This window comes from Tursiops truncatus, chromosome 3 (genome assembly GCF_011762595.2).
Source record: "Tursiops truncatus isolate mTurTru1 chromosome 3, mTurTru1.mat.Y, whole genome shotgun sequence".
Classification (NCBI taxonomy): domain Eukaryota; kingdom Metazoa; phylum Chordata; class Mammalia; order Artiodactyla; family Delphinidae; genus Tursiops; species Tursiops truncatus.
Window position 1 is genome coordinate 168,937,699 of NC_047036.1, and position 131,393 is coordinate 169,069,091.

The following is a 131,393-nucleotide window of genomic DNA, read 5'->3' on the forward strand; positions in this document are numbered from 1 at the left end:
AACCCCCTGACAACATTTTAAAATGCCTTATATATCACTCAACGTTATCCTAGTCACCTTTGTACTAACTCATTTAATCCTTGGAAAATCTCCAGGAGGCAGGTACCATCATAACTCCATTTTATAGATGGAGAAACTAAGATCCAGAGAGGTTAGGTAGCTTACACAAGGTCACACAACTGGGAAGAGGCAGAGCTGGGATTCAAACCCAGACAGGTGACTTTTTTTGTTTGTTTTCTGGGATCTTAGTTCCCTGACCAGGGATCAAACCCACGCCCCCTGCAGTGGAAGCGTGGAGTATTAACCCCTGGACCGCCAGGGAAGTCCCCACAGGTGACTTCTGGATCCCTGTCTGTTACTGCCTCTTTGATGAATGAATGAATAAATGAATGAATGAAGGAATGAATACCAGTTCCTTCTCTCCTTTGGAAAACTCAGAATGAATGTTCCATTTCATTCCTCGGGCTGCCCCAAGGTTTCATCTCCACAAAGCAGGATTAGTTGAACCTCCCCATTTTACAGACAGAAAAAAAAGGCTCAGGAGAGGAGGCGGAATGGGCAGCCCTAAAGTCCAAGCCTCGTTATCTGAGCCAAGTTTAGGCCCCTTTCTTGCTTTATCTCTAGGTGAGTGTGCATGTCTTGCCTGTTCATAGCCTGGCCTGGAAGAGTGGGGGTAGATGGAGAAGCAGGTAATAAACATTTGCTGATGAAGACCATGTGGGCCAGAATTTCTCAGTCTTTTCCCTGCCCTGCCAAGCCACTCCTGACTCCTCATGCCTAGGACCTGCCTGGGGATGGCTGGAAGCAAGGGACACAGCTGGAAGGGAGGGGCTGGTGTGTTGGTGTTTTCATGACTCATTCATTCATTCACTCAACAACTGTGTGTCAGGCTCTATTCTGGGCAATGGGGTTGCAGCTATAAACAACCTGGTACCTGCCCGCGGAAAGGTCACAATTTGCTGGGGGTGGCAAACGTCAAACTGAGAAATGTCCAACATCATTTCAGTAAGGAACTAGCCATGCAGAAAGTGGGAGGGGGCCCGCGAGTGTTTTGCAGGAACAGTGGATGCGGCAGCTCTGAGGCTGCACGAGCTTGGTGCGTTCTCATAATACCAACACTTATTGAGCGCTTCACGTATGCCTCATCCTTTCTAAGTGCATTCACGTGGATTATCTTATTGAATCCTCACACACCCCTGGGGAGCCGGGAAAGAGTGTTTGATTATTTATCATCATATTTGGCAGCTGAGGAAATGGAGGCTCAGAGAGGTGAAGCGACTTGCCCAAGGTCACACAGCTGGGAAGTGGAGGAGCTGGGACTTGAACTCATGCTGTTAATCAACACAACTGCCACCTTTCACTTGGGACCGAAGGGAGTCCCACTTCCCTAGGCAACGGTATCAGAACCTGTGGGCTAGGGCCATGTGCTCTGCACCTTCTGGCCTCAGTCTTCCCATCTGTACAAGGGAGTGTGAGTTACTGATGCCCCTTAAGGCCACTGGCCCAGAGAGAATTGGGTTCTCAGGGGGGCCAGATTAGAAAATACAAATTTAAGGCACCCAGTAAAATTTGAATTTCTGATGAACGAATATTATTTTTTTTACTGAGTATGTCCCAAATATAAATACGCCTAAGTATAAATATATCACCAACCCAACACCAAGCTGCAGACTACAAGTCCCATAATCCATTGCGACATCCCTTTAGGAGCCTTCTGTCATGATTTCTTGATACTTCTTTCATTCTTTTATCCAAAAATTATATAAACCACCCACTGTGTGCCAGGCCTTGTGTTAAGCTCTGAGGAATACATCAGTGCACAAAGCAGACACAAGTCTTTGCCCTCATGGTGTTAACATCTATATTTCTTGGGAGTTTTAAGTGATTTTTTTTCCGAACTTCTGCCAGGAAGACTTCAGCTCCCATGACCCCTTGTGCTTGTTCAATGAGACTACAATTCCCAGGAGACCTAGCGCATCAGGCCGGCCCCGCTCTTCCTTATTCCCAACTTTCCTCCGGGTCGCAAGGTCACGTCCTGCACAACCCCCTTCCCCCCTCCACCTTCTATCACAGCACAGACAGGGCCTCAGTAAGTTCCGCCGATTATATATATATTTTTAAGTCTCCGTATTTTCTGACTTGGGGTTTATGTGAAACCTTAGTCAAACGGTCCACCACAGCTTCTTTTCTCGGGGAGTAACGGAATAGGCCTACAACTCCCAGGTGGCTCAGCGCGCGCCGGCCGGACTACAACTCCCAGCAGGCAGCGCGGCGGGCGGGCGGCCCTCGGCGGTGCCCGCAGGACCCCGGAGCGGGCGCGGGCTGCCCGGCGCGGCGCCCGCAGGACCCCGGCACCTACTCATGCCTAGGTGAGTTCGCGTGAGCCGCCGCTGCCGCCGTCCCGTCCCCGCCGCCGCCCCGCGCGGCCCCGCCGCCGGCCAGGATGCTGGAGGAAGCAGGAGAGGTGCTGGAGAACATGCTGAAGGCGTCCTGCCTGCCGCTCGGCTTCATCGTCTTCCTGCCCGCCGTGCTGCTGCTCGTGGCGCCGCCGCTGCCCGCCGCTGACGCGGCGCACGAGTTCACCGTGTACCGCATGCAGCAGTACGACCTGCAGGGACAGCCCTACGGTGCGTGGACCCGGGCCCCTGGCCTCCCCCCGGGGCCGGGCTTTCCCCATGGGCTCCTGACCTCCCCCACTTTTGCCTCCCCGCAACAGACCTTCCGCTCAGCCTCTCCCGTCTCCGGGGCTCCGGCCTATGCCGGCCAGGATGCCCCCTCCCTCGGTTCGGTCTCTGCTCCCCGGGCCCCAGGACCTGCCTGTCCCACCTGTCCAGCAGGAGTCCAGCCCGCAGACCTCACTTGGGCCGCCAGACACTTACCCAGATCCCAGGCAAGTCCGAGCCTGGATACCTGGACCGACGCTAGGCCCCCAGCTCTCTCTGCCCCAGGGACCCGCTGCGCTGGCTGCCACAGCACCCCGGCCCCGTCCCCGACAAGGGCTACATGCTCCAGAACGCAGAGCTTCCTCCCGCCTTCAGGCCAAGCTGTCCCTGCTCCTTTTCTCCTGGGTCCTCTCTCTCTGATTCCCAGCTGGAACAGAGCCCCAACCTTGGGTCTTCTTCACTTGGAGTGGAGCCTCTCAGCGCGGTTCTGCCAGGCCGAGCTGGCCACCCTTGCACAGCTCCTGGCACCCCGGTGTGTTTTGTCCAGTGTCTGCATTCTGACCCCCTTTAGGGCTCAAGAAGCTCTGATCACTGACCCCAACCTGGCTCCGTGTCAAGGCCCATCTCTCCCCAGGCTCTGCTCCCTGGTCCCAACTCATGAGCCAGGTTCCTCAGAATTCCTTAGCTAATCTTTCAGTCCCCTGCTTTTGGGCTCCTGGAATGCCTTGCACCCTATTTCTTGCTCCCCCCTTAGGTGCATACCCACCCTTCAGCTTCCTGGAACAACACCGGCCCACCCTGGCTCCTTCTTTCCAGGATTTCAGGTCCCCGCGGCTGGATCCTGCCCAGCTCCTGTTCCCCGGCCCTGCTCCCTCATCTGTCAAAGTTCTGACCCCAGTGCCCAAGTCATTCTGAATTTCCCTCTCTTTCCCCAGCCTTGCTGTATCTGGTGTTCCAGAACCTTCTGGCCTCTGGTTTCTCTTCCAGCCTCTGGTTTCTCTTCCAGCCCGGTGCCTTAGGCCCCCACAAGTCAAGGCCCGCCCTCCCCAGTCCCCCTGGTCCCCTCATGTCTGAGCTCTGGTTCTCTTGGATTAGCGTCTCTTGTTGGGACATCAGGCCTAGCCTGAGCCCCCTGGATCCCCTGCCACTGCCAGGCCCCTGGGGAGCCCCAGTGTCGGGAGATTCCCCTCAGATTCCTCATCACCCCAGAGTTATGTCGTTTCTGTTCAGTGCAGTGGTTGTCAACCCAGGGGTCGCTGAGTGATGCCATCGGGTTGTCATGACTGGGGAGCTCCTGGCATCGAGGGGGTAGGGCCAGGGGTGCTGCCCCACACCCCACAGCGCCTGGGACGGCCTCTCCCAGAGAATGACCTGGGCCAGATTGTCAGCAGTGCTGAGGGGGAGAACTTGGGGTTACAGTGATGTCTCTAGACCCCAGGCTCTCGACCGGTGGGGAGGAAGGCCAGGAGCCCCTAACGAGTGGGCAGTTTGTATGCGTTGTTGACATCCCCCTGGGGAGAGGGTTTCAGCCGGTGCTGTCGCAGGTGGTCTTTTGAGATGTGGCTCATGCAGTGGAAGAAGGGGATCTTCAGCACCTTTTGGTGGTTCATTGTAATAAGCTTGAATAGCCACGTGTGACTAGCGGCTGCCGTTCTGGTCTAGCGGATCCTGCAGTCCAGGATCCTAGAACTCTCCAGGTCAACCCGGCAGTCCTTCCCGCACCCAGTCACTCCGCTGTCCCCTCTCGCACTGCACTCGGAGCCTTGCCGGGAGCTCTCCCAGCACACCCAGCTCCACTCCGGGACCCTTGGGCAGCTGTAATCCAGCAGCCTGGATGCCCGGGATTCCCCCACCGCCTGCCCAGCGCTGGCCTGCTTGCAGTTGTGGCCCCCTCTCCCCGTCCCAGACAGGTGCGCAGACCCGCTCCCTGACTGCATCATTCTCCTCACAGATCCTCGGGAACCTTCTCTCCTTTCTCCCTGCCCTCCTTCCCTCTTCCCTTCCTTTACCTGAGTTCTTTCCCCTGTTCCTGGATTCCTTCCCGTTCTTTTTTCTGACCCGGTGTCTCCCCCCACCCCACATGTCCTCCTTTCCGGCCCCCATCTTTGTTGCTCATGGTGAGAAACCCGGATGCTGAGTGGGCTCGGGGGTGAGCGGAGGGGCCTGGCAGGGCGCCCACCTGTCTCAGCTCGCACGTCTACACCTCCACCCAGATCACACCAGGCAGCGTCCCCCATTGGCAGGGATGTGAGGTCCCCACTGCTGCCTGGGGAGATACTGGCGGGATAGTTCGGGAAGGCCCGGTGGTGCAGAGGGAGTTCCGGCTCCTCCCCGGTTGCGGAGCCTCTGAGGGCTGGTCTGCTGGGTCACTGCTGATTGCAGCGTCCCCAGCATCACGCACGCCCTTGGCTCCTGCCTCTTGGTGTAACCCTTGCTCTGGGCCTCCTTTCCCAACTTCCTGTTCGCTCCTGTTGAGAAACAGGCGGGCAGGGTGCCGGGAAGGGGAGGCGTGTGCTCTTTGAGCTGGGGTGTGACCCCCACCCTGCCCCGCGAATGGACTCTGGCCTTTCTGGGCTGGGCCGCTCGCGCCCATCCCACTTGGTCCCCTCAGAAACAGCCCTGGGAGGTGGGGATGTGGGCACCCACACCGGGCACGGGGACGGGCTCTCCGCCCCTTGCTGGTCGGTGGCTTCGCGCTACAAAGGACCAGTGCAACCCGCAAGGAGAGAGGACTGGCCCTGGGCCCTCGGTAGAGAAGTCTGTGATCTCTGTCCAGGTGTAGTCCCATTGTGGGAACCAGCGACTTCCGTCCAGGTGTCCAGCGGCTGCCCAGACGCAGGGGTGACCGAGGCTGCGCTGGCTTCAGCCTCATGCCAGCAAAGACGGTCTCTGCTCTTGGGGCGCTCAGCCTCTGGGGGCACTTAGGGGGCTGGTGTCCACTTGATTCCGCTCTCACCCCCTCCTTCCCATCCCCTGGGAAGCCGGTCTCTGTAGGCTCCACAGGCGGTCCTCTGTGTCCCCACCCCGAGGTGACAGGTGACATCCGAGCCGACTCTGGGAGGCTGCGGGCTCCTGGGAGGCTGCGGCTGGACACGTGGGACACGTGGGACAGGAGGGGCCTGTCCGGCATTCCCAGAGCTTCAGGGGCCCCTGAAGGTTTTTGCCGCTCTCCCCCGCCAGGCCCTCCCAGGCTTCCACGTTGCCCTAAAGCAGAGGAAAGGCCCCGGGGAGGGTGGGGTGGGGAGAGGCACACAGCCCCCAGCCTGGGGCGTACAGCCCAGCTTGGCTCCTTGGTCACAGACCCCGCCCCTGAGACAGCCCTGCCCTTTCCCACCTGGGGCGCTGTCCTTTCTGTGTTCTGCTGGGCCCCTCCCGCGGACCAGCCCTCAGGATGAGCTGTAGGAAGCCACCCTTCTCCCGACGGCACATTCTTGGGAAGCAGAGGTGGGGACCTCGCTCCCGGCCCTGAGCCTGAGTCCGTCTGGGCACAGGTGTCGCCTTGCCCGGCAGGCTTGACCTCCAGGCAGCACGCTCTGGCTCCCTGGGGGAAGCAGACCTGTTTCTCTGCGTAGTGATCTTGACGCTCACTGTGTGGGTCTCCAGCTGGAGGCCCTAAGGGCCGTGTCTGGCCCCCGTGTGCAGTAGGGTTTGTTTGCTTGTTTTGTGCACGCTGGGTCAGCCTGGGCTCGCTGTGTGCCGTTGTCACCTGGGTGCTGGTGGCCCTGGCAGCTGGGGGCCTGCCTGAGCCCCCTTTCCCATCAGTCCAGGGATGGCCCCGAGGGCCCGCCGCTGCATGCCGTGCACCTGTGGGTGCTGGCGCCCCCTCCTCGTTCCGCTGAAATGTCCACGCAGCTTCCCGCCGCCTTTCTCCAGTAGAGCTCTCAGGACAGCAGTGCTCTGTGTCTGAGGGGACCTGCTGCCCTTAGGAAAGCGCCCTGCAGTCCTGGCTGTAGCCTACTTCTGCTCAGGCGGGGAGGGGGCAGCTGCCTGGAAAAGCTTGTGAGCGGGGAGGGGTCCAAGCCGGAAGCAGCCTCTCCCTCCCTCCCTGATTCTCTGGCCCTTTCTTGAGCTCCCAGATGAGAGAAACACGGGTGGTCCTGCCTGCAGGGCACACCAGGCCACGTCTGGCATCATCTGTGGTTACCCTGACTAGGGGGCTCCTGGCATCGAGGGGGCGGGGCCAGGGAGGCTGCCCTACACCCCACAGCACCCAGGACGGCCCAGGGGGAACAGTGCAGCCCTGACTGGAAGAAGATGGACAAACCCTGGTGTTTCCCTTCCTGAGGGGCTTCGGGGAGACCGGGCGTTGGTTCGTTCCATGTCCTGAGCCTGCTGGGCTGGGAGTCGCCAGGCGATGCTGGGTTTGCGCCGTGGTGAACGAGGTCCCTACCCCTGGAACCCCCAAGCTAGTTAGGGGAGTAGATAGCAAGGGCCCCGGGGACATGGACAAGGCCGTGTTAGAGCTGTGAGGGGAGGGGACCCTGGTCTGGGGAGGGTGGGACGGGGGCCACTGATCAGGTCAGCCAGGGCAGGGTTTGGGTTTTCCTCAGGTCATTGGCAACTGTGGGGGGCAGTCCTGTAGCCTGGGGGCTCCCTTTGCTGGGGACTAGACCCTGGAGTGGGTGCTGGGCTCTGTGCTGGGGGTCTCCTGACACCCTGGGCAGGGCGTGAGGCACCTGTGGGGCCCTGCGTCCCGGGAGCCACGGGGAACCTAGGGGAGGAGGGCTGGGGGAGCAGGACCGACTGGGTTCCAATCCCGGGGCTCCTGCTGACGGTCCTGCCTTCCGGGTGGGTGGCTTGGGGGGGTTACTGGCTGCCTCTGTGGGCTGGGGTGGGGGCACCCGCCCCTGAGCTGCCGCAGGGACATGGGGCGGGGGTGGGGCACAGCAGCCAGCCTGGCAGGCAGCCCGCACATCTTTGCGGGGCGGCTGGGTGGGCAGGGACCACGTCACTTTATGAGGGATGACTGTGGCCGAGGTGCAGTGGCGGGGGGAGGGTGCCAGAGCAGTGGGTCCAGCCCTGGTTTAGGAATGTAGGGGTGGGGGGGTTGGTCCAAGGAGAAGGGTCTTCGTTTTCGTTGAGTTCTCCGAAGGCCCCGCGAGCCGGGGGTTGGGGTGGGTGCGGCTCCGGTGGGTGGGCGGCCAGCTGAGGGACCACTCCCTGCAGGCACGCGGAACGCGGTGCTTAACACGGAGGCGCGCACCATCGACGCGGACGTGCTGAGCCGGCGCTGTGTGCTCATGCGGCTGCTGGACTTCTCCTACGAGCGCTACCAGCGCGCCCTACGCCAGTCGGCCGGTGCCGTGGTCATCATCCTGCCACGGGCCATGGCTGCGGTGCCGCAGGACGTCATCCGGGTGAGGCCCGCCCCGCCCCACCGGCTCCGGCTCCATCCAGTCCAGTCCCCGGTGCCCGCCCTCCAGGGGCAGCCCCGGGCCCCCCTGCCAGAAGCCGCCTGAACATTTGTCTCTCCCGCAGCAATTCATGGAGATCGAGCCCGAGATGCTGGCCATGGAGACCATCGTGCCCGTGTACTTCGCCGTGGAGGACGACGCCCTGCTGTCCATCTACGAGCAGACGCAGGCTGCGTCCACCTCCCAGGGCTCCGCCTCAGCCGCCGAAGGTGAGCTCGGGGTGGGGATGTGCAGAGAGGGGCCCCGCTGTGCAGTTTCCAGGACCCCCTCTCCCGGGCTGGGGGGTGCTGCGGTGAGCTTGGCAGTCGGGAGCTCTGCTGTTTGACCGGTCCGGGGGCCATGGGGGAGAGTGAGCTAGCAAAAGTGGTCAAAGAGTTGAGCCGAAAGGATCCAATCGCTGGTGTAGGAAAAGGAAGCTGGTGAGAGTGGGCAAGGCAGGCAGGTTGTCCACACAGTGGACTCACCCAGCTCCTTGGGGAAACAGTTTGTGGGTATGTGTTTAAGCTGTAAAGGAAGGGTCATTCCTCCTGGCCAGATTATTAGCTGCGTGGATGCTAGACTGGGGGGTGGCAGACTGTGGCCCTCGGCCGCCTGTTTGTGCAAATAAAGTTTTATCGGCACACAGCCAGTGTTTCACGCGGCTTATGGGCTTTCACACTACAGTAGCAGAGTTCAGTGGCTGTGACAGACTGGCCCACAGAGCTGAAAATTTCGACTCTAGCAGTTTACAGCGAAGGTTTGCCAAACCCCCGTCTGGATTAAAGTCCGGACAGTGGCCTTCTCCATTGTGGCAGCACAAGAGTGAGTTTTTGGAAAGATCTTAATTTCTAGTTAGAGCGGAGGGGAGGAGGAGGAGTCAGCTGCCTGGTGGAATATTACGCAGCCGTTAAGAAACGGCATCGGGTGTGAGAAAGTGCTTATTTTACACTGGTTGTGGAAAAAACAGAATATAAGATCATAGATCAGGATCACAACACTTTCTTAGGCGTAGCTTGTTTGTTTTGGAATAACGCTAGGGTTTATAAGAAGTTGCGGACATACTCCGGTTCCTGAGAGGCACCCTCCCAGCTCCCCCAGTGATGACACCTCCCATGGCCATCACGATTGTGGTTTGTGTCATTGTCGTCGTTGTTTTTCGGCCGCACCGCACGGCTTGCAGGATCTTACTTCCCCGACCAGGGATTGAACCCCGGGCCCTTGGCAGTGAAAGCGCGGAGTCCTACCCACTGGACTGCCAGGGAATTCCCACTGTTGTATTTTTAAATGTGTAAAGAACGGAAGGGCTTGAGACAGGGTGAGCTCATGGGCGTTTTAGGGCAGTCGCTGCCCCAGGTGAAAAAGTGGCAGGCGCAGTGGACCACTGGCTTACGTGGAGCGAGGTGGGCACCACCTCACCTAGGCTCAGGACAGAACGGAACTTTCCTTCTTATGAAACTTTGAGTTCTCACGCCATTTTCGCTTTCGGAGCTGGGCTGGAGGGTCCTGAGCCATGTGATGGGAAACTCCTGTTTTGGGGTCACTGCTGAAGTGATCCTTGGGAAGCTGGGTCAGAGGTCGTGCACGCGCCATCGTGATTTAGGAACGGTCCTGCAGGGCGAGGGCGCGTACGCACTCCTCACCGGCCTCAGTGGTGTCCGGGTGACTGTTTCACCGGCTCTTATACTGGACACCCAGCTTCTTTCCCGTGTCCAGTTACCACGTTGTGTTCTAGTCTGTGTGGTCAATTCTGCTTTTGCTCAGACTGAACCCCTGGAGTCTGGGGTGCTGGGGTGGTGAGCATGCCGGCTCTGGTCCGGGAAGCCCCCCCGGCTCAGGCCAACCCTCCCCGCCCCTGTCCTCAGTGCTGCTGCACACCGCCACCGCCAACGGCTTCCAGATGGTCACTAGCGGGGTCCAGAGCAAGGCCGTGAGCGACTGGCTCATCACCAGCGTGGAGGTGGGTGCCCGGCGTGCCTCACTGCCCGTCCCCACTAGAGGGAGCCTCTGACCGGGAAATCGGGTCAGGTGGCCGCCCGCCCGCCCTATGGAGAGATGGGCCTCCAGCCACACACCCTGCCTTGCCTCCTCCCCCAACCCCTGCCCCACCGAGAGCCCCCTCCCCGAGTGGCCGGCCCTTCCCCTAACAGTAACATCGCGGGAGCTCGGCCGAGCAGGCGGAGAGCAGAGCTTTGGGCAGCAATTAAAGCCTAATCTCCCACCGGGAGGATGGGTGTATGCAGGCATCCAGGCCAGAGCAAGGTCCAAGTCCTCCCCCTCGCCTCTCCCCACCAGGGTCAGCTCCACGGGCCGCCCATGGGGTTGTCTCGCTGCACCCGCCCCCCCCCAAAAAAAAGCCTCTGGCGGTTTTGTTCCCTTCCCCCCACAAGGAGGCCGCAGCTGAGGCCTTGCAGAGCTGCCCTCTGTCCAGAGAGTAAGGGGCGTGGGGCCTCAGCACATGCTGCCCCCGGCTCGGCCCCGTGGGTCCTGCTCCTGACAGGATGACTTTCCCGACTGTTCCCTGCTGGACTTGACCGGGGGCTGGTTTACGCAGGAGGACCGGCCAGGGTGCCGGACCCCGACCCCCCGAGCTCTTCCTGCGCTGTCAGGACCTTGCCATGCCTGCCGTCAGCAGGGCTCGACCTTTGAAGGGTGGGCCTGGTTTCCCGCGGCCACCCGCCCGCCCCCGTGTCCACAGTGTAGCCGGCAAAGCCGAGAACACTGCCGCCGGGTGGGGGGCGGCCACGGCCTCGGGCCGGCTGCCCCTTCATGCCTGTGCCTCTGCAGGGGCGGCTGACCGGGCTGGGCGGAGAGGACCTGCCCACCATCGTCATCGTGGCCCACTACGACGCCTTCGGGGTGGCCCCGGTACGTCTGTGCCCTCAGGGCCCCGTGAACACCCTGTGGGGCCGGTGTCATCGTGAAGCTTCACTCCCCCAAACGAGACGTGACAGCAGAGGGAGGGGCGCTCCCCGGGGAGGCCCACGAGACCCAGACCGGGCTTCTCACTGGGGGCCGGTCATGCAGGCACCTCGGCCCGGCATGGCTGAGACCCCAGACCCAAGAGGAGAGCAGGTGCCCGTGCGGACCCCATGTCTGCACAGGCAGTGTTGGGACAGGGGGCCCCCGAAGTCCGGTTCCCGGCACCCCTGAGGGCTGGCCTGGCCAGCGTCCCTCCAGGCTGCAGGCCACCCGGGGCTGTGCCCTCAGAGCCCCAGGCACTTTGGGGTGGGAGGTTCCTGCTGGAGAACCAACAGCCGGCTGAACCGGACAGTGGGTGCTGGGAGGGCCTGCAGCCGGGCGTGCACCCCTGACCGCGCCTTGCGGGCCGCCTCCCCTGGGAGGCCAAGGCTGTCCTTGAGGACGCTGGGGCCCAGAGGCCGGCCCTGGACAGTCGGCTCACAGCCACTGTCTCACCCTTTTCATCATCCACCCCCACGGAGCCTTTTTAGACACCTGTGTCCTCGTTTTCCCTTTCTTGTGAAATTTTCTTAAATTTTTGAGATGTGATTCCCATAACATAAAATCCATCCTTTTGAAGCACGCAATTCAGAGATTTTTAGTGAATTCACAAAATTTGTGTAGACATCACCGCTTTCTGCTTCCAGAGTGTTCCATCCCCCCAAAAGAAGCCCCGTCCCTATGAAGTCACCCCACCCCTCCCCCAGCCCCTGACAGCCAGGAACCCACTCTCGGTGTCTGTGGATCGGCCTGTCCTGGACGTTTTCCCTCAGTGGGGTCACAGCCTGTGTGTCCTTCTGTGTCTGGCTTCCCTCACTGAGCACCCTGTGGGCCCCTCCCTGTGAACTTGAACGGCGTCGTGTGTCAGTTGGTGCACTGTGACTGTGGGAGGGTCCCAAGCCATGCAAACAACCCAGTTTTTTTCTCTCCAAGAACCAGTCGTTCCCCGTGGGGAATGTCGCCTTAGAGCGCAGGACTCAGACGCCGGGCCGGGGCGGGGCGGTGGTGGTGGTGGTGTTCACAGCGCGGGGGGGCAGAAGGCCGGAGGTCCAGCTGGAGGGAGCTCCCAGGGCAGATGCCCAGGCTGGACGGAGGCTGCGCACGGGGCTTCCCACGTGCGTGGGGGCCGGGCGGCACCCAGGGGCCGTCGGTCTCAGGTTTGGGCCGCGCAGGGCGGGTGAGCCCAGCTGCGCTGGAGATGTGGACCGGGGGCGAGATGCGGAGGGGGGTTGGGGGGGTGCGAGGCGCCACATGTGGACGTGGGGTGACCTCGGCCTCCTCTCTGCACACCCGCAGTGGCTGTCGCACGGCGCGGACTCCAATGGAAGTGGCATCTCTGTGCTGCTGGAGCTCACCCGTCTCTTCTCCAGACTCTATACCTACAAGCGCACCCACGCCGCGTAAGTGATGGGGGCAGGGCGGTTCTGACCCTGGAATCACAGCGTCAGGTCGTGGGGCCCAGCTCCTCCCGGGTGCACCCCTGGGAATCCTCCCCAGGAGGTTGGGCTGCCCTCGCTCCTGGAAGAGCCGGGGACACTCCAACGGCAAGAAGCAGAAATACCTGCGAGCCGGTCGCTCAGGCTGGCGTCTCCCCGTTGCGGCCCCGGGCACAGCTGGTCACCGGTGTGGGCGCTCGTCCTTATGCCACGCTGCCCTGGGACGGCAGGGGCCCAGTGATGAGCGAGTCTCCCTGAGCTGCCAGGCCTGGCCCCACGCATGCAGGTGCCCTGAGCAGCAGGAGTGCTTACGTCCTGGGCAGGGAGGGGAGGTTGAGATCAGGGTGTCAGCAGGACCGCGCCTCCTCCTGAAACTCCAGGGGAGGGTCCTTCCTGCTGCTGCCGGGTTCCAGCAGTGATGGATTCCTCGGTCCCAGCTTTACGTGGCCTTCTCTTCCTCCAGGTGTCTCCTCTCTTCTATAAGGATCGCTGTGGCCACGGCGGGATGGATGGGGCTGGGGGGGGTGGCGCGGGGACATGGTCCTTCACGACACCCCTGGCTTCAGTCCTTCTCGAGGGACGGGGTGCTGAATCACCTGTCACTTTTTATTTCCTGGTTGGTCCACCCAGTCTCTCCTGGTTTCGAGAGTTCAGAGAGGCCCCTGAAGCAATGCTTCTCGCCAGAGGGGCAACAGAGCTGTGCTTCTCACCTGGAGCCCCCTGGGGACACTGGGCCATGCCTGAGGACATTGTGATCATCATGACTCGGGGACTCCTGGCATCCATTGGGTGGGGGCCAGGGATGCTGCTGCATACCCCACAGCACCCAGGACGCCCCGATGTCAGCAGTGCCAGGATAGGGAGGCCCAGCCCTGAAGGCTGGTTGGATTTCATACTTGGGGGGGGGGGAACCACTTCCTCCTTGTCGGGGACCTGGACTCCCACGTGTCAACGCTGGCGCCCCACTGCTTCCCGCTAGGTACAACCTCCTGTTCTTTGCGTCTGGAGGAGGAAAGTTCAACTACCAGGGCACCAAGCGCTGGTTAGAAGACAATCTGGACCACACAGGTGAGCGGCCCCAGCGGCCAGGGTGGGGTCTGGGCCGCCGGTACTCCCCCCACCTCCACCCACCAGCCCTCACTGCACTCAGATTCCAGCCTGCTCCAGGACAACGTGGCCTTTGTCCTCTGCCTGGACACCCTGGGCCGGGGGGACAGCCTGCACCTGCATGTGTCCAAGCCGCCCAGGGAGGGGACGCTACAGCACTCCTTCCTGCGGGAGCTCGAGACGGTAGGTGCCCCGCCGGAGGCAAGGCTGGGACATGGGAGCTTTGTGCACCCTGGGGCCTCGGGTGAGCCTCAGGTGGGTTTTCCGGGGAGGGGGGCAGGTGGGCTTCTCCCTGGGTTCCAGAAGCAGGAGGTTCGGGGAGGGACTTGGGACCCGCCAGACGCGAGGGACCACCGCCACAGAGACAGGCGGGGTTGGGGCACAGCCCGCGGGCACCGGGCAGAGCCTGACAGTGCCCCTCGCAGGTGGCCGCCCACCAGTTCCCTGAGGTGCGGTTCTCCATGGTGCACAAGAAGATCAACCTGGCGGAGGACATCCTGGCCTGGGAGCATGAGCGCTTCGCCATCCGCCGGCTGCCTGCCTTCACCCTGTCCCATCTGGAGAGCCACCGTGACGGCCAGCGCAGCAGCATCATGGACGTGCGGTGAGCACCGCCATCGGAGCAGGCATGGGCCGGGGCATCCACTGGTCCTGGGGCATCCGGCAGGCTTCCTGGAGGAGGTGGCGCTAGAACTGGGGCACGAGCCAGGAGAAGGGTGTGGCTCGGTGGAGGGAAGACTTGGGGCGGGGGAGGCAGGGTACCTCCCGGGGCAGCCCCACACCCCACGCCCACGCTCACTCAGGTCGGGATGTGTTGCCTCTGAGGCTCCTCTTCTACAGTCCTGTGTTGCTGGCAGCCCTTGGTGTCCCTGGGCTTGTGGCCGTGCCACCGTCCCCGCCTCCGTGGTCACGTGGCCTCTCCCTTGTGCCTGTGACCAAATTCCCCTCCTTACAGGGACACCAGCCGTGGGACTTCAGGCCCCCCTACTCCAGTGCAATCACATCTTAGCTAATAACGTCTGCGGAGATCCTACTTCCAAATCGGGTCCCATTCCCAGGTTCCGGGTGGGCGTGAATTTGGGGGACACTGTTGCCCCCACTACAGGGCGTTACAGCAACTCCACCCTCAGCAGCCCGTGGAGGTGTGGGTGTCCTGACCTCCCCCAAGGTCCAGAGGAGGAGATAGGCCCGGGGCCGCCAGTCACTGAGGCAGACGCGCGTCCACGGGGCGCAGGCTCGGCCCGCGCGCCCTGGGTGCAGGGCAGCCCCGTCGGGGGCGGGCCCGTCCCAGAGAGGAGCCTGCAGTGTGGGGGGCGCCTGTCTGCTGGGAGGGCCGTCACCCTGCTTGTCTTTATCGTTATCAGGTATATGCTCGCTCTTGGTTTTTGGCGATTATGAACGATGCCAATTCCTGATACATGTGTTTTTAAAACTTGCCCTCGAAGGTCCCGGGTTGACTCCAAAACTCTGACCCGAAACACGAGGCTGATCGCCGAGGCCCTGACCCGTGTCATCTACAACCTGACAGAGAAGGTGAGCCCCCGCCTGCAGGCCCCCCACCCGCCCGGCCGCTCTGGACTCAGCCCCATGCTCTCCTCTCTCTGCAGGGGACGCCCCCGGACATGCCAGTCTTCACGGAGCAGATGGTAACGTGCGGGTGGGCAGGCGGGCAGGCGGGGGGGCCGGTGGGGTGGGGCAGGGTCCCGTGACCACGGTCGCTTCCCCGCAGCAGATCCAGCGGGAACAGCTGGACTCGGTGATGGACTGGCTGACCGCCCAGCCGCGGGCCGCCCAGCTGGTGGGCAAGGACGGCACGTTCCTCAGCACGTTGCAGCACCACCTCGGCCACTACCTGAAGGAGGTCAGGCCGCACCACGTCAAGGCCGACAAGCGGTGAGGCCGGGCGCCGCCCCGCCAGCCAGCGGGTGGGCTCTTCTGGGGCCTTCCCCCAGGGCCAGATGGAGCAGACAGAAACACTGGACGAAAAATAAAACGATAAGTGAGAAGTGCAGGTGCCCCGTTAAACGAGTTCCAGGTGAACCACAATTGTCTCAGTGTGAGTATAGCCCACGCAGTGTCTGGGACATACTTACACTGAAAGCCCATTTCTTCTGTATCTGCAGTCCTCGTAGAACTGAAGCCCTGTGTTTTATGTGGCAGCCCTATACTCCCAGCTACTCTTCGTGGACCTTTTGTGTTCTGGGCCTCGGGTGACTCATACCCCAGGTCCCCTCCTGCCCTTGGGATGCTCCTCCCCACTGCAGGCCTCCTGAGTTTTGTCTTCTTTCTGTTCAGGGCTCCCATGCTCCCTGGTTGGACTGAACAAGGACTGGGGAGGGGTGTCTGGGGGATCCATAGGCAGGAGACACCCCCCCGGAAAGCCTGGTGCCCCTCGCTGGCTCTCCACCTTCCTCCCAACTCCTGGTGCTCCAGGGAGAGCAAGCTCTTGAATAGAAGAAGAAACTGAGGCTCAGAGTGGACCCACGGCTGTGGAGCTGGGGGCCTCCAATTCCTAGGCTGTGGTCGTTCTCCCTCTATAGAAAGACTTCCCAGACCAGATAATTTCCACAGTAACCACACTTTGTTTTAGAGAGTATACCCCAGAAAGCAACAGGAAAGACATTAGTTGAGAATAAAGCACGGTCCTTCCCCAGGAGGGACAGTGGCAGCCTTGTGCAGGCACACACCTGGGGTGCCCCCTTCCCCCGCCACGTTCCTAGGCTGGTGGGACCTCCGGTGGCCCTGCTATCAGGGTGAGCCTGCTGAGAAAGCGCTCTCTCACCAGGGACCCTGAGTTTGTCTTCTATGACCAGCTGAAGCAGGTGATGAACGCCTACAGGTGAGCGCCCTGGGTCACTGTCCAGGGGACTGGGTCCTCGGGACAGCTGGGGAGCAGCCCGCTGACCCACCCCGCCGCCCCCTCCCCTCCCCAGGGTCAAGCCGGCCATTTTCGACCTGCTTCTGGCCGTCTGCATCGGCGCCTACCTCGGGATGGCCTACACGGCGGTCCAGGTGAGCAGGGGACTGGGGAATACGAGGCCTTTCAGGAGACCCCTTGGGCGGCCCGAGGGCCTTCCTGTTGGCGGGGTCGCCTGACCTCACTGGAGCCCTCCCGCTGCCCCCAGCACTTCGACCTCCTGTACAAAACAGTTCAGAGACTGCTGAAGGCCAAGACGCAGTGACGCGGCTGCTGGGCGCCGGCAGGAGGGCAGGTCCTTGCCCCGCGGCCTCGGCGGCTGTAACCCTGAATTACAGAGCTGTTCTGTGTTGCTCTTGAGGATTTGGGGGCTTCTTTCTCTTGTTTATCCTTTGAGCTCCCTCGGAGGAGCGCTGGTGGAGGTCTGTCTGGTCTGGGGCCTGGCCGCGGACTCGGGGACAGACGTGTGGATGAGCCCCTGCCCTGGAGTCGGCCCCGTGGCCCTCGGGGCGCGTAAGCCACGCCAGGAAAGAGGAACTGTGCCCAGCTCAGCCTCGGCCTCACCCCCGCCCATGATGCTGACCGTGGACCTGGTGGTCACAGGCCAACAGGGACAGGGCCAGGCCACCCCCGTGCTGGCTCTGCGTCTGACCTCGAGGCTGTCCCCACCCCCTCCGTCGACCCGGGTACTCCCTTCGCTCCCGTCTGGAGAGGGTGGCACTGCCTCTGGGTTCCCAGGTTCTGGCTGCCCCCTCGCAGCCTTGTGCCCTCACCCAGCTGGCCCTGGGACACGACTCCCCTGAGCCCCCTTGGGCGGCTGGCGCCTTGAACACCTGGCAGCCTCCCCAGGGGCCCTTGCGCTGCTCACCCTGCTTCGCGCTGCCTCTGCCCCTCCTGCCCCTGCCCCGGACTCTTGGGGCTCCGCGCTCAGCCTGTCGCCCTGCGGAGCTCCCGGCGTGGGGGGAGGCCCCTCTGCCCCTTTCCCTGGGCCTTGGTTTCCTCATATGCAAGGAGGAGGATGCTTTCGGGGGGAGTGGGCACCCCCCCATCCCAGGAGGAGACGTGACCATGGGAGCAGCTCTTCCTGCGACCATGAGGGGGTGGGTCTGGGCCTGAGCCCCACAAACCAGGTGCCTGGTGGGGCCTGAGCTGCTCGGAAGGGGTGGAGGGGGCAGGGCTGGGACTGACCTCAGGGAGACCCAGATTCATTAGCAATACAGTCAGTTAAGTGTTGAGTGCTGGGGGGCCAGGGTCCAGGAGAGGGGACTCCAGGGGCCTCCTGGCCACCATGGAGGGCTCGCCTGCCTTCCAGTTCTGTGGGGCCTGGAGGGGCTGGGGACTGGCTCGCTCCCAAAGCCTCCCGACGCTCACTGGAGGGAACGGGCTCCTGGGGGCTCCTGGCTCGGCTGGACCGTCCTGTCAGGCCTGGGAGGGGCAGGCGTGGAGGCTGCAGGTCCTCTGTCTCATCCCACCCTCTCCCTGCCCGGTGGCCCATCTCCCCCAAAGACTGTTTACCGAGTGCCCCACCACCTCTGGGGCGGGTATGGGCCCGGCCCTGCCTGGCCCATCCTATCCTTCCCCACATGTGAGTGTGTGAGCCGTGGACGAGCTGTGGTTGCCGCGTGAACGTCCTTCCTCCCCAGGGCGCATGGTCAGGATCGCTGACCAGTTGGAGTCAGGATGCTTGTGGGACGCGGCCGGACGATCAGAAATAAAGCCATAATGAATGACAGCCTTGCGTGTCCTGTCTTGTCGGGGGCTGGGGCCTCAGGGTTCAGTCCTGCCCACCTGAAAGTGGTTTGCGTTTCCCCGGGGGGTGGGGGGGGGCCTGGTGCCCGTATGGAGAGCAGGGTCAGCATCCCTCCTGCCCCCAGCTGAGACTGCTACCACTCCCCACTGCAGAATGGGGTAAAAACCAGTTCAGAGCTGATGGGACAGCGGGCCATGTTCCTTTCCTGCGGTGGCTGTCCACGAACTCAGTGTCTCAAAACAGGGATTTGTCGTGTCCCAGCTCTGGATGCTGTGAGGGCGAGGATCCCAGGTCTGTCCCGGCTTCTGGTCTCTGTGTCGTGTGGCCGTCTTTTCTGTCTTCTCTCATAAGGATGCGTCTTTGGGTTTAGGGCCCATCCTACTCCGGCAGGACTGCATGCCAGCTAATCACATCTGCAAAGGCCCTATTTCTCCATAAGACCATAAGTCTGAAGTTCTGCGTGGACGTGACATTTGGAGGGACACCATTCAACCTGATGCAGGGTGCAATGGCTGTGTGAAGGCCACGCCCACTGGTCAGGCGCCGCCACCACCCCCCGCCCCGCCCCCGCCCCGCCACCCAGCCGCAGACCAGGCTACGGGGAGGCCCTGGCTTGGCTGTGGTGCCCCGTGCAGCTCAACGCAGGGGTTCCGGCGTCAGGTTCTCTGCTCTGGCCTGGGAGCTCCCGAGGGTCTGCCTTGAACAAAGCCTTGCCCTCAGGAGCTTGGGTTCTGGGGGTGGGGTAGGATACACAGTACAGAGACGTATGCTGCGGGGACATGAAGCCACAGGCGACGGAGTTAGTGAGGGGGGTGCAATTTGGACGAGGCATCGGGGGAGCCAAGGGAGGGGGTTGTGGGATCCTTTATCCCAGGGAGGTGGGACCCTGGGGGGCTGTGGGCAGAGGAGGGGGCGGGGCCTGACTCAGGTGCTCACAGGCGCCCTCTGCTGGCGGCTGCGGGGGGACAGACAGGGGAGGGCGCCAGGCGCCGAGGACTGTGCTTGTCCAGGTGGGGGCACAGGAGGGGAGGAGTGGGCTGGGTTCCCCGAACCCAGAGGAGGGGCTAGGAGGGTGCTCCTGGGACCGTGTGGACCAGACCGCAGGGGGTTGCTCAAGTTGCCTTAGTGACGCCCATAGGGTCAGGGTCACAGCTGCCTCTCCTCAGACCCCACTCTCCTCCCCCACCCCGCCCCCCACTGTCCTGAGGCTGGAAGGTGGCTCTGGCCCCAGCACGGACTCATGTAAAACTCCCCACGTCTCAGGGGCAAAGCCAGTCCCTCATCTCCTCATTTCAACACAGGTTGATATTTCTTCCTCGTCTTCCACAAAACTGTTCCATTGACTGTAGCCAAGAAAAGGAAAATTGCAACAACACCGGCCCGGCAGACAGAGATGGCCACCATCTACATGCTGGAGCCTTATCCTGTCCTCACACCCCCAGGTACGTGGATGTGTGTACACGTATGTACCCGAAACCTCGTTCTGGAATTGAGGTTCGTGTATAAAAATGGTTTAAGTGTTTCTGTCCATAGGCACAGTGGACAGGCACCCATGAAGCCATCCCACATGGAGGGCGTGGTGTGTGCATCGTCCCAAACGCCCCCGGCTCCCCTTACACCCCCTCCCTCCGCCCTCCTCCTCCCCAGGCACCCGCTAGTCTGGTCACTACAGATCAGTCTTGTTCGACTGGTGTCAACCAGTATTTCCCCACCTCCCCGCCACATGCCAGGTACCGTGCGGGGGCCCGCAGACGCAGCCACCAAACGGAGCCCGTGGGGCTCGCGGTCGGCTGGGAAAGACGGATAAATAAAAATAATGTCCTTGGGCTTCCCTGGTGGCGCAGTGGTTGAGAGTCCGCCTGCCGATGCAGGGGACGTGGGTTCGTGCCCCGGTCCGGGAGGATCGCACATGCCGCGAAGCGGCTGAGCCCGTGAGCCGTGGCCGCTGGGCCTGCGCGTCCGGAGCCTGTGCTCCGCAGCGGAAGAGGCCACAATAGTGAGAGGCCTGCGTACCACAAAAAAATAATAATAATAATAATAATGCCCGGTGGACATGAGGGGGCTCTTGAGTGAAATCGGGATGACAGGACGGTGGTCCAGGCAGAGGGCGCAGCCCATGCAAAGGCCCTGGGGCAGTACCATGCCCGGCGTGTTGCAGGAACAGCAAAGAGGAAGCCCGTGTGTATGCAGCAGAGTGAGGGAGGGGGGGAGAGGGAGGAGGGGAGGGCAGGGAGGCCCCCAGGACGTTGGTGGGCGTTTGCATTCTGCTCTCAGTGTGATGGGGAGCTGTAGGGAGGGGTGGGCTGAGGAGAGGAGAGATGTGGAGAGGTCACTGGCTCCCAGGGGACAGTTATGAAGATGACCACATTCCTTGGGCTCCCTCAGTGCCCATGAGCATCACCCGAGGTCCCCATCAACCCTGGGCGGCAGCAAACGATTTGGGCAAAGGTGTCCTCCAGTGAGGGCATTGCACCCCCCACGGGGACCCCCAGAGGGTCACATCCAGTGGCTTTGATCTCTTCCCAGGGGTCTTTGTTTTAAGGCTGTAAAACAGGAAGAGCGTCCCATGAAACCACCTCGGTCCCTCCCGCTTCTGCACAGAGGCATCGTCCACTGTCTGTAACTTTGTCATTCTTTTAAAAACGTTTACGTGCACATTTACGGATCCAGGGACAATATTCAGCATTGCTTGGTGTGTGGCCTACACATCTTATATGGGTGGCATTGTGCCGTCCCTCTCTTGCATTAACTCTTGTTTTGGCATCTCCCACTTACACCCCACACCCCTTTTCCCTGCTGTGTAGTATTCTACCCTCAGAAGACACCACAACTTACCAACCTGGCACCCTGCTGGTGGACATACCATCGCAAGCCTTCATAGGTGCCTCTTGGGAGGGAGCGTGTTTAACCAGAGGTCAGAGAACTGTAGCTCGTGGCTGCGTCCGGCCCGCTCCCTGTCTTTGTAAATAAAGCTTTATTGGCACACGGCCACACCCACCAGACTGTGTATGGTCCATGGTTACTTTCTCACCAGGGACCCACCAACCCCCAAGTGCTTACCTTTACGGCTCTTTCCAGGAAAATCTGCGGCCCCCAATCTGCCCTCTGGTTTTTCTCCTTTCTCATCGTGGGAAAACTTTGGCCGCTACCAGAGCAGGGTGGCTCTGTGGTCCTTTTGCAGGGGACATACATCCTTGGCTTCTTTCAACATTTCAGTCTCAGTTCTGAGAGTTACTGCTGATTTTAATCGCCGTTTGACCTGCAGCAGGTCCAGAGGAAATCAAGCCGGGGTGGGGGGAAAGGGGGCGGGTGGGCCATTGCAGGAACCGTGAATGAAGTGAGGGTCATTCCTGAGCACAGTGTGATGTAGTGTCTGCGGGGCATCTCACCGGAGAGTCACTGTTTCCCCCTTTGTGATGAATAAGCAATTTGCAGGGAGATCCTTCAGTCTCTGCAAATACCACTCCTCCTCCAGGTCACCCCACGGTGTCAGCAGCGCCCACTGACGATTCCTGCCCGAAACCAGGACCCTGGTGCCCAACGGGGACCCTCCTTCCATCCCTCCTAAAGGTACAGGTCAGGCTCACATACCTGCTTTTATGTCCAGTTTACAGAGAACAAAAGGGAAATCCAGGCAAGGTGAAGCATCTTGCCTTGAGGTCGCGTGGCAAAAGGGCACAGCTGGCGTTCAGACAGGTTTTTTTAATTAAAAAAAAAAAGCCTTATTGAGATATATTGACATACCATAAAATCTACCCTTTTAAAGTGTATAGTTCAGTGGGTTTTAGTACATGCACAGAGACGTGGATCCGTCACCTCTATCTAATTCCAGAACATTCCATCACCCCAAAAGGCAACCCCGTCCCCATGAGCAGTCACTCCCATCCCCGCCCCCAGCCGCTGGCAACCACGAAGCCACCCTCTGCCTCTGTGGATTTGCTTGCTCTGGACGCCTCACAGAAACGGAATCCTACAATATAGAAACCCACGCGGTTTTGATGGCAAGGGCCTGGATCACACTGAGGCTGGCTCATTCAGAAACAGGAATTTATTCTTGTCTTTCTCACTCTAACTTGGGGGGAAATAAAACCCCTGACGACTCTGGCGTTCAGCATGGTGTGCACCCAGCCCCTCTTGTTCCCAAGCTCAAATTCCCAGGGCAAGAAGCCCTGTGGGGCAGGTGTCCACTCCCGTGGCGAGAGGGTGGGGGGAAGGGGCCACGGCCCCTGGGCGGCCACGGCCGGATCTCTATTCCTGTTTTCAGCCCCTCCTTCCTTCCTTCCCCTTCTCCAGGCTTTCTCAGGGTTGGCCAAGCTGTGCTTCAGACCTCCCCCTCCCCGACCCCATCCTGTCCAGGGAGTGGGGTTTGCTGAAAGAGGGAACAGGGAGGGGTTGGTCCAATGAGGAATCATTTCCCATCCCTGAAGCCAAATAGTGGGGACCGGGGAGGATCCAGGGTCCCTGCAAGAAAGTGGATGGGCAGCTCCTTCCCAAGCGAGGGAAGGCAGTGGAGTTGGAGGCACCGAGAACTGGAGAGCTCTGGCTGCTTTATGTCCTTAGATGTGTGAAGGCGGCAGGCATCTGGGGCAGGTGGGGACTGCGGTGTAGTGTTTCTGGGGGACGCATCCTGAGCCCCTAGGCCCTTGTAGGATGGGCCTAGGGCTTCAACCCCCTGGAATGTGCCAGAAGAGCTGTACACAGCCTGGGCAGTGAGGGTTTTCGAGGCATGGAGGGGGCAGAGCCAAAGGGCACCAGGGTCAAAGGGGACGGGGTGCGGCTGACCATCACCCAGGAAGACACTCAGGCTGGCTGTGCAGAGACCACTGAAGGGAAGGGGCCACCGGCACAGGGCAGCTCCAGGCTGGGCCCCTCGCCCCACTTGCTAACTCTGTCCCGCTGGCTGACCTTTCCGCCGCCACCAATAACCCTCAAGCAGAGAGGGACAAGGCAGGGACTCAGAAAGGACATTTCCCTTCGTGGGCTCAGCCTTCTTCACACCCACACCCTATGAAATGAGAGTCTTGCTAGTAAAAGTCAAGACGGGAACGCAGTGGATGTCTCCTCATAACTTTGCTGCCCTTACCTGGAGGCAGAGTCCCAGGCCGCACTTCAGACCCGCAGGATGGGGATCTGCATTCCTGGCAGGATGCCCAGGTGGTCTCGTGCACACTCTGCCCCCTGACTCCAACCTGGCCCCTCTGCTGAGGTAAGCACCTTACCTGTCCACATCAGCAGTTCTCACCTGGGGCAGTTCTGCCCCCAGGGGACCCTGGGCCGTGTCTGGGGACGTCTGTGGTGGCCACGACTGGGGGTGCTCCTGGCACCGAGTGGGTGGGGCAAGTATGCTGCTCAGCCACCCACAGAGAATGACCTGATCCCAAATGTAGACAGTTTTCCTTTAAGATAAATTTATTTAAGTTTGGGTAATTATTTTGAGAAACCCTATTCTGGGAGATGAACACTAAGCAAGTGCAAAGGTCCTGGGGCAGGTTTTTGACGACAGATCCAGAGAGCCAGGCAACTTGCCAGAAACCTCCCAGCCCCGGATCCCCCAACAGGCTCTGTTCCCACCCTCATTGCCTTTTAAGTAACAGCCCAAACCGTGGGCCTCCTGCCATGATGCCAATGTGACAAGGTTTCCTCTGGCTGATAATAAATCAGAGAGTCGGCCTCGAGGGCTTCAGATGCTTTCAAGCGCACAGCCTCAGTTTTCTCTGCCATGACCTTTTCCCTGATACGGCTGAGGTGTGTCAGGGAATAAACTCCAGGGATGAGTATTGTTCAGGATGTGGGATGCTGAATTTAAGTTCCCGGAGGTCAGACTCAAGCTAGACTGGGCTGTTCCCCTCAGTGGAAGAAAGAGGCTGAGAAAAATGCCTCTTTGACTCACAGGAGAGCTGGTGGGGTTTTATTTTTATTCTTTTAAATGACTCTCCCGGCACATCAGAGGGCCACAGGGCTTCAAGCATCCTGTCTCCATGGAGACAGAGCCTGTCTCCAGCCTGGCTCCACAAGCCCAGCCTGGGGCTGAGCCGAGAACCAGGGGCTGGGCAGGGCCAAGGGGTGGAATGTTCTAAGAGGACTCTGGACCCCTCACCCGGGCTCTGCTCCTCCCCCAGTCCTGATGTCCTGCTCCTGTCTGGGGGTGGGCAGGTGGCTTCTGGTAACAGTCAAGATAATAGCCATTTATTGAATGATAAAGATGTCCCAGGCGCTATGCTGAGGCTCACCTGTTAGCTCACTGAATCCATGCCAGGGGCTTCACCCACTTAATCTCACTTGGCAAATAAGGAAATGGAAGCTTGGCTGTGTAAAGCATGGGAAAGATGGTGTGGGATCACGGGAAGCGTGTGGGTTCTGGAGTCCAGCTGGCTGGGTTCAAATCCCAGTACTCTCACTGTGTGACTTTGCCCAAGTGACTTGACCTCTCTGGGCCTGTTTCCCCCTCTGTAAAGTGGGTATGGGAACAATACTTACCTCTTATGTTTGCTATGAGGGTGAGTTTGCCTGGGGAGCAAAGTTTAAGGGGGGGGGTGCCAAAAAACATCATCAAGATAAAGATTATTTTAATGCACTTTTTCTTTTCTTTTTATTTGAAGATCTGGGTTGTGTTATTTATTTATTTTTATAAATTTATTTATTTTATTTATTTATTTTTGGCTGCGTTGGGTCTTCATTGCTGCGCGCGGACTTTCTCTAGTTGCAGCGAGCGGGGGCTACTCTTTGTTGCAGTGCGCAGGCTTTTCATTGCTGTGGCTTCTCTTGTTGCAGAGCATGGTCTCTAGGCGCGCGGGCTTCAGTAGTTGTGGTGCACGGGCTTAGTTGCTCCGCGGCATGTGGGATCTTCCCAGACCAGGGCTCAAACCCGTGTCCCCTGCATTGGCAGGTGGATTCCTAACCACTGCACCACCAGGGCAGTCCAATGCAATAATTGAAAAAAACCTAAAAATAATGCTGAAAAAATCCGTGGTGAACAAAATGTCAACATTTTAAATAGAATCAGAATTACTGAGGTTTCCTTTGGCTCAGTATGGCACTGTTACTGATCCTGTTTTTATTTTAAAATAAAAACAAAGAAAATAAATTTAAAATGAAGTCCTTGTTGGTAGACTGCCCCCAGTGGCTGTGTGGTGCTCTTTCTCTTACAGCCACTGATCCCTGTTTCTCCAACCCTGCCTCAGGGCCTTTGCACTTGCTGCTTCATTCTCATCTTTGCTTGAAGGCCATCCTCTCTAAGTCTTCCCTGAATTTGCCTCCTAAAGCCGTCCCTCCACTTCTGTTTCCTCCATTGCATTGATGACAGTGTAAAATATCTGGTTTATTTGTCTGTACCCACCCCAGGCATTTGCTGTGTGGATCAAATGAGTTCATACATGTCAAGCACTTAGCACAGAGCCTGGCGCCTGGAAAGAGCTATGTGCCTTATCAATAAACAAGTAAGTATATAGCAAATTAGAATTAAATTAATTAAATTAAAATGAGTATAAATGCTATGGAGGAAAAAGGAAGCCTGAGAAAGGAAGTAATGGTAGCTGAACGATTTTCGATCAGGTGGACAGAGAAAGTGATGGGAGATTGAAAGAGTGGGCCATGCACCATTTGGGGAAAGGGAATTTCAGGCACAGCCCGTGAAAAGGCCCTGGGGCAGGACCATGCCTGGTGTGTTGGAGGAACAGCCAGGAGGCCCGTGTGTCTGGAGCAGAGGGAGCGAGGGGGAGAGAGGGAGGAGGGGAGGGCAGGGAAGGGACAGGGCAGGCTGTGCATGGCCTTGTGGGCTGCAGGAAGGACTGGGGTTTTAATTTTGGGACATCTTTGGAGAGTTTTTTTTTTTTTAAGTATAGTTGATTTACAGTGTTGTGTTAGTTTCAGGTGTACAGCGAAGTGGTTTGGTTTCATATATATATATGTATTCTTTTTCACATTCTTTTTAAAAATATTTCTTAAAATTTATTAATTATATTATTTATTTATTTATGGCTGCATTGGGTATTTGTTGCTGCGAGCAGGTTTTTCTCTAGTTGCGGCGAGCAGGGGCTAATCTTCCTTGTGGTTCGCGTGCTTCTCATTGCGGAGCACGGGCCCTAGGCACGTGGGCTTCAGTAGTTGTGGCACGCGGACTTCAGTAGTTGTGGCTTGTGGCTCTGTTGCTCCGCGGCATGTGGGATCTTCCCGTACCAGGGCTCGAACCCGTGTCCCCTGCATTGGCAGGCGGCTTCTTTACCACTGTGCCACGAGGGAAGTCCCTTTTTTCAGATGCTTTTCCATTACAGATTATTACAAGGTATTGAATATAGTTTCCTATGCTCTACAGTGGGTCCTTGTTGTTTATCTCTTTTATATGTGGTAGTGTGTATCTGTTAATCCCAAAGTCCTAATTTATACCACCCTCTTCCCCTTTGGTGACCATAAGTATGTTTCCTATGTCTGTGAGTCTATTTCTGTTTTGTAAATAAGTTCGTTTGTATTATTTATTTTACATTCCACATCTAAGTGATATCATATGATATTTATTTTTCTCTGTCTGACTCACTTCACTTAGTATGATAATCTCTAGGTCCATCCATGTTGCTGCAAATGGCATTATTTCATTCTGTTTTTTATGGCTGAATAGTATTCTGGTGTGTGTGTGTGTGTATATATGTGTATATATATATATATATACACACACACACACACCAGAATATATATATATATATATATACAACATATCTTTATCCATTCATCTGTTGATGGACATTTAAGTTGCTTCCATGTCCTGGCTATTGTAACTGGTGCTTCTGTGAACATTGGGATGTATGTATCTTTTCGAATTAGAGTTTTCTCCAGATATATGCCCAGTAGTGGGATTGCTGGATCATAGGGTAGCTCTATTTTTAGTTTTTTGCGGAGCCTGCATACTGTTCTCCATAGTGGCTGCACCAATTTACATTCCCACCAACAGTGTAGGAGGGTTCCCTTCTCTTCACACCCTCTCCAGCATTTATTGTTTGTAAGTGCTTTTTTTTTTTTTTTTTTTTTTTTTTGCGGTACGCAGGCCTCTCACTGCCGCGGCCTCTCCTGTTGCGGAGCACAGGCTCCGGATGCACAGGCTCAGCGGCCATGGCTCACGGGCCCAGCCGCTCCGCGGCACGTGGGATTTTCCCGGACGGGGGCACGAACCCGTGTCCCCTGCATCGGCAGGCGGACTCTCAACCACTGCGCCACCAGGGAAGCCCTGTTTGTAGGCTTTTTGATGATGGCCATTCCGACCTGTGTGAGGTGATACCTCCTTGTGGTTTTGATGGAGAGTTTTAAGCAGGGTTGACATGATGCCCATAGAGCACTTGGCCCAAATGCATCCATATCCTTCGAAATATTTTGGACAGTATGTGCACATGGCAAGTATGACAGAAAGTGTTGCTGTTGATATAACACAATGATTGCTACTTCTATTTCATAAGTTACAAACTTAAAGCTGTGCTGAGCGCAGTGCCTAGCAGGTAGTATTATCAAAGTGTTCTTTCTTGTTGCTCTTATTATTCATGATTGTATACTTAAACATTCCAAGGACAGCCCTGTAAATGCCAAGTAAGCACCGTATAGAACTGTGCGCTACTTTTAGTGTTTTTCCTGCTGTTATCAGTGGGAGGAGCCCGTGACACCTGGGGGCCTGGTCTGTCCTGCCTAAAGCTTCGCCGTCACCTACCCAGAAAGCAGGGGCTACAGGCCCGGTGGACTCAGTTTACCGGGCCAGACTGGGCGCCGGGATGCGGGATGTGGGATTCAGGATGTGCCAAGTGCGATGTGGGATGCGTGATTCGGGGTGCGCGATGAGCGCGGAGGCGGGATGCGGGATGCTGGATGGGCGATGCGCGCGGGGGGCGCCGCCTCGGCGAGGCGCGCTCCGGCCGCCAGGGGCCGCTGCGGAGCCGCCCTTTTGTGGTCCTGATGCTGGAGCGAGCGGGCGCGCGGAGGAGGGAGGAGGGCGCGGGGACGGGGCGGGAGAGAGGCGGGAGGCGGCGTCCGTCGCTCCAGCTGCGAGTCCGCCCGCCGCCCGCCGCCGCCGCCGGCTCGGTCCCGCGCCCGCCGCCCGCCTTCGCCCGCCATGGCCCGCCTAACGGAGAGCGAGGCGCGCCGGCAGCAGCAGCAGCTCCTGCAGCCGCGGCCCTCGCCAGTGGGCAGCAGCGGGCCCGAGCCCCCCGGGGGGCAGCCCGACGGCATGAAGGACCTGGACGCCATCAAGCTCTTCGTGGGCCAGATCCCGCGCAACCTGGACGAGAAGGACCTCAAGCCGCTCTTCGAGCAGTTCGGCCGCATCTATGAGCTCACGGTGCTCAAAGACCCCTACACGGGCATGCACAAAGGTGGGCACTCGGCCCCCTCCCTCCCCTCCCCTCTCTTCCCTCGGCCTCCCCACCCCACCTTCCGGCATCTTCTCCCCCCCGCCCCCCCACCAACCCTCCTCTCCTCACCTCCTCCCTCTGCTTGCCTCTGCCACGGCATCATTTCTCCCCCCCCACACCCTGTTCCACCCACCCCCTCCTCCCCCCTCTGGGGGTGCAGCTGACAGATCCGAGCTGGCCCCCTCCCCTCCTCCGCCCCCTCTCCCTCCCTCCCCACCTTCCGGCATTCTCTCTCCCTCTCCCTCTCTCTCTCTCCCTCTCTCTCTTCTCTTTCCTTTTCTCTCCTCTCCCATCTCCCTCTACCTCCCATCCTCCCCCCCCAGCATCCTTCTCCTTCTCTCTCTCTCTCTCTCTCTCTCTCTCTCTCCCTCCCTCTCCCTCTCATTCCCTCTAGACCCCCACCCCTTCCTCCCTCCCTCACCCACTCTTTCCTGCCCCTTTGCTCGGGGAGCTGCCTGAACGCTGCCACCCCTCCCTGCCGCCCCCCCTCCCCATTCATTCGGCCTCTCCAGGCCCCGTCGGGGAAGTTTGCACCTCTGGACTCCATTGCTTTGGTCATTTTCACAAAGCCAGGCCGGTGGGGCAGGTCCAGCCGGCCACGGGGGACACGGATGCCCAGGATCCCGGGCTAATCGGTAACTACAAAGAAAGCGGGGTGGGGGGCTGGGGTGCAGGCAGCTAAGCCAGTCAGGGGGAGCACCAGCCTCGGGTGGTTAAAAGGCTACCGTTTGCCCTCCCCCCTGCCCACCCTCTCTGTCTGGAGCAGCATTCCCCCTCCATTTCTCTACGGCCCCCCCCACCCTGAATGCCGCCTCCACCTTTGGCTCAAGTTAAAACTGGCCAAGCCTGTTAGCAGTGTGTTGAAGGCTGAGGCCAAAGACGATGAGCCTGGACCGTCCATCTGGCAGAGCCCAGATCCTGGGGTGGATGAGGAGGCGTGGGCGACCTGTGAGCCCAGCGGGGGAGGCAGGTGGGGTGAGGAGGCCTGCCCGCCTCCCTGCCACCTGATTCTCTGATGGCATGCTGGGAGGGGGTGCCAGGGACTGTGGCCCCAGCCCTGGGCTCTGATCACGGCCCAGTATCTGAATGGGGGTGGCCCTGACAGTTCTTCCGGCAGGGGCTGGGGACTGCGGGTGGGGATGGTACAGGCTTTGTGCTGACACCCCAGGTGAGACCCTGGAGGGGTCTTGGGGATGGATCAGGTCCCATGACCTATTTCAGGCCCCATTCATGCCTGTCCTCCCTTCAGTGTGGCGGGCATGGTAAGCATGAATACGTGTTTGTTGAATGAATGGATGAATGAACGAGTGAATGAATCAATGAATGATGGGTCGGGGCAGGCCACAGGGAGGGTCTGGTGGGTTGGAGCCCAGGCCTGCCACTTCAGCTAGACCCTCCAGCCGGTACCCTGGGGGAGGAAAGCAACTCTTCCCATCCCCCACCTCTTTTCAAATCCAACCATCACCAAAAAAAAAAAAAAGGGCCTGGAAAATCTAACTTCTCCCTGTGGCCTAGGAGGGCAGAGGGCTTGCACTCATCCAGGCTAAGGGGTCCACAGCTGTACGGAGGGCTCTTTCCACAGCCCTCACCCCCTGGTGTGTCCGAAGGGCCCTTTTCTAGAAAGATTCTGGTGGGGTGGGGGAGTGTCCACGTGGTCCCCCCCAAATGTTGAATTGAAAGGCTGTCAGTGAGCTCTGGGTCAGGGAGACAGATGGGGTACCGGGAGAAGGAGACACCTGGTGGCCCTCCCCTCGTTTCTCATTTTTAAATCTCCCCTGGAGACCCCTGCCGCCCCCGCAGCGTGGGAAGGTGAGGGAGAAACTGTGGCTGGATTTTCACCTGGTCAGAGCCTCAGTTTACCTGCTGTTAACAGAGCAGGCTGTCATGAATGTGGGTGGGATTATTTTTTTCTGGCCGGAGAATGTTGGAATCGGGGGCATCTCAGGGTGTTTCCCATTTGTGATCTTTCCTTGGAGGGTGAAAATTAGGAAGCTGGGTGTCCATGATACCGGGTCCTCAACCTCCACTTTGCAGGAGACTTGGGTTGGGCTGAGCCCTGGATGCAGGGCCTGGGGGGTATGGGGGTGGGGGTCTTCCCCTTCTATCCCCTCCCCCAATAGCATCAGGACCCGAATGGTTCCCCCTCCTGATCCCACCTATGCTGGGCCTGGCAGGACCTTACCTGTGGGTGGGAGCTGGGGGGAGCTGAAGGCCAGCAGCTGGGATCGAGGCCTGTTTGTGGGGCTCAGCTGTGTGACCTCTGTCTGGCCAGTGGCTGCCCCTCTCTGGGCCTCAGCCAAAGGGAAGTGGAAGGATGACTGGGAGGTTGTGGTGTGGGGATGAGCTCCAGGCCCCTCCTGCCAACATGTCTCTGGTTTCGTTTCTGGGGAGCCTACAGGGTGCAGGGTGCCTGCTGGGGGTGCTGGCTGAGAGCCATGGGGTGGGAGTGTGGACGCCGGGTTGTGGAGAGAAATCCCCTGAGAGCTTTCTGGGCCGCCGGAGGCTGGGCACCAGGGGAGCTGAAAGGGCCGGGGTGGGGTGAAGTGAAAACACCCATTGTGGTCCCCGTGACCCCAGCACCCAGTGGGAGAAGGACCATCCAGTATCGCATTATTCTTACGATCACCATCACACCCTTAATTTTCACATTTGGGGGCCTGTTTTGATGCCCAGTGAAGGGATCATCACTCCCATGGGCTTGTGAGCACCTGTGCATTTCATCCAGAAGGGAAACTGAGGCTGGAGGGGCAAATACTTGGTCCCAAGGACCGACCAGAGCTGCCCCCCAGCTGTCACCCACCTGTCTCCCTCCCAGGCCAGAGGAAGCAGAAGTATATCTGTGTGATGAAGGAGCGACAGTGTTCCCCAAGCTGAGGATGAGGACCACCCCACACCGCGGTGGGGGGGGGGAGGGGAGGGGGCGGGGCTGTGACATCTGACAGCCATCGCCAAGGGTGGAGGGTAGGGGCACCTCATTTTCTAGGGGCCCGTGCTGGGACCAGGAGAAAGGCAGGGAGTCCAGCCGGGCCCTTGGGCTCTGGGGATGGGGCAGGGTTAAGGGGAGAAGGCAGGGCGGGAAGTGAAGATTCCTCAGGAACAGGGCAGGCCCCTGGGTGCTGGCGTGTTTTGTTTTTAAGAGAGAGAGATGAAGACAGAGGTGGAGAGACACAGCAAGAGCAGAGAAGGAGAGAGATACACCGAGATGGAGAGAGGGAGAGACCCAGGGAGCCGCCCCCAGACCCCCCCCCCCTCCACAGGAAGAGGCAGAGAGAGGGCGGGAGTGGGGCAGAGCTGGAGAAGGGGGGCAGGGAGACCACGAGACCTTCCCCCCGCCCAGATCGGTGCCCCATTCAGAGAAAGGAGGCCTCCGCCGGCGCTCCCAGCCCAGCCCGGGGCTCAGGCCAGGCACTGGGGGGGGCTCCCACTGGCCAGAGGTCTCCCAGTGGCCAGTGTCCAGCCATCACCCCCTCCAGTCACCTGCTGGGGGACAGGCCCCCTCTGGGACCCTCCCTCCGAAGGCGCTGGGTGCACGTGGGGTCCCCCGAGGTGCCTGGTGTGGCTCGGGCCGTCCCTCTCCCGATCGGGCTGAATATTAATACCCAACCTGCCCGGGGCAGGCGCCTGCCAGAGGGCTCGTCCGCTGCCGGGCGGCCCCCATTTATGGTAATCACATATATATTTGCATGTTAATGACAATATTTGTCTTAAAGCGGAGGTTGTGAGGGGGGCCGGTGCAGGTGGAGGGGGCGGGTCGGGGCCTACGGTTTCCATGGGAGCACCAGCTGCTCGGCTGGCGGCTGGGGGGAGGCTGGAGCACGCCGCGATTGAGGCGTGAGATTCCGAGTGTGACGTGCCAGCCCCAGGGAGACGGCGGGCTGGGCGGCCGGCAGGCGCTGCCTGGCGGGGGGGATGGAGGGAAGGGACAGCGGCGGGGGGGCTGGGGAGAGCCACCAGGGCTGGCTGTGCGGCTTCGAGCCAGGCACACCCCCCTCAGTGCCTCAGTTTCCCATGATGATGGGTTTAACAGGCTTTTCCGAGGGTGACTGTGACATCGTTTCTGCCTTCCTTCAGGCTGAGGGCATTGATTGAGCGCCTACTGTGTGCCGGCGTTGGTGCGGGGCTGAGATTCCGAGCAAATAGGAATCCCTATGTGGCACAATGGAGTCAACAAGCCGTAAATCCATCTACCCCTATGGCCAACATTTATTGAGCACCTGCTGTGTCCCAGGCCCCGTCCTAGACCCCGTCCTAGACCCGGGATACAGTGTTGGGCAAACAGATAAAAATCCTCTCCCAGACTCCTCCCACCCCCAGATCCCACATGGTGGGGGACACAGTGAGGAACCAGGAGGTTACAAGGCACTGATGTCAGGGCTGCGATGGTGGAAACACATCAGCGGGGACAACCCAGAGGAGGCCGCAGCCTCCTCAGTGCTGTTATCTATAGAGTTGGGAGGCCAGCGGGACCTCCCATCTCGGAGAGGGTTGGGGGATGTGAGGACCGGAATGGTGGTTAAAGCTCTTGACACAGGGCTGGGCACAGAGCCATGCTTATTATACGAGTAAGCTGAGACCTGAAGGGTGGGAAAGATCTGTTGACGGGGAAGGGTGTTCCTGGTAGAGTATGTGCAAAGGCCCAGAGCAATGCTGATGCTGACTCTGGGAAAGTTCAAGCAGGGGAAAGACAGAGTTTTTGCCCTGGTGGGAAAACAGCAAAGAGTCCTGGGAGCCCCAGGGTCCCCTTCTGATGTGGGGCATATCTGGCAGGGCTTCTCTGAGAAATCCTGGCATGGGGGGTGGACCCACGAGCTATCTCTGAAATAGGCCGGTGACTCTCTTTCACCCCTGATGTTGGCAGATGAGACCCTCTCCATTAGGAGCACTCAGTAGGACCACACTCACTAATTTAGCCAACACTTCCTGAAACCTTTTGGGGCCTTGCCTTGTACTAGGCAAGAGAGATCTGAGACCCCTCTGATTGGTAGACAGAGCTAGACATTGGCACCTATAGCTGGAATGGTCAGGGTTGTATGAAAGGGAGGGGATGCAGGGTTGAGGGAACTGGATAGGAAGTTGAAGGCTCTGCCTGGGGACTCTGGCTGCATGGCAGAGGGGCATTAGAAGTGGGGTTTTGAAGGATGAATAGGAGCTTGCCAGGTGGAGAAAACGTTTCATGTATTTATTCACAGAGCACTTTTTTTGTTCTGGGCCCTTTTATGGGTGTGAAAAAAAGCAGTGAGTCAGCTAGGTGGATGTCTCTGTCCTCCTGGATGTGGACAGAGGGAACTGGGTTTGCAAAGGCCTGGAGGAGTGAAGGAGCACAGATGGAGTAGAGGAGGAATTAGGTGAGGCATGGGAGGTGAGGCCAGAGAGTTGGCATGGGCTGGACCCTGAAGAGCCTCTTATGCTGGACTGAGCTTGGACTCCTTCCTGAGGACACTGGGGAGCCATGGAAGAATATGGAGCAGGGGAGGATCTCAGACCTGCATGAAAAGGGAGCTTCATGTCCTGTTAACTGTCATGACCACCATTGGCCTCTTTCCAGCCTCCCAGCCTTGTTCAGTATATGCACATTTCCTACACACCAGGATGGGTACAACAGAAGCTTCCCCTTGGGGCGAGGCTCACACTGCGGGACAAGAGGGTCACAAAGAAGCAGACATGTGCTCAGGTCGCAGTGGTTCTTAGAAAACCAGGTTCCCCTCCCCCACATGGATAGGTGAGGAATTGGGACTCAGAGACAGGCAACACCCAGACTCAAGTCACACAGCAGTATAGCTAGGTGTCACACCTCCCAACCTGAGACTTGACCCACTTTGGAAGAGAAATAAAGGAGTCAGAGAAAGAGATGTGATTGTGGAGACATAGACTCAGGATGAAAGCCATCCAGGGATGCTGGCTGTCCTTGTCCAGGGCCAGAGGGAGGGGCTGCTAGGTTTGGAAGACACTGACCTAGCAATAGCTCTGTTGGTCTGGGGTCACGGTCATCATCACTGACATGTAAGCTCTGTGACGGCAGGGACTGTGTCTTGTTCACCATTTTGAAGTGGATCATGTGGATGAACAAGGGCCTAAGGGAATGAGAGGATGGGAAGGTAAGGGAGTGGTTGGATTGGGGGGGAGGGCTGGTCAACAGGTGGATAGATGGATACGTGAGTAGATAGTTCTAGGTATGAATGGACGGATGGGTGACAGTGACTTGGCTGTATGAGTGCATTGCTGGATGAAAGAGTGGGTAGACAGATGAAAAGCTGAATGGATTGATGGATGGATGGGTGGGTGGGTGGGTGGGTAAATAGATGGATGAATAGATGGATGGATGGATGGATGAATGGACGGAGGAATACATGGGTAGAGGGGTGGATGGATGGGTGAGTGGATGGATAGAGGGACGGATGGCTGGCTGGCTGGGTTGGTGGACACCCCTCCAACATTTACCACCTTCCTCCCCACCTGAATGGGAATGACCATCAGCTTTGCAGCCGGACAGGCTTGGTTCCTGTTCCTGGCTCTGCTTTTTATTTCTGTGTGATCTTGGACAAACCACCTTATCTTTTTTCTGAGCCTTAGCGTCCTCATTTGTAAAAGAGAAAGAATATCAATAGTCGTCTTACAGAGTAGTTGTAAAAATTAGAATTAGTTTATAGAATGTGGTTAATGCAATCACTGTCAGTAGTGTCTTGCGTATACTTGGTGTCAGTAAATGGTTGGGTAGCCAGATAGTCAACAACTGTCTGTCAGGTCTCTGGGATGTGCCAGAGCTAGGCTCTGGGGGACACAAAGCAATCTGGGGGGAGGAGGGATTGACAATAAGTGAGCAAACAGATGAATAAGATTTGGGTAGGAGAGAGTCGCTCTGGAGGAAGTAAAATGAGATGTGTGTTGGAGGGTGACAGCTGACGTTGAGTGACTGAAGATGTCAGGAGGTGATATTTGGGATGAGACCTGCATTACAGATGAGAAAGCTGTTGTTCTAAACCCAAAGGAAAGGCATTCCAGGAAGAGGACATGGCATGTGCAAAGACCCTGAGGTCAGAATTAGTTTGCTGTGTTGGGAGAATAGTGGCCTGTGTGTCTCAGGGCCCAAAAATCTGGAGGTAGTGAGCACAGCATGTGCAAAGGCCCTGGGGCAGGATGGGGTCCGGTGTATTGGACGAAATCGGAGATTTCTGCCACCACGGTTGAGCCCAGCTCCTCTGAGGGGCTCCTGAGAGATGGCGGGTTGCCTGCAGATGTCATGTAGGGTAGATTGTGACCTCCCCTAACTGTCCTCCTACTTCTCTCAGCAGCCTTTAAGGGTGGAGTCTTCATTTCTGAGAGGTGGGGAGGGGGCACTCATTATGTCCTTGTCCCTGACCCTCTACTAGGAGGAGGGATCCAAGGAGGCATTCCCACCACAACTAGGGGTCTCCTGAGCAACCTTATGGGGAAAGGCAGGCTCAGAGAGGGGAGGGCACCACCCCAAGGACACACAGCACGTTCATCATAGCAATGTCTATATTGGAAGGGTTTTGGTGTCATCTAGAGCTACCCCAAGTGGGTGGGTAGGGCTGCAAGGTCATTTCTTCACCTACCTACCCACCCCCTCTCTCAACTGTTTTTTTTTTTTTTTTTTTGTCCCTATTATGTGCCACCTTTGAGTGAACTAGACCTCCTGTGCCCACGAGGAGCACAATGTGCTGTGAGAAAGTTGTCAGCACAGCTGAGTGGTCCTAAGGGTGGTGATTTGTGGTGATTTAAAAAGTCAAATCGTCATCTCTTGGTGGGGGGAGGTGAGGAGCAAGGGGTCCAGTGAGGTGTGTCTCACCCAGAGCGATCCTGCCCCCTGGGGGACACTGGGCGTTGTCTGGGGACATCTGTGGTTGTCATGAGTTGGGGGGGGGGTCCTGGCTTTGGCTGGTGACCAGGGAGGCTGCTCCACACCCTACAGCACCCAGGATGGCCCCCACAGAGGATGACCCGGCCCCGATGGCAGCAGTGCCGAGGGGGGGACCCCGATCTAGGATCACACCAACATTCTGGTCAGTGTGGTGTCATGTGTGGTCAGTGTGGTGTCATGTAGACAAGCCCTCAGGGTGCTCAGGATAGAACCATGGAGTCACCCTCCCTCTCCCCACCTCACATCCTCGCTCACTCTGCTCCAGACACACGGGCCTCCTCGCTGTTCCTCCAACACGCCAGGCCCGGTCCTGCCCCAGGGCCTTTGCATGGGTTGTGCCCTCTGCCTGGACCACACTTCCCCCAAATAATCACATGCCTCTTCCTTCATCCTCTGCAAACGTCACCTTCTCAGTGAAGCCATCCTGCAGACATGATTTATAATCTCAGCCACTCTCCAGCACTCCAAACCCTTCTTCCCTGCTTTCCCCCTTTTTTTTCTGTGAAAATGAGAACTTCTGATGTACCATAGATTTTACTTTTTATTTTAGTGGTTTTTCTCTCCTCCCAATAGACTAGAAGCCCTATTAAGATGGGATATTTCTGCCTTTTGTGTTCACTGATAGGTCTCGAGTGCTTAGAAAAGTACCTGAAACACAGCAGGTGGGTGGGTGGATTCACGGATGTATGTATGGATGGTTGGATAACTTGATGTGTGGATGGATGAATGGGTAAATGAATGAATGATGGATGGATGAATAAAGTACTGGATGATAAATAAATGGATAGCAGATGGATGGATGGATGGATGGATATGAGGATGGACAGGTGAATGAGAGGATAAATGAATGGATAATATATGTATGTATGGATGGATAGATGGATGGATGGATGGACAGGTGGATGAATGGATGGATGGATGGATGGATGGATGGGTGAGTGCACGGATGGGGGAATCACTGGTGCAGCGATGGCGACTAAATCCGTGGGAGGAGTCAACATGGCCGTAGGCAGGAAGTCGGGGGTCCAGATGAGCCCTGAGAAGCCCCAGTGTGTAAGGTGGGGGCAGAGGAGGAGGGAGCAACAGAGGCTAAGGAGCGGCAGCCCAGAGACGGTGTGCCCGATGGAGTGTGAGCCCTGGGTCCTAGTCTTGCCCTCTTGGACAGGAAGCAATGAGTTTATAAGCAGAGGGAGGGGCCCATCAGCCCCGCTATTCTCAGCAAAGTGGGGGATGGCTTCAGGATGGACAAGGAGGATGGACAAGGAGGGGGAGAGGGTGACCGGGGACAGGGGGTGGTGGAGAGGTGGTGCCACAGCAGAAGGGAATGTCTCCTATAATCTTTAGTGGACGGTATTATTATTTTATGGATGAGAAAGTGGAGGCTCAGAGAAGTAAAGTGGCTGGCCCTAGATCACACAGCAGAAGGACATCGGGCAGGGTTAATTCCCCATCTTTAGTCCCTTGATTAGCACTGAATTGAAAGATCTTGAGCCTGGGGTGCCACTGTGCGGTGGGTGGGGATCAGAGGGGTTTGAGACAAGGACTTTGCACAATCGGTCATGGATGGAGTCCTGGCTGGGGAGGGGAGGAGATGTTGGTGATCAGAGAGAAATGAAAAAGGCTGTCTCTCCTGCTTTTGTTTCCCCAGCACAGCTGGCACATGACAGGTGCTCAGGAAATATTGACTGACCTGATGCTGGGCATGGGGGGGGGGGGCGGGGGCAGGGAGAAAAATGAATCAAGTGTAGTCGCCGCCCTCCAGGAGGTGGTCTTGATATTAGCAGGTAAGTTTGGAAACAAAGTCATTCAGTCAGTATTTATTGAGCACCTACTCTGTTCCTGGCACTATGTAAGTCTGGGGACCCCAAACTGAACAAAACACAAACTCCCTCCATCCTCTTGGAAGTGGCATTTCAGTGGGGGAGACAGAAAAAAAAATTATGTGCCATTTGAGATGGTGACAAAGGCACAGGAAAAAATAGAACAGGGTGGGGGGTGGTTGAGGAATGTTTTTGTTTTTTTTCTGGTTGCATTGGGTCTTCGTTGCTGCACGCGGGCTTTCTCTAGTTCCATCCAGGCAGGGCTACTCATTGCGGTGGCTTCTCTTGTTGCAGAGCATGGGTTCTAGGCGCGTGGGCTCAGTAGTTGTGCCTCGCGGGCTCTAGAGCACAAGCTCGGTAGTTGTGGTGTATGGGCTTAGTAGCTCCGCGGTATGTGGGATCTTTCCACACCAGGGAATCAAACGCATGTCCCCTGCACTGGCAGGCAGATTCTTAACCACTGTGCCACCAGGGAAGTCCCAGGACTGTCGTTTTAAACAGGGTGCTCCATGGAGGTTTCACTGAGGGTGTGACATTTGAGCCAAGACCTGAAGGAAGTGAGAGGGTGAACTGTGCAGAGATCTGGGGGAAATACATCCCAGAACAGCTTGTGCAAAGGCCCTGGGGCAGGACGGGGCCTGGTGTGTTGGAGGAACAGCCGGGAGGCCCGTGTGTCTGGAGCAGAGTGAGTAAGGGGGAGAGGAGGGGGGAGGGCGGGGGGGGAAGGGGGAGGTCGTTCAGGGCCTTGTGGGCCACGGGGAGGACTTGGGCTTTTACCCCAGGGAGGTGGGAGCTCTGGAGGGTTGTGGAGGGGCGGGGCCTGGCTCAGGTGTCACAGGCGCCCCCTTGTGGCTGCTCTGGGGAGGACAGACTGTGGGCGCCAGGGCGTAGCTGGGGACCAGGGGGTAGGGGACTGAGTTGGTCCAGGTGGGTCTGGACCAGGATGGAGACCAGGAACCGTGGCCAAATTCTTACTGAGCACGTGCTGTGTGCTGGGCCCGATGCTGGACACTGGGAACACATAAGTGACTGGGACACTACCTGTCTCCACCCCCCTGACCCAGCATCAGCTGGGGCTGGGGAGGCTTCCCTGAGGAGCAGTGGCTCAGTTGGGACCTTCAGGTTGAGGAGAAATGAGCCAGGCAAAGATGAGGGTGAGGGTGTGTGAACCAAGAAAATGGCAAGTTCAAAGGTAGTCAGCGAGGGACTTCCCTGGCGGTCCAATGGTTAAGACTCCGTGCTCCCAATGCAGGGGGACCAGGTTCGATCCCTGGTCAGGGAACTAGATCCTGCATGCCGCAACTAAAAGATCCCGCATGCCTCAACTAAGACCCGGCACAGCCAAATAAATAAATATTAAAAGAAACAAAAACAAAGGCAGTCATTGAGATGCCAGGCGTGGGGTGTGTCCAGGGTCAGGGTGCAGCCAGGGACACGACCAGTGTCCATCAGGGTCAGTCCCCAGACCTACCAAGCTGCCTGGGAAGTGACAAAAATCCCAGACTTATGCATGAACATAAGGACTATGAATAGTAAAAAGGAAAAAAAAATTGTTTTTCTTTTCATTTTTTTTTTCTTTTTTTTTTTTGCTGTACGCGGGCCTCTCCCGTCGCGGAGCACAGGCTCCGGACGCGCAGGCTCAGCGGCCATGGCTCAGGGGCCCAGCCGCTCCGCGGCATGTGGGATCTTCCCGGACCGGGGCACGAACCCGCGTCCCCTGCATCGGCAGGCGGACTCTCAACCACTGCGCCACCAGGGAAGCCCCTCTTTTCATTTTTAAAACAGTTTTTCTAGTTCATTAGATCAATGTAACAAGCTCCAGCGACTTAAGTCGTTCCCCAAGGCTCTGGAATTTTCTGGAACTCAGAAGCCCTTTACCCACCCCCAGTTTGGGTTTAGCACCAGGGGTTGTTTCTGACTTGCTGTATGACCTCAGGAAAGCTGCTCAGCATCTCTGAGCCTGGGTTAACTCCTCTGTAACATGGAGATAAAAATAGTGTGAGAGGGCTTCCCTCAGATCCAGCAGGGCCCAAACCGGGTTCCACCTCTTCCTTCCAAACTGCTGCTGCTCCTGGGTCCCCATCGGTACCAGTTTCCTGGGGTAGCCATTCCAAACGATCACAGATTCTCTCTCAGTCCTGGAGGCCAGAAGTCTGAGATCAAGGCTGTGCTCCCTCTGGAGGCTTCAGGGGAGGGTCCCTCCTGCCTCTTCCAGCTTCTGGGGGCTCCAGGCGTCCCTTGGCTTGTGGCTGCATCCGTCCAGTGTCTGCCTCCATATTCCCCTGTCTTCTGTCTGTGTCTCCTCTTCTGTCTCGTATAAGGACACTTGGCATTGGATTTGGGACCCACATGTTGTCCAGGATGATCTCATGTCAAGATCCTTACATCTGCAAAGACCCTTTTTCCAAATAAGGTCCCGTTCCCAGGTTCCTGGAGTGGATGGATCTTTTCTGGGAGGACCAGCATTCAGTGCTCAGAGATGCTTCTCATCTTCTGGGCTTCCCTAGCCCCGTGTCCCCACCTCTGCCCCAGGCTGACAACACACAGGGGTGTGTCTATCTCTGCCTCTACCCAGCCTGGAGCCTGAGCATCACCCATTAGTCAAAGCATTGTCTCCAGAACCCCAGCTGAGCAGAGGCCTGTTGCCATGGAGGGACAATGGCCACCTCTGCCCCCTTCCTCAGAGAGGAGCATCCCCAGGGCTGGGGGAAGAGCCCTGTGTCATGTGTCATGCAGGTATGGGCCTAAGTCCTAGCCCTGTCCTATCTGTGGGTGACCTGGGCCACTGGGAACCTCAGTCTCCTCACCTGTAAGGTGGACACTCTTCTCCCTACCATCGTAGGCTCTGTGGGGTCGGCCTGGGTCTCCATGTTTGGGAGGCCTGTATTAATGGTTCAGTTTATCTGTGCATCAAACAGTTGGTGTCTAGACTAGATTGTAGGTGGCCCACAATGGTCTTTTCATGGATGCTCTTAAGGCCACGTTTGTCTTAAAATACTAAAGGTGTGGAGTGAGTTCAGGGAAGATGGCAGAATTGGGTGCCTCTGCCACTCCACACCCCAGGGACAAAAGCCCCAAGAGTGCAGTGGATGGGAGTGAAGCCCATGACATCAGATACCCCTGGCTCCAAATTCCAGCTCCACCCCTTACCTGCTGTGCAATCATAGGCAAGTCACTTTGTCTCTCTGAACCTCAATTCCTCCATACAGTGCATAACACCTCCCTCATAGGATTCCTGCAGAGAAGAGAGGGGCGTGGAGCCAGGTACCCAGGACAGCGAACGCCCTAAGTGTTCAATGATTTGGCTGTTATTGCTACTACTGTTATAAGAGGGGCAGTATTGTGGTGCAGAAGGGCTGGGACTGGAGTTAGACTTCCAGGGTTCGAATTCCACCTCTGGGACCCGTCGCTGTGTGACAGCTCAATGTCTGGTGTTTCCGTGTCCCCGTCTTAAAATGGGGAGAAAACAGATACAATAGTGCATTCTCTTGGGCTAGGCTGAGGGTTTGAAGGGTTCATGTGGGTGATGTCTCTATAAGGTGCTTGGCACTCAGTGAACTTCAACTATTACTGTCATTATTACAACTTCAAGTCAAGAAATTCCAAAAGCTGTGATCTTGGAGCAGAGAGCAGAGGATCTCGTCAAGAGGAGGGACTCTCAGGTTTCCCAGTAAAGAAGGGGATCTGCTGCTTGCTTGCCTCCAGGGACAGGGCACTGCCTCCCTCCAAAGAGAGCCACAATGAGGTGGATCTAGTTGTTAGACAATTTTCATATATTGAGGAAATCTCTTGTTTCCCAAGGATCCCCCCATTGGTCCCTACTCCACCTGGGGTGTCGAGAGGTCAGCTCTTGTCCAGGCTTTGAAAAATGGGGGTGGGTGTGAAGGGAACCATGGGGTTGTCAAGTACTGAGCATTCTGGGTTATTGGTTCTTGGAGGTGGGGCTGCCCTATTGACCTGCCCCGCCTCTACAGAACCCCAGGGCTTGGCCAGCGCGGGGCTTGGAGTGTGTTTTGCTGAACACCTGGTCCCACCCTCTTGTCATTGACGAGGCTGGTGTATAGGGTGAGGGTAGCCAGGGCTGGAATCTGCTGAGAGGCTCACCCATTGTGGGCACTGGCTGGGCTGAGATTTCCCTGGGAGGGTCCCTCTAGGACTAGGATGCAGCAAACCAGACCCCCTAAATTGAAATGGGGTCCATGGCCTCTTCAACATTTGATCCAGCAGCACATTCTGTCAGAAAGGTGGTACTATTTTAAGGTTCCTTACACGGAAAGTTAAGGCAGGGGCCTGTGACCCTCCACATAGGCCTGGGGGGCCTATTTCCCTCATAGGCTCTGGGGGAAATTTTTAGAAAAGATGCAAACTCAAGGCAGTGTATCCTAGTGGTTAGCACACAGTTCGAGGCGCCTGACTGCCTGGGATGTTCCACTGTGTGACCTTGGGCAAGTCACTTCCGCTCTCTGTACCTCAAGCCCTCATCTGTAAAACGAGGACAATGCTAACAGCTCCTTTGTGGGGTTATTGTGACGATTAAATGAGTCAGTATTGAGTATAAGCTTATTAGCAATAAAAACTAAGGAGCTTAAGGCTTCCCTGGTGGCACAGTGGTTGAGAGTCCGCCTGCCGATGCAGGGCACACGGGTTCGTGCCCCGGTCCAGGAAGATCCCACATGCCGCGGAGCGGCTGGGCCCGTGAGCGATGGCCGCTGAGCCTGCGCGTCCGGAGCCTGTGCTCCACAACGGGAGAGGCCACAACGGTAAGAGGCCCGCATACCGCAAAAAACAAAAACAAAACTAAGGAGCTTTATTAACATCATCACTAAAAGTCTGTGTTTGTTGGGAACTGTATTTATTTGTTAAGGCTGCTGAAATAATGTGCTGCAAACCAGGTGGCTTAAAAAAACAGAAGTGTAATCTCTCCTAGTCCAACAGGCCAGAAGTCTGAGATCAAGGTGTCAGCAGGGCTGGCTTCTTTTTTTTTTTGGCCGCACTGTGTGGCATGTGGGATCTTAGTTCCCCGACCAGGGATCAAACCCGCGCCCCCTGCATTGAGAGCACGGAATCTTAACCACTGGACCGCCAGGGAAGCCCCAGGGGCTGGCTCCTTCTGAGACCATTAGGGAGAATCTGATGCAGGTCTTCCAGCTTCTGGTGGTGCTGGCAGTCCTTACCGTTCTTTGGCTTGTCATACATCCCCCAGATTTCTGCCTTCATGTTCACATGGCGTTCTCCCTGTGTGCATGTCTCTGTGTTCAAGTCTTCCCCTTTTATAAGGGTATCAGTCTCATATCGGATTAGGGTCCACCCTACTCTACTATGACCTCACCTCAACTAATTGCATCTGCAACGACCCTATTTCCAAATAAGTTCACATTCTGAGGTCCTGTTGGTTAGGAGAACAACATATGAGCTTGCGGGAGGAGGGAAACAGTTCAACCCTAATAGAACCTGAAATTCGAGGCTCTATTATCCAGAAACTGGTGAACATTGACACGTTTTCACCAATTAGAAAAGAGAAGCTAAGAGGCCGAGAAAAGATAGGGCCAAGAAAACAGGGAAACATTTCAGTACCAGGGACAGCGGCTCGCGTGTTCGTTTTGGTTTTTTCTCTCGCTGCAAACCTTCCAGACCCAGAGGCCGATGGAAGGTTATTCAGGGGTCTCACCTACCCTTCTAGGGCCAGCACACTCCATCTTCTGCATATAGGGCTCCACAGGCAAGAAAGGACCCAAGGAGAAAGGGCTTTGCCCCTGTTTTACATCTCCCTGCAGCCCAATTTCTTGCCAATCATGCCTAATTTCTCTCAGTCTTTATGGCCGATTTTCGTAGTGCTTCTCGTTTCCCTGAAGACCTTGGGAGATTCTATTCAGAAAATAGAAACACCAAAAAAAAAAAAAAAAAAAAGTGGAAAGATGAAGCATGTATTGGAAGAAGACATGGGCATCAAATATAATCAAAAAAGAATAAGCACACAAAATTTATAAAGAGGGGATGTTTGTAATATATCCCAATTACAAGTTTTTATTCTGGTAAAATTACATAACAAAATTTACCAACTTAACCATTTTTAAGTGCACAGCTCAGTGGCATTAAGCACATTCATATTGTTGTGCAACCATCCCCACCATCATCTCCAGAACTTTCTCATCTTCCCAAACTGACACTCTGTCCTCATTAAACACTGATTCCCCATCCCCCTCCCCCAGCCCCTGGCCCCCACCATCTACTTCCTGTCGCTATGCATCTGACTCCTCTGGGTCCTCCTATGAGTGGAATCATACTGTATTTGTCCTTCTATGTCTGGCTTATTTCACTGAGCATCAGGTCTTCAGGGTTCATCCATGTTGCAGCAGGTGTCAGAATTTCTTTCCTTTGTGGTCCTTTTATAGATGGACCACATTTTGCTTATCCGTTTATCTGTTGATGGATATCTGGGTTGTTTCCACCTTTTGGCTGTTGTGAATAATGCTGCTATGAACACGGGTGTGCAAATATCTCTTCGAGTCCCTGCTTTCAATTCTTTTGAGATATATACCCAGAAGTGGAATTGCTGGATCATATGGTAATTCTATGTTTAACTTTTTTTAGGAGCTGCCAAAGTGTTCTCCACAGCGGCCGCACAATTTTACATTCCCAACACATTTAAATGTTTTTTAAATGCTAGAAGCTGTCCTCAGCTCTGCCTGGTGCCCCTTCCCCAGGGCTGCAGGGCACCTCTCAGGCCTGGGGCGGGGACCCCTCCCCATCACCAGGCCCAGCTGGTGGGAGCAGCCGCGTAGTGAGCGCAGCCCAGCAGGATGCGGCTTTAATTAGCTCCAGCCTGGGGCGGAAGTGGTGCCCACGGAGCTGTTCCTAGGGGCTCTGCACAGGGGGTCCTCTTCGGGGAAGGCAGAGAGACCATGGGGAGGGAGCTGGGCATGGAGGACACAGGACTCGACAGCATCAGAGCAGCCAACCATGGTCTCATTTCACAGACAGTGAAACTGAGGTCCATAGGGGTTAGAGAGGCAACCCAGCGCTGGAGCCCGGATCCCTATGTCCATCCCAGGGAACTTGCCTGCATCCTCTAGCCCGCCTCGGGCAAACATCTTTCAAAATATCTTTGATCTCATTGGCCTTTCTCTGGGCGCCTCCCTCTGCTCGCTCCTCTTCTGTGTCTGTCTCTCAACCTTTCTTGTCTCTGTGGCTCTCACGCTTCTCACCCCCCGCCTCCATTAAGGACTTCCTCCAATCACACCCTCTCTCTAGACTACTTTAGGGCTGGCCCCGCCCCTTGCCTCTCCTGATTGGCCCTGCCCTTTGACGCCACACCCCACCCTTGTAGCTCCGCTCCCCGCCCCTTGGTGGGTCAATCCCACCGCACCCTCGGACCATCCTCTCTGATGGGGGAAACTGAGGCCCACACAGGGGCAGCGTCCCACCCGAGGCCACAAAGCTGGTTAGTGGCAGAGTCACTGTGCTCCTCATTCCAGGGTTGAGGCCTCTTCTGACTCCTTGGGGCTGCTGGTGCCCTCCCCACCGTCCTCCCTGGGGCAGCAGCTCTGCCCCCTCTCCCCTCCCCCACCTCGCCCCGCATTTTAGCATCAGCCACGGATTTAATTAACAGCTGATTCTCCTCTCTGCCTTTCCCTGTCTCACCCTTTGGGAAATGTACGTGTGGGAGGGGAGAGCTGAGCTACTCCTACTGCCCCACACCCAAAGGGGGCTCCAGCCTCCTTTTCTCTTTTTGTTTTTTAAATTGTAGTAAAATACACATAACATTAAATTTACCACCTTAATCATTTTTCCTTCTTTTCTTTCCTTAAATTTTTTTTATTGTGGTTAAATACACATAACACAAAGTCGACCATTTTAACCATTTTTAAGTGTGCAATTCAGTGGCATTAAGTACATTCCCACTGTTGTGTAACCATCCCCACCATCACCTCCAGAACTTTCTCATCTCCCCAAACTGAAATTCTGTCCCCATGAAACACTAACTCCCCACCCCCTCCCCCAGCCCCCGGCCCCTAACCATCTACTTCCTGTCTCTATGGATGCGACTCCTCTGGGGACCTCGTGTGAGTGGGATCACACAGTATCCTTCTGTGTCTGGTTCTCTCACTGAGCATAACATCCTCCAGGTTCATGTATGTTGTAGCATGTGTCAGAATTTCCTTCCTTTTAATTTATTTATTTGGCTGTGCCGTGCGGCATGTGGGATCCTAATTCCCCAACCAGGGATCGAACCTCTGCCCCTGCAGTGGGAGCACGGAGTTTTAACCACTGGACCGCCAGAGAAGTCCCGTTTCCTTCCTTTATGAAGCTGAGTAATATTCCATTGTACAGGTGGACCACGTTTAGTTTATCCATTCATCAGTCAGTGGACGCTTGGGTTGTTTCTGCCTCTTGGGTATTGTGAATAATACTGCTGTGAACATGGGTATACAGCATCCTTTTCTCCTAACACCCATTTTTGTCTCCCCTCCAGGCTGTGCCTTTCTCACCTACTGTGCCAGGGACTCCGCCATCAAAGCTCAGACTGCCCTGCACGAACAGAAGACCTTGCCCGGGGTGAGTCCTGGGTGCTGTCTGGGAAGGGAGGGAACACACGGAGGAGATGCTTTCGGCCTGGGGAAGGCTAAGGCCCTTCCTGGGATCAGCTGTGAAGCCCACGTGCTTCTGGACTCAGAAGGAGGCATAAGGAACAGGGAGACAGAAATCACCAGAATGAGCATTTCTTGTGTGCCTACTGCATCCCATGCTGTACACTTCACATCAGGGTTGTTGTGTGGCGTGCAGGCTGCATACTGCACAAGGGCACCTGACTTAGCATGCGAGTGTCATTGGACTGAAACCTGAAGGATGAGGAAATATTGGCAGGGCAGAGGGACAGCCTGTGCAAAGGCCCTGGGGCAGGACTGGGCCTGGTGTGTTGGAGAAACAGCGAGGAGGCCCATGTGTCTGGAACAGAATGAGCGAGGGGGAGAGAGGGAGGAGGGGAGGGCAGGGAGGTGAGAGAGGCAGATGTGCAGGGCCTGTGGGCCTCAGGGAGGAGCCTAGACCCTACCTGTTTCTCACCATAAAAAGGGAAGGGGTTCTCTTTCCCCTTGTTCTTATGGAGCAAATGAAGCTATGGCCCCTTAATGTAATAGTTCCTCCCCAGGGAAAGCTGGCCCAGGCTCTGTCCCTGCTGGTCTCTCTTATCAGCCCTGTCCTCTTTGGGTGGGCAGGAGGTCCCTGCCCCCAGTAAAGGATGGATGGTCCCCCTGAGCCAGCCAAGCCAGGTCTCCAGTGAGAACTGTGGCACCCCCCATGAGTTCGGGGGTGGGGGTGTCGCCCCTTCCCTCTGGAAATCTCAGGGACCCTTTAGCCTCAAGAAGATTCAGCAGATGCTTTGGTGGCATCATGCCATCACTGCTGGGAGCATGGGCACAGCACGGCTGACAGTGGACAATCTGGGGTTCGCCTGCTAGGGACATGAAGCTGTGGCATGGGTTTAACTCAACTCTGAGCAAGCATCACAATGTTTGGGAGGGGGTGGTCTCAACCTTATCTTGCAGAACAAAGAGCCCCTCTTTGGAAGGTGAAGTGGCAGAGGCAAGAGCATACACTTTGGTGGCCACATCAGTGGGCTCCTCATTTAGCTCCCACCTGTTTTTGCTGTGTGACAATGAGCCAGTAACTCAACCTCTCTGGTCTTCAGCATCGGAAGAGTATAATGGGGTGAAACTGTACCGAAGGTCATGGAGGGATTCACAGAGTAGGTGGCATTTGAGAAGAGACTTGAAAGATGAGAAGGCAGGGCATGCCAGGAGAAGGAACAGGACTTGCAAAGGTGACTTAGAGCCTGTGGAATAAACACCATCCGGAACTCACTCTTCTCCCTCCCTTGGACCTTCTGTAAATACCTCCCCAAATCAACTGGAAACTGGAGGGCAGGTCCGTCCATACAGGTTAGCGTCAAGGGGCACAGTGGGGTTCTACGGACTGTATTAGTTATCTCCTGATGCACCACAAATTACTGCTCAACTTAGTGGCTTCAGAAAATCAGCATTCGGGCTTCCCTGGTGGCGCGGTGGTTGAGAGTCCGCCTGCCGATGCAGGGGACGCAGGTTCGTGCCCCGGTCCGGGAAGATCCCACATGCCGCGGAGCGGCTGGGCCCGTGAGCCACGGCCGCTGAGCCTGTGCGTCCGGAGCCTGTGCTCCACAACGGGGAGAGGCCACAGCAGTGAGAGGCCCGTGTACCGCAAAAAAAAAAAAAAAAAAATCAGCATTTGTTATCTCACAGTTGCCAGGGGTCAGGAATTGGGGCATGAGTTTGCTGTGTGGTCCTGGCTTTGGGGTCTCTCCTGAGGTGGCAGTGAAGTTGTCAGTCAGAGCTCGACTGTTGGCTGGAGGCCTCAGCGTCTCTCCCCGTGGGCATCTCCCTGGTGCCTGCTGCTTGAGGGAGGGGCCTCACAACAGGGCTGCTGGCTTCCTCCAGGGCATGTGATCGGAGCGGGCGAGAGCCAGGAGGAAGCCACGGCACCTTTTATGGCTTCCTTTCAGAATGACACACTCTCATTTCTGCCATATTCTATCCTGGCAACTTGCCAGGAGCCAGGGGGCCTTGGGGAGGGACACCTTGGAGGGACAAAGTTTGGTAGTGGATTTGTCCAAGTTCTGGCAGCCAGCAAGCAGCAGAACAGGGATATGACCTTCATGGTCTGACCACAGACCCCATGCTAGCAACAGCTCCAGTGCTGTTTCCCAATCCTTCCATATCCAGTGGACCTTTTTTTTTTTTTTTTTTTTTTTTTGTGGCATCAGGTCCTGGCTGGAAGCTCTGACTCTCTGTTCAGAGAAATCAATACCCACATGGAGATTTGCCAACATTCCTAGAAGTTCCCCTCCACCCCCATCAGCTAAGTCCCTCTTCCCCATTCCCCTGCGCCCATTTTCCTGATGGGATCACTGAGATCCAAAGCCAGTGCCTTTGGCTGCCTGAGGCCTCAGGGGCCTGTTCCCTCTGTGTTGGGGGCTAAAGCTGGGCTCTGGCAGACGGTGGAAGGGCCAGGAGTCAAGGAGCCATCCCTCCCTGTATGCCCCTCCCCTCTTTCCAGGCTGGTCCCTGGTCCGAGGCCTCTTCAGGATGTAAAGATGCCAGTTGCCCGGGGTTCCTTCTCTGTGTCAGGCTCAGGGCTCTCTGTCCTCCTCTCTCTGCTCACTCTCCCAGCCCATGGATCGAGTTCTTTCATCCATCTATCCAGCCACCAGCAAACTTTCATTGAGCACCTATGCTGCACTTCTCTCGCCAGCTCTGTGTGCAGAAACCGCCCCCTGGTGACTCTCCCAGGCACCCCAGACCCAGCAGAGCTCAAACTGGCCACAGCATCCCCTTTGAACAAGTTTCTCCTCCTCCCTCCCTCATCCCCCCCCAGCCCTGCCATCCCCACATCCTGCTCTCCAGAGCCTCTCCTCCATGTGTCACCCCTCCTCCCACTTCTGTGATCCTGTGGGTTCCCATCCCAGCTACACTCCTCCCAACCTGTGTGACCTTGACAGTATCTTTCCTTAAGAGGCTCAGTCATCCTTGTCTCCAAAATGGGCATCACCAGGTCCATCTGACCAGGCTGGAGAGGGGGTTGTTAAAAAATGTGGGTACAGGGCTTCCCTGGTGGCACAGTGGTTGAGAGTCCGCCTGCCGATGCAGGGGACACGGGTTCGTGCCCCGGTCCGGGAAGATCCCACATGCCGCGGAGCGGCTGGGCCCGTGAGCCATGGCCGCTGAGCCTGCGCATCTGGAGCCTGTGCTCCGCAACGGGAGAGGCCACGGCAGTGAGAGACCCGCGTACTGCAAAAAAAAAAAAAAAATGTGGGTACAAAGTAGATTCCATTTTTGGAGATGTTAAGCTCTTATATTTTGGTCTCCAGCAGCCCCTAGTTCCTAGAAATTCCTCACTCTCCAGATACTAAGGACCCAGAAAGAACACCAACCTCTAGGTGGTGTGGAGAACGTGTGGGAAACTGCCTTCCTACCTGGAGAATCTCTACGCTGCTTTCAAGGCGACCCCTGTTATCTCCTCCCTCTGCTTATCCCTGACCCCTCGGGGCTGGGGGTGTCTGCGTCTGCCTATGTCTCCCCCTAGATTGGGGGTCCCTTGAGGGCAGACCCTGACTTTCAGGATGGGAGTAAATCCGGGGGTGTAGATGTCTCCTAGGGCCACTCTAACAAGGCATCACAAACTGGGTGTATTAAAGCAACAGAAACTTACAGTCTCCCAGTTCCAGGAGCCAGAGTCCAAGATCCAGTTGTCAGCAGGGCTGCCCTCCCTCTGCAGGCTCTCAGGGAGATTCTATCCCAGGCTGTCTCCCAGCTCCTGGTGGTCGCTGGCAATCCTTGGCTTGTAGACGCATCCCTCCAACCCCTGCCTCTGTCATCACGTGGCCTTCTTCTCTGTGTCTTCAGCTCTCCCACCTCCCTCTGCCTTTCTCTCTCTCTCGCTCTGTCTTTTTAAAAAATATTTATTTATTCATTGGTTGCGCCGGGTCTTAGTTGTGGCTCACTGGCTCCTTAGTTGTGGCATGCAAACTCTTAGTTGCGGCATGCATGTGGGATCTAGTTCCCTGACCAGGGATCGGAGCCAGGCCCCCTGCATTGGGAGCGAGGAGTCTTTGTTTTTTAAATTAATTAATTTTATTTTTATTATTTTTGGCTGCGCTCCGTCTTTGTTGCTGCATGCGGGCTTTCTCTAGTTGCGGCGAGCAGGGGCTACACTTCATTGCGGTGCGTGAGCTTCTCATTGTGGTGGCTTCTCTTGTTGTAGAGCATGGGCTCTAGGCACGCGGGCTTCAGTAGTTGTGGCACACGGGCTTAGTTGCTCCTCGGCATGTGGGATCTTCCCGGACCAGGGATGGAACCCGTGTCCCCTGCATTGGCAGGCAGATTCTTAACCACTGCGCCATCACGGAAGTCTGTACCTTTCTCTCTCTCTCTTTGTTTTTAAATAAATTTATTTATTTTTGGCTGTGTTGGGTCTTTGTTGCTGCGTGCGGGCTTTCTCTAGTTGCGGCAAGCAAGGGCTACGCTTTGTTGCGGTGCATGGGCTTCTCAGTCCAGAGGCTTCTCTTGTTGCGGAGCACGGCCTCTAGAGTGCAGGCTCAGTAGTTGTGGCGCACGGGCTTAGTTGTTCTGCGGCATGTGGGATCTTCCCGGACCAGGGCTTGAACCTGTGTCCCCTGCACTGGCAGGCGGATTCTTAACCACTGTGCCACCAGGGAAGCCCCTCTGCCTTTCTCTTATGAGGACACCAGTCATTGGATTTAAGCCTCACCTAAATCCAGGATGACCTCGTGTCCAGATCTATCACTTAATTACATCTCTAAAGATGCCTTTTCCAATAAGTTCCCACTCACAGATTCCAGGGGTTAGGACTTGGACATATTTTTAGGGAGGACAGCCATTCAACTCACTACAAGGGGTGACCACAAAATGAAGAGCCAGGTATAAGGGTCACTGTGGGCAGCATCTCAAGGGAGAACCAGGTGACCTGCGTTGATGGCCTCGCGGAGGGCAAACAGGGTGGCTTCTTGGAGGGGGATGCATTTGAGCTGAGTCTTGAGCAGTGGGGAGGATTGTGGCAGATGGGGGTGGTGTGAGCACGGGGTATACCAAGACTTGGAAGCAGGAACATGCCTGGCCTGCTGAGGGCAAGGACATGTGAGAGCCTGACGGACGAGTTTACTGCCCCCAGGGACACTGGGCAATGTCTGGGGACATTTGTGGTTGTCATGACCAGGAGATGCTGCTGGCGTCTTGTGGGTAGAGGCCAGGGATGCTGCTCCAAACCCTACAGTGCACAGGACGGCCCGCCACGATGGAGAATTCCCCAGCCCCAGATCAACAGTGCTGAGGCTGAGAAACCCTGTTTAGGAGAATGAGGAGACGGTTAATGTTCTAGAACGGTGCTAATAGAAATAGAATGCAAGCCATGTATAGCATTTAGATTTTTCTAGGAGCATCATTTAATGAGTAAAAAGAAACAGTTGAAATGAATTTTAATGCTATCTTTTATTTTAACCCACTATCTCCAAAATCCTATCAAGAGGCAGTCAGTAGAGCCCACGTAAAACTTATTAACGAGATAGTTCACATTCCTTTTTTTCATCCTAAGTGTTCCAAAATCCGGTGTGTGGATTGCACACTTCTGGTCCATCTCAAGTGGGACACTCAGTGGTTATCAGAGATGCTCGATCTGGGTTTGCATTTTATAAAATTGACAGTTGAAAAAATAGATTCACTTGCCCAAATTGTCCTAAACATACTTAAAGGTTTTCCAAGAATGAAGTCGGCTAGTAACAGGTTTTAGACTTAGATTTACCTTTATATTAATTTTTTAAAAAAAATAAATTTATTTATTTATTTTTAGCTGCGTTGGGTCTTCCTTGCTGCATGCCAGCTTTCTCTAGCTGCGGCGAGCGGGGGCTACTCTTCGTTGCAGTGCGCGGGCTTCTCATTGCGGTGGCTTCTCTTGTTGCGGAGCTCGGGCTCTAGGTGTGTGGGCTTCAGTAGTTGTGGCTCGCGGGCTCTAGAGCGCAGGCTCCGTAGTTCTGGCACATGGGCTTAGTTGCTGCGCGGCATGTGGGATCTTCCCGGAGCAGGGATGGAACCCGTGTCCCCTGCATTGGCAGGCAGATTCTTAACCACTGCGCCACCAGGGAAGTCCTATATTAATTTTAACTGAACACAATTAAACACAGTTCCGTTTCTCGGTCACACAAGCCACATTTCAAGTGCTCAGTAGCCACGTGTGGCTGTTGGCTGCTCTAGTGGATGGCATAGTTCTAAAATGTTCCAGGCCAAGGGTCAGCCAGCTTTTTCTGTAAAGCAGAAATGTATGGCTTTGCCGGCCATACAGCCTCTGTCACATCTACTCAAAGTGTAAAACAGTAACAGATGACAAGTGAACAAATGGGCATGGCTGTGTGCCAGTAAAACTTTATTGACAACAACAGATTGGGGGCCCGAATAGCGCTGTAGTTTGCCAATCCCCATTATAGACCATTGCTGTCCAACAGAACTTGAAGGTGGAAGTGCTCTCTCTGCGCTGTCCAATAGGGTGGCCACTAGCTCCGTGTGGCTATGGAGCCCTTGAAAAGGGGCAAGAGTGACACAGGAACTGAAGTTTTAATGTTATTTAATTTTAATAGATGTAAATTTAAACTTCCAATGTCTACATGTGGCTAAGGGCTACCGTACTGGACAGTGCAAATCTAGAATATTCTAGATCAGGGATCAACTACTGTTTCGGAGAGCCCAGACCCAGAATGTTCCAGACCAGGGCTCAGCCACCATATTAGACAGTGCAGACCTGGAATGTTCTAGGCTGGGGGTCAGCTACCATGTTAGACTGTGCAGGCTACAATGTTCTAGAACCAGGAGCATGGTGCAGCGTCACCATACATCTAGGCTAGGGAGTTCCCCGTCTCTCTTTGACACCTGCTGACAGTTGGGGATGGGTGAGGAGTCTCAAGCAATGCCCTTCTCTTCTTGGGCCTCAGTTTCCCCAGGGTTATCACTGTTTCCCAGCACTGCCGGGGCACCTCGTCCATCTGCCATGTCAGGGGGGCACCAGGGCTGCTGCTCACCCCATTTGAAAGGTGGGGAGACTGTGGTGAGAGAGAGGAAGGGACTTGTTTGACGTCACCCAGCAGAGTGAGGACTGCAGCTCCAGCCACCCAGCTCCACAGACCTTGAGCCTCTGGCTTCTCTGGCTCAGTTCCTGCAAGCTGGCCCCCTTCCTCCCTGGAGGTGTGGGCTGATGTTTGATAAAGAAGAAGGAGGTGGCTCGGGGCTGGACCCTGGGGACGGAGGGGCCCCTGGGGGCCACCTCCTGACTGGGGCAGCATTCTGTGGGAGTAGAGCCTGGCTTAAAAATTTTTTTCTTAAAATTTGAAAAATACTGCACACTTAGAGAAAAGTGCATGCAACCCAACTGATTACAAAGCAAGCACCCTGTTACCACTACACAGTTGGCACCCTGGACACCACCCCGTCCCATGTCCCCAAGCCCAAACCCCTCTCTTCTGTTGGAGGAGCTGCTGCCCTGACTTTTACGGTAACCAACCCCTGCTTTTCTTCTGGTACCGCGCCCGTGAGATTCAATATCACGCCTCAGCGCTTTGCACTTTGTCATCGCTGTGTGGTATTCCATGGCTGCGACACACCATTTATTCGTCCACTCTCCTGCTGGTGGACATTTGGGTTGTTTCTAGTTTTGCTCTTAAGGCATAGAGATCATTGCCGGTGTTTTGTCTTTGGTGGACACGTGCCACGTTTGGGTCAGGTGCATACCCAGGAGTTCCGATCCCTGAGTACGTGTATCTTCTAATTCTGATGAGCAAAGAAGCTGATGTGGGGGGTGAGCCTCCCTGCCTGAGAACACCCGCAGAAATGGAATCAGCCTTTCAGAACAAGCGCTGGAGGCTTGCTTGCCGATCGCACGAGGAGGCGTGGGGGCTACTGCGCAGGAGACCCCCTTGCCTGTCAGCGGCAGCGGAGCACAGGCGTCCGAGCCCCCTCCCAGGCGTCTCCGCCAGAGGATGGAGCCTCGGCCGGCCGCAAGAGAAAGCCCACCCCGCGGGCTCACGTCTCCGCGCACACCCGCGCGCACCGCTCGGGAGTCGGGGGGCGGGGAGGCCGGGGCTGGGTTGCGGCGCTAGAGACGGACAGCCACCATCTCTCCTGTCCCCGTGTGTGTGCGTGTGTGTGTGTTGGAGGAGTCGTATAAAGCGGATGCTTCTGTTTTTCTGTCTCTTGATGACCCAGGAGGGGGGTGGTCCCCGTCGTTTGCCGGCCCGGTGCATCTCTCTGTGCCCTGGCAGAGCCCAGGCCCCCACCCCCCATAACGCTGCTTTCTGCAGCGAGTGACCCACCCACTCTCACTTCCAGTTCTCTCCTCGAGTATGACAGCAGCGTCCGTGGGGGACGCAGTTTAATCAAATCTCAGCACTCTGGAATAGGATCCTACATTGAATAACAGAAGCCCAGAATAGAACCCAGAATGGACCGCAGGACCCTGGAATCCACGCTGGGCAGATGTCTCTGATTCCCGCAGGAGTTCTTTGCTGGCTGTCAAACCCCAGGACGGGGTTCCTGCGGATGGAAGGGATCCCCCCTCCCCTCCTCATACCCTCACCTCCATCGACAACAGGCAACAGGTCCAGCTCCTGCCTCTTGGACGGTGAGGGGCTGGGCCATGTGAGGCAATGCCATCTCTTTCTTCGTGAAGGCCTTGGTGGGTGAGGGATGCCCCAGACCTGGCGGCCGCCCTGCTGCTCATCTGAGCACCCTGGAAAAGGATGAGTTTGTCCAGCTATGAGTCCCCCCACAGGCCCCTCCTGAAGCCCCTTCTGTGCACACAGGGGTCTCTGAAGTGGTCCCTTTGCACGATCCAGCCCCATATCCCATGACTCGGCTCAGAGTCAAGCCAACCCTGAGAATGGGCCGGGGGGCCCCAAAGTGCCGAATGTCTCATGATTTGGCTTCCCCAGACCTCAGTCTCCTAGTCTGTAGAGTGGGTTTGCGGAGTGTTTTGAGGGTCCTTTGAGGTGACACAGGCCAGATGCTGAGCACACACTTGGCAAATAGATGCTGAGTGAATGAACGCAGGGTCCCAGGCAAGTCGAGCTGTGGGACTCTGGCCAGTCATGTCTCTTGCTGAGCCTGTTTTCTCCCGTGAAATGGGGACAGTGCAGACATGCCTGGCACGAGCTCTTGGGTTACTTCCCGTGCAGGGCACTGTGCCCAGCACGCCTGCCTCACTCTTGCCCATAGGACAGGAGTCTGGAAACCATAGGTCTCGTCTCGTTTCATCTCAGTTGTCATTTGTGGACCCTATGCTGGGTCTTTCTGGGGAGGAGTTCCCAGAGCCCCCCAGCCCTGACTTCAGGAGTTCATCCCAAAGAGGGACGGTGTGTGTGTTGGGGGATGTGTCACCACCAAGGCAATGCCTGGGCAAAGCAACCAAAGCAGATGGGGATGGAGGGGAAGGCTTCGGGGGTGGGTGGCATTCAAGGGGCTTGTGGGGCGAGGATGGGGTGTACAGGGGCGCATTCCAGCCCTGTGTCCTCGGGGTGTGGGAGGAGGAGGGGCCCGGAATGGCTGGGACTGAGCAGTAAAGGTGCTTCGAATGCCAGGATGAGGATCTGTCACTCTACCCCAAGGGCAATAGGGAACCAAGGCAGAATCTAGACCAGGAGAGGGGCTTGGTCTGGAGGTTGGGCTGGGGCTCGGGTGGGAGAGGAAGAGGCTGGAATGGTAGCCCGGGCGGCCCAGATAGGGGTCCACTTTGCTTCCTTCCCTTCCGCACCATCCAGAAACCACCCAGGAGAATATTTTGGGCCCCAGCCTGTCTACCGAAGAATCTTCCTACAGTTCCTCCCCACAGTGGCCTCAGTTTCCCCATCTGTAATACACACAGGTCAGACATACGGGACCCTGTTTTCCCAGTGGTGTATGGCTTGATTGAAGTCACTCAGCAAAAGCTAGGTGGCAGAGCAAGAACTGGATTCCAACCACTTAATGTATGCCCACCCAGAGCCCTATCCCACCTGATCCTTGGCTGGAGGAATGGCTGTGTCTTCAGAGGCCCCCGAGGAAACTGGCAGTAGGTCTGACCCCTGCTTCTGATTTTCTCCTCTCTCTTTCTGATTTGCCATCTGTAAAAGGGGCATGTTCCCATCTCATAAAGTTGTTTGGAGATTAAATGAATCAGTGGACGTAGGTATGGCTCCAACATGCTCCCCCCGCCCCACCACCAACTCCTATTCATACTTCAAAACCCACTGCAGATTTTCCATCTTCAGTGCACCCCCAGGATGATAGCCTTTGGCTCTTCATTGTTCTCGGCTCTAGGCTCTCCCAGCACTTGATCCTTCCCTCTGCCCCAACCCTGACCCCATGAGTCTGGAAATGTCTGCATATGCCTCTGTTTCCCCCTCTGCCAGACTAGTGGGGTGCTCCCTGAGGCCGCAGAATTACTCAGCATGAGGCACAGGTGAATGTTGTTGAATAAGTGTAAAGAGGAAGGGAGGGGGCAGGGAAAGGGTGCGGTGATGGGGAGCCAGAGAAGGTGGAGGAGGGAGGAAGGGCACTCGGCAAAGACCTCAGTGGGACAGATGGAGAGAGGGAGCCGGAAGGAGGTGGGCAGAGCCAGATGGGCGGGTTGGGGTGGGGGGGAGACCCAGCTCTCCCCTGGCACGCCTCCTCCCGGCTTGGGCGGGCAGCGCGCGCAGGGCCCGGCCTCTGGCGGGCGGATCGCCTGGGCGTTGGGCGCGGAGAACGAGGCGCGGAGCCCGGAGCCCGAGTGTGCGTGCGGCGTGTGCGCGCCCGTGCGCCCAGGGCCAGCCGGGCGGAAGGCGGCACATGGATGCCAGCCTGGCGCGCGTCTGCAGGCCGGTGGGTAAGGCGAGGCGCGGGTCCGCGGGGTGTGGATGGCCGGGCCTCGCAGCCTTGGCTTTCGAGTGGGCGACTAGAGAGGAAGGGGCTGCCCACCTGGCTTCTCAGAGCCAGACCAGGACCACCCCCCCACCCCCCCGCCGACCTGACCCAGGAGGGGGAAGAGGCCTCCCAGTCGGAGGCGGAAGGTCCCAGGCTCTGCAGCGGGTGGGGGAGGTGGGAAGCAGGTAGCCAGGCCGCGAGAATGGGGTGGGGATGGAGGATGCCGTGATGGGGGCAGGTTCCCTCCCTGTGGTCCCCCTCTCTCGCTCCCTCCCTCGGCTCATCCATCTCCAGAAGATTATATTTAAATATCTCTTTTGTGCAAGGCAGGAGCTGGGCTCGCCCCTAAGAGGCGGTTTCCATGGCAACAACAATTGCCAGCTTCCGTGTGGTGAATCAGCGTTGCCATGGCAACCCCATCCTCATCTGTCCAAGGTGCTGGGGGTGGGGGGGGGAGGTGAGGGCCAGCGGAGGCGGGTGAGAGGGGTGGGGGAACGGGAGGCTGGAGCCCAGGTGCCCCATCCCCCCCACCTCCCTTCACCACCTCAGTCTGCCCTCAACCCAGAAACTGGTCCCATGGGTTGAAATAATCTCCCCTCCCGCCTCCAGCTAGAGGGGTGTGGCACCCAGGTGAAGAGGGCCCAGGGTGTGTGTGTGTGTCTGTGTGTGTGTGTGTGTGTGTGTATGGTGGGGGAAGGGGGATGTGGTTTGGCCTTTCCCAGGTGGTCAGGGTTCCTCTGAGGGTGTGGCTGGGTGGCAGGAAGATTGGGCTGGGGGAAGTGGGGGCCAAGTGGGGAAAACAGAAGCCTCTCTGGTCTGGGGCTCCCAAGGCTGTGTTCACATTGAGGAGGCCCATATGTGCCCCAGACACACACTCAGAAAGAGGGAGGGTATCAGAGCAGGAGGGGCTCACCGAGGGGAAGGGAAGCAGAAAAATAACCTCTCCAGGCCTTGATTTTGACATCTGTAAAACAGTGTAAAAATTGTGCATCTTTCTGAAAGCTTGCTGGGCAGCTGCACTGTGATTTAAAAACATGTTTATCAAGCACCTCTGAATGGCTGTGGGGATCTACTCCGAGATTGTCTGACCTGGGAGGGGGGCTGGGACCAGCACTCTTTCCAACCCCAGGCCTGGTGCAGAGGGACCAGATGCCTTTCTATGCTGGTGGGTGTTGGCCACTTCCTTCTCGTCAGTTCAGTTCAGCAAACTCCTCTGATTCTCTCCTGTACCCTGCCCTGAGGGGCGGGGTTGTGATGTTATGGTCTCAGTCTGGAGGGAAACAGTGCAACACATAGACACTTCCTGCCCTGAGGCAGAGGGAGGAAGGGATCCAAAAAGGTGGAAGGATTGCCTGCATGGGGACTTTTGAGCTGGGTTTTGAAGGATGAGTAGGAGTTCACCAGAGGCACCGGGTTGGGAGGAAGATTCTGTCCTAGAATCAACAGAGAAGCAAATGCCACCCAACCCCACATCCCTCAAATCTGTTCTGAAATATTCGCATTAGCTGATACCCCTGGCTGGGTAAGTTGCAGGAGTGGGGATTAGAGAAGGATTTCTTCCACTGAACAGTTCACTGGTTTCTTCCATTTTCAGTGCTGGGAGTGGGGGACAGAGTCCAGAACAATAAGTCCAGATTGCAGGCCAGTCCACTGAAGTATGACAGTTCCCCCCATTCGAGGCTCAGGGAGCTGGCTAAAAGTAGCTGCCTTGGTGTATCAGTCAGCTACTGCTGAGTAATAAACTGCGCCAACCATTTTATTTGTTCATGATTCTGTTGGTTAACAAGCTCAGGCTGGGCTTAGCTGGGCAGTTCTACTGGTTTGTCCTGAGTCATTCATGCAGTTGCAGTCAACTGGGGCTCGACTGAGGCTAGCTGAGCCAGGACTCCCATGCGTTGTGTGTCAGCAGGGCATCTCCGTGCATGAGATCTCCCGTCTTCCAGTAACTCGCCTGGATTTGTCCACCTGGCAACCTCCATGGTTCCAAAAAGGCAACTTCTCTTGAGGGCAAGGCTTGGAACTCTCACAACTTCACTTCCACCACATTCTCTTGGTCAGAGCAAGTCGCATGGCCAAGTCCAAAAGCAAAAGGTGGAGAAATAGACTCCAGTTCTTGATGAGAGGAACCACAAAATCACGTCACATACAGGGACTGCAGGAGTTGGGCCATCTTTGCAAACAATCTATCACACTTGGGGAGGCAAGAAGACTCCCTGGATGAAGGGTTATTGTTACTGGGCTTTGAAGGCAAAGTGGGAGTTTTCCAGGCAGCAAGAGCAAAGCCCTGTAGGTGGGACCATGTGTCACTTGGTGTGACTGAGGTGCTGGTTGCTGCCAGAGGTTGGTGGGATGCTGAGGCTGGGGAGGTGGACAGGAGTGCCCAGCAGAGCTCAGGTGAAGCTCCCACCCATGCTACCCCCACTGCCCACCTTGACCTCCCTCCCCCCTCTCTCCACAGATGGCACGGCCAATCCAGGTGAAGCCTGCGGACAGCGAAAGCCGAGGAGGTAGTTGTCATCTCTCCGTGGCCACCAGGCTGCGGGTTGGCAGAGGAATGGGAGGAGGGAAATCCTTGCACAAAGGTGGTGGGAGAGGCAGAGGCCCAGGCTTGGGTGGGGTGGGAGAGTAGGGAGGCCGTGTCCCCTCCTCCTAACCACAGGGCCACAGGCCCAGCAGTGGGAGGTGTGGCCAGGTCCTGCTGCTTTCCCCTAGAACTTGAAATACCCCACTCATCTCAGGGTGCAATAACGGGGATCTTCAGACGCAGAGGGGATGGGGTCCCTGAAGGACTATGGATTGGTTTCTGGGCTCTGCGTGTGTGTGCATGTTTGCATGTCTGAGCAAGTGCAGGTGTGTGTGTATGAGCATGGCTTCCTGGGCACGGCTGTGCGCAGATGTATGCGAGTGTGTGCCCAAGTGCATGTGTGTTTCTGGCAGGTGCAGTGGGGGTGCCTGCCTGACTGTGTGCACATCTGCGTGCCTGGGCTTTGCGTGGGTGTATATGTTCAAGTGTGTGTGCTTGACTGTTCCCGGCTGGGCGCGTGGGTGTGCAGGCTGGGCCCCGTGTCTGCATTAGGCTGGACCTCTGGGTGGCTGTGTGCCCATGGGGAGATGCTTGGCTGTCCCCAGTGGGATCCAAGGCTAGTCATTCTTGGATATTTTTGACCCCCCTCCCCATCTCAGGTGGATGGGGGGCTGAGGGAGAGCAGCCAGCCTTGGAGGTGCTGTAGCGGGTAGGGCTGTTAGGACCTCTTTGTATGTGTAGGATCCTGGTAAAGCCCATCGGGAATGGGAGCCTGTTTTCACACTCTCCAGCCTGGCTTCCACTGTGGGTCAGGGACTAGAGGGGGGGGATCTGCGTGTTTTCATCTCTGTCTCTCTGTCTCTTATTCTCTCTCTCCTTCTCTCCCTCTCCCTCCATCTCTGTTTCTCTCTCCTAATCTTTTTCTCTCCTCCTATCTCTCTGGTTCTCTTTGTGCTTCTCTGTGTATCTCTCTTTGCCTCTTACTGTCTCTCTTTGCCTGTCTCTGTCTCTCAGTCTCTCGCTGTCCCTCTCTCTCCCTCATATGTCTCTCCCTCCCTCCCACCCCTATGAGTGACAGCTGCCAGAGAATGGGTTTCCATAGTAACCAAGCTCACCCTTCCTGGAAGAGGAAGCTGCCGCGTTCCTGATGACAGGGGAGCAGTGCAATTCCCCCGGGGGGAGAGGGGGACAGAGTTCTGGTACCTCACATGGGAGAGGCTGGTCCAGACTGGCCGCTGGCCTTAGAGTTGGGCAGGTCCCAGCCAGGCCTGCAGCCAGGCCCCAAGCCAACCCCAGGCTCCCCAGGCACCTGGTCTCGTGCCCACACACTGTTCATTCATTCAATAGACGTTGATTGCTTGGCCCCTCCTGAGCCCTGGCAAGGTTGGACAGGGAGCTCTGCTGGGCACTGTGAGGATGCAGGGGCCCTCAGCGCTCACCCCTGCCTGGAAAATCTAGATGGCAGACAGACAGACAGACATGGACCCGGGCCAGGCAAGGCAGTTCCTAACCCTGGTACTATGTGTGGACTCTGAGTGCATAGGAGGGAGAGGCCGTTTTGCCCAGAGGGTGGAAGCAGTTGGACAGAGAGGCATTCCAGGCAGGGGGCACTGCATGAGGTGGGACCTCGCAGGCACGTGGAAAGGTGGAGAGACCTAGGCAGGGAAAACGCGTGGCTGTGTCCTCCCTCACACGCGCAGAAGAGGGCCCGGGGGGGGTCCAGGCGCCCTGCTCCACGCCCTGCTACCTCCACTCTCTGCTGGAGGGACGGTGAAAATTCCCGGAGCCTAGGACTCGTCTGAGGTGGTGTCTCCGCCCACAGGGGACCGGAAGCTGTTTGTGGGGATGCTGAACAAGCAGCAGTCAGAGGAGGACGTGCTGCGGCTGTTCCAGCCCTTCGGGGTCATAGACGAGTGCACCGTGCTCCGGGGGCCCGACGGCAGCAGCAAAGGTGATGGGCCGTGCGCGGGGCTGGCTGCTGGGGGCGGGGCTGTGGGAGGGCGGGGCTGGAGGGATGGGGCGGGGCGGAGCGGGCACAGGACAGCGCGGCGGGATCCAGGGGGCGGGGCCGGGATCGTGGGGCGGGGCTGGCCCACAGTGGGCGGGGCCTAGCACGAGGAGAGCGGGCTGGAGGAATGGGGCCCCGCTAGGTACACAAGAGGGTGGGGCTCGCTCAGGTGGCGGAAGCGGCACATGGGAGGGCGGGGCCGGCTCCGGGGGGCGGGGCGAGCAGAGACTGTCCAGTCCTACGCGGTCCTACTCGTGTGCTCGTGTCCGTCTGGGGCTGCCTGTCTCCACCTGACTCTGTCCATGGGGCTGTTGCCGTCTGGATTTGCCTATGTCCTGTGCCTGATCCTACTTGCTCCACCGTTCCTGTATGGTTGTACCATGCAGGAATGATTGTTTAATGATCTCCAGAAACTTGTTTTCCGGTCTACTCACGTTACTGCATGTACCTAGGGTTGAGTATCACTCCGCCTGTGTCTCTTAGTCTCTGACACTGTTTCTGAGTGTCCAAATGGCTATTTCTGTTTGGGTATCCATGTGCCTGGTGGTCTCCGTCTACCTGATTCTACGTGTTGAGGTTCATCTGTCTGGGACTGAGTCTCAGTTTGCCTGTCTCTGCCCTGGCGACTTTATCTTACTGGGACTGAATGTATCTGATGGTCCCTGACTGTTTATTTGCCTGACTCTTTTCTTGTAATTGAGATATGATCACATACTGTAAAATTCACCCTTTTAAAGTGTACAGTGAAGTGCTTCACAAAATTCACAAAACTGTGCAACTGTCACCACTATCTAGTCCCGGAACATTTTCACCCCCCTTACCCCAAATCTGCCTGGCTCTTCCATAGCCCTCTCTCTGTCTGCAACTGTAGCCTATGACCGTCTGTCTGGATTTGCCTGTGTCTGGTGGTCTCTGGTTGTCTGTCCACCTGATTCTCCCCTTGCCTGGTGACTTTTCATCCCCATCTATCCAACTCTGGCCACATGGGCATATCTGTCTGGGTCTGAGTGTACCTCTGCCTGAGTGTGCCCACAGGACTGCATCTCTCTGTGTCTGTGTCTGATGGTTTGTCACTCTAATTCTGCGTATCTGATTACAACCCTGGATCTCATGGCATTGGTGGCTAGCGGGCGTTCTCTAAGCCCATCCCCTTCACTTGTTCTAATGGGCAGGGCCTGCCTCTCCACCTGTGCACCTCCTCACACCCTCTGATGAGGTCTTGGACAAACCGCTATCTGGCTGGCTGGCTGTGTGCTTGTCTTACTGTCTGATCCTTCCTTGTCCAGCTGTCTGTCTGAACAAATGGCTGGCTGTCTCTCGGATGTCCGACTTTTGGGCTGCCTGTGTCCACGCTGACCGGCCGTGCAGGGCTGTCAGCCCCTCTCCTGTGGCCTCTCACCCGTTCCCCTTCTCTCGGAGCAGGCTGTGCCTTCGTGAAGTTCTCCTCCCATACGGAGGCTCAGGCGGCCATCCACGCCCTGCATGGCAGCCAGACCATGCCGGTGAGTCGGAGTTGCCCTGGGCGATGGGGGTAGGGGTGGGAAAGGAGCAAGGGGGCCCGGCCTTACCATCCCAGCCATCTGGTAGCCCCTGGCCCTTCTTCAGAGAGGTCATGGTGGGGAGAAGAGGCGCAATCTCTGATGGTGGTATGGGTGGGTGTATGTGTGTGATTGTGTGTGTGAGCCTGCAAGTAAGTGTGGAGTGTGTATGGATGTCCTGCCAGCACGTGGCTGCCCGTACGCGAGTACGCGCAGGCCAGTGTGTGTGTTGGTGTGTGCACGTGTGCATGTCTGTGTGTGAGCGTGTGGTTGTGAGTAGGTGGGTGTCAGTGTGCACACGAGGTGTGTGTAATGGGTATGGATACGTGTGCACGTGTGCACTGGTGCATATGCACATGTGTACACGTGTGACTGCATACGCACAAGTGTGTTAAGTGGGTGTGTTCGTGTGAGCACACATGTGCAAGTATGTATCTGAGCGCACATGTGTGTTTATGTGCGAGTGTGTGTCTGGGTGACGTGGGGGGAGCTAGTGCACGTGTGTACATCTGTAGGAGTGTGAAGGCAAATGTCTGTGTGTGGAGTGAGCATGCATGTGAATGTAGGCAGTCACGTGTGTACATGTGTGACTGTGTGCACGTGAGTGTGTGAGTATATGTGCATGTATTTGGGAGTGTATGCATGTGTGTGTGTGAGTGTCAATGATGAGTGTGTGGGCAGAATGCATGTGTAAGTGTGTGCAGATGTGTGTGAGCCCCAGAGGAGCAGGGAGAGATGGGGCTGGAGGGGCCTGCGGTTCAAGGCTGAGAAGCGTGGGGTTCCTCCTAGGGTGATGGGGGGCCCCAGAGGGAAGGGACCAGGTCATTTGGAAATGTCCCTGTGGGGCCAGAGTGGGGACGAGTCTGGAGCCAGGAGCCTGTGGGCCTGCAGCAGTGAGAGCCTGGAGGGGACCACACAGGTGTTGGGGGTGGTCCTGCCTCCCAGGAAAGTGGCCCTGGGAGCCACCATCACTGTACATAAATGTCCAAATCTGCCACGGGGAAGACAGGCCTTGGGGACCCACCCTCTGTTGTTCTGGGAAATGGGTGTGAAGAGCAGGGCAGTCTCAGATCCTTCCTTGTATTGCTCTCTGGGTCCTCAGGCATCAGTTTTAATCCTTAGAGGGGCAGGAGTCAGCTCATCCGAAGGTCAGGCTTTCTCATGCTCCGAGCTGTCCAGTGATGGAGCTGGTGGGTGGCACAGAGAGTGAGTTCTCCATCAGAGGAGGTATTCAACCTCTCTGATGGTTGGAGCCTTACCTGTTCTCAGGTATGGGTGACAGCTATAGGGTCCTCCACGCGGGCCCCCATTGTTCCCTTCCAGCAGTTGGATTCTCCACCCATTTTGAGAGTGTGTTTGACAGTCAGGGTCCTCACTATGCCCCAGATGCAGCCCCCCGCGCCCGGACGCCCCACTTGTGCGCACGAGGGGGCTGCAGGGTCAAGTGCGAGACCTGGGATGCTGATCTCCAGACTGTCCTCACTGTGGCACCTGGGACTTCGAGGGTGGGGCTGACAGCTGCTGCTATCCACACCCCTACACCCCTCGTAAGGGACCCCAGAGTCCCGGCTACGTCCCCCCTTCTTTCCCTCCCTGCTTGCGGCTGCCCCTGCAGGGTGCCTCCTCCAGCCTGGTGGTCAAGTTTGCTGACACGGACAAGGAGCGGACACTGCGGCGCATGCAGCAGATGGTGGGCCAGCTGGGCATCCTGACGCCATCCCTCACCCTGCCCTTCAGCCCCTACAGTGCCTACGCCCAGGCTGTGAGTGACCCCAGCAGACACACTTCGGTCTCCAGCAGGGCTTCTGAGACTTCTCTGGGGATCTGGCTCAGTCTGTCTCACTCTCTTTCTCCATCTATTCTCGGTCTAGGGCTTCTGCCTCTTTACCCATCTTTCTGTTTCTCTGGCCCAGTCTTTCTGACTCAGGGCCTTATCCTGGCTGTGGCTGAGTCCCCAAATCCAGGCCGCTTCCTGACCCCAACCCCAGCTGAGCCCCCAACCATGGACTACGCTCCGAGCCCAAGCTGAGCCCCAGCTCTGGACTGACAGGACACCAGACTCAACCCCTACATCCAGCCTGAACCCTCACCCAGCGTGAACATCAAATGAAGATCCAACCTTTAGTTGACCCCCAGATCCTAGCTGTTCCCCAAATCTAGATTAGCCTGAATTCTAGCTAAACCTCCTGGCTGACTCCAAGCTGAGACCCAACCCTGAGTGAGTTCAACATTGGCTGAGCCCTGGTCCCAGACTGAGTCCTGATCTTAGACTGAGCCCTAATCCCTGGCTGAGCTCTCATTCCTAAATGAGCCTGGAACCTAGTCTAGGCCCTGATCCTACACTGAGAATTAATGCCAGGCTGAGCCCCAATTCCTAACTGATCCCTGACCCCGACCTGAGCCAAGACACCCGGCCTGACCCCCTAGTTCCTGGAGGACCCGCCCCCCACCTCATGAGCCGTGATCTCAGGTCAGGTGCCACTTTGACTGTGCACGTTGACTCCCTCTCCACCCCCAGCTCATGCAGCAGCAGACAACGGTCCTGTCCACCTCAGGCAGCTACCTGAGCCCTGGCGTGGCCTTCTCACCCTGCCACATCCAGCAGATCGGCGCCGTCAGCCTTAACGGGCTGCCCGCCACACCCATCGCCCCTGCCTCTGGTGAGAGTCCGCCAGGGACCCATGGATGGGTGGGCAGGGCCGGGGCCAGGATCAGGCTCCCCGTGACGCTCTTCCGCTCCCCAGGACTGCACTCGCCCCCGCTGCTCGGCACCACCGCCGTGCCCGGCCTTGTGGCTCCGATCACCAACGGCTTTGCAGGTGTTGTGCCCTTCCCTGGCGGGCACCCCGCCCTAGAAACCGTATATGCCAATGGCCTTGTGCCCTACCCAGGTAACTCGGGTGGTCCCCGGGGGCCGAGGAGAGTGGTAGGAGGCAGGGAGGGTGTCCCCGGGACAAGCATGAGTCCCTATGCCTTGGTGTCCAGGGAACAAAGGGGCAGGACAAAGGGAGTCTCAGGTGAACAGATACTAGCTGTGGGCACAGAGAAAGAGGTTAAACATAGAAACTTTGCATCCAGACCTTTCTGGGTTCGAATTCCAGTTCAGTGGCCCTGGGAGGTTTCTTTAAGTCTCTGAGCCTCAGTTTGCTCATCTGGGAAATGGGGCGGATAACATCAGTCATCTCATGAGATTGCACTGACGAGGCAATCAGTCTGTAAAATGCTAACACGTCACCTGGTACTAAGAATGGCACCATCAATCTTCATTAGTAATCGTTACCATTTGGGAAGATATCAGTGCCCATATTCATTCATTCACTCATTAATTCATTAATTCAATATTGGCCATGCACTGATTTGTTGGGCTGGGCTCTGCCCTCCTGAAGCAGAGGTCTCACTTTCCTCTACCCTATACCATAATTTCAAGGCAAACATCTTCCCACCCCTTGCTTAGGTGAAGTATGTCATCTGCGTTTCCACCGCTGAGAATTTGTTTATTCTTACCTTGCAATGATTGGCGCTCACGGGGAGTTTCAAAAATAATATAGAGAGGTCCTGGTACCCCTCACCCAGCGTCCCTGGATGCTAACGTCTTATGTAACCACAGTATGTTGTCAAAACTAGGAAACTGACATTGGTACAGTACAATGAACTCAACGGGAGTTGGAGAGCCTACTCAGACTTCACTATTTACAGGCACTTGTGTGTGTGTGTGTGTGTGTGTGTGTGTGTGCGTGGTTCTATGTCATTTTATCACAGGTATAGTTTCATGTAACCACCACCACAATCTACATACAGAACTGTTCCGTCACTATAAAGTAATTCGTTCATGCGACCTCTTTACTGTCTTACCTCTCCCCCATCACCACCCCATCTTCTAGCAACCTCTCTCCATTCAAGATTTTTTTGCTCAATTTTCCCCAGACTCTCCAGCTCTGGTTGCCTAGACAAGCTCTCCCCTACCCCTGTGTCCTCCCCTAGGGACCGGCGGAAGGTCACAGCCACGTAGGGGATCCATAGGGTGTCTGATGATCAAGGTGTGGGGAGGGATAAAGGGAAGGGATGGGGATGGGTGGTGATCAAAAGCAGAGACCTGGAGTCCTGGAGAATCCAGAGAATAAAAGAGAGGACCAAGGGGGGTCAGGATGGGGACAGAGAGTTGGGGTTGATTGTTAAACCTCTCTGGAGTCTGAGAAACCTGGATTCGAGTTTGGCTTCTGTCATTTCCTACCTGAGCGGCCCTGTGCCAGCTGGTTTCCCCACCTGTAAAATGTTTCCATACCTGTGAAACGTTTATGCAGAAGTGAAGCTGGGAGTGGGTGTTGCGGGGTGGATGGACGACTTCTGCTGCCCCCGCCCCACTCAGCCCCTCCGTCTGCCCCGCAGCTCAGAGCCCGACGGTGGCCGAGACCCTTCATCCCGCCTTCTCCGGAGTACAGCAGTACACAGGTAGGGAGGCAGCGCGGCCCCGCCCCGCGCGTGACCCTGCCCCTCGGCCCCCGGCGTCCTACCTGGGCTAGCCACGCCACGCCCCTAGCCACACCTAGATATGGTCCCTGCCCTCAGAGCCGTCCTCTCATCCTACCTTCCCTCTTCTGCCTGTGCCTACTACTTTGGGCCCAATCCCAGTTCTTGGCCTCCCCAACGCCCCGCCTTTCTTCAACATTTGGCCCTGCCCCTCATAACCTGCCTTTGGTACCGCCCCTCATGTCCTGCCCAGACTGACCCCGCCTCTGCCAGGGCCTCGCTCGGATCTCTGGCTTGTCTTCTAAAGGCTGCCTTGGCCCCGCCCTCAGCCAGGCCACGCCCACTCTGCTCTTCCCTGTTGCCTTGGCCCCTCCCTCCAATGCGACCACGCCCCTCCCAGACCCGTCCTCGAATGACCACGCCCCCTCCTTCTTCCCTAGACGGGTCCTTGGCCTTGCCCTCAGACCGTCTCTCCCATGTGACCACACCCCTCCGCCTTCCCTAGACCCGGTCTTGGCCCCACCCTCAGCTGTGACCCCGCCCCTCACGTCTTAGCCCCGCCCCCACGCGCACCGGCTGCCCACCGGCCTCACGCCCGCTCCGCCCTGTGTCTCGCTCCCGGTCTCTGCAGCCATGTACCCCACCGCGGCCATCACGCCCATCGCGCACAGCGTCCCCCAGCCGCCGCCCCTCCTGCAGCAGCAGCAGCGAGAAGGTGAGGGGGCCGCGACCTCCCCTGGGCGCCAGCCCCGCCCTTTGACCGCCCCCCTCCACCTCCAGGACCCCCGGCTCGGCCTGGCCTCGGGGAACCGCTCGGCCTGGGGTCCGGACAGACCTGGGTTCAAGCCCCGGCGTAACCCATGGGTGTTTGGGGGGGCGACTGACTCTTCCTCTCTGAGCCTCAGTCTCCTCCTCCGGAAAGTGGGAATGGGGCTAGTCCCGACCCAGTAGGGATAGCAGTGACCCAGAACGGGATGATTCTCTGAAATTTTTTTGAGAGAATTTAGGGGGTGGCATGGTGAGGTATCTCGGGGCAAATGAGGCTTCCTCAGTAAAGTCAAGGGGGCGAGGAGTTAGATTCTGGAGTCGGAGGACCGGGATTCAAATCCACCCAGTTCTGACTTGTGAGCGTCATAAGGAAGGCACCTCACTACTCCGGGCCTCAGTTTCCTCATCTGCCACTCAGGCGACCACCTTACTCCCCTTGCTGTGGAGTAAGCAGCGGCGGTTCCTGACACATGGTGGGCACTCAGCCAGGGAGGCCCTTCCTCTCCTTCATCCATCTAGTGGGGGTGGGGGCGGGGGCTGGGGAGAGGCAACCAACCAGAAAAGCCCCAAATCGCTCCGCGACCTGGGAAGCTTTCGGGTGGCCTGGCCCGCAGACTGATTTCTGTGAGGCTCTGTTCAATTTCTCCCTTGCCCTGGGCCTGCAGGAAGGGGAACACTGGCAGGGTGCAGTGGAGAAAAGCTGGTCCCGATGCAGTCCGTGCTGCTGTAACAGGATGTATGCTTTCTGGAAAGTCACCTGAGTTTGCAGAACCTCACAATACCAACTACAAGGCTCGTGGGGGAAATGGGGTCGTGGTACACCATTCAGAAACGTTGGCTGTGAGGTGCCAAAAAAGAAAAAAGATAAGATGCTAATGAAAACAGTAGCACAGTTTTATGCGTGTTAGATAGTTTAGAGATACCCGAAGAGTACAATAAATTTGGTACTTTATCTTGGAAAAGACCGCAAGTTTGCAGGGGGAAGTGGCATCCGAGGGGTTGCAGCATGTGAGTTACCTTGAAGTGATGGAAAGGCTTGTCTGAAATCAGACGGAGAGTCGGAACCCCAGACGGGGATGGGCCCTGCTCATAACATACTTGGAGAACTGAGAAAGTTGATGTTGAAGCTGTATGTGTGTGTGTGTGTGTGTGTGTGTGTGTGTGTGCATGCGTGCGCGCGCACATTTTGCTTTCTTATGAGGTTCGGTGCAGCTGCGTGTGGTTTTCTGCATTCACCTAGTGTTTCTTGGAGATGAGACAGCACACAGACAAACACGAAATTCTTGTTTGCTCAAAACTGTTCCATAACATATCAGTTGTATGGGAACACACTTGCATTTTAAAAACAAGCATGTTAGGGAATTCCCTGGAGGTCCAGTGGTTAGGATTCGGTGCTTTCACCGCCTGGCGCTAGGTTCAATCCTTGGTCGAGGAACTAAGATCCCACAAGTCTCGGGGCACGGCCAAACAAACAAAAACAAACAACAACAACGACAGCAACAAGAAGCATGTTAGCAGAACTGTGGTCCCCATCAGGAAGATAAGGGTGGATGTGGATGTGAATGTGTAATCTTGGATTTTGTATTTTCTGGGGTGGGGAATATTCATTGTGAGGGTGGGGGGATTCTCGGTGGTTTGAGGGCTACCTTTTTGTGGGGGGACCTGGGAGAAGGTTGTCTGTAGGTTTTGGATTAGAGGCAGGTTTGAGGACTGTTGATGACTTTGGATAATCAAGGTTTTCAAATGCTATTATTATTTATGGTTCTTATATGAGCCATGACTGGGGATTACTGGGGGAGGGGATGATTCTGAGGGTTAGCTGTGCTTTAAAAAATTATTTCTGGTTGATATAGCATATCATTTAAAAATTACCGGCGGTTTCAGGATATCTGGGGTTCGGGACTAGAGAATAATCTCTATTTTACTTGATTTTATCTTTGCATCATTTTTGAAATTATCCAAGGTTTTGAAAATTATCCAAGGTTTGGAGGGTTGTCCAAGGTTTTGAAAAATATCTGGATATTTGGGGTTTAGGACCAGGCAATTACTAGTCTGATTTTATTCTGTGATCATCAGACTTTCAAAAAGGCATATTTCATTTTAAAACCAGTTTTAGAATTATGGAGTTATTGCAAAGACAGTACAGAGTGTCCGTATACCCTACGCCCAGTTGATCTGATTTCTATAAATGACCAGGAGTTTAGGCTTAGGGATTTTCCGGGGTTGGGGTTGTATGGGATTTTTGGATTATCTGGGGTCTGGGATGGAAGAATTTATCTCAGTTGTGGAGGGTAGGAATCATACGAATTTTATAAGTTCTCTGGGGCCTGAGGATCATTAGAGGTTTGGAGTGTCTGAGTGTGGGATTTTATAGACAAGGGATTAGGGCTCCCGGCCTCCCCTTCCTGCCACTTCCACGCCTCTTCTTTCTGAGTGTCACGGGGCACCCCTCTCCCAACAGCTGGAGATGTCAGATGTGGGCTCCGGACCCGTGCCCCTCCCCCGGGGGTCCGCCTCCTCTCCTTGGGGGCTTTATGTCTTTCTCTCCCCCACCTACAGGTCCCGAAGGCTGTAACCTGTTTATCTACCACCTCCCCCAGGAGTTTGGAGACACGGAGCTGACGCAGATGTTCCTGCCCTTCGGCAATATCATCTCCTCCAAGGTGTTTATGGATCGGGCCACCAACCAGAGCAAATGTTTTGGTGAGTCCCTGCTGCGGGTGCCCCCTCCTGCTTGCCAGCCCCGTCCCACGCGCCCCTCGCCCTGGAATGGGGGTTGGGAGGGTGTGGTCAGCCATGAGACAGGTCTGGTCCAAAAGAATCCCCGGAGGTCCAGTGGTTAGGACTCCATACTCTCACTGCCAAGGGCCGGATTCAATCCCTGGTAGGGGAATTAAGATCCCATCAGCCGAGCGGTGTGGCCAAAAAAGAAAAGAAAAAAAAAGAATCACATTTATAATCAAAGTAAACACTTATTAAGCACCTACTGTGTGCCAAGGACTCACCATGCAGCATTTCTAAGACTCCCTTGTTCATTTATTCATCAACAAATAGACATATGGTACACCTACTGTGTGCCACCGCTCAGCATTGTGCCTGGCACACAGCAGTGCAAGAAGCCAACAAAAATCACTGCCCTCTGAAAGCTCACAGTCTTGCCACTCTGCCTGCAGAACTTTCTCCGATGATAGAAATGCTCTACATCTCTGCTGTCTGAGCCGACCACCCCATGTGGCTGCTGAGTGCTTGAAATGTGACCAGTGTGACCACAGGACTGAATTTTTTATTTTACTTAATTTTAATGAATTTCAGTTGAAATAACCACCCATGGCCAGTGGCTGCCGACCAAATTGGAAAGCACAGGTCCAGGGGGAGGAGATGGAAATTAACAAATATAGGATATAGGCCAGGGAGTTATAAATGGTATAGACAAAAATAAAACTGGTGAGAAAATACAGACTGATAAGGAGGAGGCAACACTTCAACTGAGACCTGAATGATGAGGAGCCAGCCATGGGGTGTCTTGGAGAAGAGTGTTCTAGGCAGAGGGAACCGCATGTGCAAAGGCCCTGGGGCAGGACAGTGCCTGGCATGTTGGAGCAACAGCGAGGAGGCCCGTGTGGCTGGAGCAGAGTGAGCGAGGGGGAGAAGAGGGAGGGGGGAGGGCAGGGAGGGGACGGGGCAGGTCATGCAGGGCCTTGTGGGCTGTGGGGAGAACTTCCTTGTCCCCAGAAACAGAGGACATTAAGGCTCAGAGAGGCATGTAACTTGTCCAAAGTCACACGGCAGCAAAGAGGCAGAACCTAGGTTAGAACCAGTCTGTTTGACTCCAAAATCTGGGCTCTGAACCCACCCTGTCCTCTTGGAAGGGTCGACTTTTGACTATTTATTAAGCACCTCCTGTATATACTCGTTATCCAACCATAAAAGGGAAGAATTATCCCAATTTACATGGGGAGGAAAGAGAGGCACAGAATGGTCAAGCGACATGCTTGAGGTCACACAGCAAGTTAGGGCCACCCCCCTCCCCCTCCAGTGCCCAGGCTCTCTCCTCTACATCCTGCTTCCAGGAAGAAGAAGGAAATTTCTGGAGGAAAACCTACTCTGTCACATTCAGCAGTCAGGGGGTCACATGCCTTCTCTGAGCCTCAGTTTCCTCCTCTATGTAATGGGAGGTGTGGGTGGTGTGAAGACATCCACCCACCCCAGCTCCAGATTCCCCTATGGCTCCCCATGGGCCTCAGCCAGACCCCTCAGCCCTGACCCCACCATCTCTCTGCATGACCTCCCACCCAGCCTCTCCCATGGAGCTCAGGTATCCTGCCCCCAAATGCCCGCACATGCAGTCCTCTCCCCCTGGAGGACCTCCCCAGCCCCTGTGGTCTCTGCACAGTCCCCCAGGAAGTCTGTGAGGACCAACATGTGAGGGGCAGGAGTAGGGCCAGGTGGAGGGTGTCATGCTGGTGGAAGCTTAAGGCGGGGGTGGGGGGATGCTGGAGTGTTTCTGATGGCCCAGGGTGAGGGGGGGTCTGGGACTGGAAAGAGAGACAGAGACCAAAAGAGAAGAGACAGAAAGGGAGGAACAGAGAGAAGAAACACAAAGACACACACACACACACAAAGACACAGAGAAACAGAGAGACAAGGACAGACAGACAGACACAGTCACATGGGCAGACAAGACCCCAGATGGATAGAGATCTCAGAGGAGGCACAGGGTGGGCATCCAGAGCCTCGAAGGAGGCAGGCATGGGGTCTGGGGAGGGAGAACATGGCCCTCCCGGGGCCCCCAGAGACCCAGCCTGTCCCCCACGTCAGTTGGGAAGTCTCAGCAGAGCAGAGCCCAGGTAAGGAGTGAGCGCCCCGTCCCGCAGGCACGCAAGCCCAGCGCGTGCCAGAACCAGGCCAGGGCTGCTGTGTGTGCTCTGCGAAGCCCTCCCACCTCCCTGGGCCGTCTGCCCCTGCGAGCGTACACCCCCGCCCCCAGGACCCCGCGAGCCGGGCAGCCAGGGCTGCAGCGCTGGAGCGAGCAGAGGACGCCCGCGTTGCCCTCCATCGTGGGTCCACCCCGGTCTCCGCAGGCTTCGTGAGCTTTGACAACCCGGCCAGCGCGCAGACCGCCATCCAGGCCATGAACGGCTTTCAGATCGGCATGAAGAGGCTCAAAGTGCAGCTGAAGCGGCCCAAAGATCCGGGACACCCCTACTGACCGGCCCACAGCGCCCCGAGGCTGCGGGCTTGGCCCAGGTGAGCCGCCAGGCGGCCCCGCCCCTGCTCCCGCCCCCACCCCGGTCTTGTCCGCACCCCCTCCTCATTCTCCAAACCCTCCCGAGGCTGGGGGGATGCTGCAAGAGGCTACAAGGAGCCCCCAGGTTTGGTTGACGGGGACAGAGCTGGACGAAGACACCCCCAATCCCCCCCCACCCCCCACCCCCGTGGTCAGGGCTGGAACCGGAGCAGTAGGATGGGGTTGGGGAGGGTAGTTAGGGAATCCTTCCTGGAGAAGGCTTTGAAGGATGAAAAAAAGTTCACCTGAGAGATGGGGCTTGGTCTGGGATGGGGGCGGGCTCTGGGGAGGTGTTTCTGTCCTGTCCTAAGAATCTGTTCTCTCAGCTGGGCCCCTCTGGGAGCTCTTCATTTGGCATAACTCATACCCAGTGGGTTGATGGGAGAGTGGAATATTTGCCCCACCCGACAGCATGCGGCGGGGGGTGTGTGTCGGAAATCCCCTCGAACAGATGAGCAAATCCCCAAGAGTGTTTGTGCCATCAGAGTGAACACCTCTGTCAACTCATCGCTTCTTTGGGGAATGAGCCGTGAGCCTCAGGGGCCAATGGGGAAACTTATAAGTGAGCCCAAGCCGTGGCAAGCCTCATCTGTGAAATGGGCCCGTGCCTGTGGCCTCCTCCAGGGGTCGCGGGGCGGAGTCACGGGGCACTCGGTGTTTTCCCGGCTGAGCCCAGGACCAGCCACCTGGAAAGCTCTGGAGAAGTCGTTTTGATATTTTCCTCTTAACCGCCGTCACCATCATCATCCCAGAGGCTCCTCTGGGGTCTGGTGCGAAGCAGGTGCTCAGTGAGGGGCCGTTCCCAGACCCTGCTGGGGCAGCACCCACAGATTCGAGGGTGTTCAGTCACCGGGTCGTGGGTCGTCGGGGGCGCGCTCGCAGAAATCCGCCACCAGAAGCCAACAACAGGATATCGGCGTGCTTTGAACATGCTGACAGCAAATCCTCACTAAGCACCTACTGTGCGCCAGACACTGTTTCCAGCACCACGAATGAACAGAAATGGGGGCGGGGAACCGCTTCGTGGAGCTTCAGGGGCAGGGAGCTGGGAAGAGGAGGCAGAAAGAAATGTTTGTCCCCAGTGGCCGGATGAGGACACGGGCTTGGCGACCCTCGGTCCCTTCCAAGCCGGGTGTGTCAGCCTCCAGACCCCGAAATGGACTCTTTCTGCAAAGGTGGGGGCCCTTGGTTCCCAGACCCCAGCCTGGCCAGGGCAGGGGGGTGGGTGGGAGGTGGTGTTGTCGGCCGACGTGACTCTCCTGCTCCCAGCGCCGCGCCCTAACGCCCCTCCCTTCTCCGCCAGGTGAGGGGCCTTCCCACTTCCAACCGATCCAGGACTTTTACGTAAATTACAACTGAGTTTGGACACCAGCCCCCCCCCTTCCCCCTTGACCCCCTCCCCGTAATGTGAAACGCTGCCCAAGGCCACATGGAATGGGGAGGGGGCTTCATGGTCTGCGGGGGACTCCTGAGTTGGGGGCCAAGGGGTTCACTGCCCCCTCCTGGGAGATTTCCTCGCTCCCACCTTCCTCCCACACACACAACCTTTGTGGCTTCCCCAAATGAAATCGCAACTTTTCCTATATATATATATGCATATATATATAGAGCTATAGACAGTATATATATTTTTTGAGTATAGATCAAGGGACCAAACTTTTCCGACTTCCTTCCATCCAAGAGAAGGTGACCCTGGGCCGGTCACTCAGCAGGGACGCTCAGAAGGGCTGAGGCTGGCGGGGCAGCCCAGTGTCCCCCACCTCCCGCTGTCATGTCAGACCAGGGCGCCGGCCAAGCACTGGGAATCATCAGCCAACGCGATATACCTCCAGGACTTTTGACACCCCCCTCCCCCCGCCATCGACGATTCTCGCGAGCCTGTGGGCTCAGCCGGCTTCAGTGTCCCTGGTCCTAGCTGCAGCTTCTGGAACCCCCATCCCCTTCGTTCCAGGGCCCTGCCTTCCCCAGTTGTAGGCACAAAACAGACCCCTTGGCCTCTCCCACCCTCTCCCCTCCCCAGTCATAGCCTTACTCATGTGACCAATAGCCCTTAGCTTTCCGTCGGGGACAGACAGGGTCGGGGGAGCCCCCCACCCCTGGAGCCCCTTCCCAAGGGTAGGCGGCCACCCTCCCTGCCTTTGGATCACCAGCCTGGAATTCACAATCTCATGACCAAGATCGCCACGTGCACTGGACAAGCCCAGCTTGCACGGGCTCAGCATCCCTTCACCGGAGATACCTCTACAAAGTTTTTTTTGTTTTTTTAATCTTTCTGAGCAGGTACAAAGAAGAAAAGAAATGGGGGGAAAAAAATCAAACGACAGTGGATTTTTGTTTCCTAGTTGGGGTGGGGAGGGAAATCCTGTGGGGTGCCTCTGTATAGCTACCCAAACCGTGAAAACCCCCCTTGAAGCACAGAGTCAAGTTCGGGTTTTTTTTGTTTTTGTTTTTTGGACATCCGGTGGGGCCTCGCGCCAGACGAGGCACCAGTGAACTTCATAAACTCAAGAAAAAAAATTTTTTTGAAAAGAAAAACAAAGCATTCCCTTTTGTTTCTACCAAAATGTGTTGACCGACCCAGAAAAAAAAGAAAAGAAAAAAGAAATAGCAAAAAAAAAGAAAAAAGAAAAAAAAAAGAAAAAGAAAAAATATCTTCTGACCAACCTGTTTCGATATTCCAGAGTTTGATAATTGTTCCGAGACCCTGTCTAGTGCGCCTGTGTCCTGTGCGTCTGCGTGTGCGTGCGCGTGTGCTCAGGGGTGGCGGGGCCTCGGCCGTGTCTGTCCCGCCCAGCCCCCGCCAGGCCTGCTTAGGATTGCGTGCTGGCGTGCAGTGGCGTGTGTCCTCTGGTCCATGTTTACCGGCTGTAAATACCATTTTTATACTCCACATCAAAGACCTACGTGATTTGTACGATGTACTTTATTTCTGCTACAAGTAATTTCATGAAGTTTCAACTTGCAAACCGACTTTTGGAGACTAACCGCGCCACACACACACGCACACAGAGAGAGAAAGAAAGAGGAGAAAAAGACTTGGAGGGAACTTTGGGTTGACTTGGTTTGAATCTCGAGGTCCCTGTCACTGTGGCGTGTTTCAGGTGAGAAGCTGCAGACTTCATCTTCATGTCCAAAACGCCTCTCTTTGGTCTGGAGAAACTGAAAGTTTATTTAATAAAAATTTTACTTGCTAAAGGACTGGGTCCTCCCTCATTTGCCCTCTCTTGTCGAAAAAGACGAAGTACATCTGGCTGGATCGGGTGCCTGGGCTAGAGATAAATCGGATTTAGAGTGAAGGGGTGCGGGAGGAAAAGGGTCTGACATTCCCATGGCCAGGATTCGGACGGATTCATCCAGACATTGAAGAAATGGAGTGTTCTTTTTCAAGAAGAGCCGGTGCCTGTGTTTGTTGATTCACACATTCATTCATTCATTCAACAAACGTTTATTGAACGGCTACTGAGTGCCTGACCCTGTGCTGGCCACCAGGGACGCAGCAGTGACCAGATGGTTCTGGGCTCTGCCCTCAAGGACACTCACTATTCATTACACATTTTTGCAATTGGGGTAAAAATTCATGCAACATAAATTTCACCATTTTTACCATTTCGAAGTGTACAATTCAGTGTATTAAGTACATTCACAAGGTTGTGCAACCATCACCCCTATCTAGTTCCAGAAGGTTTTCATCACCTCAAAAAGAAGCTCCGTCCCCATGAGCACTCACCCCCGCCCCGTTCCCCTCCCCCAGCCCCTGACAACCATGAATCCACTCTCTGTCTCTGCAGATTGGCCTGTTCTGGACGTTTCCCATCGGTGGAATCACACCCTGTGTGTCCTTCTGTATCTGGCTTCTCTCACTGAGCATCGTGTTCTCAGGGTCCATCCACGTTGTAGCGACTGTCAGGGCTTCTCTCCTTTTCATGGCTGAGTGATGTTCCAGTGTGTGGGCCCTTGGTTCCACCTTTTGGCCATTGTGAATCATGCTGCTGTGATTATTCGTGTGCATGTTTCTGTCTGAACATCCGTTTCAGTTCTCTCAGGTACATACCTAGGAGTGGAATTGCTGGGTCCTGGTAACTGTGTTCCCACCAGCAACACGTGAGAGTTCCTGTTTCTGCGCATCCTCACCAATACTTGTTACACAATAGATTTGAGTTGGAATGTTGAGGGAGAAATCCCCGCATTGGACCTGACACAGTCAAGGACCCAGAAATGTACCAAAGAGGTGAGACCTGGAGGAGATAAGATCTAAGAGATGATGTGGCTTTGGCTGAAAAAACAGAGCAGTTTGAGGCCCCTGCCCCACCCCAGTGAAAGCCTCAAAGGTCATAAAGGAAAAAATTCCTGAGAGCTGGGATGGGGAACCATGGGCTCCAGGGTAAAATCCTGGAGTAGGGGTGTGAGTAGGGGGGATGGCCACACCAAAGCTGAGCCTTTCCAAATTCATGGGAGGGGTACTAACCACTCGATTTAATGAGCTACTTAATATCCTGCCAGGGGCTTTGCAGAAACGATGTCTTTTAATCTTACCAAGGACTCATCCCATTTTACAGTTGAGGAGACTGAGGCTCAGAGACAGGAAGTGCTTTGCTCCAGCTCCAGCAGAGAGAACGAGGCCCATCTGGAGTGGGAGCTGGAAAGGTGAGTCTGAGTCCACCTGGAAGGGTTTTCCAGGTGGAAGGAACAGCCTGGGCAAAGGCTCAGAGGCTTGGCATGTTGTGGTCATTGGATCATTGGCTGAGACCACAGCACTGGGTGAAGAGATGGATGCAGAGATGACAGGGGCTGGGTTACAGAGGTTCTTTTGCGACTGAGCACCTTCTGTGTGCCGGACCTTGTCCCCGCCCACCCAAGGTTTCAATCAAGGAGAAAGTACTTTTGGACAAAAAATCAAAAGTACCCTATCCCCACAAGAGAAAGTAATTCTCAAGTACGCTAAAAGTTGTAATCACAATGAGACCACCAAATCTGGGAGAATTTTTATTTTATTTTATTTTATTTGGCCGTGCCACGTGGCATGCGGGATCTTAGTTCCCTGGCCAAGGATCGAACCCGTGCCCCCTGCAGTGGAAGCGTGGAGCCCTAACCACTGGACCGCCAGGGAAGTCCCTGGGACATTATCTTGATGTCAGTTCGGAGCTACAGAGGATTTTGAGCAAGGGAGGGGTGTGATCAGGTTGGGGTGTTAGGAGGATACCTGGGTGACCTCTGTGCTGCCGGTGGGGTGTAAATTGGCACTCTGGAGAACATGGGCAGAATAATATTCCTACCAAGCATTTATTAAGCACTTCCTATTTGCCAAGCATTATTTCAAGCCTGTGTCATCCAATATAGCAGCTACTAGCCACCTGTGGCTATTTACATTTCAATCTATTTATCAAATTATTACTTTACTTCCTCAGTCACACTAAGCCACATTTCAGGGGCTCAAGAGTCACACATCCATCACTTGGGAAGTTCTCTCGGACAACACTAGCCTCAACATTTTACACGACATAACTCAACCTGCCACAGCCTTGTGAGGTATGTCCTATTAATGGCCCCACTTTATGAGCCAGTAAACTGAAGCCCAGAGAGGTTAACTGACCTCCCCGAGGCTGCACAGCGGTAATTGAACCCAGGCTCTCAGGCTAGTCTCTTAACCACTATACTATCCCAATTCCCTGTCCTGTGTGGTGGCTTCAATTTGAATGTATTGTTATTCAAGTTGTTATTTGCGATAGTCCAATTTAAGCTTTTAAATTTAACTCAAAGTCAGGGAATTCCCTGGTGGTCCAGTAGTTAGGACTTGGCGCTTTCACTGCTGGGGCCCGGGTTTGATCCCTGGTTGGGGAACTAAGATCCCTCAAGCCTTGCAGCGCACGAAAAAAAAAAAAGTACATAAATAAATTTAACTCAGAGTCATTAAACATTTAGAATGTGCACCCGTGCAAGACAGAGATTCTACCTGAGAAGAATAGGGTTGTGCTTGGGATGGCTGAGCCCAGGCTGTCATGTAGGTGTTCATGCAGGGGGAATAGGCTAAGTGACACCCAGGGCATATCAGTTAGCTGTTGCTGCATAACAAATTAAACCCCACCCCAAAATTTAGCTGCTTAAAACACTACACATCTATTATTTCACCCAGTTTCTATGGGTCAGGAATCCAGGAGTAAATTAGCTGAGGGGTTCTGGCTCAGGGTCCCTCAGGAGGTCACAGTCACGACATCAGCCAGGGCTGCCTCGTCTGAAGGCTCGACTGGGGCTGGAGGAGCTGCTTCCAAGCTGGTTCCCTCCCATGGCTGTTGGCCGGAGGCCTCAGTTCCTCACCACGTGGACCTCGCCATAGGGCTGCTCATGACGTGGCAGCTGGCTTCCTCCAGAGAGAGTGTGATCCAATGTGGGGGTGGTGGTGGTGGTGAGAGAACTAGAGAGAGAGAAAGAAGAATATATATATTTAAAACATTCTCTCTGAGGACGTGTATATGATTGTAAGAATGAGAAGATGGGACTTCCCTGGTGGTCCAGTGGTTGAGACTTCGCCTTCCAATGCAGGGCGTGCGGGTTTAATCCCTGGTTAGGGAGCTGAGATCCCACATCCCTCATGGGCAGGGAACCAAAGCATAAAACAGAAGCAATATTGTAGCCATTTCAATAAAGACTTTAAAAATGGTCCACATCAAAAAAAAATCTTAAAAAAAAAAAAAAAGAATGAGAAGGAAAGGCTAGACGTGGACTTCCCTGGTGGTGCAGTTGTTAAGAATCCGTGTGCCAATGCAGGGGAAACGGGTTCAAGCCCTGGTCCGGGAAGATCCCACATGCTACAGAATAAATAAGCCCATGTGCCACAACTACTGAAGCCCATGTGCCTAGAGCCTGTGCTCCACAACAAGAGAAGCCACTGCAATGAGAAGCCCACGCACCACAACAAAGAGTAGCCCCTGCTCGCCTCAACTAGAGAAAGCCCGCACACAGCAATGAAGACCTAATTCAGCCAAAACTAAATAAGTAAATAAATAAATTTATTTTAAAAAAAGAAAAGGCTAGAAGTGTATTCACCAAAATGACGACGGGGTGGCTTTGGGGGGAGTGAAGAATTAGAGGCCAAGATTAAGCAGAGTTGAACCTCAGCTGCAATCTTTACAAAGTGAATATATTTATTTTTCAGGAAATTAATAATTAGGTTTAAATACTTTTTTTTAAAGATGAAAGAATGGGAAAGACAGGTGTGAGAGTTATTTGGGGGAAAGTACCTACCTGTAACTCAACTGCTCCACTGCCCTTCGGAGAGACCCTCAGAGCAAGGAATGGGGTGGGGCAGCCTCCAGCCAACAGCCAGCGAGGAACTGAAGTCTACCAGCAACCACATAGGCTTGGAAGCAGATCCTGCCTCAGTCGAGCCTTCAGATGAGACCCCAGCCCAGCACAACACCTTGATTGCAGCCTGTGGGAGACCCTGAAGCAGAGGACCCAGCTGAGCACCCCAGATTTCTGAAACTGAGATAATAAATGTTTTAAGCCACAAAGTTTTAAGGTAATTCATCATGCAGCAATGGTAACTAACACATCAGCAAAACCTCATCAACTACAACGACAGAAACTACAAAGTACGTGGAATAAACCTCAGAAAAATCTGCAGAGAGAAAACGGTAACATTTTACTGATATACATTTTTTAAAAAAACAACCAACAAACAAAAAACCAAAAAACAGACAAGTGGTGAAGTGGATGACGGAGGTAGCCAGGGCAACTCACGATCTTAAAGGATCAGTTCTCTCCCTGATGAACCTTGAACATCATCACAGTTCAGATCCTTGCAATAGTTTCCTTGGAAATGGATAAACCGATTCTCAAGTTCATGTGCATAATTGAATTGTAAGCGAAGCAAGGCTGGAATGTACCAAAATGAATGACTGTTTATTGAGCATATACTATGTGCCAGGCACTGTTCCCAGTGCTTTAGTTATTAGGATTAACTCATTTAATCACCGCAGCAACCCCAGGTGGTCGGATCTAGTTCACAGATAGATAATGGAAATACAGAGAGGTTGGGTGGCTGGCTGCAGAGCCTGCCCACTGGACCTCTGCGCCACACTACCCTATACAACAGTAAGACCCATTATAAAGCTACAGTAACTAAAATAGCAGGTCATCGGTGCCTGTCCTGTTTTATTTACTCTTCTATTCCCTAGAGCCAAGCACATAGTATCTGCTCGCTAAATGTCCTAAACTCATAGTGCTTAAGTCTGGAAGCTTGAGCTTAAGTCTGGAGACTGCCCAGGGTTTGAATCCCAGTTATGACATTTATGAGACCAGTGGCCGATCTCTCTTCAGCTCAATCCCCCCCACCTCTGGAAAATGAGTCTAATCGGGCACGCTTCTGAGGGCTGTTGTGGGGATGAACGAGTTAATATTTACAAAGCCCAGAGTAAGCACTACAGAAGTGTCAAAATAAATCAATCCCGCGGAAAATTCACTTTCCAGAGGCTTCACTGCTGGCCACCAGCAGGGGACAGCAGAGACTCACGCCTTCGTTCAGTAGTACTGGAGCCTTCACTTGAAATGCCACAAGCATATATTGAGCACCCAACGTGTGCCGCGCGCGCGCTGGGGGCTAGATGAGGTGGTGAGGAGATCCCTGGGCTCTCTCCTGGGACATAAAAGCTACCTTTCCCAAATTTCTTAGCCCGTCCCTTAAAGCCTGTGGGATCAGCCCCACCTCCCTACTGCCCCCTCCTCTCTCCAGATTGAATGTGGTCCAGCTGCCGGGCCATTGCACGTGCGGTTTCCCACGCCGGGAAACCCTCCTACCCTGGAGTTCTGAGGCGCTGGGTTGGGGTGGAGGCACAGGTAATCTTCCGAGCACAGGGAACGGTAGTGGCCAAGGTGTAGAGTTGGGAATGACCCGGGCCCTAGTGACAGAACAGGGAGCCCTTCAGCCTGGTTGGCCTCAAAGCTACACAGAGGATGCAAGCAGGGCACGTGGTGGTCAAACAGGGTGTCACTGGACGGACGTGAGGGCCACGAGGACGGAGACCGGCATGCTCACATCTGGGTCCTCAGTTTCTGCTGAGCTATTCAAGGTGTGCGTGCCCTTGAACAACCTCATTCTCTTTCCAAGCCTCAGTTTCCTCATCTGTAAAATACTATGCACCATCCAGGATTGTTGATACGATCAAGAAGATTAATGCACACGAATAACAGCCGTTGTCATTATAATATAACATTGAGAGAAGGCAACACAGGACCTCCCGAATCAGAAACGTGAACTCTCGGACATCACTCCTACTGGATTCGAACGTCAACAGGCATTTACTGAGCGCCTGCGGTTTGCCGGGCGCTGCTGTAGGTAGTTACTGGAGACACAGCCGGGAACAAAATGCACCCAAACACCCCCTGACCACGCCCCCAGCGTATCGCCCCGCCCCAGACCCGCCTCCTCTCCGCCCCCTCTTTCCTGAGCCTACCAGAACGAGGTAGAGGTGGAGGTTATCTACATATTCATGATCCATCAGCCAATCCACAGCCTGAACTCAGGCCTGTCTTTGGAGCCTGGGTGATTGTGACGTCAGGAGTGACGCAGTCAGTGATACTTAAAGGCGCAGTAACCTCCTATAGAGTAAGGAGTTTGGAATAGATTTAGAGCGACACACACCTGCGTCTCTTTGGGGGTCTGTACAATACAGGTTGGGATGTGCGAGGCATAGAAACCAACTCAGACTAATAGCACCGAAAGAGTGTTGCTTTCGTGGGTGAAGTCAGGGATGCGTTTGGCGCGCGCACTCCCTGCCAGGCACTTGTCCAGCGCCGGCTTCTTGCCTGGAGCTGGAGCTTCAGCACCGGGGGTCGCGGACAGCTCCAGGGCCCAGACAGAGGGCCCTGAGTGGGTGGGTGTGCGGGTGTGTAGAGGGCTCTGGGGATAGGGTCCAAAAAGAGCCCTAGGCCCTCAGCCAGCCCACGGGAACAAGGGCCTACTCTCTCTGCCTGTCTGCCCCCCTATCGAAGCCTCAAAGGAGCCCAGCCCCCCAGATCTATGAATCCACCTGACATCTCCAGGCGGATGTTCATTAGGTCGAAACTGTTCCTGGTCCCCAGCCCTGCTGCTCCCACGTCGTCTACATGTCTGCAGATGGCAGTTCCATCCTTCCAGGTGCTGGGGACAGATATCTTGATGTTATCCTTGACTTCTTGCTTGCTCACTCCATAACCAATCTACTAGGAAGTCCTGTCGCCTCTGCCTTCAAAAGTCTGTCTTAAATCTGCGCACTTCTCCCCCCACCTCTGCCTCCCCTTGACGCAGCCCTAGGATCTCCCACCTGGACCAGCTCAGTCCCCTCCATCCAGGCCCTCGGCTCCAGTCCTCACCGGCGCCCCTCGTCTGTCCTCTTCGAAGCAGCCACCAGGGGGCGCCTGTGAGCACCTGAGTCACGCCCTGCCTCTCCTCTGCCCACAGCCCTCCAGGGTCCCACCTCCCTGGGGGTAAAAGCCCAAGTCCTTCCGGCGGCCCACAAGGCCCTGCACGGCCTGCCCCGTCCCCTCCCTGCCCTCCCCTCCTCCCTCTCTCCGCCTCGCTCACTCTGCCCCAGACACACTGTCCTCTTCGCTGATCTTCCACCATGCCAGGCATGGCTCTCCCTCAGAGTCTTTGCACTGGCTGAGCCCTTTGCCTAGAACCCTCTTTTCCCTGGATATCACCTCCTTTCCACTCACAGCGAGTGGGGGTGGGATAAGTTAGCAGGGGGCTAACTTTCAGGCATCACAGGCCCTGTAGACCTGGTAGAGATATTGGTCTCTATCCCAAAAGCAATAGGGAGCCATGGAGTGTTTTATAGGAGGGAGAGGTGAGACAATCACATCTGCATCTTTTAGTTTCCCTCTGGCTGTTGTGTGAAGAGCAAACTGCCCACTATGTAAATAGAGGAGGCTTGTGCCGGCTTCCAGGCGGGCAATGGTGTGGCTTAGATGAGGCCAGGGCCCCCCAGAATTCCCCTTGGGAGAATCTGGGGTCTGCCTTGATTGTGCTATGTCCCCCAGAGCTCAGTACAGGACCTGGCATACAGCAGGTGCTCAATAAAAGTCTGAGGAAGGAAGGAAAGAAGGAAGGAATGTCCCATGCCCAGAACCCTGGCTTGGAGACATCTGACATTGCATTGGGACCTCACAACAAAGCCGCAAAGAGGACATCATTGGATCCATTGTACAGATGGGGAAATTGAGAGTCAAAGAAAGAAATATGCCTGAGCAAACCCCAGGTCAAGGCCTCTGGTGGTAATGGAAGGTTTCCAGGGGGAGGTGGCATTTGAGTGGGGCCTGGAAAGACAGGGATGAAGGTCAAGGGCCAGAGGAGGGCACTCTTGGCTACAGGAAAGGCATGAGCGAGCGTCACGTCGTGCGATGGTAGGAGGATGAAATCCAGCTGGAAACCTGATGGAGAGATTGTGCAGGGCTGGAGGTCGGGTAAAACGGTCCTGAGCTGGGAAGGTCTGTCCGGTGCAGAGAAAAGAGCTTCCGTATCTGCCCCGCGCCCAGACTGGGGAGTCACCCCCTCCCCTTGAGTGTGGGAGGGGCCTGCGACTTGCTCTAACCAATGGAATATGCGAAGGTGATGGCGTCACTCCCACGGTTAGGTTACTTTTTCCTTCCTTGTGGTTTTTCCAATTGTAGTTAAATACATGTAGCATAAAATTTACCATTTTAACCATTTTAGGAGTACAGCTCAATGACATTAAGTACATTCATATAATTTATAATATAAGCATTTAATGCTATGATTTTTCTCCTAAGCACTGTTTTAGCTACATCTCACAAATTTTGATTTTCATTTTCATTGAATAAAAAGTATTTTCTCATGGCTCTTCCATATAGGTTAGTAAGAAGTTTACGGTTTAATCTCCAAATCTTTGGAGATTTTTTTCACATAGCTTTCTGATTTTTTTCCACATAGTTACTGATATCTAGTTTAATTTTGTTACATACTTCGGATGATTTGACTTTTCTTAAATTTAAGGTTCGTTTTATGACCTACCTTGGTGCGTATGATTAAAGAATATGGTCTATCTTGTTGAAGGTCCCATGTTAACTTGAAAACGATGTATATTCTGCTGTTGTTGGGTGGAGTGTTCTAGAAATACCATTTCAAGTTGGTTGATAATGTTATCAAGGTCTTCTAGTTCTTTGCAGATTTTCTGTCTACTTTTTCCACCAACTGCTGAGAGCATAGTTTGAAGTCTCCAAGTATAATTGTAGATCTGTCACTTTTCCTTTCATCTTTATCAGTTTTTGTTTTGTGCGTCTTGACTGTATATTGTTGGATTGTTTGCTGGTTGTATGTGGTGAGACGCATACACATTCAAGATGGGTAAATTGGCCCTTTTATCATATATGTCCCTTGCTATGATGTCTGCTTTGTCTGCTTTTAAAATTTTATTTATTTATTTATTTTATTTTTGGCTGCGCGCGGGCTTCCTCTAGTTTCGGTGAGCGGGGGCTACTCTTCGTTGCAGTGCGCGGGCTTCTCATTGCAGTGGCTTCTCTTGTTGCGGAGCACGGGCTCTAGGCGCGCGGGCTTCAGTAGTTGTGGCACACGGGCTCAGTAGTTGTGGCGCACGGGTTTAGTTGCTCCGTGACGTGTGGGATCTTCCCGAAACAGGGCTCGAACCCGTGTCCCCTGCATTGGCAGGCGGGTTCTTAACCACTGCGCCACCAGGGAAGCCCCCTAGTATATTTTAAATGACTATTTTCTTGGTATATTTCCCCCATCCTTTTAGTCTTATCTATGTCTTTGTATTTAAAATGGGTGTCTTGCTAATCATGAATTTCCTCAGCTTTTGTTTGCTGGAAAAGCCTTTATTTCCCCTCCATATTCAAATGATATTTTCACTGGGTATAAGCTTCTGGGTGGACAGTCTTTTCCTATCAGCACTTTAAAGACATCCTTTTTTTTTCACAATTAAGTCTGTGATCATTCTTGTCTTTGCCCCTCTGTAAGCCATGTGTCTTTTTCTCCTCAGCTGCCTTCAAGAATTTTCTCTTCATTTTCAAATTTCTGCGTTTTGAGTATGACATGTCTGGCTATGTATTTGTGGGAATATTTATTCCGTTTGGTATTTTCTGAGCTTCTTGGAACTGTGATTCGGTGTCTTAAATTTTGGAAAATTATTGGGCCATTCTCTCTCTCTCTCTCTCTCTCTCTCTCTTTTAAGTCAATTGAGGGAATCCCCTGGTGGTCCAGTGGTTAGGACTCTGAGCTTCCAATGCTGGGCCATTCTCTCTCAAAATATCCTTCTGCCCACTTTTCCTTGTCCTTCTGAGATTCCAGTTACAGATTTGTTAGATCATTTGATCTTGTCCTGTGGCCTTTGGGGGCTCCCAACCTGTCTACAACACCTCTTTAATGCTTGATCATCTTTTTAGGAAAGACAGAACAGGCTTCAGGCTTGTTTTCTGCTTAGAGTTGGATAGGACTGGGGAGGATTTTTATTGTATTTATCTTTTCAGCTGACCTTGACTGGTGGCAGCCTGTAGTGGTGAGTTGTACTTTTCTCTTTAAACACATCCAAGTCTTTTTCTAGAAACGGTCGGATGGAAAGGAAAATGTTCGGTAATACTCGGACACAGACAAAAGGGGGTGGGTGGTCTGTGAGTGGCAGGAGGTTGAAGGGGGCTTTCCTACCTAACCTCCTCTTTTGGCATCTGGGGAAACTGAGGTTCAGAGTGGCCCTGGGCCCTCTGTCCTTGGGATTGGGGGGTGGGAAGTGGGGGAGGTGCTGGGGGACCCTCACTGGGCCCTGGTCCAGCTCAGCTGCCACTGAGGCTTTGGGCATGCAGCTGGCCCGCAGGGGTCTCAGTTTCCTTGAATGGAGATGTAGCTGACGAGTCAGGCCCCTCGACCGGATGTGGGGGGGGAGGGGTGCCCAGCAGCCTCACCAGCTCCCCTGTCGCACAGGGCATGGCTGGGTCTCTAGGCCTTTCTTGTTCTGTCTCTCTGTCTGTCTCTCTGTGTCTCTCTTTGTCTCAGCCCCTCTGTTTCTCCCTGGCTCTCCCTGTGAAGTCTCCTTCCCTCGCCCTTCCTGTTTGAAAGCCACCTCCTACATCTGCCTTCCGCCACGGGGCTCTGACCCACTGTCTGAATGGCTGACCCCCACTGCACATCTGTGGGGGTAACGGTCTCCTACGATCACAAGGTACTGAGGCAAATTATAGTTACGGGACGGGGGCCTCCGTGTGGGTGAACCGCGTCCGCTGGGCTGGGCCCTGCCGGCCTCAGCTGGGCAAGCTGGCCGAGGCGTGGCCCCGCTTGGGGCCACGAGAGCCATGCCCGGCCCCTTGCCCCTCCCCACCCCCCTTGCCAGGCCTGCAGCTTTTGTGCCAAGAGGAAAATGCCTTTGGGGAGAGTCAACAGGAAATGCCAATGTTTGCAAAACCCTGACCCGCTCATTCATTCATTTCAACAAATAGATTACCGAGAGCCTACTCTGTGCCAGGCACTGTTCCGGACACTGTGGCCAAAGCCGTGAAGAAGACAGACAAAAGCTGACATTCCCCCCCCCCTCCAGCTGGGGGCCACAGACAATCAATAAGTAAAGTGATTAAGGGAAATAAAGCTGGGAGGGGGCTGCATGTGCGTGGTGGCAAACACTATTAAGCAGGGGGCTGGGCGGGCGTCTTAGGAGGTGTCATCTGAGCTGAGACCCGAAGGAGGCGAGGGTGGAAGCTGGGTAGGTGTTCGGCATCCCCCCCAAATCACAGAAGTGAGTTCTACTTGCTGTGTGTCCCTGGGTTCGTGACTAAACTTCTCGGAGCCTCCGTTTTCCTCTCTGTACTGACCTTACACGGCTTCTGGCGTGTGGTAGGTGGTCAAGAAACAGTTGCTGTTAATAACAGTGATCTGAATAATCAAATCGGATCCACACCCTTGCGCTTGGTCAGGGATCGGTGGAGCCTGTTGTGTGTGGGAGTCCCAGCTAGGGCTCAGACCCAGGTCCTGTCCTCTGGGAGTTCCCAGGCCAGACACAGAAACTCTCAGTCCCGTGTGCTCAGGGTTGGAACCTAGGGCCAGAGGGTGTGGGTTGCACAATGTCTTTCCAACAAGAAAAAGGTGGCTGAGGGACTTCCCTGGTGGTCCAATGGTTAAGACTCCGCCCTCCCAATGCAGGGGGCCCGGGGTTGGATCCCTGGTCATGGAACTAGATCTCGCATGCAGCAACTAGAGATCCCGCACGTTGCAACAAAGATCCCGCGTGCAGCAACTAAGACCTGGCTCAGCCAAATAAATAAATAGGTATTAAAAAAAAACAAACGGTGGCTGATAATCCAAGCCTCTCAGGGTGGGAGGTAAGAGCGTGTACGTGTAGCCCAGATGGTGGACAGGGCACGGCTGGGGGTCTCTCTGTCTCTCTCACTCACTCTGTCTCTCCATCTCTGTCTCTCTCTCTTAGTGTCTCTGTTTCTCTTTATCTCTGACTCTATCTCTCACCCTCAGGGACAGGTGGGGAATATTGGGCTGGTTTTGAAGGATGCATAGGAGTCCGCAGGTGACGAAAGGAGGAAGGGTGTGCCGGACAGAGGGGACCAGGAGGAAGCCAGGCCCAGTCTCAGTGGGGGCCTGGGGAGCATGGAGGGTGGTAGGCAGGAAAGAGAACCCGTCAGAGCCATGTTTTAGGAAGAATCCGCCAGGTTGGTGGCAGAGCAGAAGGGGCGGGCCTGGGGCAGCCATTCCCAGCGTGCCACTGTGCTCACTCCCGATGCCACAGGGGTCAGCTTCGGTCCCCACTCATGTCCAGTCCTACTGCCACCATCTCCCATTCCCTCTGTCCACTCCTAATTGGCAGGCTTAAAGCCCAGTGGAAAACCAGATGCCACACGCTCTCCAGCCAGACCTCGCTGCTGCCACATCAGAGCTCCCAGCAGCTCCTGGCCAGGCCAGGGGGTCCTTCCTGCTGTCCACCTTCAGTCTCTCCTACTGCCAGTGTCGGGCCAGGGCATCAGCCCACACAGAGCAGGGACCAGCCCCTTCTCATCGAGCTTAGGCACACCCTCGGCGCTCCATAAATGCACAACAACCATTAGATGATGAGATCAAAAGAATCCCCCTGGCTGGCTTCTGCTCAGAAATTGGGGGAAGGAAGGAAAAAAGTGAGATGATGATCCCACCCCCTTCTCTGCACGTCTGCATTTTGTCTCGTCCCCCATCCCCACCCGTACCACGTCCTCAGTGGTCAGCTGACATCTTCAAGACAGGGAGAGTGAAGCCCAGAGAGGCCCAGGGACTGGTCCGAGATCACACAGCCAGGACTCAACAATCCAGGGCCCTCGGATGCCACCCTCTTTGTACACCGAGAGTGCCTCTCTCCCCACCTCTCAAAACGTACCATCTGCTGTGCCTTGGCTTCAGGGCCCCGCCTGGAGTTAATGAGGCCTCGGGGCCTGGGCACCTCCCCAGCCAGCATCCAAGACAGGGGTGGGTGGGAAGGAGGGAGGGAGGGTCGAGGCCCCCCGCTGCACGCACCCCAACTCCCTCCAGCCCCCGAGCTTTTTTCCCTGATGGAGTTGATGGGAAGGCGAATCAGCAGGGGAAGGGGAGGACGAGCCACACGCCTTCCGGGGGTGGGAGGGGGGTATTCCCAATCAGAGGCTCATTCACAAATCCACGTACCGGCCGCTCTCTCTCTCACACACACACACACACACACACACACACTCCACGGCCTGCGACGGCCTCCTTGGGCTGTGGGTGGCCACTTGCAAGAGACCGGCCTGGTGTGTTTCAGACCAATGCATCTGCATCCCTCCCCCTCTCTCTCAAGCCTGTGATCTCCAGCTCTGAGAGTCCCCGGCACCTTCTTCCGACTCCCCCAGAGAAAGCCCCTCGCTCGGGGCTATGGAAGTCTGGACCCTGGACCTGCACCCTAGGCGGCCGGCCCAGCCTGTGCTCCCGACCGAGTGAGGCAGCTCGGGCTGCCCTTGCCTCCTTCCAAGAATGGAGGTGCCCGGGCCCCTGGTGTCCAGCAAGCCGGGCGAGACCTCGGTCAAATGGCAGCTCTGCTACGACATGACGGCCAAGATGTGGTGGATGGTGAGTGCGAAGGCACCCACCAGTGCCGGCTGCGCCTCGGGTGGAAGTCTTGGGGGGCAGGAGGGGACAGCGGGGAGCCAAAGGGCTTCTCGCCCCGTTCTCTGGCCTCTCGGATTCGGGGACGCTTGGACATTTGTGAAGGGGGTTCAGACGTGGTTGGTGGCAGCAGTGACCCCTCCCTGGGCAGTTGGAAATGGAGGAGAGGTGGTCAGGAGCGAGGAAACCAAGGCCAGACAATGGAGAGAAAGCCATTCCGGAGTCTCCCACCTGGAAGCGTGGCCAGGGCTGCCCAGAGGCGGTTAAGAGTCCGAATGTGCCGGTGTCTGTGGCCAGGAGGGTGCCGAGGCTGGCCGTCCTCTGGGAAGGTTTGCAGTATGTTAGCTGGATCTGAAACCTTGCAGTAGCCATGACTCCGTTGCCCCAGGGCCTACGATAGGAAGTTCTGAGTAGAGCGAGGTCTGGGGGCTAGGGACGCTGGGTGGGGGGCTCAGGTTAACAGACAGGAGACGGGAGACTGAGCTGCTGTGGGACTCTGGCCACATCTCTGCCCATTTCTGTGCCCCCAGACCCTGGGGAGGGAATGGGCGCCCTGTAGCATCCACCCTTAAGACTGGGCACCCTTCTGGAAGCTTCGAGGGGGATGGCCATGTTCCCTGAGTCGGGACCCAGCTGATGGGAGAGAAGACATTCTGGGGCAAGGCAGGCTGTGGCACCTGGGGGCTGGGTGTTTGCTGTCTGAGGCTCTCCAGCCAGTATGAAGCCACAAGCCTGTGCACCATTGTCTGCCCCGCCGTCCATCCATCCCTCTGTCCCTCCAGGAGCTGGCCTGCCGCCCAAAGTGGAACTCTGAAATCTTCTACCTACCTATCCAGTTCTAGGTCTGAACCTGGGTGTGCTGTGTGACCTTGGGCCAGTGGCTCGCCCTCTGTGTTCCTCAGGTTCCCCTATCAGGGAAATGGGTTTGGGGCCTAGACGTCTCAGGCTTCTCAGCAAGTGTTCTCCGAGGAGAGCTGGGCCTTGGGTGGAAGACCTCCCACGACCCCTCATTACTGCTGCCCCTGGGGTTCAGGTGACTCAGGTGGGTTGGGTGAAGCGGGAGTTATAGAGTATCAAGGTTTTGGGGTCCATGAGGACAGAGATGTTCCCACATCCCTGAGTAGCATCGCGCATTGGTTTCATTTTTCATTCCTCATTTAGCCAACATTGATTAAACACCTGCTGTGTCTCCAGTCCTGTTCTCCTGCTGAGGACACAGCAGTGACCCAGACAAAGACCACGGTCCTCTTGGGGCTGATGTTGCAGTGAGGGAGACGGAAAATAAAAGTATCAGTGCACAAAATCGGACTTAATTATGATTGTGGAAGGGGTTCTAAGGAGCTGGGGTCTTTGAGTTAGGCTGGGCAATCTAGGAGGGCTTCACTGAGGAGGTGACATCTCATCTGAGACCTGGCAGATGGATGACAGAATTCATTAGAAGAGAAGGGGGAAGAGCGTCCCCAGCAGGCACAGCCCATGCAAAGGTCCTGGGGCAGGATGGGGCCTGGCGTGTTTGAGGAACAGCCAGGAGGCCTGTGTGTCTGGAGCAGAGTGAGCAAGGGGGGGAGAGGGAGGAGGGGAGGGCAGGGAGGGGACACGGGGCAGGGTCGTGCAGGCCCGTGTGGGCCATGGGGAGGACTCAGGCTTTTACCCTGAGGGAGGTGGGAATGCTGGAGGGCTGTGGGCAGAGGAGGGGCGGGGCCTGCTTTACATTCTTTAAAGCTCCCTTGGGCTTCTGTGGGGAGAAGGGTTAGTCTGAGGCTGACGTGGCAGCTGGTACCAAGGGGAGGCCAGGGCAGCATCCAGGCCAGCCATGATGGGGGCCTGGGGGTGGAGGGAAGTGGGTGGGTTTCTGATGAAGAAAGGCAAGAACCTGATGATTAAATTGGAAGCTCAGATAATGGCGTGATTTGCTTAAAGTCACAGGGCAAGTGGAGGGCAGAGCTGAGAACTGGAGAAGAGGCCTGGGGCTAGAGGTCAGAGGTGAGAGAGTGATTCCGCATCACCTTTCTCCAGGGTCCTGGGAATGTCAAGCAGTCTGTGACAAGGAGAATTGTTCTGTGCAAACTTGAGGTCTTATCAAGAGAGGTAGACGCCCCAGTACAGAGGAGGTTATGGATCCACTGATCAGCTAAGGACAGGTGTCAAACTGCGGTATATCCAGAAGAGGAAAGAGGATGGGGTTCAGCAGCCTGTGGAGAAAGATTGAGAGATTCAGGGCTTCAGCCCTAAAAAGATGCCTGGACAAATTTGGTTAAAATTTGGTTAAATTCATCACCTTGCTCTGGGCTCAGTCCCAAGCTGGGTCATCTGGGCCCCCCCACAGAAGATCAGCCCCAGCCCCACCCACATGGAGCCCCCAACACAAGAGCTGAAACAGCCAGACCCAGCCAGACAGTTCTCAAATGTCCCCAGGTGGGGCTGCCCTTGGGCACAGGAAGCTGATGTGGGAGCTGGGGATGTGGTCTGTGCAACCCCAGAGGGCAGAGCTCAGCCTCCGCAGGGGTCAGTTCAACGTTGGTAAGGACTATCACCCCCCTGGCTGAAAGGTAATGAGGTAACCGTCACAGGAGGCATCCAAGCCCCGCTTGGTGGGAATTCCATCCTTTTAAGTAGAGAGGACCAGGCCATTCTAAAAAGGTCTCTTTATGCTCAGAGCAGCAAAGATCCCTAGGTGAGTGAGCGACCCCCAGGCAGCATTCAAAATGTGGGGCTGGACAGGGAAGTGTGAGTAGGGGCCAAAGATTCCAGCCTCAGCCTCCAAATCCCAGGCAGACTCCCATCTCCTGCAGCCATTGGAGGCATGGCGCCCAGGGTCCATGGGACTTTCAGTGCCCTCAGAAATATTTAAATTTATTTATTTATTTATTTTACAACCAGAAGAACGCAAAATGTGATAATAATGAATATATAGCAATGCATCTAGCCTGAATTATGTTGACATGTATACCAACACAAGCAGAAAACATAATATTTAATAATTTTATTATTTAGGGAGGAAGGCCACATGCATCGGGCCCTCCAAAGTCATAATGCAGCTACATTCATTCAGTGTCTGTTCATTCGTGCAAAGAGCAAATTCTCTCACTTCTTGGTGCCTCAGTTTCCTCATCTGTAAAATGGGGGAGGGGTGCGTGAAGAATAAAGCCTCTTCTCCTACAGGGTCTTTGTGGGATAATCCAGTGAGCCAGTGACCATGGAGGTGTCTGGCAAACTGTTAAGGGCTGTGCCCAGGTCAGGAACTGTGTGATACTCACACAGCTAGAGCAGGAGAGATTGTGGTTAGATTCCAGGAGGACTTCCGTGGCCGCTCCACCTATTCAGCGAGTGCCTATTACATGTCAGCTGTGAGCTAGGCTGACCCAGCCCTGCCCTTCTTGGGCTCATGGTCCAGTTGGGGGTTAGGGAGTTAGAGAGAAAATGAATAAATGCGTGAGAGAATTCCAAATTGGGAGGAAGTCTGCAAAGACATTAAAGGGGCAGGTAATGGGCCTGAGGAGGAAGCCGGGTGGGCAGGGAAGGCCTCTCTGAGTTGCAGCCTGAGTAATCTCAGGGACCAAAGGACTGGAGGTAGTGAGCACAGCCCGTGCAAAGGTCCTGGGGCAGGACTGGGCCTGGCGTGTTGGAATAACAGCCAGGAGGCCCGTGTGTCTGGAGCAGAGTGAGCGAGGGGGAGAGAGGGAGGAGGGGAGGGCAGGGAGGGGATGGGGTAGGTCGTGCAGGGCCTTGTGGGCTTGTGGGGAGGACTTGGGGTTTTATTCCAGGGGCACTAGGGAGCCCTGGGAGGGCTGTGAGCAGGAGAGGGCCTCCCCCATCTGCCGAGGGGGTCCCTCTGCCCGTCTGTGAGTGCCACCCGCTGCCTCCCCCGCCGTGTGCCCGGCGCTGGGGTAGGATTTGGGGGGCACGTAGTCTCCCCAGCCCCCGGCCCGCGCCCGCCCGGCCGCCGCCCACTCTGCCCACATCTGAGGGACCGAGGAGCCGGACAGTCTGCTGCAAACCACGGAATGTTTCCCAGAGCGCCCGGGCCGGGAATGTCGGCGGTGAGGAGGGGAAGGGCGGGGAACCCCGGAGAAGAAAGTTGGGGAGACACAGAAAGCAGGGCCAGGGAGGGGGGGTGGGCCAGGCAGCACAGAGGGCTGAAGGGGTCACCATCATGCCCCCCCACTTTACAGACAGAGAAACGGAGGCACAACCAGTACCTGACCACACCCATCAGCTCCCCACCCCACCCCGGCTCCAGGTCCCAGCACTTTCCTACCTTCTGGAAGTCCTTCCTCTCTTCCATCCTTTCTTCTCCTGGGCAGGCAAACATGGGGTGTTCAGAGCCTCCCCTGGGGGCTCCTGAGGCTGCCCCTCCAAGAGCAGGGTAGAGCTGGGCTGCTGCTCATTCTAGAAGTCAAGAGAAGGAAAAGCCATGGCTCAGAGAGGGACAGTACTTTCCCCAAGGTCACACAGCAAACTACTGTAAATTTGCAGTGCTGAGCCGAGAGCTCAAGATAATAGCCATTTGGAGTCCTCCCAACAAGCCTATGAAGAAGGAACTGCCATGATCACCATCTTACAGATGGGGATACAGGCTCGGAGAGGGACGGTCACTGCATGAGGACGAAGGGACGTGACAGGATAATGCGGTGGTTCAGAGCTTACCCTCAGGACCAGCCTCTGTCTGTCATCCATGAGAGGCTGCTATTTGGGGAGGTCACTTCACTCAGGTAGTGGGTGTCACACCCCAGCCCCACACAAGCTGATGACAGGGTGCTTCGGTCCACCTTCGCCCCTGGTGGCCTTGAGAGGCTCCGAGAGCCCGAGGCCTAGAGCCAAAGACAGGGTGGCGGTGCCTGGTCTTTGATGGAAACTCAGGGAGCAGGGAGAGGGCCCTGGCCGGGGGCCGGGGTGGGGCTCCCTGGAGGAAGTGGCATTTCAGCCAAGCCTGGGGGGATGCTAAGGCTTTCAGCTCAGAGAGACGGTGGTGAGGGCATTCCTGGCAGAAGGAACTGTGCAGACACAGGTGTGGCGGTGGGAATGTGCTGAGTGTGACAGAGCTAAAGGCAGGAGGAGGTGAGTGAGGTAGCAGAGGGAGGCGAGAGAGAAGTGTGAAGCCAGACCCTGGTGGGAGCTGGGCCTTCCCTCCCGGGCAGCAGGGAGCCATGCTGGGTGAATGAGTAGGGAGGGGCATGGCCAGATCTCAGGCGGCTGTGGGATTGGGAATGGGGGCTGGGAGGAGAGTGAGACGGTGATCCAGATGGTAGAAAAGGAGACCTGAGGATGGATGGGGGAGAGGCCTGAGGGGGAGAATGGGCAGAACGTGAAGACCCACAGGCTGCGGAGAGGGAAAGGGGAGGAGGGGAGGCCGATGCTGCGATCCCAGCCTCGGGGGCGGTGAGCGACGGTGAAATCGTCCCTGAGGTGGGGACATGGGGTGGGGGAGGGGCGGGAAGAGGCTGAGTCTAGGGATCCTAGGGGATGTCCTGGGGGGGATGCTGAGTAAGGTGTGGAGAAAACCACTGGGGCCTAAAGTGGTGCATGGTACATCTCACGTGATCAGTAACTGCTTATCCATGGGAAGGAGGGACAGAGGGTCAGGGAGGGATAGATAGAAGGATAGAGGGATGGACGAGTGGGTGGGTAGATGGGTGGATGGCTTGTGGATGGATGGGTGGGTGGGTGGATGGATGGCTGGATGGGTGGATGGGTGGATGGATAGGTGGGTGGGTGGATGGATGGATGGATTGTGGATGGATGGGTGGGTGGGTGGTTGGATGGCTGGATGGGTGGATGGGTGGATGGATAGGTGGGTGGGTGGACGGATGGATGGATTGTGGATGGATGGATAGACGGGTGGGGGGATGGGTGGGTGAACATATGGACGATTGGATGGATAAATGGACAGATGGGTGGGTGGAGGCTGAAGACAGAAGTGGCTACCCTGAGTGTGAAGGAAAAAGGGCCCAGCACAGCCTGGTGAGGGCCAGGCCAGTGAGATTTGCGGGGGGGGGGGGGCGCAGAAACCATGTCAGTTGCCCCATAACTCTCTCGCAGTGAGGCCCCCCCACGTCCTCTCCTCTGTCCTCACTCTCCACAGACAGCTGTGGGGCTAGATACTCCTCTCCACACACACATGGCTCAGCTCTGGGGGGCCCACCGCAGACAAATCAGTGGAAAATTAAAATAGTGTCTGTGTGCTGGTTATTGGCGGCCTCAGCTGGGCCACTTAATGACCCCTTTCTGGGGATTGTTACCAGCTGGAGGTGGCTGGGGGTGGGCATCAGCGCCGAGCCACCCAATCTGAAAGGGAGAGGGAGGGGGTGGTCCCTGGAAACAGTGCTGCCGGGAGAGGGGAAGGGCCATACGGTGGTCGTGATGGGAATCCAGGAAAAAGATGGTGCTGGGCTCTAGGTATGGACCAGCCTGGGCCCCGCATTCTGGTCGGTCCTCCCTCAGGGCCTCTGCCCTGCAATCCCTCCTGCAGGGGTGCCTGGTAGTTTCAGCTCATCTTTTAAGTCTCAGGCCCAATGGCACCACCTCCTGGAAGCCCTCCCCAGACCAGATCAACTCCTCCAATCATTTACTCGCTGCCCTGCTCACCTGTATGTATAATGTTAAGAGCAAGAACTTCACTTTGCCACTCACCAGCTGTGTGTCCTTGGGTAAGTCACTTTCTCTCTCTGTGCCTCATTTTCCTCATCTGTAAAACAAGGATGATAATAACCCCTTCCTCATAGAACTGTTGGGAGGATTCAGTGAGCTATGCAGGGCAAACTGGTAATTACTGAACATTTACTATGTGCTGGGCAATCCCATTTAGGGATGGGGTCACTGAGGCCCACAGTTAGATAAACTAACCTGATACCGTCATTGTGTTGTGTGCCTGGACCAGGACAATCCCTTCTGCCCTGATTCCCCAGCTCCCACCCTAGTCTCCACAGTCTGTCCTCCCCATAAGGACCACCAGAGGGTGCAGGTGAGCACCTGAGGCACGTCCTCCTCCCTCCTCTGCCCACAGCCCTCCAGGGCTCCCACCTCCCTGGGGTAAAAGCCCAAGTCCTCCCCACCTCCCACAAGGCCCTGCACGACCCGCCCCGTCCCCTCCCTGCCCTCCCTCCTCCCTCTCTCCCCCTTGCTCACTCTGCTCCAGACACACGGGCCTCCTCACTGTTCCTCCAACACACCAGGCACGGTGCTGCCCCAGGGCCTTTGCACGGGCTGTGCCTTCCACCCGAGATGCTGTTCCATATCCTTTGGCCAAACTGGCTTTGTCTCATTCTTCAGTTCTCAGCCCAGATGGCCCTCGGACAGCCCCCCTTCCCAACTAAAGCTGGTCTTTCTGCTGTTCTGTCCTTACCCCTCCCCCATTCTTCTCCTGAATGCAACAAGCACAAGTTGCAATTATATTCTGTGTAATTCTGTATCTCCCACTGGACCACAAATGAGAGCAGGGATTTCTGCCCTGGCCTTCTCTGGGTCCCCAGCGCTCCACATAGGACATGGCACACAGGAGGTGCCGAATAAATGTTTATTGAAAAATGAACAAACGAGTAGATAAACATCACACAAATAATGTGCATGACAGCGCAGTCACAAACTCCCATCTCTCAAAGCTCAGCACCTTTATTCGCCCTGCTCTGGCTGACTTGATGATGATTTTAAAAGAGTAGTTCATAGATGCCACTCTTTTTTTTTTTTTTTACTTTCCGTTTTTAAGATTCAGTTACATATGAGATAAGACAAATCCAGAGGGCAGAAATAGACCTCGATATATTTGGAGACTTTTCCAATTGGTGGAGAAATGACGGATTCTTCGATAAATGTTGATCGAAGGACAGCTTTAAGGAAAAAAATCTCCAACATTTTATTTTGGTATAGTTTTAGAGAAAAGTCACAAAGGTAACAGAGAATTCCCATGTACCCTCACCCGACTGTGCTGATGGGAAAATCTTTCTTAACAGCTGTGCATTTGTCACAACAAAGAAATTAACATCAGGACAGTAGTATTAACTAAACTCCGTCTTTTAACATCACTACCTGAGTTTTACCATTTTTCTATTAATGCCCTCTTTTTGCTCCAGGATCCCACATGGCGTTTAGTCATCATGCCTCCTTAGGCTCCCTGGGCTATGATAATTTCTCCGTCCTTTCTTGTTTATCATGACCTTGACTGTGTCGAGGAGGACTGGCTGGCATCCTGAGAACATTCCCTGATCCGGGTTTCTTGCATATTTTCTCATGATTAGACCGGGGTTTTGGGGAGGAAGACACAGAGGCGAAATGCCCTTCTCATTACACCCCATCAGGGGTCCCTGACGTGCACACGACATCACCCTGAGGGTAACCTTTTTTAAAAAATTGAACAGTAGTTGATTTACAATATTGTGTTAGTTTCAGGTGTACAGCAAAGTGATTCAGTTACATATTTATTCATATGTTCTTTTTCAGATTCTCTTTCGTTATAGGTTATTACAGGGTATTGAATATAGTTCCCTGTGCTATACAGTAGGTTCTTGTTGGTTATCTATTTTATGTCTAGTAGTGTGTATCTGTTAATCCCATACTCGTAATTTATCCCTCCCCTCGCCTTTCCCCTTTGGTAACCATAAGTTTGTTTTCTATGTCTGTGAGTCTGTTTCTGTTTTGTAAACAAGTTCATTTGTATTATTTTTTAGATTCCACATATATGTGATATCATATGATAGCTGTCTTTCTCTGTCTGACTTACTTCACTTAGTATGATAATCTCTAGGTCCATCCATGTTGCTGTAAATGGCATTATTTCATTATTTTATGGCTGAGTAATATTCCATTGTATATATGTACCACATCTTCTTTATCCATTCCTCTGTCAATTGACATTTAGGTTGTTTCCATGTCTTGGCTATTGTAAATAGTACTGCTATGAACACTGGGGTGCATGTGTCTTTTTTAATTAGAGTTTTCTCCGGATATATGCCCAGGAGTGGGATTGCTGGATCACATGGCAACTCTATTTTTAGCTTTTTAAGGAACCTCCATCCCATTTTCCATAGCAGCTGCACCAACTTACGTTCCCACCAACAGTGTAGGAGGGTTCCCTTTTCTCCACACCCTCTCCAGCATTTATTATTTGTAGACTTTTTGATGATGGCCATTCTGACCAGTGTGAAGTGATACCTCATTGTAGTTTTGATTTGCATTTCTCTAATAATTAGCAATGTTGAGCATCTTTTTTTTTTTGATATTGAGTTGTATGAGCCGTTTGTATATCTTGGAAATTAAGCCCTTGTTGGTCGCATCATTTGCAAATATTTTCTCCCAGTCTATAGGTTGTCTTTTCATTCTGTTTATACCCTGAGGTCAACCTTGATCACGTGGTTATGATGGTCCACCAGCTTTCCCCACTGTGAGGCTACGCTTGTCCCCTTTTCGTGCTTTTTTCTTTGGAAGCCAGTCACTAAGTCTAGCACCCCTAGACTCGCCTCCAGGAGGGAGGAATAGCTACATGAATTATGTAAAATTCTTCTGCAAGGGAGATTGTTCTCGTCTCCTCCATTTATTTATTTATTAATTCGTTTATTATGATCAGTATGGACTGATGACATGTTAATGTTAGGTTCTAGTTTATCATCTGATACTGCATTATTCATTTTTTTGCTTTGATTTTTTTGGCTTTGACATTGGAGCTCTTTCAGGTGGCTCCTGTGAGGGGGCAGGACAATTTTTTAAGCCTCGGAGAAGAAAACTTAAATTGCCTCCCTATACTATACCTTTCAGCAATATCCATTACAAATGGGTCAACAGTGAAGCCATAAAAAAATTAAAACACAAAAGTACTAGAAGAAAATATGGGAGAAACTGTTTATAGGATCAGAGTGGAAAGGCCTTTCTAAGCAAGCACAAAGTCCCCTGAAGTCATAAAAGAAATGTTATGTTTTATTACATAAAAAATAAAATTTCATGGAGGGCAAAAAGGCCCCAAAATCAACAACAAATGTGAGAGAAATATTTACACATACTTGCAAAAGATTTTTGCCAGACAACAAATATGTAAAGAGTGCCTACAAATCAACAAGAAAAGACCAACTGAAAAAAGATGCAAAGGATATGAACGGACCATCCCAGAAAAGACCTGAAAGAAATAAAAATGGATTCAAAATCTGTGAAAAGATGTTTGACCTTATAGGGTGAGACATTCACAATAAAGCTACAATGGGATTTCTATCGTTTGGATTGCTAAAAAGCTAAAGTTTTCTTGTATGCTGCATTGTAAGCCATGGGGCACTGGTTCTCAACCAGGAGTGATTTTGACCCCAGAGGATACTCTGCGATGTCTTAAGACATTTTTGATTGTCATGACTAAGGGGAGGAGGCTACTAGGATCTAGCGGGAGGAGGTCAGGGGATGGGGTTCAACACCCGACAATGCACAGGATGCCTGCCCCTCCCCCAGCAAAGAATTCTCCAGCCCAAAACGTCAATAAGGAAGCAAGCTCTTTTGTGTATTACTTGGGAGAACATACATTTTTTAGAGGCAATTTGGTATTATAGCATCTGCCAAAGTTTAAAGTGCAAACATCTTTAAAAAAATTTCTTTCTAATTGAAGTATAGTTGATTTACAATGTCGTGTTCGTTTCAGGTGTACAGCAAAGTGATTCAGTTATGTATATATTCTTTTGCAGATTCTTTTTTTTTTAATTTATTTTACTTATTTATTTTTGGCTGCGTTGGGTCTTCATTGCCGTGCAAAGGCTTTCTCTAGTTGTGGTGCTCAGGCTTCTCCTTGCGGTTGGCTTATCTTACTGCAGAGCATGGGCTCTAGGCACCCAGGCTCAGTAGTTGTGGCTCGCCATCTCTAGAGCACAGGCTCAGTAGTTATGGTGCACGGGCTTAGCTGCTCTGCGGCCTTTGCGGATTCTTTTTCCTTGTAGGTTATTACAAAATATTGAGTCTAGTTCCCTGTGCTATCCAGTAGGTCCTTGTTGGTTATCTATTTTATACATAGTAGTGTGTATATGGTTTTAAAAAAATATTTATTTATTTGGTTGCACCAGGTCTTAGTTGCAGCAGGCGGATTTCTTAGTTGCAGCAGGCGGACTCCTTAGTTGTGGCTCGCCAACTCCTCAGTTACGACGTGCAAACTCTTAGTTGCGGCACACATGTGGAATCTAGTTTCCTGGCCAGGGATCAAACCCGGGCCCCCTGCATTGGGAGTGCAGAGTCTTAACCACTGCACCACCAGGGAAGTCCCTGTAGTGTGTATATGTTAATCACAAACTCATAATTTACCTTTCCCCCCAACCCGGCAAACACCTTTCAACACCACATTTCCAATTCTTGCAATATATCCTCCATGTCTGCAGAGATACGTGTGTGAAGGTATTTGGCACCATATTGTTTGTGGTAACAAACACTGGTAACAACCAAAATTAGCCTCAAGAGAAGACTAATTTATACAAACCGTGGTCAGCAGAGAACAGGATGGTGGTTCCTCAAAAACTTAAACACAGAATCACCATATGACCCAGCAATTCCGCTCCTGGGTGCATCCCCATCTGAATCAAAAGCAGAGTCACAAAGAACTATTTGCACACCCCACGTTCATAGCAGCATTATTCACAACAGCCAAAAGGTGGAAGCAACCCAAGTGTCCGTCGACAGATGATGGATAAATAAAATGTGGTCCATCCATACGATGAAATATATTATTCAGTCTTAAAAAGGAAGGAAATTCTGACATGCTCTCCAACATGGATGAACCTTGAAGACATCATAGTGAATGAAAAAAGCCAGACGCAAAAGGACAAAGTGTCTGATTCCACTCACGTGAGGTTCCTAGAGGAGTCAAATCCATAGAGACAGGAAGTAGATGGTGGGGACCAGGGGCTGGGGTGAAGGATGGGATGTCAGTGTTTCATGGGGACAGAGCTTCAGTTTGGGAGGATGAGAAAGTTCTGGAGATGGATGGGGGGGATGGTTGTACGACAATGTGAATGTGCTTAGTGCCACTGAGCTGTGCACTTAAAAATGGTTAACATGTTAAACTTTATGTTATACATCTTTTACCACAATTTTTTTTTTTAAAAAGTGTGCATCCATGCAGTTGACTTCAGTCCTTAACAAGCTGCTTTGGCTGTTGATGGGCAACCATCTCTTAGGACAAACCAAGTGATAAAGGCTGCAATGCTTACGGGTCCCGCGAGAGGGCAGCACATGACCGGGAGACCCGCCTTAATGCTTTGATACACGTTCGCACGTTACTGAAGGTTTCCTTTCTGTTTCCCACCTTTTTTGTTTTGTTTTATTTACCTCTGTATTTCTATCCTTTTTTCCTATTACTGTCCCTCCATAGGCAAACGTCTCAAGTGTTCAACGTGTGTCTTTTTTACATCTATGTGTCATTGAAAATGTATTTTGTTAGGTTGCATGTATAGGTAATATGCCTGGAAAGATGATGCATGAGTGACTGTGTGGCTGTGTGCCAATAAAACTTTATTTATAATAGCCAGGGATGGGCTGCGTATTGGTCAGGGCTCTCCAGAGAAGCAGAACCAATAGGTTGTGTGTGTATGTATGTGTGTGTGTGTGTGTGTGTGTGTGTGTGTGTGTGTGTGTATAGACATAGACAGATAGATGTAGAAATGAAGATAATTATTTTAAGGAGTTGTCTCATGCCATGTGGGAGCTGGCAAGTCTGAACTTTGTAGGGTAGGCCAGCATGCTGGAAATTCAGTTATGAGGCAGTGTTGCAGCCTTGAGCCTGAAATCTGTAGGCCAGGCAGGCTGGAGACTCAGGCAGGACTTCCGTGTTACAGTTTCGAGGCAGAATTCCTTCTTTCACCAGGAAACCTCAGTGTTTGCAGTTAAGTCCTTCGACTGATTTGACGCGGCCCACCCACATCCTGGAGGGCCATGTCCTTCACTTAACGTCAACTGATGCAAATGTGAACGGCATCTGCACAATCCTTGCACAGCAACATTTAGACGAGGGATCACAAAATGTAACCATCCCAGGCTGAATTCGATCCATAGGCCACAGCGTGCCAACACCCATGTCTTAATTTCCTGGGGCTGTTAGAAATGTCACAAATCAGGTGTCTCGAGCCACAGAAATTCGCTGTCTCACAGCTCTAGAGGCTAGAAGTCCAAAATCAAGGTGTCCGCAGGGCTGGTTCTTTCTGAGGCCGCGTCGAAGAATCCGTTCCACATGCCCCTCCTTGGCTTGTAGACATCTGTCTTCATGTTCACACGGCCTCTCCCTGGGTGCACATCTCTGCCCACATTTCCCCTTTTTAGAAGGACACCAGGCATATTGGATTAAGGCCCACCCTAATGACCTCATTTTTAGCTTGATCACCTCTGTAAAGGTCCCATCTCCAAGTACCGTCACATTCTGAGGTCCTGGGTTTTAGGACTCCCGTGTATGCATTTGGGGAGGATACAATTTGACTCGTAGTACCCTGTTATAAATGTGGATGGTTCTTTCTCCTTACTGTATAATATTCCATTGTATGAACATACCTCACTTTTTTCATCTGTCCTGGTAAGGATGGGCATTCTGGTTGTTTCTATTTTGGGGTTTTTATGAGTGAAGCTGCTATGGCCGTTCCTATATGTGCCTTCTGGTGAATAGATGCAGCATTGCTGTTAGGTGTGTACCTACCTGTGTCAACTGATAGTGACAGGATGCTTCCCAGGGGGCTGCCGCAGTCCACACACACACACACAAACACACACACACACACACACACAGGTGGGTTCCCAGCACCCTCAGCATCATCCGTCTTTCTCATTTTGTCCCTCAGACAGGTGTAAAGTGATACAGCTGTGCTACTCTGCATTGCTCCTGGGTTGACCACTTCTGCTTCCCTCTGAAAGTCGCCTGTTCACACACGTTGTCCACTTTGCTCTAGGGGTGTCATCTTTTTGTAATGGTTTTGAGGAGCAGGGCCACTGTATTGCACACCTTCAGGGCAAACATTCCCACTGGGTTGTCTTAGAACTCAATTAGACTAGAGTGAGAATGACTTCCCCTGCAATATGCAATACAGCAGCCCTGGGTAGGAGTTCCTTGTATACTCCAGCTATTGGCCCTGCCATTTCTCCTCCTGTCCCATCATCTCTCTATTCACTCTGTTCCTAGTGTCCTTGACTGGACAGAAATCTTTAATTTTAATGTCATGGAATTCACACATCCTCTGCCTTCTGGCTTGTGTTTCTGAGGCTTTGTTTAAGAAGTTCTTTCTCACCCCCAGGTCCTAAAGTTCTTTTCCTACATGTTTTTCTATCAATGTTCCCGTTTTTTCTTTCACATTTAGGTCTTTAATCTGGGGGGCATCCATCTGCAGGTGACATCAACCAGGGAACCAGTTTGAGTTTTCTCATGGAGCAAGCCAGTTGTCTTCAATGCTGTTGGTCCAGCCACCCCAGTCTTTTCGTCGTTGGCTTGAGGCATCACCTCTGCAGATACCTGAGGATGCACCTCTGGGCTCTCATATCTCTCTGATGGGCTCTCATATCTCTCTGATGGGCTCATTTGATTATTTTAAACATCTTGCCCCATTGGATGCCGTTGGTGAGGTGTGGACACTTACTCTATTTGACAGTTGGGGAAACTGAGGCTCGGGGAAGGGAAGAGAACTCCCAAAGTCATACTGTGGGAGGATGAGGGTAGAGTCAGGACCGGAAGCTGGGGCAGGTTGAGTGTTTTCATTGGTTCTGTTTATGTCCGTTAGTGTAAAGCAGGGGGTCGCAAGTTTTTTCTATAAAGGGGTAGATAATCAATATTTTTAGCTTTGTGGGCCAGTCAGCCTCTGTCATGACTATTCAACACTGCAGTTCCAGCATAAAAGCAGCCATAGATGACATGTAACTAAATGGGATGGCTGTGTGCCAATAAAACTTTATTTCTAAAAACAAGTGGTGGGCCGGACTTGGCCCCTGGGCCGTAGTCTGCTGACCACTGGCCTAAATGTTTAGCAAACCCTGCTGGGTGTCCAGCTCTGTTCTGGGCACTGGAGATACAGCAGTGACCAAGACAGATGTGCACAAACACAGAAATGAATAACTTCTAACAATGAGGAGGCTATGAAACAAAAAACAGGATGACAGGTGGGTGGCAAGTGGGAGGGGAGAAGGGAGGGAAGGCCTCATAAAGAAAGTGTCCTGAAAGATGAGAAGCCAGCCTTGAAGAAATTGGGGAAAGATGTCCCTGGCCAAGAGCACAGCCCATGCAAAGGTCCTGGGGCAGGACCGGGCCTGGAGTGTTGGAGGAACAGCGAGGAGGCCCGTGTGGCTGGAACAGAGTGAGCGATGGGGAGAGAGTGAGGAAGGGAGAGCAGGGAGGGGACGGGGCAGGTCGTGCAGGGCCTTGTGGGCTGTGGGGAGGACAGTGGGATTTTATTCTTAGGGTGGTGGGAACCATGGAGAAATCGAGGGCCTTTTTACAGATGGGATGGGGTAGGGGCAGGAGTGAAATCCAGGAAACCAGAAAGGAGTTGCAGGAGCCCCCGTTGGGCAAATGGCTTCACCTTCCAGATTCTCAGTTTCCCCATCTGTAAAATGGCACCCATGAAAGCCACTTACTCCACAGCAGAGCAAGAGCCCACGGTATGTTCACACGCGCAGGTCTTGGAGTCGGATGAAGATCCGAGGTCTAACTTGAGCTGCTAGAAACCACCTAGGCCCGGTCAGTGCCCCACGCACAGAAGGCCCGCAGGGATGCTACAGGGTGTGAGCAGTGGAGGAAACTGGGTAAATGCCCAATTTCAGGAAGACAGAGGCACGGAATGGGGGTGCAGAACAGAGGGTGAAGGGTTGAAGCCGTGCCCTGCTTGGCAAGTCCTCGGGGGCAGAACCCCTCCTGTCCTCTCCCATTTCACTCTCCCTGGGTCTGTGCCAGTCACGGGGTGGGGGGTTCCCCAGAACTTCCTAGTAGATTCAGTTACTATGATGGGTGTGGTTCCTGAAAAGGCTGGGGACTGGTGGTAGGGATGGGAGGGAGTGGATCATGGGGTAAGCCAGCACGGGGACCACCCTGTGGGACGGCCTGGGCCATATAAGGAGCCTCTACTGCCCCCTCCCTGCCTCCGGGGACATCAGACACCTGCAAGGGGCAGCGGGCAGCCAGCCCGGGAGTTGGGAGGAGTGGGAATTCCAGCCTGTCCCTCATCCAGTCCAGTTACTGCTGCCAGCCGAGGCCCTGACCTTTCTCCCAGATCCCGGAGCTGAGTAATCGTTACCGGAAAAATAAGTCAGGCCTCTGAGTGGCTGCAGCGCATCCTCCTGGGGTTGGGGTCACTCTGGGTCCCCAGTCTGGTTGGAGACCAGGGTACCATGGCCATGATGTGTACCGGGTCAAGGTTCCTCCTCCCCTCCCCCTGCACTCTCTACCCCCTACTGCGCCCACACTGCCCCCAACACAGGTTCCCCACCGCCCCGAAGTGACACTGCCCACCCCTCTCACAGCTCCCTGCAAGGTCTGACAAGTGGGTGTAGAAAAAGGCCCAGGCATCCCTGGCTGCCCCAAGCATTCTCGAGCCTTGGTCCCGCAGACGCCTGGATCCAGGAGGAGCAGGGCAGCAACTTGGCTGGGAGTCTTGGACATCAAAGGGAGCTGGATTTGAACTTCAGCTCTGTCATTTCTTTGCAGGGTGACCTTGAGCGGGTGAGCTTGGGCAGTTGACCCTCCCTTTCTGAGCCTCAGTTTCCACCTCCGGGAAATGGGAACAATAAAACAGCCCTTCCTGGTTTTGTGAGGCTCCCGAGGGATGCCCATGTGAACGTCCCAGACAGAGCGTGGTCCTGAGCGGCTATGCAGTACGAAGAGCTCCCCAAACGTGTGCAGGGTGCTTCCCGGGTGCCGGGTCCCTGTGGAGCTGGAATTCCAGGGAGAGAGACAGACCACAAAGGAAGAAGAACAGGGTTGAGGGACACTGAGTGCCATAAGGAAAACAGAAATGATCGTTAGACTTTACTGTTGTTTCACCTGGCGTTGTTGATAGCCAATGGGTAGTGTGGATAGCCCACGTTCCACACAAGGCCTCCCAAGGCCTGCGATTATTCAGTGCCAACTGTGTACCATGCTCCAATCGCGGCTTAACCCTGCAAAACCCATTTCCCAGAAGAGAGTGTGAGGTCTCGGGTTTGTCCAAGGTCACGAGCCAGTTGTGCAGGCAGGGCCTGGGAGCGGACCTGCCGGGCGGCACACTTCCTGGACCTGCCTCCCCTCCTTGGGCAGAGTTGGCATCCTCCCAGCTGCACCGGCCCCACCAGCCCTGAGCTTCCCCCCAGCAGGGGTCCAGGAGGGCTGGACTGGGGAGGGGTGTGGCCGGGGCGGACACTGGGGCAGGGCAGAGAGGGAGCAGGGTGCTGCCTCTGACCCCCAGGGCTGCCTGGGAAACGCCAACGCCTAATCCTGGCTCCAGAGGACACGTTGTACTAGAGATTATATAAACCAACCTCTCCATTCGTTGGTTTAATTCTTTCAGGCTTTTCCCCTCATCTGTCATTCTTTAATCGCCCTGTTAACGGAGCTCCCGGTCAGGCCTCTCTCTGCAGCCCGAACCCCAGCCACTCCCGTCTCTCTCCGTGAAGATCCAAGTGGGGGCCTCTGCCACCCCCCAAGGTCGAGGTGGTGGAAGGGGTGCCGGGAGGAGGGGTGGGCATAGCGGATGCAGCGTGTCTGAGAGACGGGAGCATAGGGCCCAGAGCAAGGGCACCCAAGTCAGGCTCTGACCCCACTCTCAGTTTCCTCCTCCAGAAAGTAGGGGGCCCGACCTCCAGGTTGCGGAGAAGGCCACGAAAGGAGCGAGCACATAGTAGGTGGTCAGTTAACGCGGGCCGGTCACCATTCTGATGAACCAAGAGGTGGGATGCCCAACCCCACCATGGGGCAGTGGGTACAGGACAGCCCGGGACTGGCCCTGGGACCCCATCCCCATGACCCTGGTGACCCTCGCCAAGACTCGGTGCGTCCCTCTGTGAAGTGGGGAGGCCACCTCCCCTCAGCTAAGCCTGTCAAGGGAGTAAATCCTGAGAGTTCTCATCATAAGGAAAATTTTTTTTTCTATTTCTTTAATTTTGTATCTACATGGAATGATGGATAAATGTATGGTGGTCATCTGAAAAATTAAAATAATTAAAAAGCCTCTTATCCTCGAGAAAAAAGAAAGTTAGAACCTAAAGATAAGTAAATAAATACATAAGCCAGGCCCATTGCACAGATGGGCAAACTGAGGCTGGGTTCCCCTGTGCATCCGGGACAGGGCTGGGAGTTGGCGCCCAGTGGAGGGGAGGCTAAGATGGAGAACTGAGCTGAGGGCATCAGTCCCCATGGCCCGATTCCAAGTCATGGCCACCCCTGCTCTGAACCTCTGTTTCCCTCCTCCAACAGATGGGCCGGGTGGGTGGCGATGTCAGGGTGCCCGCCCTCCCCACCCTGCCACTCTGCCCCTTTACGTAACCCAGCAGCACAGCCGGAAATCACAGTGCCAACGACTCTCTCCCTCTGTAACCGACTTCCTGTGGTTATGGCCCACCTTGGATGCCAGCCGCCCTCTCCCCACCGCGCCCCCCACCCCGGGCCGCAGAGCCAGGGAGTCCAGTCCTTATCCGAGGCTCCCACTCCCAGGAAGCCAACCCCCTCAAGTGGTATGTCTGCCTGGGTGACCGTGGCTGCCAGGGGCCATCACCAGGCTCCTTCTGCTGCTCGCCTGGGAAATCGCTTACTGGCTGCCTCCTAACCCACAGCTGGAGGTCAGAGGGCAAAGGGCAAAGGCCAAGGAGCTCCCTTTTCAGATCTAGAGGAGCAGGAGTTGCCTCCTGATTTCTGGAAGGGAAAGAAACCTCCCATTTGGCAGGACTTTTCTGAGCTGCTGGCAGGATGCGGGAGGGAGCCCCCATGGTGGGAAGAGGAGACCCCAGCCCTGCTCAAGGGACATGAGGGGGCATCTGTGGGGACACTCCTACAGCCAGCAGGGCAGCCTGCAAATAATGGCAACCACGGCCATCATATGACTGTGCCCATTTTACAGATGGGCAAACTGAGGCAAAGATGCCTCCTGCCTGAGGCCACACCATCTGTGAGCAGCAATGCTAGGGTCTGAGCCTCCAAAGGCCTGACTGCTGGGGCCTGTTGGGTGGGGGTGAGGGGAGGAGGTCTCCTGGGCTCTCTGGGGCTGGAAATCCCAGTGCCACTCCCGCTCCCATTGTTGCACGGATCTGGATGGTCTCTTCCCTGCAGTGGCCCCTGCCAGGCACGTCAGTGAGTTCCTCTGGGACAGATGGGGAAAATGAGGCCCAGAAACTGGAAGCAACTTGTCCTGAGTTCCCACGCGACGGTGGGAGATGCCTAAGCTGGGCAGTACTGGGGGCCAGGTGGGCAGTGTCCCCACGACTGCCCTGGATGGCTCAGCAACTCCCACCCCGTGAGATCCGGCCTCAGTTTCTCCAACTGAAGGAGAGATGCCAGAGAGACACGAGCAGGACCTCGGAGACTGGGCCCGGGGCCGGCGTGTGTGGGCAGGTTTCGGAGTTCCAGGCGGTGCCCGAGCCTACACCCAGGTGCCCGCGCCGGGCCCTCCGGCAAAGGCTCTGGGTGGAGGCCTTCCCCGATCGCCTCCGTGGAGGGCTGGGCTTGACTCCGGCCGCCACATTCCATGGTCTTCTCACTGTCCCGAAACATGGCAAGCTGCCCCTCCAGGTCACCGGGCAAGCATGTGGCAAAAGCAGGATTCCAACCCGGCTCAGCCCAACTCCAGAGCCAAGGCGTCTGGAGAATTTCAAAGCGTTCAGGGATTCAGCTCGCCGGCCAGCCAGGAGTCCCCCTGCCCACAGGCAAGGGCTCACATCTTCCCTGTCTCGTCCGGAAGGGTCATCATTCACCTGTTCTTTGCTCTGCTCCGCTTTCAAGGGCGTGAAATGTGTCCAGAGGGGGAGAAATTCAGGGTAAATTTCCTGTTCCCCGGGTCTCCAAACCCAGGAAGTGCTACCAGGTGTCTAGCCCCAGTCTCTCTTGCTGCTTTGCTTCCCTTCCCTGCTGTTTGGAGGGCCGCAGCGATGAGCCCAGAGAAGCCGGGGGCTGCGGGGGGGTGTGTGTGTGCTGCACCCTGAGCAGGTCGACAGCAGCACCTCCCACATTCTGGGAGGGTTGGGGTGAAGGGCTAGGGAGGGCCCAGGTCGGCAGAAACAGGGGTGCAAGTCTGAGGTGACCTGGGAACTTGTATGTCACATGGGGCCACAGAGTCCTGAAACGGACCTGCTCTTCTCTGGGCCTCAATTTCCCCATCTGTAAAGTGGGGGCAATAGTACTACACCCCCTCATAGGGCGGCTTTGAGAATCCCTGCATTGAGTGTGTAAAAGAGTTAGCACAGGCTCGGGCCCCCAGCAGGCACTGGTTGATATTGGCTATTGATGCTCCTATTATGATACCAGTGAGCGAGTCTGTCTACACTGCAGGCAGCGGTGCTATACCCAAAGCATTTAACGAGTAGCAGAGCCCAGGCTGACTGATAAGAAGCGATTTCAGCTACGGACGCTGGGAACCGACCTCTGGATAGGTGAAGAGGAGGCTCTGTGTCCCAGGGAAGCGACCGTGGTGGGGGGCGGGGGGTGAGCTGGACCACAGGCCCGCAAATTGTGCGTTCTTGTGGAGCCCAGGGCAGCCTGGGGAAGCAGACACAGTGGTCACAGGGCAGAGGACAGAGAGCCCAGGACAGGACCAGGGCAGTGAGGAGGCGGAGGGAGCCTGAGCTGGTCTCGGGCTCAGTGTGTGATGGTGGGTAGGTGCCTCGGTTTGCACTCCTGTGAAATGGGTTGAGGAGAAATGGGCCCGTCGATGGGGGATGTGTGTACCCGATGGAGTCACATGTAGAAGAGGCATGGGAGGTACCTGGCACAGAGTAGGTGCTCGAGAAACCTGTCGTGCTTTTGTTGTCCATGCCTCCCATAGCTGTCAGAAGGATCAGTGAAGTCCACCCTGTGAGGGCCTGGGCTGCGGCAGCAGGCAAATACGTGCTTGTTGGGTAAATCGTGACGTTCAGGCAGCCTCTTTCTCGCACACAATGTTTTTCAGTTTCCAAAACGCCTCGACCTCTCCTGCAGAGATTCTCCCCGCGTGGACCCTGTGGGTATCTGGGGCCACGTCATTCTCTGTGGGGCTGTCCTGGGCACTGTGGGCGATGAGCAGCCTCCCTCTCCCCCGACCCGTCATGACAACCACGAATGTCCTCAGTATCCCCTGGGGGGCAGAACCGCCCCCTTGACAACCTCCATGGCCTCAGTAGCACCCTCACGTTCAGAGGCCTCCTTTAGCAGAAAAGAGAATTCAGGCTCAGAGAGGGCGCACAGCACATCAGGGTGGGGCCAGCCCCTGCTGCTGCCCCAGGCGCCCGCGCTGCGCAGGACTCTGGTCCCACCTGGGGAGAGGTGGGCAGTCAACGCCACCGGCCATGCCAGGGTTCCAGGAACTGGCAGAAGGAGCCCAAGACATGCCACAGTTGCAAAATCTAAGGGCGGCATGCCGGCATGCCTGGGCAGTGCCACTGCCTCGGCCCCGTGGGCACCGCCAGGAAAGAAAAAGCAACTCAGAACTGGGCACCAGCACAAACGGTGGAAACCGAGGCATTGGGATGCGGCGGTGGGGGCGGGGAGGGGAGGAGAAGGACCCAATCAGAGACTGTGCCTTGCTGTGTGGCCTATCAGGACACAGCTGGGTACGTGCTGACCAATGAGAATGCCACAAAGAGTCAGGCCCCATCTCCAAGCGAAGCCCATTGGCCCAATGAAGGGGTGCGGGGTGGGTCCATTTGGTCCCCCAAATCTAGCACTCTGGGTCCCTTACAGACATCCCTTTGCTGGTGCTTCTTAATTTGGGGGCCTCGGGGTTGGTTTGAGGGAGCTCCTTGCTCAGTTATGTGCCCCAGGGCTGTTATCACCTTATCAAAGCCAGAATTATACGTAAAAGTTCAGTAAGTCATTCACTAAACATTTATTGATCAATTGCCACGTGCTGGGCAGTGAGCAGGTGAAGATGAGCAAGGCAGATGCGGAGGAAAAGCCACACTGAAGGAGAGGAGTCTGGGAAGAGGAACAGCCCGTGCAAAGGCCCTGGGGCAGGACCGGGCCTGGCATGTTGGAGGAACAGCCGGGAGGTCCATGTGTCTGGAGCAGAGGGAGCGAGGGGGAGAGAGGGAGGAGGGGAGGGCAGGGAGGGGACGGGGCAGGTCGTGCAGGGCCTTGTGGGCCGCGGGGAGGACTTTAGTCATCGTGAGGGCAACGGAGCCCTGGAGGTCTTTAGACAGTGGGATAATGTGTTGTGCCACCGAAGGACTGGGATTTGGGGTACGGTCCTTCCTTTCTCTGGGCCATAATCGCCTCATTCATCAAATTGGGGAGTGATAATACCTACCTAGGGAGCTGATGTGACGGTAAAGGAAGGTTCCAGCAAGGTAGCTGGTACACGGTGGGTACACAGCCTTCACCTGATCCAGCCCAGCCCCCATTACCACCCACCTGAACCAGCACATCCCCTCATCCTGGTTTCCAGCTCCCACCCGTGCCCTCAGTCTGTCCTCCGCGCAGTAGCCAGGGGGCCCCTGTGAGCACCTAAGTCAGGCCCTGCCCCCTCCTCTGCCCACAACCCTCCAGGGCTCCCACTTCCCTCCCAGTAAAGATCCAAGTCCTCCTGGGACACACAAGGCCCTGCACGACCTGCCCTGTCCCCTCCCGGCCCTCCCCTCCTCCCTCTCCCCCCCCTCGCTCACTCTGTTCCAGACACACAGGCCTCCCCGCTGTTCCTCCATTGCACAAGGCGTGGCCCTGCCCAGGGCCTTTGCACGTGCTGTGCCCTTTGGAACGCTCTCCCCCCAGACACCTACATGGCTCCCCCTCCACCTCCTTTAGGTCCCAGCTTATTATATTGCACCCCCAAGCTTGACCCCCCACTTCCCCTCCCTCTCTCTCCCTTTCTTTATTTTTCTCCGTGTTGCTCATCACCACCTGACGTCTCCCTCCACATCTGGCTCCCTATCTGTCTCCCCCACTGCACCATCAGCTCCATGAGGGCAGGAATTTTGCCTTTTTTGTTCCCTATGGCAACCTCAGTGCCCAGAACAGTGCCTGGCACAAGAAGGTGCTCTATAAATGTTAACAGATGAATTAATGAAAGAAGACTTTAATTATCTTTACCCCCCCCGAACTGTTCCAGCTCAGCCCCTGTCCATCCCCTCCAGCCCACCCCTTCCCCACCACCCCCAGCCCTGGGGGGTGCCCCCGGGGTTCGCTGGGCCAAGAGAGGGAACAGCAGGTGTGGTGAGAAGTACCAGGCAGGGGCCCCCCAGCGCTCCAGAGTCTGGACAGGGCCCCCCATGCGCTGGCAGCAGGGCAGCCCCCTCCAACAGCCGTCAGCCACTTCCGCTGTCCGCAGGATTTGCTTTTTGAATTAGAGGAGGGGGAGTAATCGGGGCGGACCGTGTTTGTGTTTGTGGGAAGGCTTCGTGGCCTGGTGGCCTGGCGCGGCCTTGCTAGACGGCTGGCTGGGACTCAGTTCTGGCCCGATTCCCGGGCGGGAACCGAGGAAACGGGTCCATGTGGGTGTGTGCAGACGTGTGTAGGGGTCTCGACCCCCCATCCAGCCCAGAAGCCCAGCTTGGCTCATCTTGGGGGGCGCCAAGGCCTGGGCAAGCCCTCCGCTCCTGTATTTGGGCCCAGGGTCCCTGCCCCGCAGCTCCAGAAACTCTGCCAGCCAAACCCTGGTGCTGAGGTTTTCGATGATGAACAGATGGTCTCAGGCCTGGCGGGGAGTGGGGTGCTGGGCTGAGCCTTGGAGGGGCACCGCAGCCCCCCTGGAGGCATCACCGGTGCAGGGAGTGCCTCTGCGTCCGGGGTTTGGGGGGTACCATCCTCGGAGGGTCCCCCGGTTTGGCCACGTCATGGTTGGCAGAAGACAGCCTTGTGGGGAGGGCGGAGGCCTGGGCCCGCTGCCATGTCAAATTCCTCCCGGCAGCAGTTGGGGGGTGGGGGGAGGGAGAGGTTTTTTTGTTTTTTGTTTTTTTTCCAACAGAATCCAAAGGAGGAGAGAGAGCTTGGCAGGAGGAAGGCATTGGAGCTAAGCCTGGGCCCGGCTCGCTCTGAATCACGCTCCTGGCCTTGCGCTCGGCAGCTGGAGGGGGCTGGCGGGAAGGGACAATGGTACTTCTCCTCTGCCTGCACCACCTTCTCAGAATAGGGGGTGGCCTCCTCGAAGGACAGCAGACCTGGCCTTCAACCAACCCCCAACCCCGGCTGCTGTCCCATCTCCCACTAACTGCTCAACGGGCTTTGCTGCTTCCACACCTTTACTTAGGCTGTTCCTTCTGCCTGGTTGCCCTTCCCATCCATCTCAGGGTCTCCCCAGGCCACCTCGGATCTGGTCTTCCGTCCCCCTGGGTCTAGAGGCCTGAGGTTGGAGCCTGAGGCCAAAAAAAAAATTTAAAAAATCAGTAATACCAATCCTGACTTTATTTACACGTGACATTTTGTTTGTCACAGATTTTCTGCAGATGCTTTAACAGATTAGTTGTCTTGATGACTGAGCTTTCGGTGCCCCCTTAAATATTGCACCCCTCTATAAGTGCCTCTACTGGCCTCATCCACGTTTCAGCCCTGGGGATCTAGTTTGTGCCAGGCTGAAACCAAGGCCTGGGGATGGAGACAAGGCCAAGAATACGAAGGTCAGGCGTCTGGCCCCCATCACTGGAGACACACACTGAAAAGGAGAGAGCCACATGGGCGCTAGCGACAATGGAAAAGCGCCAGCACTGAGAGGCCCGCTGGTCACTCAGTTTACCCGCTGTGTGACCCTGGGTAAGTCATTTCCTTCCCTGGGCCTGAATTGAGGCCTCTTCTATCACACAATCTAATAAGGGTTTTCCTGCCGACCCCGAGGGCTGTTTGTGCATGAAATGGCATAATAGCCGGAGATGGCTGCCTACACAATGTAAGCTGTTATTAGGGCTTCAGGGCCACCCTTGGGCCTCAATTTCCTCATCTATAAAATGGGCGTAATGATACCTGCTATGGCTAACCTCCCAGGGCCCTGGAGGATTCAAAGGGGAATAATGATGCTTTGCAGAGGGACCTTGTGAAGGCTGAGAAAGTGGGGGACAATCGCTTCTGTTGGGAAGTCTGGACCCCCCGCCCCTCCATTAGAATAACACCTCCTGCAGAAACATTGAAAAGGTATACTGGCTGTGTGACCTTGGGCAACTCCCTCAACCTCTCTGGGCCTCAGCATCCTCATCTATACCATGGGAATGATGACAGTACCTTCCACTCAGAGCTGTAACGATGAGTTAATGCAGAGGTCAGCAAACCACATCCCAGGGGCTAGGTTTTTCTGTTCAGCCATCGAGCTAAGAATGTTTAAATGGTTGAAAGAAATCATAAAGAATAATATTTTGTGACAATTATGTGAAATTCTCATTTTGGTGTTTGTCAATAAAGTTTTATTGGCACCCAGCCATGCCCATCCGTTGACATGTTGTCCAACGCAGCTTTTGAGCTACAAGGGCAGAGCTGAGTGGGTGCAACAGAGACCCTCTGGCCCGCAAGGCTGAAAAGAGTCATTCTCTGGCTCTCTGCTGAAAAAGTTTGCAAGTCCTGGCTTCCTTTGAACTTCAGTGGGCACAAAATGAGCTTGGTCCAGGTGTGTCCACTACTGTTATTAAATCTGGGCTCTTTTTCCCCTGTCGATGTCTAATCTCCAGCTTCTTCCCCACACCACTGAGGATTCTTGAAAGTCTGCCTTACTCCCCCATCCTGTGCCATCTCCTCCACAATCCCCTGCGGCTGGGCACTTAGGTTGTTCCTATTTGCTAAGGCAGAGCTGCGGTGGACAGCCTCGTGTCTCAAGCTAGTTTGCTTTTATGCAACAAACGCCCTCCGTCATACACTGGGTGCTCGGTCCTGTTCTAGGCGCTTGGCAAATATCGACTTATTTCATCCTTGGTATGACTACTGTGTTCCCCTCCCCCATTTTACAGCTGGGCAAACTGAGGCTCGGCAAATTGAGGTGACTTGCCCAGGGTCACACTGCTGGGATTTGAACCCAGGCTGCGTGACTCCTGTCTGTGCCTTGGGCCGCTCTCCTCGTTCCTTGAGGTAGAGACCCAGAAGCCCAGTCCTTGCAGCAGAGGGGGACAAGGATTCAAAGACTCCATTGGTTCACTGGCAAACTGTCCTCGCTGGATATGTTTGAAGATCACTTAGGGCCAACGTGGCGTCTGATGCTTGAGCCCCACCTAAGGCCTCCCGAAGGCAGGCCCTGGACTCTGAGATTAGCCAGGAGAACTGGCCATTTCTTCCAGGACAGGGAAGTGACAACCCTTGGGTAGAATCCAGGTGTGGATTTGGGGGCCCCCGCCCCAAACCAGTAGCTGCTTTTCCCTGGGGCCTGGGAAGGGGGGCGGGGCCAGAGGGCTCTGCAGAATCCAGCAAGCTTTGGATTTATCCCTCACCTTCCCCGCTCCCCCACCCCTGCTGCCATCTGATTGGCACTCTCCCCATCACTCACCAGGTCTGCAGTGATGCATCTGCTCCCGTGTTTGTTCAGTCTTGGCCACCGGATGTGGGGCAACTGAAATTCCCCATCCCTTTGGAGGGCGTGTCAGATGGTGCAACCACTTTGGAAAATAGTTTGGCAGGTTCTTAAAAAGTTAAACACACACCTACCACCGTGGGATCCAGCTTCTACTCCTGAGTCTTTTGTCTAAGAGAAAGGAAAGCCTATGGCCATGAAAGACTTTGACATAAATGCACTTAGCATACGACTCATTCCACTGCCAGACGTTTACCACCACGAGGAACAAAAGCAAATGTTCATGCGAAGGCTTGTGCACGGAGGTTCATAGCAGCTTTATTTGTAATAGTCCGGAACTGGAAACAACTCAGATGTCCCTCAGCAGGTGAACGGACACAAGGTTAACACATCCAGACAAGGGAATACTAGCCAGTGATAAAAAGGCATAAGCTATTGGTACATGGAACAATGTGGATGAGCTGCAAAATAATTATGCTGAGTGAAAGAAGCCAGACACAAAAGAATGTTATTGACACTTGACCACGCCCATTGGTTTACTTACTGTCTGTGTCTGCTTTTGTGCTAGAGACAGAGCTGAGTAGTAAGTGACTTTGGGTAGTCAGTAAGTCAGTCTCTGGGCCTCAGTTCCCACATCTGTAAAAATGGGGCTAAGCATATCACCTCCGCACAGGTGTGGGCATCTGTGTGGCTTTCTTCATGTTCTTATGTAAATGTTGGACGCGTGTCTTTATCATTCAGCGATTTGGGTTTTCTTTTTTTTTTCCTCTGCATAATAACGGATCTTGGAGATGAGCTCATATCAGTGCTGTGGTTGAGGAACGCTGGTGCGTGTGTGTGATTCTTTTAAATATACATTTAACACATACACATATTATAAAATGTACAAATATAAATTATAATATTTAATAATTATACATGTGTTCATAATATATACTACATAATACATGTTGAGTACACATAAATTTTATGTGATTCATTTTTATACGTATATAAAGACTGAAGATACACACACATATGATTCTTTTTAAAAATGGGATTTTAAACAGGCGTCGTCCCTCTGACACTTTCACTTATTCAACAAATATGTATTGAGCATCTACTATGTACCGGTCACTGTTCTCAGTGCCAGGGACACAGCTGTGAGCCATACAGACAGCCTCCCCTCCCCTGACAGTGTTCCCAGAACATCCTAATTTTGAGTTCGTGATTTAGCTGTTTATTTGGGATTTAGATGCTGGCATGAGTTTAATCCCAGTCTGACTCACGACTTGCACTTATCATTGTTCCATTTATTAGTAAATTTAAGTGTTTGCTAATAGAATAAATACCCAAATCCTCAAAATAAATACCACCAGGGTAAACAGAACTTTCACAATAACTCACACCTCAAAGTGCTTCTTCCCCGTCCTACTTTCTGGGCTCCTCTCCCCAAAGTTAACCATCCTCCTGAATCCTCTCTTTTCTTGAAAATAATTGTATCTCAAATATATATTTCCCCCAAATGTCGTCTCATTTTAGTTACTCTGAATTCATAAAGAGGGACTCACGCTGCGTCTAACATTTGGGGATTTTCTGTTCCACTCCGTGTAATGTTGCTAAGTCTATCCTTACCGTTTGCTTGTGGCTGAGAACACCACTGTGGCTGCTGATTAATATGCCACTGGATGAATTTCCCACAATGCACTTCTCCATTCTCTCAGCAATGAGCACATTTGGGTTGTTTCTGGGTGCCCGCCTTCTTCACAGTGCAGTAATGACGATTTTGTGGCATGTTTCCTGGGGCAAAAAGCCAGGGTTTCTTGTGGCTATGTATCTAGGCGAGGAAAGGCTATGTTATGTGGCACATGAATGTTCAGTGTTGTCATTAATATCAGTCTGTTTTCCAAAGTGGTTGCAGTGTGGAAGAGCCCTGTGTACCCACAGCCTCTCCATCATTTGGTATTGTTGGACGTTTTCAATTTGGGGCAATGATAACGGGGCCTTGATGTGGCTTTGTCAGGCATTTCCTTGATCCTTAAAGAGGTTGGACATCTCTTCATGCACTTATTGGCCACCTGTGTTTCATTGTTTGCGTGCTTTCTGCACACTTTCTTTTGGGGTAGCTGCCTTTTTCATACTGAAATTTCTTTTTTAAAATTTATTTTTATTTATTTATTTATTTATGGCTGTGTTGGGTCTTCGTTTCTGTGCGAGGGCTTTCTCTAGTTGCGGCGAGCGGGGGCCATTCTTCATCGTGGTGCACGGGCCTCTCACTGTCACGGCCTCTCTTGTTGCGGAGCACAAGCTCCAGACGCGCAGGCTCAGCACTTGTGGCTCACGGGCCCAGTTGCTCTGCAGCATGTGGGATCTTCCCGGACCAGGGCTCGAACCTGTGTCCCCTGCATTGGCAGGCAGATTCCCAACCACTGCGCCACCAAGGGAAGCCCTGAAACTTCTTTTTAAAGGATTGTATCATCCCATCAGAAGGCTATACCATTATTTATAGCATACATTCTCAGCAGGGACAAAAATAAGTTCTTGGGGGGGTGAAAAAAAATCTTACTCTTTTAATGTACAAAACGCAGATATACATACAGTATATAAACAAATATTCAGTGTATCTGGGTATTAAAATTTCATAAGGGATGATTAGGAAAAAAATGTCTACAACAAGTTGGGGGGATAATGAAGAAAAGGCTGAGAAACACTGACTTATAGCAATTGTCACAAGTCTGTGGCGATGAGGGGCATACATACCTTTTCCCAAGTTCAGGATAGACTCCTGGAAATTCGACCATAAGGTTTGAACTTGGCTTAGGCCTCTGCCATGCCTGCCAAACTGCCTTCCCAGTTCATATACACATTTACCTCCAGGCAATTTAGGAAAACGCCCGTTTTTACCACATCCTCACCAGCACTGGGTTTTATCAACTTAGAAATCTTTACTGATTTTGATGGGTGCCAAAGCATGGTAGGTTCTCATCGTTCATTATCCTTTCTTTGGTCTGTGTAAGCCTGGACATTTTTTATGTGTTTACTAATCAGTCTGTCTTTTGGGAATGTTCTAGGGTGGAAGCAATGTAAGCCAACACATCTGGAAGAAAGGGGATCTTTTATATACAGTGGCAGTAACTTAGAAGAGTTGTGTCCTATAGTTATACAGAAAGCAGAACTTGTCAGTGATGAACTTGGATATTTAGCAGAGGGGACTTTCCAGTCAAGTGTCGAAGGTGCAGCCCCGTTTCTTCTCGCTGCTTATAGCAAAATGTGAGAGGAAAGAGATAGATAGAGGGAAGAACTGTTAAGCAAAAAGGAACCAGGACTTGGTAATTTGGGAGACTCTCGCAAAAGAAGCCAAAATCAGGAGGCTCACTGTCAGGAAAGTGTCCTCCGGACCATCAATCATCACTTACCGACTGGGTAAATCATCACTTACCGACTGGATAAAATTGGGCAAGAGTCTAAACCAATCTGAGCCTCAGTTTCCTCATCTGTGAAATGGGGATACAAAGGTAATAGCCATCAACTACGTGCCAATAAAAATTAAAAAAAAAAAAAGGTGATAGCACCACCCACCTCATGGGGCTGCTGTGAGGGTAAGTGCATAGCCTCGTGTAGAGCATTTAACTCTATGCCTGCAGGCCCAGGGGTGGCCTTGTGGGGAAAATGATGGGTGGGGGACAGCTTCTGTGCCCCTACTACTGCCATCTGGACCCGAATCCCTGCCTGGCTGACATCAGTCCACCCCCCCTCCTCGCCTCTCCTCCCAGGTACCTAATTCCCTGAGGTAGGGGAGGAGCTGAGGGTTCAAGCTGGGGATTAACAGAGGCAGATTAGAGTCGAGCTGAGAGCAGGGGGTCTCTATCCTCTTGACCCTTTCCTCTCCGGAGCCAGAGCCGGTATATCCACCCTGGCTCCTTTTGGCTTCAGGTTTGTGAGAGGGGAGGCCACCTCCAGAACCTCACCCCCTCACCTGCAAAGCACCCTGGAAGAGCCGTCAGGATTAGGATCCTTGGGCTTCTGACGTGCTGGTTGAGGAGCTCCCCCTCTCTTGGCCTCACTTTTCTCTTCTTAAAAATGGGGAAAGGAATGTGCAGATGAAGTCGGAAAAGCTCAGCGTCCCAGAGCGAACGCTCCCTGGACGCCTGAGGTATTATTGGCTACATACTGAACAACTACTATGTAGGCAGAGCTGCTGTTAACCACCGTTTGCCTGAGATTTTCCGGCCCCCGGGGTGCCCAACAACGCACAGAATTAACTTCCAGAAGACCCCAAAGTCAGCCATGGCTCCAGAAGGGCGGGCCAGGGCCTGATTCTGTTCCCGGGGTGCTGCCTGCCCCCGCCCGAAACCCTGGCGTCCTCCCTGGGGAAGCTGAGAACCACCTCCCCAAAGGGGTCCCTGAATACTGGAGCCCCAGTTGGGGGGAAGTGAGGTCGCAGGCAGGGGGAAACCCAGACAGAAGGACGGCAGCAGAACCTCCTCCACCCCACCAGGTCGCGGCAAGCCCCCTCCCGTCGTCCCCCAGTTGCGCCAGACGCAGAGCCTGAGAGGGGGCGGGGAGAAGGGGGCGGTGCCTACTCTGCGGCTGCCGGAGGAGGGGGGACTGCGGGAGAGCGCGTGGTGGGGGGCGGGGGCGCTGCGGCACGGCTTCCCAGCCCGCAGCAGCCCGCGCAGCAGGGGCGGGGGCGCTGACCCTCCATGGCCCGGCCCCTCCCCCCGCTGCGGAGGCTTCTCCCTTAATCTCGACCCGGGGAGGGGGCGCCCGCTCCCCCCCACACCTACCGAGCCGCCGCGCGCGCTCCCCGCCCCCCGCCCCGCCTGGAGCCCCTGCGGGACCCCCAGGGAACCCCTGCCCCCAAGGTCTGTCACCCTCAGTGTCCTAGTCTCTGTCTGTGTCCCCATCTGTCCCGTCTCCCCGCTGTGCGTGTTTGTGTCTGTGTATCCGGGACACCTGCACTCGGGGCAAGGGTGGCTGCTGCGATGGCCTGGGGGAGGGGTCCTGGGGGGGTCGGCGTGTGGCTCAGCCCGCGGTCTGAAATATCTTTCTACGATTGTCAATCTGTGTGCTTGTCTGAGTGACACCCTGCTGGCTGTGAGTCTGTGTTTGTGACAGCGTGGAGGCTGTGGGTGTCTGGGTGACACCCCAAAGGCTGTGAGCATGTGGGTCCCCATGTGTCTGTCTGGGTGACACCGCAGGTTGTGAGTGTGAGTCTGTTCGTGGCATCCTGCAGGAGGTGTGCGTCCAAGAACCGCATCGGCTGTGAGCGTGGGCCCCGGTGTATCTAGGTGACACCCGCAGACTGTGTGTGCCTGTAACACGCCGCAGGCGCGTCGGTGTGTGTTCTGTGTCGGAGTCGAGGAGGCCCGGGCCGCGAGTGTCCCCAGCTGTCTGCGTGTGTGTGTGTATGTGTGTGTGTGTGTGTGTGTGTGTGTGTGAGAGCGCGCGCGCGCCGTGAAGGTGGATCCGCTCCCTCCGCAGCGAGCCCGACCCGGGCCCCACGACCCGCCGCCGCGGCCGTTCGCCTGGCCTCCCCTCGCGCGGGCCCGGCCGGGGATGGAGCCGCAGCCAGAGCCGCCAGAGCCGGGGCCGGGGCGCGGAGCGGCCTGAGGCGCGGGCGGCGCGCGGGACCGGGGGGAGGGCGGGCCGAGGGGAGGGTCCTGGGCCGGGGGGGCGGGCACGGCGCGCCCCCTCCCTCGCGCGCTCGCTCCCTCCCCCGCGCGCCCTCCCTCGCCGCCTCCTCCCGCCGCCTCCGGCCCCCCCTCGCCGGGGACCGAGCGCGCTCGCTCCGGCGCCGGCCTCGCCTCCTCGCAGCAGCGCCATGGTACGTCGCCGCCCCCACTTTCGTTTTCGCCCGGGGAGTTTTTGGGGTGGTGCGTGGGCTCCGGGCGAAAGTTGAGAGGTCTGGGGGGGCAGGGGGCGGGGGCCGCCCGGGGGAGGGGCTCGATGCGGGGACCCCACACACACCCGCCGCCCCGGGACCCCCGCCCGCCAACCCAACACCCCCGCGGCTGGGGGCGGAGCTGGCGCGCGGGGCGCAGCGGGGGACCCCAAGTGGGGGGCCCCTCGCGGGCACCAAGGAGTTGGAGGGGAGGGCGGGGCTCCCGGGAGAGGGTCCCCCACAGGCCAGGCCTCCGCCCCCTCCCTGGCCCGGCGGGAGAAGGTAGGCGGGAGGGCGCGGCTCCGGGCGCAAGACCCCCAAGCGCGCAGCCGGCTGGGAAGCCGGGCCCAGTGAGGGGGCGCCCGAGGGGGCCGTGCGGGGCGGGGGTCGCGGCGGCCCCCGCGGGCTGCCCCGGCCCGGGCGAGCGCGGCGCGCCAGCTAGCGGAAAATGGCCGCTGCGGAGAGGGGCGGAGAGCGCGCAGCGGCCGCCGCCGGGCGCCTTGAACTTGGAGCCGGGAGGGCGGCCGCTCTCGGTGCCGCGCAGGGGCAGCCACCCGGCCGGCCCTAGCGCCGCCTGAGCCCCGCCCCTCGGCCGACCCCAGCCCCTCCGCGGTCCCAGCCGGGAGGGGTCACCGGGTCTACGCCGGGCGCGCCCCAGGCCCGCGAGCGCCGGTAGCTGCACTTGAGGGTTCCGGTGTCCGGTCCGCCGGTGTCAGTGGCATCTTCACTCGAGGGGTGCGTTTGGAGGCCCCTGTGCTCTCAAACGAGTCAGCACGGGAATCCGGGGGTGCATTCGCGGGTCTGTGCAGCTAGGTGGTCCCATGCCTGTCCGTGGGTCCGTGGGTCCCCGGGCGTGGGGTCCTCTCTTTTATATATCTGTGTGTCTGCACATCCACGTGGCTGTGTGTGTGTGTGTTGTGTTGCGTGTTGTTAGAGCATTGTGCGGCTATGGGACAGCGTGTGTGTGTGTGTGTGTGTTAGGGTAACTGGGCGACTGTGCCACGGGTCCCCGTGGGGCGGTGTTGTGAAGCCGTGTGGCTGAGTTGGATGTCCCGGGGGACGTGATGTCCCTGGATGACCATGGGGGTGTCCACGTATGAGTGTGTGGAGGTTAGGGGATTGCCAGTGAGTGGGGAACTGTGTCGCGTGGCTGCGTCTCAGGGGACAGTTGGGTGTCGCTGTGTGCGTTTGACGCGCTGAGTGACTATTCCTGGGGATGGGTCTACACTCTCCCCCCCCCCCCCCCCCCCCCCCGCCCATTTCCTTTTCTCCTGTAACCCGGGCTGCCGGATGGGGAACGGGTGCTTCCTCCACCTCGCCAAAGCTCTGTCCTCTCCTCTCACTCCCTACCCCGTCCGCTCCAATTACCCCTGCCTCGGGGTCCCCTATCTGCACGGCCCCAGGTGGTCCCAGCTTGAGGTTCGGGCGCGAGGTGGCGCCGGGACGCGATCACTCGGCGCCGATGTCTCCCGCCAGGGGCTGCGCGTGCGCGTGGCCCAGAGGGGGGCGGGGCGGCGGGGTGTCTCCCCTCCCCCCCAGAGGAGGTCTCGAGGGATGGATGGTTACCGAAGCGCGTGGGTTAAGTCTGGACCAGGGGGGTGGCCAAGGAGACCCCCTCGCCCGGATGGGCAGGGAGACGCGCCCCCAGCCCTACCTCCCAGCGCTTGCCCAGGACCGGGCCAAACCCCTGGCGGGCACACAGGGTTGTTTTCTCCCCTCCAGGGGAATCCCCGTCGCGCCCCCATCCCCACCCCAGGGCGCTTTATATAATTTTCTAAATATAAAAGCCCCAAGGCCAGGTGAGAGTCTCTGCTTTCAACTTTCAACCTGCATTCCCTTTTGGGGGGCTGTTTGGGAAGAGGAGAAAAGGGGTCCCACGTTGACACAGGGGTGCATCCATACGCAACACTCAGGGATCCCCGCTCAGGTAAGATCACCCATCCTCACGCCCCGCCGTTCCCCGTGCTCACCCTGCCCTACACCCACCGCCAGTGCTCAGACGCAGCGCTCCCCCACCCCACACCCGGGCACTGCCCTCCACCACACTGGCCTCCATCCCCACCTGTCACCTGGTGCACAGTCAGCAGCACACGCTCCTGACACGCTCTTACAGCTATCTGTTCACAGCCACACGTGTACAGAATTCTGCCCCCACACAGGTGCACACACAGAGGCACGCAGACACTCGTAAACAGGCACCTGCGTTTGTGGGAGGGGGAGGAGCCAAGCCCATCGCGCCCTCCCCCCACCTCCACGTCCGAGCCAGGTCCCTGCAGGATCTGGAGAGCAAAGACCCCAGCTGTGGGCGCATTTGGGGGAGGACAGCCATGAGGGGGGAGCAGGAATGCGGGTGCTGTGTGTCACCGGGTGTGTGTGTGTGTGTGCCAGTGTATAAATAGTGGGAGGGGTTCTGTCCATGGGTTCGTGTGCTTGTAAGTGTATACTTGTGTTCTGGCGTGTGTGTTATTGTGGCTGGTTGCACATGTGTTGTGTTTGGGCTGTGCATGACCTCGTGTGGGTCTGTGTGTCTCTGTGTGAGTCTGCATGAGTCTGTGTGTGTCCCCTCGGGTCTGGGTGTCTGTATCTGCTGGAGTCTGTGTGACGTGTGAGAATCTGTGTGTCTCCGTGTGGTGTGTTTCTGTGTGTCTTTGTGTCTCTTCGTGGCGTGGTGTGTGTGTGTGTCTCTGTGTTGTGCCTGTACCAGCCCATACGTCATACCCCGTTACTTCTCAAGGCAGAGGACCCTTCTGGAGGCTCAATTTCTCATCTGTAAAATGGGAACACACAGGATGCCCCACAAGGTTGCGGGAGGGGTGGCAATGTCAGCCGTGCTTTCACAGGTCCTGGCCCCCTGGCTGTGTCCTCTATTCGCTGGGTACGGCGCCGCTGTGGAGTTCCCTGGTGGTCTCAGGCTTTGATCATCCCTCCCTGAGCTGCTCTCACTTTTGAAAGTGCTGCTGTGAATTCCACTCACATGTTTTAAGTTTGCTTTTTAATAACATGAGCGACTCATGAACATCTAAAGAGGATGCAAAAGTACCCAGAGTAAAAATCCAACCTTCCTCATCACCCCTCCCCGCTGGGACCCCCTACTCCAGAAAAGCCCTATTTCATCCAGCTTTGTCTGAGCAACTCCACATGTCACAGATACACATTCTTATAAAGGACACACGTATATTCTTATAAAGGATATATGTATATTCTTGTTTAAAAAATCCCAAATGAGATCTTGAGTCCACTTGCTGAGTCTACAGCAATGGTTCTTAACTGGGGTGGTTCTGTCCCAGGGGATACTGAGTAATGTCCGGGGACACCTGTGGTTGTCACACTGGGGGGCTCCTGGCACCCAGGGGGTGGGGGCCAGGGATGCTGCTCCACCCCACAGTGCCCAAGACGGCCCCACCAGGGATGGTCCATGATGCCGAGGGGGGAGGAGTCCTGCGCTGCAGCATGCTTTCCCCTGTGCGTTTCTTGGAGGCGTCTCCACGGGGCGGGGGGGGGGGGTCCCTTGTTCTTCTGTGGAGCTCCGTAGTATTCCAGCCTGTGCCCCCGGGTGGCACTGCTGAACTGGTCCCCACAGATGGACACGGTGGCTGGCTCCAAATTGTTGGCATTAGTGTTACAGGGTGACAGTCAACCCTCATGCGTCCGTATCTGGGACAGTCCCAGATACAGTCCGTATCTGAGCCTAAGAGTGAGTGATGGGGAGAGTGCATTTTTAAACTGAAATGAGCTAGACTGTGCGCCAAAGTGTCAGGACCTAAATCATGCGGCCCCTTTCTGGGATGTGATACACACAGGTCCAACCCAGCAATTGCTTTGTTTAGAAAACACTAGGTGCGGTCCAAACACCGGCTGGTTTACCCACAACAGCCCAGAGGGGTAGAAACCATTATCGTCCCATTTCACAGAGCGGGAAGCTGAGGCACAGGGCGTTTTAGCTCCTGGAGGGAGAAGACATAGACCCAGGCTGCAACCCTGCACTGCAACTGGCCTGCTTTGGACCTACTGTGTACACTGTAGGGACCGCTCCTGCTGAACTGGATTTTATATATATATATATATATATGTAACGCTTCACTGATGTTTGTGAACTGGCACCTGCCACCACTAATATAGTAACTCAGTCTTCCCACACGTTATCTTAAGGATTCCCATCTGCCCAGACTTCCAAAATGCGAGATGCGTCTATTGTTGCCATTTTACAGATGTGGAAACTGAGGTTCAGAGAGAGAGAGAGAGAGAGAAAGAGAGAGAGAGTCTGTGGTCTCCAAACTGTGCCTTCCAGAGTAACCTAAACTGCCTTGGGAAGGCTGCCCGTGGGGCAGGCGTGGGGGCAGTCTGGGGGTCACTGCCACCTGGGAGAATGCTCCGAAGCCAACGTGTACTTGGAAATGTCTGTGAATTGGGGATTCTGCCCTCCAGGTGTTCATGGCGTCTTTTTAAATAATAAAATATTGCTTTATGTTACGTCGGCATTTGGATTCCTAGACACCTGCCTCTCCCTTTCTTTCTGGGGTTTAAATGCCCCCCCATGGCTGCACAGTGGGTTTTTTTTAAAAAAAACCATTTGTGAAGTGCTTTTGAATGACCGTCACCCACGTGCAGGGGGAGCCGGCGGGACGGAGGGCATATGTGTCCTGTATGAATCCTGCTCACTTCTGGTCCAGCTCCAGGGCCCCAGGTCAGTAGCATCCGTTCCTGGGGCGTCGGTTTCCTCCCCTGTAACACGGGAGAATAACAGAGTTGCTGGCGTCTTCCATGCCCCTGGGCATGGGGCAGCTGCCCGAAGTTGGCGAGAGGTTATCATTTGTACTCGGGACACACGGGGCAAAATGGCCAAGCTTTCTAAGAATGTCTCTGTGCATATTTGACGGAAGGTCAAGGCGCTGCTAAGTGCCAGTATTCTTATGCTGATCAACCGCATGGGGTGGGCACTGTTCGTCCACTTCACAGGGGAGGACACCAATGGGGGAGCATGCTGGTCTGCTAGGTGGCCCGAGGCCTCTGAGCGAGCCTGGGAGGATTCTTGGAGTGAACTGGGGGAGGGGGGAGGCTAGTTGTCAGCGGCAGCTCTGTGCCCATCTATTCCAGAGGGAGAACAACCAAGCTTGCAGAGTGTGGGCCCTGGGGCCAGGTAGCCGGGCTCCAAGCCACTCCGCATGCCTCAGTTTCTGGATCCATGAAATGGGCACACTGCGGGGGTAGGCAGTAGGAATTACCAGACACTCGGGAAGAGGCTGCGAGGTGTTATCTGGCCAGCCTGAGGTACTGCCTGGACACCTTACTCCTGGGGTACGGGGGCGACATATGGGGGAGGCCGAAGACCCCCCCAACTCCCAGTTCCCCTTTGATGCTGGCTGAGGAGGTGACAGCAGATTTCTGGAGGCTCCCCTGTTGGTTGAGGCCCTTCTGGCCACGGAAGGGCAGTTGTAGCCAAGCTCCTCTCCCTGGGAACTGCAGCCCCTGTCTGGCTCTCGGGAGGAGCAGGGGGAGAGGATGCCGTGGGACCCCTTCTCCCGCCAAGCACCCCGGGTTGTACATCTTTAAGGGGAAAGAGGCGCGCTCGCGCCGGGCCTCTGCACACGTCACTCCTTCGTTCTTTCCCAACCCCCCCACCCCCACCCCGCTCCTTTCTCCAACTTCCCGGCTCGCTCGGGGCGGGTTGGGGGGGGGGTCTTCAGAGTCCACCTATGGACCCCAAATGTCCTGCAGCCACCCACCCCCTGCCCACTCGACTCGGGCTGGCGGTCCAGGGGGACCCGCTGTGGTCGGGGTGTGCGTGGGCCCGTGGGTCCCCGTCCGGTGGCCCGGCCCAGGGCGGCTGGAAATTCGTAATAATAAGCAACGATGGGGGTTCAGGAGGCATGGAGAGGGGGAGCGACTTTCGTTCCTCGCTCGCGCTCTTTTTTCCCTCGTTTCTTTGAAAGTTGGATGTTGAGAAGTGGGAGGTTCGGGGTGGGAGGGGAGAGAAATTGGGGGAGGGAGAGAGGAGGTTGCCAGAGGGAGGAGAGACAGAGACACAGAGAGAGACAGAGACAGAGGAGGAGGTGGGGGGGGGACAGGAAAGGAGAGAGAGACAGAGAGAGGGAGAGAGAGAGGGAGTCGGGCGCAGGAGGGAGGGAGAGCGCGGGAGGGAGGAGGGAGGGAGACCGAGGGAGGAGGCGGCGAGGAGCGCGCCGGCCGCGGCCGCGGGGGGGGGGGGGTTTGGAAAAATGACTCAGTAAGTTCAGCGCGCCCGCTCCGGCCGGCCCTGCGCCTCCCGCCGCGCCCGGGATGTATTCGTCCCCGCTCTGCCTGACCCAGGTACGCCCCCCGCCCGGCCCCCGGCCCGCGCCCCACTGTGCCCCGGCCCCGCGTCCCCCGCAGCCCGGCCCCGGAGTTTGGAAGCCCGAGGAGGCGGGACGAAAAAGGCGCGCGTCCCTCCCGCCGCCGCGGCCGGGATGCCCCCGCCGCCGGCCGGGGTCCGGTGGGGGGTTGGTTTGGGCCGGGGACACCTCCCCCCCACCCGGGACCCTCACCGGGGACTCCCGCCCCGCCCCCCGCGACCTCTCCCCCTGGCTCGCCCTACAGCCTCGCCCTCCCCGGACGCAGGACGCGCTCCTCCACCCCAGCCGGGAAGGTCGGGGGGCGCCCGGGAGAAGGCCAAAGGTGGGGCTCTGCGCGAGCCCCAGGCCTCGACCCAGGCCTGCCCCTAGGAGGAATCGAGGGAGTCCTGGTTGGACCCTGGATGCCCGGGGACTCTTGAGACGAGGACCCCTCTGATGCGTTCCCCGGACCCCCCCCCAAGCTTGCGTGCCGCCACCCAGGCCCTGGACAGCCTTTCCCCCCATTATTGGCCCACGTGTGCGCGGAGGGGGAGGGGGCCCGCAAAGTTGGAGGCGCCAGCAGTGGGGGGAGGGGGGCCCCGACGTCCCGGCTCGGTCTTCCTCTCCCCCCCTCCCCCTGTCCCTCAACCCCATCCCCATATTTTCGCCGCATCGATTGTGAGTTATTGAGCCGCCGCCGCCGGGAGGAGCCAGGAGGCCTGGCGTTCCGGGGTCTGGTCCGGGCACTGCGGCGCTGCGGACGCCCTCGCCAGCCCGGCACCTGCCCCTGCCCCCGCCCGCTGCCTCTCACCCCTGGCCGAGCTCCCAGACTGCCCGGGGCTCGGCCCTTGTGCAATGACCCAGGGGATGTGTGGGAAGGGGGCGACTGCCCCTGTCCCGGGTCGCCCCTGGGGGACCCCTTCCCTCCCCCAGCTCCATGGCAGGGAGGGGGGGCACCCTCCCAGGTCTACTGGTTCCACCCTCCAGCTCTACCCCCACCCTGGGTCTTTGTGTGTCCTTAGGGCATTGGGGTCCCGGCCTCAGTTTCCCCTGAAGTGACACGGAGCTAAGGCAGGTTTCGGAGAGGGGCAGTGTGGCCTCCAAGCTGTGAAGTGTGGGGCACAGGGAGGTGGGAGTCAAGCCGGCGGCTGAGTGTCCTGAGGACCGCGGTACAGAGAACACGTGGATGCCAGTCTGCAATGGGGGTCCCCCATTCATGATCCG

At 55.4% G+C, this 131,393-nt stretch overlaps 3 protein-coding genes and 1 long non-coding RNA gene across 19 annotated transcripts in view; 3 read left to right on the forward strand and 1 right to left on the reverse strand.

Moving 5' to 3' along the window:
• The first annotated feature begins 2,273 nt into the window (after nt 1-2,273).
• On the forward strand, nt 2,274-18,206 carry NCLN (nicalin). 9 transcript variants are annotated; one of them, XM_073803468.1, is made up of 17 exons: nt 2,297-2,627; nt 7,830-8,020; nt 8,142-8,286; nt 8,741-8,878; nt 9,094-9,186; nt 9,919-10,013; nt 10,841-10,921; nt 12,311-12,414; nt 13,430-13,518; nt 13,601-13,740; nt 13,983-14,161; nt 15,003-15,090; nt 15,165-15,203; nt 15,287-15,450; nt 16,343-16,396; nt 16,491-16,569; nt 16,683-18,206. In XM_073803468.1, exons 1-17 carry the CDS (start codon nt 2,444-2,446, stop codon nt 16,737-16,739), a joined length of 1,920 nt encoding a protein of 639 aa, XP_073659569.1. In that variant the 5' UTR covers nt 2,297-2,443; the 3' UTR covers nt 16,740-18,206. The 9 variants fall into 9 exon arrangements, with proteins under 9 accessions (XP_073659570.1, XP_073659571.1, XP_073659568.1 ...); XM_073803467.1 differs by having other exon boundaries at nt 2,291-2,627; nt 15,290-15,450; nt 16,491-18,206; XM_073803466.1 differs by having other exon boundaries at nt 2,293-2,627; nt 16,491-18,206.
• Nucleotides 18,207-28,146: 9,940 nt separating this feature from the next.
• On the forward strand, nt 28,147-77,558 carry CELF5 (CUGBP Elav-like family member 5). 2 transcript variants are annotated; one of them, XM_073803471.1, is made up of 12 exons: nt 28,147-28,567; nt 46,779-46,861; nt 60,230-60,278; nt 62,118-62,246; nt 63,726-63,805; nt 65,457-65,603; nt 66,360-66,501; nt 66,586-66,732; nt 68,228-68,290; nt 68,940-69,023; nt 71,636-71,779; nt 74,158-77,558. In XM_073803471.1, exons 1-12 carry the CDS (start codon nt 28,309-28,311, stop codon nt 74,283-74,285), a joined length of 1,455 nt encoding a protein of 484 aa, XP_073659572.1. In that variant the 5' UTR covers nt 28,147-28,308; the 3' UTR covers nt 74,286-77,558. The 2 variants fall into 2 exon arrangements, with proteins under 2 accessions (XP_073659572.1, XP_033710628.1); XM_033854737.2 differs by having other exon boundaries at nt 28,149-28,567; nt 60,230-60,281.
• On the reverse strand, nt 53,268-61,353 carry LOC141278408 (uncharacterized). Its single transcript, XR_012331154.1, has 3 exons — nt 57,106-61,353; nt 56,883-56,990; nt 53,268-55,621 (listed from the first exon to the last, which is right to left on the reverse strand). It is a non-coding gene; the product is annotated as an uncharacterized lncRNA (long non-coding RNA).
• A 45,885-nt stretch (nt 77,559-123,443) lies between the features above and the next one.
• Nucleotides 123,444-131,393, forward strand: part of NFIC (nuclear factor I C) — an 82,383-nt gene continuing 74,433 nt past the window's right edge. For 6 of the 7 annotated variants that reach the window (XM_033854739.2, XM_033854742.2, XM_033854740.2 and 3 more), the window contains exon 1: nt 130,018-130,167. In XM_033854739.2, the coding sequence (XP_033710630.1) occupies nt 130,138-130,167 (30 nt within the window). In that variant the 5' untranslated portion in view covers nt 130,018-130,137. Of the gene's footprint in view, nt 123,805-130,017; nt 130,168-131,393 lie in introns of those variants that run through there. The other variant, XM_033854745.2, reaches the window with a different exon arrangement.

Coding starts and splice junctions, on each gene's coding strand:
- NCLN (XM_073803466.1), top strand. CDS start 2,444: ATGCTGGAGGAAGCAGGAGAGGTGCTGGAGAACATGCTGAAGGCGTCC. Junction 8,287..8,740: donor CTCCGCCTCAGCCGCCGAAG/GTGAGCTCGGGG, acceptor TTCACACTACAG/TAGCAGAGTTCAGTGGCTGT. Junction 10,922..12,310: donor ACGCCTTCGGGGTGGCCCCG/GTACGTCTGTGC, acceptor GCACACCCGCAG/TGGCTGTCGCACGGCGCGGA.
- CELF5 (XM_033854737.2), top strand. CDS start 28,309: ATGGCCCGCCTAACGGAGAGCGAGGCGCGCCGGCAGCAGCAGCAGCTC. Junction 66,502..66,585: donor ACCCATCGCCCCTGCCTCTG/GTGAGAGTCCGC, acceptor TCCGCTCCCCAG/GACTGCACTCGCCCCCGCTG. Junction 68,291..68,939: donor CGGAGTACAGCAGTACACAG/GTAGGGAGGCAG, acceptor CGGTCTCTGCAG/CCATGTACCCCACCGCGGCC.